At 44.8% G+C, this 143,259-nt stretch overlaps 2 protein-coding genes and 22 non-coding genes across 25 annotated transcripts; 22 read left to right on the top strand and 2 right to left on the bottom strand.

The window, feature by feature from the left end:
- Positions 1-85: 85 nt before the first annotated feature.
- Positions 86-157, top strand: TRNAP-UGG (transfer RNA proline (anticodon UGG)). Its single transcript has one exon. It is a non-coding gene; the product is annotated as a tRNA-Pro (tRNA).
- A 392-nt stretch (positions 158-549) lies between these two features.
- On the top strand, positions 550-621 carry TRNAP-AGG (transfer RNA proline (anticodon AGG)). The gene has a single exon. It is a non-coding gene; the product is annotated as a tRNA-Pro (tRNA).
- A 140-nt stretch (positions 622-761) lies between these two features.
- On the top strand, positions 762-833 carry TRNAP-CGG (transfer RNA proline (anticodon CGG)). The gene has a single exon. It is a non-coding gene; the product is annotated as a tRNA-Pro (tRNA).
- Positions 834-1,247: 414 nt separating this feature from the next.
- TRNAP-UGG (transfer RNA proline (anticodon UGG)) lies at positions 1,248-1,319 on the top strand. Its single transcript has one exon. It is a non-coding gene; the product is annotated as a tRNA-Pro (tRNA).
- A 391-nt stretch (positions 1,320-1,710) lies between these two features.
- On the top strand, positions 1,711-1,782 carry TRNAP-CGG (transfer RNA proline (anticodon CGG)). Its single transcript has one exon. It is a non-coding gene; the product is annotated as a tRNA-Pro (tRNA).
- Positions 1,783-2,196: 414 nt separating this feature from the next.
- Positions 2,197-2,268, top strand: TRNAP-UGG (transfer RNA proline (anticodon UGG)). The gene has a single exon. It is a non-coding gene; the product is annotated as a tRNA-Pro (tRNA).
- A 393-nt stretch (positions 2,269-2,661) lies between these two features.
- Positions 2,662-2,733, top strand: TRNAP-AGG (transfer RNA proline (anticodon AGG)). Its single transcript has one exon. It is a non-coding gene; the product is annotated as a tRNA-Pro (tRNA).
- A 140-nt stretch (positions 2,734-2,873) lies between these two features.
- TRNAP-CGG (transfer RNA proline (anticodon CGG)) lies at positions 2,874-2,945 on the top strand. Its single transcript has one exon. It is a non-coding gene; the product is annotated as a tRNA-Pro (tRNA).
- Positions 2,946-3,359: 414 nt separating this feature from the next.
- Positions 3,360-3,431, top strand: TRNAP-UGG (transfer RNA proline (anticodon UGG)). The gene has a single exon. It is a non-coding gene; the product is annotated as a tRNA-Pro (tRNA).
- Positions 3,432-3,823: 392 nt separating this feature from the next.
- On the top strand, positions 3,824-3,895 carry TRNAP-AGG (transfer RNA proline (anticodon AGG)). Its single transcript has one exon. It is a non-coding gene; the product is annotated as a tRNA-Pro (tRNA).
- Positions 3,896-4,035: 140 nt separating this feature from the next.
- Positions 4,036-4,107, top strand: TRNAP-CGG (transfer RNA proline (anticodon CGG)). The gene has a single exon. It is a non-coding gene; the product is annotated as a tRNA-Pro (tRNA).
- A 414-nt stretch (positions 4,108-4,521) lies between these two features.
- On the top strand, positions 4,522-4,593 carry TRNAP-UGG (transfer RNA proline (anticodon UGG)). Its single transcript has one exon. It is a non-coding gene; the product is annotated as a tRNA-Pro (tRNA).
- Positions 4,594-4,985: 392 nt separating this feature from the next.
- Positions 4,986-5,057, top strand: TRNAP-AGG (transfer RNA proline (anticodon AGG)). The gene has a single exon. It is a non-coding gene; the product is annotated as a tRNA-Pro (tRNA).
- Positions 5,058-5,197: 140 nt separating this feature from the next.
- On the top strand, positions 5,198-5,269 carry TRNAP-CGG (transfer RNA proline (anticodon CGG)). Its single transcript has one exon. It is a non-coding gene; the product is annotated as a tRNA-Pro (tRNA).
- Positions 5,270-5,683: 414 nt separating this feature from the next.
- On the top strand, positions 5,684-5,755 carry TRNAP-UGG (transfer RNA proline (anticodon UGG)). The gene has a single exon. It is a non-coding gene; the product is annotated as a tRNA-Pro (tRNA).
- Positions 5,756-5,895: 140 nt separating this feature from the next.
- On the top strand, positions 5,896-5,967 carry TRNAP-CGG (transfer RNA proline (anticodon CGG)). Its single transcript has one exon. It is a non-coding gene; the product is annotated as a tRNA-Pro (tRNA).
- Positions 5,968-6,800: 833 nt separating this feature from the next.
- On the top strand, positions 6,801-6,872 carry TRNAP-UGG (transfer RNA proline (anticodon UGG)). Its single transcript has one exon. It is a non-coding gene; the product is annotated as a tRNA-Pro (tRNA).
- A 381-nt stretch (positions 6,873-7,253) lies between these two features.
- Positions 7,254-7,325, top strand: TRNAP-AGG (transfer RNA proline (anticodon AGG)). Its single transcript has one exon. It is a non-coding gene; the product is annotated as a tRNA-Pro (tRNA).
- Positions 7,326-7,465: 140 nt separating this feature from the next.
- Positions 7,466-7,537, top strand: TRNAP-UGG (transfer RNA proline (anticodon UGG)). Its single transcript has one exon. It is a non-coding gene; the product is annotated as a tRNA-Pro (tRNA).
- A 414-nt stretch (positions 7,538-7,951) lies between these two features.
- On the top strand, positions 7,952-8,023 carry TRNAP-UGG (transfer RNA proline (anticodon UGG)). The gene has a single exon. It is a non-coding gene; the product is annotated as a tRNA-Pro (tRNA).
- Positions 8,024-8,413: 390 nt separating this feature from the next.
- TRNAP-AGG (transfer RNA proline (anticodon AGG)) lies at positions 8,414-8,485 on the top strand. Its single transcript has one exon. It is a non-coding gene; the product is annotated as a tRNA-Pro (tRNA).
- Positions 8,486-8,625: 140 nt separating this feature from the next.
- Positions 8,626-8,697, top strand: TRNAP-CGG (transfer RNA proline (anticodon CGG)). The gene has a single exon. It is a non-coding gene; the product is annotated as a tRNA-Pro (tRNA).
- A 23,705-nt stretch (positions 8,698-32,402) lies between these two features.
- KLHL11 (kelch like family member 11) lies at positions 32,403-45,581 on the bottom strand. The gene is made up of 2 exons (XM_077252162.1): positions 45,018-45,581; positions 32,403-36,753 (listed from the first exon to the last, which is right to left on the bottom strand). Exons 1-2 carry the CDS (start codon positions 45,446-45,448, stop codon positions 35,172-35,174), a joined length of 2,013 nt encoding a protein of 670 aa, XP_077108277.1. The 5' UTR covers positions 45,449-45,581; the 3' UTR covers positions 32,403-35,171.
- A 16,694-nt stretch (positions 45,582-62,275) lies between these two features.
- Positions 62,276-142,708, bottom strand: ACLY (ATP citrate lyase). Of its 2 annotated transcripts, XM_077252160.1 has the most exons (29): positions 142,547-142,691; positions 126,646-126,838; positions 122,542-122,664; positions 120,225-120,287; positions 118,539-118,729; positions 103,025-103,104; positions 102,783-102,913; positions 99,774-99,892; positions 94,875-95,011; positions 94,274-94,335; positions 94,064-94,181; positions 93,265-93,419; positions 90,214-90,304; positions 87,208-87,237; positions 84,990-85,131; positions 83,664-83,832; positions 83,470-83,574; positions 83,185-83,381; positions 83,014-83,095; positions 82,792-82,902; positions 81,284-81,411; positions 78,847-78,940; positions 77,734-77,888; positions 77,504-77,654; positions 77,279-77,422; positions 76,946-77,059; positions 75,208-75,290; positions 74,931-75,007; positions 62,276-62,666 (listed from the first exon to the last, which is right to left on the bottom strand). In XM_077252160.1, exons 2-29 carry the CDS (start codon positions 126,802-126,804, stop codon positions 62,572-62,574), a joined length of 3,306 nt encoding a protein of 1,101 aa, XP_077108275.1. In that variant the 5' UTR covers positions 126,805-126,838; positions 142,547-142,691; the 3' UTR covers positions 62,276-62,571. The 2 variants fall into 2 exon arrangements, with proteins under 2 accessions (XP_077108275.1, XP_077108276.1); XM_077252161.1 differs by lacking the exon at positions 87,208-87,237 and having other exon boundaries at positions 142,547-142,708.
- Positions 142,709-143,259: the final 551 nt, after the last annotated feature.

Genomic DNA, 143,259 nt, shown 5'->3' with positions numbered 1-143,259 from the left:
TCCAGTGTCAGATCTTGTTTTTGCTGCAGCCTGTGCCAAATGGTGGCGCTGAGCCAGGTGCCTCGCAGCCCTTGCCTCCGTCGCTGGCTCGTTGGTCTAGGGGTATGATTCTCGCTTTGGGTGCGAGAGGTCCTGGGTTCAAATCCCGGACGAGCCCATGCTTGTGGAAGTCTTTGTTGCAGGTCTGTTGCATGCTGGGCTTCCTCCCGCAGGCTCATCTGTTGCATGGATTTTCTTGCAACTGACTGCTGGGAAGGCGGCATGTGCCGCCCGTCCCCAGGAAACCCTGACCACCCAACCAAGCCCGGACCTGTGGCAGATTTTGACCCCACGCACGCGGATCTCCACTTGTTTTGAGCTCTTTCGCTCCAAAAACATATGTTGGAGATTGCTGCTCGTTAAAATTCGCATGCGTCTCTCAGGGACTTTTTTTTTTTCCCTGTGGATGTTCCATGAGAGAGCCACGCTTTTCTCTGGAGATGCCAGGCAGGTGCTTCAGTTGGCAGTGCTGGCTACGCCATACAAATTGCAAAGCGCCGCTCTGTCGCTGGCTCGTTGGTCTAGGGGTATGATTCTCGCTTAGGGTGCGAGAGGTCCCGGGTTCAAATCCCGGATGAGCCCCACTCTTTCTCTGCGGGGGAACCAGAGTGCTCATCTCCTTTTGCCCTCCCCCTGTTAGCTAAACCGCTCCGGGTGCTGCTTGTGGCCGAGCCTACAAAGGTGAGAGAATCGACGCTGCTGCACGGCATGCACCAAACGTTGGCTCGTTGGTCTAGGGGTATGATTCTCGCTTCGGGTGCGAGAGGTCCCGGGTTCAAATCCCGGACGAGCCCTCGCTGGTGTGTGCCTCGTGTGCCCCTCTCTCCACACGTGGCAGTGCGCTTTTGCAATGGTCTTGCTCGAGGGCACTCCAATCCGTGTCACGTACCCACGGGTGCTTCTCAACAAGGGTCTTGCTCGTTTCCGCCGCCTCGCAGCCTTTTTTGCGAATGGGACTTGATGATCGCGCCGAGGAAGCTCTTTCTTTGCTCGTGGTGGACTGCCATGGCTCGACTTCTCCAGGAAGGTGCGAGGCGTCTTTGGCTGGCTGGCCTTTTCACCGCTCTGTTCCTCTTCTCTTTCTGTCGCGCGGCCACGCTCGACTCCTCCTGCCTCTTTGGACTCCAGTGTCAGATCTTGTTTTTGCTGCAGCCTGTGCCAAATGGTGGCGCTGAGCCAGGTGCCTCGCAGCCCTTGCCTCCGTCGCTGGCTCGTTGGTCTAGGGGTATGATTCTCGCTTTGGGTGCGAGAGGTCCTGGGTTCAAATCCCGGACGAGCCCATGCTTGTGGAAGTCTTTGTTGCAGGTCTGTTGCATGCTGGGCTTCCTCCCGCAGGCTCATCTGTTGCATGGATTTTCTTGCAACTGACTGCTGGGAAGGCGGCATGTGCCGCCCGTCCCCAGGAAACCCCGACCACCCAACCAAGCCCGGACCTGTGGCAGATTTTGACCCCACGCACGCGGATCTCCACTTGTTTTGAGCTCTTTCGCTCCAAAAACATATGTTGGAGATTGCTGCTCGTTAAAATTCGCATGCGTCTCTCAGGGACTTTTTTTTTTCCCTGTGGATGTTCCATGAGAGAGCCACGCTTTTCTCTGGAGATGCCAGGCAGGTGCTTCAGTTGGCAGTGCTGGCTACGCCATACAAATTGCAAAGCACCGCTCTGTCGCTGGCTCGTTGGTCTAGGGGTATGATTCTCGCTTCGGGTGCGAGAGGTCCCGGGTTCAAATCCCGGACGAGCCCTCGCTGGTGTGTGCCTCGTGTGCCCCTCTCTCCACACGTGGCAGTGCGCTTTTGCAATGGTCTTGCTCGAGGGCACTCCAATCCGTGTCACGTACCCACGGGTGCTTCTCAACAAGGGTCTTGCTCGTTTCCGCCGCCTCGCAGCCTTTTTTGCGAATGGGACTTGATGATCGCGCCGAGGAAGCTCTTTCTTTGCTCGTGGTGGACTGCCATGGCTCGACTTCTCCAGGAAGGTGCGAGGCGTCTTTGGCTGGCTGGCCTTTTCACCGCTCTGTTCCTCTTCTCTTTCTGTCGCGCGGCCATGCTCGACTCCTCCTGCCTCTTTGGACTCCAGTGTCAGATTTTGTTTTTGCTGCAGCCTGTGCCAAATGGTGGCGCTGAGCCAGGTGCCTCGCAGCCCTTGCCTCCGTCGCTGGCTCGTTGGTCTAGGGGTATGATTCTCGCTTTGGGTGCGAGAGGTCCCGGGTTCAAATCCCGGACGAGCCCATGCTTGTGGAAGTCTTTGTTGCAGGTCTGTTGCATGCTGGGCTTCCTCCCGCAGGCTCATCTGTTGCATGGATTTTCTTGCAACTGACTGCTGGGAAGGCGGCATGTGCCGCCCGTCCCCAGGAAACCCCGACCACCCAACCAAGCCCGGACCTGTGGCAGATTTTGACCCCACGCACGCGGATCTCCACTTGTTTTGAGCTCTTTCGCTCCAAAAACATATGTTGGAGATTGCTGCTCGTTAAAATTCGCATGCGTCTCTCAGGGACTTTTTTTTTTTTCCCTGTGGATGTTCCATGAGAGAGCCACGCTTTTCTCTGGAGATGCCAGGCAGGTGCTTCAGTTGGCAGTGCTGGCTACGCCATACAAATTGCAAAGCGCCGCTCTGTCGCTGGCTCGTTGGTCTAGGGGTATGATTCTCGCTTAGGGTGCGAGAGGTCCCGGGTTCAAATCCCGGACGAGCCCCACTCTTTCTCTGCGGGGGAACCAGAGTGCTCATCTCCTTTTGCCCTCCCCCTGTTAGCTAAACCTCCCCGTGTGCTGCTTGTGGCCGAGCCTACAAAGGTGAGAGAATCGACGCTGCTGCACGGCACGCACCAAACGTTGGCTCGTTGGTCTAGGGGTATGATTCTCGCTTCGGGTGCGAGAGGTCCCGGGTTCAAATCCCGGACGAGCCCTCGCTGGTGTGTGCCTCGTGTGCCCCTCTCTCCACACGTGGCAGTGCGCTTTTGCAATGGTCTTGCTCGAGGGCACTCCAATCCGTGTCACGTACCCACGGGTGCTTCTCAACAAGGGTCTTGCTCGTTTCCGCCGCCTCGCAGCCTTTTTTGCGAATGGGACTTGATGATCGCGCCGAGGAAGCTCTTTCTTTGCTCGTGGTGGACTGCCATGGCTCGACTTCTCCAGGAAGGTGTGAGGCGTCTTTGGCTGGCTGGCCTTTTCACCGCTCTGTTCCTCTTCTCTTTCTGTCGCGCGGCCACGCTCGACTCCTCCTGCCTCTTTGGACTCCAGTGTCAGATCTTGTTTTTGCTGCAGCCTGTGCCAAATGGTGGCGCTGAGCCAGGTGCCTCGCAGCCCTTGCCTCTGTCGCTGGCTCGTTTGTCTAGGGGTATGATTCTCGCTTTGGGTGCGAGAGGTCCCGGGTTCAAATCCTGGACGAGCCCATGCTTGTGGAAGTCTTTGTTGCAGGTCTGTTGCATGCTGGGCTTCCTTACGCAGGCTCATCTGTTGCATGGATTTTCTTGCAACTGACTGCTGGGAAGGCGGCATGTGCCGCCCGTCCCCAGGAAACCCCGACCACCCAACCAAGCCCGGACCTGTGGCAGATTTTGACCCCACGCACGCGGATCTCCACTTGTTTTGAGCTCTTTCACTCCAAAAACATATGTTGGAGATTGCTGCTCGTTAAAATTCGCATGCGTCTCTCAGGGACTTTTTTTTTTTCCCTGTGGATGTTCCATGAGAGAGCCACGCTTTTCTCTGGAGATGCCAGGCAGATGCTTCAGTTGGCAGTGCTGGCTACGCCATACAAATTGCAAAGCGCCGCTCTGTCGCTGGCTCGTTGGTCTAGGGGTATGATTCTCGCTTAGGGTGCGAGAGGTCCCGGGTTCAAATCCCGGACGAGCCCCACTCTTTCTCTGCGGGGGAACCAGAGTGCTCATCTCCTTTTGCCCTCCCCCTGTTAGCTAAACCTCTCCGGGTGCTGCTTGTGGCCGAGCCTACAAAGGTGAGAGAATCGACGCTGCTGCACGGCACGCACCAAACGTTGGCTCGTTGGTCTAGGGGTATGATTCTCGCTTCGGGTGCGAGAGGTCCCGGGTTCAAATCCCGGACGAGCCCTCGCTGGTGTGTGCCTCGTGTGCCCCTCTCTCCACACGTGGCAGTGCGCTTTTGCAATGGTCTTGCTCGAGGGCACTCCAATCCGTGTCACGTACCCACGGGTGCTTCTCAACAAGGGTCTTACTCGTTTCCGCCGCCTCGCAGCCTTTTTTGCGAATGGGACTTGATGATCGCGCCGAGGAAGCTCTTTCTTTGCTCGTGGTGGACTGCCATGGCTCGACTTCTCCAGGAAGGTGCGAGGCGTCTTTGGCTGGCTGGCCTTTTCACCGCTCTGTTCCTCTTCTCTTTCTGTCGCGCGGCCACGCTCGACTCCTCCTGCCTCTTTGGACTCCAGTGTCAGATCTTGTTTTTGCTGCAGCCTGTGCCAAATGGTGGCGCTGAGCCAGGTGCCTCGCAGCCCTTGCCTCCGTCGCTGGCTCGTTGGTCTAGGGGTATGATTCTCGCTTTGGGTGCGAGAGGTCCTGGGTTCAAATACCGGACGAGCCCATGCTTGTGGAAGTCTTTGTTGCAGATCTGTTGCATGCTGGGCTTCCTCCCGCAGGCTCATCTGTTGCATGGATTTTCTTGCAACTGACTGCTGGGAAGGCGGCATGTGCCGCCCGTCCCCAGGAAACCCCGACCACCCAACCAAGCCCGGACCTGTGGCAGATATTGACCCCACGCACGCGGATCTCCACTTGTTTTGAGCTCTTTCGCTCCAAAAACATATGTTGGAGATTGCTGCTCGTTAAAATTCGCATGCGTCTCTCAGGGACTTTTTTTTTTTCCCTGTGGATGTTCCATGAGAGAGCCACGCTTTTCTCTGGAGATGCCAGGCAGGTGCTTCAGTTGGCAGTGCTGGCTACGCCATACAAATTGCAAAGCGCTGTTCTGTCGCTGGCTCGTTGGTCTAGGGGTATGATTCTCGCTTAGGGTGCGAGAGGTCCCGGGTTCAAATCCCGGACGAGCCCCACTCTTTCTCTGCGGGGGAACCAGAGTGCTCATCTCCTTTTGCCCTCCCCCTGTTAGCTAAACCTCTCCGTGTGCTGCTTGTGGCCGAGCCTACAAAGGTGAGAGAATCGACGCTGCGGCACGGCACGCACCAAACGTTGGCTCGTTGGTCTAGGGGTATGATTCTCGCTTCGGGTGCGAGAGGTCCCGGGTTCAAATCCCGGACGAGCCCTCGCTGGTGTGTGCCTCGTGTGCCCCTCTCTCCACACGTGGCAGTGCGCTTTTGCAATGGTCTTGCTCGAGGGCACTCCAATCCGTGTCACGTACCCACGGGTGCTTCTCAACAAGGGTCTTGCTCGTTTCCGCCGCCTCGCAGCCTTTTTTGCGAATGGGACTTGATGATCGCGCCGAGGAAGCTCTTTCTTTGCTCGTGGTGGACTGCCATGGCTCGACTTCTCCAGGAAGGTGCGAGGCGTCTTTGGCTGGCTGGCCTTTTCACCGCTCTGTTCCTCTTCTCTTTCTGTCGCGCGGCCACGCTCGACGCCTCCTGCCTCTTTGGACTCCAGTGTCAGATCTTGTTTTTGCTGCAGCCTGTGCCAAATGGTGGCGCTGAGCCAGGTGCCTCGCAGCCCTTGCCTCTGTTGCTGGCTCGTTGGTCTAGGGGTATGATTCTTGCTTTGGGTGTGAGAGGTCCCGGGTTCAAATCCCGGACGAGCCCCACTCTTTCTCTGCTGGGGAACCAGAGTGCTCATCTCCTTTTGCCCTCCCCCTGTTAGCTAAACCGCTCCGGGTGCTGCTTGTGGCCGAGCCTACAAAGGTGAGAGAATCGACGCTGCTGCACAGCACGCACCAAACGTTGGCTCGTTGGTCTAGGGGTATGATTCTCGCTTCGGGTGCGAGAGGTCCCGGGTTCAAATCCCGGACGAGCCCTCGCTGGTGTGTGCCTCGTGTGCCCCTCTCTCCACACGTGGCAGTGCGCTTTTGCAATGGTCTTGCTCGAGGGCACTCCAATCTGTGTCACGTACCCACGGGTGCTTCTCAACAAGGGTCTTGCTCGTTTCCGCCGCCTCGCAGCCTTTTTTGCGAATGGGACTTGATGATCGCGATGGGACTTGATGATCGCGCCGAGGAAGCTCTTTCTTTGCTCGTGGTGGACTGCCATGGCTCGACTTCTCCAGGAAGGTGCGAGGCGTCTTTGGCTGGCTGGCCTTTTCACCGCTCTGTTCCTCTTCTCTTTCTGTCGCGCGGCCACGCTCGACTCCTCCTGCCTCTTTGGACTCCAGTGTCAGATCTTGTTTTTGCTGCAGCCTGTGCCAAATGGTGGCGCTGAGCCAGGTGCCTCGCAGCCCTTGCCTCCACTTGTTTTGAGCTCTTTTGCTCCAAAAACATATGTTGGAGATTGCTGCTCGTTAAAATTCGCATGCGTCTCTCAGGGACTTTTTTTTTTTCCCTGTGGATGTTCCATGAGAGAGCCACGCTTTTCTCTGGAGATGCCAGGCAGGTGCTTCAGTTGGCAGTGCTGGCTACGCCATACAAATTGCAAAGCGCTGCTCTGTCGCTGGCTCGTTGGTCTAGGGGTATGATTCTCGCTTAGGGTGCAAGAGGTCCCGCGTTCAAATCCCGGATGAGCCCCACTCTTTCTCTGCGGGGGAACCAGAGTGCTTATCTTCTTTTGCCCTCCCCCTGTTAGCTAAACCGCTCCGTGTGCTGCTTGTGGCCGAGCCTACAAAGGTGAGAGAATCGCAGCCCTTGCCTCCGTCGCTGGCTCGTTGGTCTAGGGGTATGATTCTCGCTTTGGGTGCGAGAGGTCCCGGATTCAAATCCCGGACGAGCCCATGCTTGTGGAAATCATTGCTGCATGCTGGGCTTCCTCCCGCAGGCTCATCTGTTGCATGGATTTTCTTGCAACTGACTGCTGGGAAGGCGGCATGTGACGCCTGTCCCCAGGAAACCCCGACCACCCAACCAAGCCCGGACCTGTGGCAGATTTTGACCCCACGCACGTGGATCTCCACTTGTTTTGAGCTCTTTCGCTCCAAAAACATATGTTGGAGATTGCTGCTCGTTAAAATTCGCATGCGTCTCTCAGGGACTTTTTTTTTTTCCCTGTGGATGTTCCATGAGAGAGCCACGCTTTTCTCTGGAGATGCCAGGCAGGTGCTTCAGTTGGCAGTGCTGGCTACGCCATACAAATTGCAAAGCGCCGCTCTGTCGCTGGCTCGTTGGTCTAGGGGTATGATTCTCGCTTAGGGTGCGAGAGGTCCTGGGTTCAAATCCTGGACGAGCCCCACTCTTTCTCTGCGGGGGAACCAGAGTGCTCATCTCCTTTTGCCCTCCCCCTGTTAGCTAAACCGCTCCGTGTGCTGCTTGTGGCCGAGCCTACAAAGGTGAGAGAATCGACGCTTCTGCACAGCACGCACCAAACATTGGCTCGTTGGTCTAGGGTTATGATTCTCGCTTTGGGTGCGAGAGGTCCCGGGTTCAAATCCCGGACGAGCCCTCGCTGGTGTGTGCCTCGTGTGCCCCTCTCTCCACACGTGGCAGTGCGCTTTTGCAATGGTCTTGCTCGAGGGCACTCCAATCCGTGTCACGTACCCACGGGTGCTTCTCAACAAGGGTCTTGCTCGTTTCCGCCGCCTCGCAGCCTTTTTTGCAAATGGGACTTGATGATCGCGCCGAGGAAGCTCTTTCTTTGCTCGTGGTGGACTGCCATGGCTCGACTTCTCCAGGAAGGTGCGAGGCGTCTTTGGCTGGCTGGCCTTTTCACCGCTCTGTTCCTCTTCTCTTTCTGTCGTGCGGCCACGCTCGACTCCTCCTGCCTCTTTGGACTCCAGTGTCAGATCTTGTTTTTGCTGCAGCCTGTGCCAAATGGTGGTGCTGAGCCAGGTGCCTCGCAGCCCTTGCCTCCGTCGCTGGCTCGTTGGTCTAGGGGTATGATTCTCGCTTTGGGTGTGAGAGGTCCCGGGTTCAAATCCCGGACAAGCCCATGCTTGTGGAAATCATTGTTTCAGGTCTGTTGCATGCTGGGCTTCCTCCCGCAGGCTCATCTGTTGCATGGATTTTCTTGCAACTAACTGCTGTGAAGGCGGCATGTGACGCCCGTCCCCAGGAAACCCTACCACCCAACCAAGCCAGGACCTGTGGCAGATTTTGACCCCACGCACGCGGATCTCCACTTGTTTTGAGCTCTTTCGCTCCAAAAACATATGTTGGAGATTGCTGCTCGTTAAAATTTGCATGCGTCTCTCAGGGACTTTTTTTTTTCCCTGTGGATGTTCTATGAGAGAGCCACGCTTTTCTCTGGAGATGCCAGGCAGGTGCTTCAGTTGGCAGTGCTGGCTACGCCATACAAATCGCAAAGTGCCGCTCTGTCGCTGGCTCGTTGGTCTAGGGGTATGATTCTCGCTTAGGGTGCGAGAGGTCCCGGGTTCAAATCCTGGACGAGCCCCACTCTATCTCTGCGGGGGAACCAGAGTGCTCATCTTCTTTTGCCCTCCCCCTGTTAGCTAAACCGCTCCGTGTGCTGCTTGTGGCCGAGCCTACAAAGGTGAGAGAATCGACGCTTCTGCACGGCACGCACTAAACGTTGGCTCGTTGGTCTAGGGGTATGATTCTTGCTTCGGGTGCGAGAGGTCCCGGGTTCAAATCCCGGACGAGCCCTCGCTGGTGTGTGCCTCGTGTGCCCCTCTCTCCACACGTGGCAGTGCGCTTTTGCAATGGTCTTGCTCGAGGGCACTCCAATCCGTGTCACGTACCCACGGGTGCTTCTCAACAAGGGTCTTGCTTGTTTCCGCCGCCTCGCAGCCTTTTTTGCGAATGGGACTTGATGACCGCTCCGAGGAAGCTCTTTCTTTGCTCGTGGTGGACTGCCATGGCTCGACTTCTCCAGTAAGGTGCGAGGTGTCTTTGGCTGGCTGGCCTTTTCACCGCTCTGTTTCTCTTCTCTTTCTGTCACGCGGGCACGCTCGACTCCTCCTGCCTCTTTGGACTCCAGTGTCAGATCTTGTTTTTGCTGCAGCCTGTGCCAAATGGTGGTGCTGAGCCAGGTGCCTCGCTGCCCTTGCCTCCATCGCTGGTTCGTTGGTCTAGGGGTATGATTCTCTCTTTGGGTGCGAGAGGTCCCTGGTTTAAATCCTGGGTTTTTTCCTGCGGATGTTCCATGAGAGAGCCAAGCTTTTCTCTGGAGATGCCAGGCAGGTGCTTCAGTTGGCAGTGCTGACTACGCCATACAAATTGCAAAGTGCCACTCTGTAGCCGGCTCATTGGTCTATGGGTATGATTTTCGCATAGGGTGCGAGAGGTCCCAGGTAGTGATGGGAAAGCATTAAAATGCTCGGGTGCTCGTTGCTCGGGTTGAGCAAATTGGAATATTTGGGTACTTGGCCAGAACAACCAGCCCAATGTAAGTCTATGGGAGACCCGAGTATTTTTACAGCGATCCCCCGGGGGTCCTTTTAAGGTCTAAAAATGTCTGAAAATGATGCAAACACTGCTCCAATGACACAGGGACATCATGGGGATCGCCCCTGGAAGCATTCCTGACTCCTAGTTCACAGCTTTAATCATTTTTTTCTGAGATTTATGCCATTTTTCCCGGTGCCACAAAAAACACATGAAAACGAAACCAAAATGGGTTTTGCTTGGAAACATCTCAAGGTACATCCTTTGCAGGTTAATGACTTGCCTGTAAGGCCAAATATGTAACCCAAGACCGAAAATTTCCTCTCCCATTTAGGCTTAGTTCAGACGCTGCGTTTTTGAAGCGTTTTTGAAGTTTAACATTGCTTTCATCCACTATAATTGCATTCAGTGGGAAATGTCATTGTAACATTTAACACCCCTAGGTGGCCATGTGGTGTGTGACACATAAGAAGATCCATCTTGTTTCATGTACGAAGGAGCGACTCTTAAAATCACAGAGCCTATTTTTACTGGTGCATCAGGCGGCATTAATCTTCTTAAAGGGCCATTTTGAAGCAGTGGGTCTCCTAAGCTGTTGTAGCCTATGCTGTGAGTGGATGGGTTGCCAAAAATTACAACGCACCACAATACCCCTTACACAAGATGTCCAGGAGGGCCTCCTGAAAAAATGTTGCATTAAATGCAAGGCCTGCCCTGCTACCAATTCATATGCCCCCCCCCCTTACACCTTGGAGCCTACATACTGTATGGGCCCATGAAAATCCACTTCACAATATGCATTTTGTGCTCCATACTCCTTTGTTTTATACATTGGCAGGAAGGCGAATCCTGCTGCATAGTCATATACACCCGATTAGGCCTTGGAACCCACATACTGGATGGGCCCATGAAAATCCACTTCACAATATGCATTTTGTGCTCCATACTCATTTGTTTTATACATTGGCAGGAAGGCGAACCCTGCTGCATAGTCATATGCACCCGATTAGGCCTTGGAACCCACATACTGGATGGGCCCATGAAAATCCACTTCACAATATGCATTTTGTGCTCTATACTCATTTGTTTTATACATTGGCAGGAAGGTGAACCCTGCTGCATAGTCATATGCACCCGATTAGGCCTTGGAACCCACATACTGGATGGGCCCATGAAAATCCACTTCACAATATGCATTTTGTGCTCCCTACTCATTTGTTTTATACTTTTGGCAGGAAGGAGAGCCCTGCTGCATAGTCATATGCACCCCATTTAGGCCTTGGAACCCACATACTGGATGGGCCCATGAAAATCTACTTCACAATATGCATTTTGTGCTCCATACTCCTTTGTTTTATACATTGGCAGGAAGGTGAGCCCTGCTGCATAGTCAGTCATATGCACCCCATTAGACCTTGGAACCCACATACTGTATGGGCCCATGAAAATCCACTTCACAATATGCATTTTGTGCTCCATGCTCATTTGTTTTATACATTGGCAGGAAGGCGAGCCCTGCTGCATAGTCATATGCACCCCATTAGGCCTTGGAACCCACATACTGGATGGGCCCAGGAAAATTCACTCATATTTTTTAATGGTATGATGGATCCCTCTTTGCACAATTATTTACAGGAGAATTTGGCAATTTGTTTTACATGTTTTTAACACTAAGATTCAGATACGGCTTTAAAAAAGGCTAATACTTGCAATACAAGGCAATTTTATTGCAAACTACAAAATTCAAGCAATAGTATGATTGAATAGTGTGAGTGCGTACACTTTTGTATGTGTTAACATACACAGGTTAATAAGTACATATAAGGATTAAATATAGTGATTCCGTATATATGAAGATTAACTACATACAGTATACTTAGAACATCACCAAGAGGCTTTTAAACATCATCCGTCTGGAATATCAGAGACGCAACACCAAGACAGAGAACCCCTGGGAGATTACTTACACTGCATGGGCGTCCCCAATTATGCATGTATCAGCACACTGTACAGGTACCCCAGTTTTGGCATCTGTCTTAGTCATGTTTCTCTGGTCTTATATAGTGAATAACACTATGTAGTAACTCTAGTTTCACCCACACCTTCAAGTGGCCACTTTTCAAGGTTGGTGAAACTAAGATATCATGGAGTCATCAGACAAGGGGCCATAAACCCATAGAAAATAAAAGCCACAAGGATTTAGATCAAACAACCACCGGCATAGTTTCAGTAAACCATAATGTTTTACAATGACAAACAGCAAACATATAGAGGCTTAGAACTGTTTGTGAAGTGAATAAACAAAAATTTATCAAGATTGTGTCACTATGAGCATTGTCTGTCACATCTCTAAATGTTTTACAAGAAATGCAGCTATGTGATTGTCTGAATGCATTCAGTATACAGTATTTCAATCTTGTTTACAAATCGCCATTTGTATATTCTCCATTTGTACATTTGAGGCAAATTTAAGGCTCACAGGGTGAGAAACTAAATTAGTGGACAAAGCTATATTTCTAATGAACTACTGAGGCAAAGTAACAGCATAGCTTTATCAAATTTATATGAAGTGTATTGTATCCAATGTTAGCAACCAGGCAACACAAAAAGGAGCTTTTCAAGTGAGCTCTTTAAGGTACACAAATGTTATGAAGTGTTTGCCAACATAGATGTGGTTTCACCAATGTAGGGTACCTTTTTGTAAAAATAGACTAGTGCCATCACAGCAGCCCCCATTGACCAAACTTCACCTGCCTATAACAGTACAAAGCATGTTCACCCTGGTGATCTAGTGGCAGTTAAACAAGAGACATTGCAGGAGACAGAGCTAAGAAGTAGGCCCAATGGAATGCCATGCCCAATTCCCCAATGTGGGCTCCTTTTTGGACTGATTAAAATAGTGCCATCACAGCCCCCTAGCCCTAAATGCCCCGTACAGACCACGTTCACCCTGATAACCTACTGGCAGGAACAGGACACATTGCAGGAGATCGAGTTAAGAAGTAGGCCCAAAGTAATGTCATGCCCAATTCCCCAATGTGTTGTCCTTTCTGGACTTAAAAATATAGTGCCATCACAGCCCACTTGCCAAAAATTCACTGGCCTATAACAGTACAGACCACGTTCACCCTGGTGATCTAGTGGCAGTTAAACAAGAGACATTGTAGGAGACAGAGTTAAGAAGTAGGCCCAATGGAATGCCATGCCCAATTTCCCAATGTGGGGTCCTTTTTGGACTGATTAAAATTGTGCCGTCACAGCCCCCTAGCCCTAAATGCACCGTACAGACCACGTTCACCCTTGTGATCTACTGGCAGGAACTGGACAGATTGCAGGAGACAGTTAAGAAGTAGGCCCAATGTAGTGTAATGCCCAATTCCCCAATGTGGGGTCCTGTTTTTACAAAATAAAATAGTGCCTTCACAGCCCCCGTGCCCAAAAATCACCATCCTATAACAGTACTGAGCATGTGCACCCTGGTCATCTAGTGGCAGTTAAAGGACACATTGCAGGAGACAGACTTAAGAAGTAGGCCCAATGTAATGTAGTGCCCAATTGCCCAATGTGGGGTCCTGTTTTTACAAAATGAAATAGTGCATTCACAGCCCCCGTGCCCAAAAATTACTGGCCTATAACAGTACAGAGCACGTTCACTCTGGTCATCTAGTGGTTCTGGATGATGAGGTTGAGGATAAGGAGGTGGAGAGCAATAAACAGACCAAATGTGGAAGCGTATACCCATGTGTGGTTGTGAAGAGGTGCATGAGAATACACCTCCCCAAAAGAGAGAATGTATTTGAGGTTATGTTTCACTGTTTTCACTTGGTGGTGTACAGAAGTCTTTCCCAATCCAGGCCTTGTTCATTTTTATAAGAGTCAGCCTGTCAGAATTTTCAGTTGACAGGCGGATGCGCTTATCTGTTATAATTCCACCAGCGGCACTGAAAACCCTCTCTGACGGAACGCTAGCAGCAGGACAGGCCAGGACCTCCAAGGCATAGAGACCCAGTTCATGCCACGTGTCCAGCTTAGATACTCAATAATTAAAAGGCACAGAGGAATCACGGAGGATGTTTGTACGATCTGCAAGGTACTCCCTCACCATCTTCACAAACATTGCACTTCTTGTGACAGCACCCCTTGCCTCTGTGCTGCCACGATGGGAGGGTCTGAGAAAACTGTCCCAGAACTTGGCCATTGTTCCCCTGCCTGAGCTGGATTGTACTTCTGTCTCTCTCGCTTTGAGTCCTTGGTTGTACAACAAACTGACGTCTGCTGCCAGCGTTCTCACGTGGGAATTTTCTACGTAATTACGCTATATGCAGCACAACATAAAGTCAGCCATGCGTGCCAGACTGCTAACAGGCAAGACTTCCGTGTCCTCACCAATGAGACGACAGACCATGCTGTCCTCCTCCTCCCTGTCCTCAGGCCATCCCCGCTGAACAGAAGCTAATACAGATGTGTTTGTAGTACCGTCTATAGCGCATGAAAGTAGCTCCTGTTCTTCCTCCCCGTTGCTCATTGCCTACCAATCCACGTTGAGAAGACATGAGGCTGGGCTGAGTGTAATCCCCCTGTATGTTTCCTTGCTCCATGTCCTCGTGCTCCACCTGCAATGCATCCTCTTTGATTGTGAACAGAGTTTTTCAGAATGCTGAGAAGCGGGATGGTGATGCTAATTATGGCATCATCGCCGCTCACCCTCTTGGTGAAGTCCTCAAAGTTTTGGAGGATGTCTGACATCCATGTCCACTCCTGAGGTCTTATGTGTGGAGTCTGACCTGAAATTCAACGGCCTTGTTGATGTTGGTAGTCAACAACGGCCCTCTTCTGCTCACAAATCCTTTCCAACATATGCAGCGTAGAGTTCCAGCGCGTGGGGACATCACACAACATTCGGTGAGCTGGAAGCTGAAAACACTGCTGAAGCACAGCAAGGGCGGCTGAAGCTGTAGATGACTTTCTAAAATGGGCAGACAGATGGAGTACTTTTGCTAGCAGATCCGGCAGCTCCGGGTAGCTTTTCAGAAAACGTTGAACCATGAGGTTAAGTACATGGGCCAAGCAAGGTACGGGTGTGAGCTCACCTTGCCTCAGAGCTGTCACCAGGTTACGGCCATTGTCACACACGACCATGCCTGGCTGTAGGTTCAGCAGTGTCATCCAAACATCTGACTGCTCTTTCAGCGCTGTCCACAACTCTTCTACATTGTGCAGTTTGTCACCTATGCATATTAGCTTCAGCATAGCCTGTTGCCGCTTGGCTGAGGCAGTGCCGCAGTGCTTCCAGCTTCTGACTGATGTGTTGATTTCAGAGATGGAGGATGAAGACGAGCAGGAGGAGGCACCGGAGCTGTAGACTGTGGGGGCAACCCTGATTGACGTAGGGCCAGCAATTCTCGGCGTGGGGAGGATGTGTTCCATCCCAAGGTCCGACTGGGTCCTGGCTTCCACTATATTAACCCAGTGTGCCATCATTGAGATGTACCGTCCCTGCCCACAAGCACTTGTCCACGTGTCCGTGGTTAGGTGGACTTTCCCGGTAACAGCATTGTTGAGGGCACGGGTAATGTTGTGGGACACATGCTGGTGTAATTCTGGTACGGCACACCGGGAGAAATAGTGACGACTGGGGACCGAGTGCCTTGGGACAGCCGCCGCCATCAGGTTGCGAAAAGCTTCTGTCTCAACAAGCCTAAAAGGCAGCATTTCTAGCGCAAGCAGAAGAGAAATATTAGAAATGAGGACTGTGGCTTGTGGGGCGTTGGCTGGGTGTTTCCGCTTGCGTTCCAAAGACTGGGTTATAGACAACTGAACGCTGTGCTGGGACAAGGATGTGGACGCGCTTGCTGATGGTGCTGCTTGACTGTGGGCCACAACAGGTGCAGGGCTAGAGGCATCTTCACATGCACGGTGTACTGGGGATTGGCTTCTACGCAAAACAGTTGAAGAAGCAGTGGTGTGACCAGCAGGCAGTGGTCCTGGAGCCTGAGGTTCGGCCCACAAAGTCGGGTGCTTTGCTTGCATGTGCCTGATCATGCTGGTGGTGGTCAGGCAAGTTGTTTTGCTACCCCTGCTGATGCGGGCATGGCAGGTGCTGCAAATGACCTGTTTGGGGTTATCTGTCTTTAAAAAGTAGCCAGACTCGGGAAGATCTCACAGGTGGAATGGTAACGTCACTCATGTTGGTGTTACGGGGAACAGATGCACGCTTTCTGTCTGTGGCCACCACACTGCTTCTTCCTGCCTGTTGGAAGGATATGCCTCCTTCCCCATTTATGCTGCTGTCCTCACTATGTATGTCCTTCTGCCAGGTTGGGTCAGTCACTATGTCATCCACTACCTCGTTTTCCACATCCACACCCTGCTCCTCCTCCTGACTTTCTGGCAATTGTGCCTCATCATCGTCCACCTCTTGTGACACATTCCCACTATCGCCTTCATGTGACCGTGGTTGGTCAAAGCTTTGGGCAGCTCTACATGCGATCTCATCTTTCCCCACTTCAAGTTGACCAGCAGAGATTTCTGAATCTTGAAATGGAAAACTGAACAGCTCTTCAGAGTGTCCAAGTGTGGGATTAGTTGTCTCAGGGCACTCGGCATGGTGGGAGGAAGGAGGATCAGGGTGAGGAATATCCGGGCCACACTCACGGCTACTCAGACTTGACCGTGTGGAAGACAAGGTGGTGGTGGTGGCTAAGTGACTGTTTCACACTGCTCTGGCTTCAATAGTGGTGTGCTGTGGTCCCCTAGAAACTGGGACAGGAAGAACGAGCAAGAAGATGTGGGTCTTTGTTGTTGCCCACAACCTCGTCCTCTGGATGCACCATCAGCATCACGTCCACTTCCCCATCCCTAGCCTTAACCATTTTAAATGGACTACTGCACTATTTCAAATGCTCAACACAAATGTCTTTATTAGTAGCGAAATAATATGTGATCAGTATGCCTGAAAATCTACGATTTTTCAAACCCAAACACCAGGCAGGCCTCAGCCTGACCTAACAGACTGTATTAATTTTTTTTTTTTTTAAAGTTAATTTATGCGAAATAGCGCTGTATAGAATTTGAGTATCACACAGCCAAAAAATAAGTACACCGGCCTCCAATGCCCAAATTTAGAGCACAAAGATATATGACGGCTGTAACGGAAATAACACACTGGCAAATCTGTGGCCTTTCATTTTTTTTATGCTAAATAGCGCTGTATAGAATTTGAGTATCACACAGCCAAAAAATAAGTACACCGGCCTCCACTGACCAAACTTGGAGCACGCAGATATATGAGGCCTTTTTGGTGAATTTAAAACACAAAAAAAAAAGTGGCACAAGGGTAGCACACACAACTATGCTACGTATGCCTGACAAACTATCACTTTTCAACAGGCCTCAGTCTGACAGAACAAACTGTATATTTTCTTTTTTTTTTTGGGGGGGGGGGGGGGGGTTGTAGAAAAAAAAAAAATTGGTATATAGACAGTAAATAAGCTGCAGCAGCAGGCAGTTACAGAGCTTTCGGAAGGATGCAGTGGGACCAATGGATGCACATACAGTGCCTGCAGGCCTTGCACTGATGTGGATGTGCTGTGCCTCGCCTACCTAGCTCTGCAATATCGGGACCCACGAATTAGCCCTAAAAAGGATTTTTGGTTTCTCAAGAGTTGCGGATGTAAGATTTGCAGACCTACACTAACTCTAAGGCTGGTTTCACACTTGCGTTTTAAAAAAAAACGCTGCAGATCAAAACGCATGTGGTGAAAAAACGCATGTAAACGCATGCAAACGCTGCGTTTTTTAGACGCATGCGTTTTTGCGGCAAAAAAAAAAAAGTGGCAAAACACGGCGTTTTTCCGCGTTTACATGCGATTTTTCCCGCGTTTGCGTTTTTTGAAACGCATGCTGAGAAGTGTGTGACAGCTGCCAATCATCAAAATCAACTAGAAAACCCACTATTAATAGAAAGGGTTAGGGTTAGGATCCCTAGGGTTAGGGGTAGCTTTTTATTAGAATGTCCTGGTCACCAGGTCACTGATAAGCCACCCCCCACCATCAAGGTGATAAAGGGATCCAAACCCTAAACCTCACCCTAACCCTACCCCTAACCCTAACCATAGGGATCCAAACCCTAACCCTACCCCTAACCATAACCCTAGGGATCCTAACCCTAACCGTTACCCTAGGGATCCTAAACCTAACCCTAACCCTAAGGGTTAGGATCCTAACCCTAACCCTAAGGGTTAGGATCCCTAGGGTTACTAGGGATCCTAACCTTAGGGTTAGGATCCCTAGTAACCCAAGGGTTAGGGTTTTATTGTGTTTTTCTATAGAAACGCATGCGTTTAAAAACGCATGCAAACGCATGCGTTTACATAGACAGCAATGCATTTTTTTGCCGCGAATAAACGCATGCATGCAATCACTGCACAACCACAACAAAGATGGATGCAGCGTTTCATGGCCTGGCAGACAATCCCTGCACCGTAATTGGGTCTCTAAAGTCCACCAAAAACACGGGGTGGAGACTGCAGTTACCGCCGAATAATCCTAGAAATGCTCGCTGCTCGGCGAGTACCCCGATACTCGGGCGAGTAACGAGTAGTGGCGAGCACATTCGCTCATCACTATACAAGACCTAACCGTCCCGATTATGGATGTGCGCATTCATCACAAAAAGTAGCAAAAACAGATATATGGATGCTACTAAATATAAACAAGTATATAGACAGTATTAATGTCCAGGTAAGCATTCTGATAGCAACAGAATATTCACAATGTCTTATAATATTGCGTTGGCCATGAAAAAAACGTGAGTGATGATATCCCACCAAGCTTTAATTGAAATTAAAATGGACTGGAATGCAGGTATCCATAAAGATCCCAGGAGTTCTTTAGAAGTTTAGTGGACCAAATATATGCAGATAGCTCCTAATGCAATAAATCACCAAAATCCAGGTTTAAACCTTCAAGGAAAATATTTCCATCCGTCCACATAAAATGGTGATCCCGAGAGGTCAAATATTCTAAAAAAGTATTTATTTTATATTTGAATGCGTGGGAACTGGTATATCATATACAGCAATGTGTACAAGGCAGAATTTCTGATGCAGAGAAAGATGTCACAAATACAGATGAATATAGCCTTCCCAATGGATGTCCAAAAATCCAATGGTCAATCCAACACTATAAAAAAAGTAATAGAACAGTTAAAAATAATAAAAACACATAATTTCCATATCACAAGGGAGCGTAGCTCAGGACTTCATTGAAGCCTTTCGGGTGAACCGTCTGTAATTTCCATATCCATTTTATCTCCGAGACAACATCTTTTTAACCCCTTCACCCCCAAGGGTGGTTTGCACGTTAATGCCGGATCCCGGTGATTCTGACACTGTTTTCTCGTGACATATTGTACTTCATGATAGTGGTAAAATTTCTTTGATATTACCTGCGTTTATTTGTGAAAAAAATGAAAATTTTGAAAATTTCGCAATTTTCCAACTTTGAATTTTTATGCAATTAAATCACAGTGATATGTCACACAAAATACTTAAGTAACATTTCCCACATGTCTACTTTACATCAGCACAATTTTGGAACCAAAATTTTTTTTGTTAGGGAGTTATAAGGGTTAAAAGTTGACCAGCAATTTCTCATTTTTACAACACCATTTTTTTTTTTTTAGGGACCACATCTCATTTGAAGTCATTTTGAGGGGTCTATATGATAGAAAATACCCAAGTGTGACACCATTCTAAAAACTGCACCCCTCAAGGTGCTCAAAACCACATTCAAGAAGTTTATTAACCCTTCAGGTGTTTCACAGGAATTTTTGGAATGTTTAAATAAAAATGAACATTTAACTTTTTTTTTTTTTTTACACAAAATTTACTTCAGCTCCAATTTGTTTTATTTTACCAAGGGTAACAGGAGAAAATGGACCCCAAAAGATGTTGTACAATTTGTCCTGAGTACGCCGATACCCCATATGTGGGGGTAAACCACTGTTTGGGCGCATGACAGAGCTCGGAAGCGAAGGAGCGCCATTTGACTTTTCAATGCAAAATTGACAGGAATTGAAATGGGACGCCATGTTGCGTTTGGAGAGCCACTAATGTGCCTAAACATTGAAACCCCCACAAGTGACACCATTTTGGAAAGTAGACCCCCTAAGGAACTTATCTAGAGGTGTAGTGAGCACTTTGACCCACCAAGTGCTTCACAGAAGTTTATAATGCAGAGCCGTAAAAATAAAACAAAAAATTTTTCCCACAAAAATTATTTTTTAGCCCCCAGTTTTGTATTTTCCCGAGGGTAACAGGAGAAATTGGACCCCAAAAGTTGTTGTACAATTTGTCCTGAGTATGCTGATACCCCATATGTGGTGGGGAACCACTGTTTGGGCGCATGGGAGGGCTCGGAAGGGATGGAGCGCCATTTGGAATGCAGACTTAGATGGAATGGTCTGCAGGCGTCACATTGCGTTTGCAGATGCCCCTAATGTACCTAAACAGTAAAAAAAAAAAACACAAGTGACACCATTTTGGAAAGTAGACCCCCTAAGGAACTCATCTAGATGTGTTGTGAGAGCTTTGAACCCCCAAGTGTTTCACTACAGTTTATAACGCAGAGCCGTGCAAATAAAAAATATTTTCCACAAAAATAATTTTTTAGCCCCGTTTTGTATTTTCCCAAGGGTAACAGGAGAAATTGGACCCCACAAGTTGTTCTCCAATGTGTTCCGAGTACGCTGATACCCCATATGTTGGGGTAAACCCCTGTTTGGGCGCACGGGAGAGCTCGGAAGGGATGGAGCACTGTTTTACTTTTTCAATGCAGAATTGGCTGAAATTGAGATCGGATGCCATGTCGCGTTTGGAGAGCCCCTGATGTGCCTAAACAGTGGAAACCTCCCAATTATAACTGAAACCCTAATCCAAACACACCCCTAACCCTAATCCCAATGGTAACCCTAACCACACCTCTAACCCAGACACACCCCTAACCCTAATCCCAACCCTATTCCCAACCGTAAATGTAATCCAAACCCTAACCCTAACTTTAGCCCCAACCCTAACTGTAACCTTAACCCTAGGCCCAACCCTAGCCCCAAGCCTAACCCTAGCCCCAACCCTAGCCCTAACCCTAATGGAAAAATGGAAATAAATAAATTTTTTAAATTATTCCCTAATTGAGCGGGTGATGAAGGGGGGTTTGATTTACTTTTATAGCGGGTTTTTTAGCGGATTTTTATGATTGGCAGCCGTCACACACTGAAAGACGCTTTTTATTGCAAAAAATATTTTTTGCGTTACCACATTTTGAGAGCTATAATTTTTCCATATTTGAGTCCACAAAGTCATGTGAGGTCTTGTTTTTTGCGGGACGAGTTGACGTTTTTATTGGTAACATGTTCGGGCACGGGAGATTTTTTATTCCGATTTTTGTGAGGCAGAATGACCAAAAACCAGCTATTCATGAATTTCTTTTGGGGGAGGCGTTTATACCGTTCCGCGTTTGGTAAAATGGATAAAGCAGTTTTATTCTTCGGGTCAGTACGATTACAGCGATACCTCATTGATATCATTTTTTTAATGTTTTGGCGCTTTTATACGATAAAAACTATTTTATAGAAAAAATAATTATTTTGGCATCGCTTTATTCTGAGGACTATAACTTTTTTATTTTTTCGCTGATGATGCTGTATGGCGGCTCGTTTTTTGCGGGACAAGATGACGTTTGCAGCGGTACCATGGTTATTTATATCCGTCTTTTTGATTGCGTGTTATTCCACTTTTTGTTTGGCGGTATGAGAATAAAGCGTTGTTTTTTTACTCTTTTTTTTTACGGTGTTCACTGAAGGGGTTAACTAGTGATATAGTTTTATAGGTGGGGTCGTTACGGACGCGGCGATACTAAATATGTGTACTTTTATTGTTTGATTTTTTTTATTTAGATATAGAAATGTATTTATGGGAATAATATATATATTTTTTCCTTTATTTAGGATTTTTTTTCTTTTTTACAGATGTGGGAATTTTTTTTTTTTACTTTTTTACTTTGTCCCAGGGGGGGACATCACAGATCGGTGACCTGACAGTTTGCACAGCACTCTGTCAGATCACCGATCTGACATACAACATTACCAGCGCATGCACGGCACCCGAAAGTAATCCCTGCAGGATCCGGATGCAGCCCCGCGGCCATTTTGGTTCCGGGGCCTGCAGGGATAGGAGGTAAGAGACCCTCGCAGCAACGCGATCACATCGCGTTGCTCCGGGGGTCTCAGGGAAGCACGCAGGGAGCCCCCTCCCTGCGCGATGCTTCCCTGTACTGCCGGCACACCGCGATCAAACATGATGTGTGCCGGGGGTTAATGTGCCGGGGGTGGTCCGTGACCGCTCCTGGCACATAGTGCCGGATGTCAGCTGCGGTAGGCCGTGAGCGCGGCCGATCGTGCTGGACATACTATTCCGTCCTTGGGAATTAGGGCCCACCCCATATGGACGGAATAGTATGTCCAATGGCAGAAAGGGGTTAATGTCAACTCCTCGATGGTTCATCAAGACACAATCAATTCCAATTACCTTTAGAAGTTTATAGTTGCATTTGTGCGTGGTTTTAAAATGCCTTGGAATTGACTTCAAGGAGGTCAAATCAACAGCCTTCTCCGCATTGATAATATCCAAAATGTGTTCACGTATTCGGATAGGTAGTTTTCTAGTGGTCAGTCCTACACTGATAAGATCACAAGGGCATGTTGCATAGTAGATGACACCTTCCGTATTACAAGTGATGTGTCTAATTATTTTGAATTCTTTGGTTCCATCACTAGAGTGAAACGTAGTATCCCTTCTCATATTCGGACAGGCGATGCAAGACCCACATGAAAAAAAAAAAAAAGGATCTGGGTCCTCCAGAACCAAATATATCTTGGGGTTTAGTCCCCATATAATTGCTCTTGACCAGATGATCCCTTAAATTTTTAGCCCTCATATACGTAGTGGAGGGTTGCCCAGAGATATATTGTTGTAGAACCCCATCAGACGTTAGTAAGGGCCAAAATTTCGAGAGGGCATGTCTCATATTAGAGCAGTGTTCATTAAATTGGCAGATAAATCTCACCTGATCATTTTCAACTTTCCTTACACGAGGTTGAAGTAGATCTCTTCTTTCTGTATTCATAACTCTTCTAAGGCCTTTTCTATACCTACTATATCCTCTGTCCAAAAATCTTCGGGATAGTTCCTGTGACTGCTAAAAGAATTATCATCAGAGCAATTACGCCTCAATCTTAAAAATTATTCCATGGGAATATTTTCTTTCAGATGTTTGGGATGTGCCGAGGAATCATGCAGCAATGAATTAACTGGTTAGCTGTATGTTGTACTCATTTTTATTGAGTTCAAGGATAAACTCTTCCAAATTACATTCCGAACCCTGCCGCAGTAGGACATCGTCGATGTATCTGGTCCAAATCAACACCTTATCAGCATGCTTGACAGGATTGGTCATAAAGCATTCCCACTCCCACAGCACCAGGAAAAGGTTAGCATAGGAGGGCATGAAAGCAGCTCCCATGGCCGTTCCCTGCAGCTGCAGGTAGGGGGCGCACTTAAAGAGGAAGAAATTGTGTTTTGAGACAGAAATCTAAGGCCATGATGAGAAACTCTCAGTGGGGCATCCATACTGCTATTGGAAGGAAAAAACGAGACTGCTTTGATGCCATCTGAGTGTCTGATGGAAGTATACAAAGCTTCTACAATGTAGGGAGGTCATACAGGCACGTGGAGGCCACAACACACTACTGAGCATAATTTCCTTGTCTTAAGGCATTTCCATTGAAGTTGGATCAGCCTGTAACTTCATTTTCAACTTTCATTTTGAGCATCATTCCAACTCCAGACCCCCGTGGGATATTAGTTGTGATTTACGTTGATCCTTTTTAGGCTTTATTGTTCTATTGTTCTCAACACATTCCACTATGTTTATGAATAAAGATTTACAACCGGAATACTTCATTCATAGGATGTGGGATTTTAGTGTTCCCTTTATTTTTTTGGAGCAGTGTAAATGTACCTTATTTAAAGGGGTTATCCAGGCTTGAGGCTCAAGTCTGCTCCATGTAACGGTGTATGCATTGTCAGGATTCTCTATGAGCAGGCCAGTGTGTGACCGCAAGTACGTGAATTGCATTCCTTGGACCAGTTTGGCTAGACGTGTCCGGCCTCGTTTAATACACTTGCATTAATCGAGGCTATGCCCATCTAGTGGGTATGTGGTCAGGAGTACACAAATCACATACCTGCGTCACACAACTGCTTGCTCACTCCTGGAGAATTGCGCACATAGCGCTGTGTGAGGGTTCACATATAGAATTCTGTGTCACAGAGTGACTACAGACTGCATTCCCAACTCTGAAAAACCCCCTTCACTTGGATTGAAATATATAGGGCTTCATGCACATGTGGATCTGTGCACTCTACATGTCACATTTCTATGAAGCCCAATATCTTGCCCTATTCTTACCTGGAGCATGCCTTTAATAATAGTGGGGGTGTACTGAGGCTGGAGTGCTCACTGTGACAAGTCAGGAATGTGAGAGTCCAGGGCAGCGTGCAGTGGTCATTTGACCTGCATCTCTACCCAGTTCAGATGCACACAGTAATGTTCAGGACCTTGAACACCACCCTCCACTCCACCCTCCTCGGATGTTCTTATGCTGGCAGCACCATGGCCGCTCAGCCCCCCTGAAACCTTATGCTTGCTGCAGTCAATGGCGCTCCGCTTCCTCTCCGCCCTCCTCAAACTCCTCACTACACGATGAATTGCTACCGGACCTGCTGTCATGATAATGTAAAAAATGCCATGGTCTGATTTTTCAGAAGGTGCCATGGTTCCAGACACACGCTATGGGCTCTGACCAACCCCCCCCCCCCCCCCCTCCTCTCTGCCTGCCATCACAGGCTGGAATTCTAAGCCACTCTTCCTCCCTCCCCCCTGCTATGCAGCTGTTATGTGAGACCAGCGTTCCAGCGACGTTCACTGAGGAGTTTTATGGCTTTAAACTGCAAGTACAAGTAGAAGCACATGGAAAAAAAAAATAAGGTTCCTGTGTCCTTGCAAATGTAAATAACACACTACCGTTCAAAATTTTGTGTTTTCCATGAAAACTCATACTTTTATCAAAGGAGTTGCCAAATGAATTTTAAATCTAGCCCAGACATTGACAAAGTTTGAAAAAAAAAAAAAGGATTTTTATTTTAAATAATTTTCTCCTTCAAACGTTGCTTTCGTCAAAGAACGCTCCCTTTGCAGCAATTCCAGCATTACAGACCTTTGGCATTCTAGCAGTTAATTTGCTGAGGTCATCTGGAGAAATTTCACTCCATGCTTCCAGAAGCCCCTCCCACAAGTTGGTTTGGCTTGATGGGCACTTTCTGCTTACCATATGGCCAAGCTGCTCCCACAACAGCTCAATGGGGTTGAGATCTGGTGACTGCGCTGGCCACTCCATTACAGATAGAATACCAGTTGCCTGCTTTTTCCCTAAATAGTTCTTGCATAATTTGGAGGTGTGCTTTGGATCATTGTCCTGTTGTAGGATGAAATTGGCTCCAATCAAGCGCTGTCCACAGGGTATGGCGTTGCAAAATTGAGTGATAGCCTTCCTTATTCAAAATCCCTTTTACCTTGTACAAATCTCCCACTTTACCAACACCAAAGCAACCCCAGACCATCACATTACCTCCTCCATGCTTGTCAGATGTAAAAAAAACACTCTTCCAGCATTTTTTCAGTTGTTCTGCGTCTCACAAAGGTTCTTCTGTGATACCAACACCACAAACTTGGATTCGTCTGTCCATAACACTTTTTTCCAATCTTCCTCTGTCCAATGCCTGTGTTCTTTTGCCCATATTAATCTTTTCCTTAAATTAGCCAGTCACAGATATGGCTTTTTCTTTGCCACTCTGCCCTGAAGGCCAGCATCCCGAAGTCTTCACTGTAGACGTTGACACTTGCGTTTTGCATGTACAATTTAACGAAGCTGCCAGTTGAGGACCTGTGAGGTGTCGATTTCTCAAACTACAGACCCTAATGTACTTGTCTTGTTGCTCAGTTGTGCAGCGAGGCCTCCCACTTCTCTTTACACTCTGGTAAGAGCCTGTTTGTGCTCTCCTCTGAAGGGAACAGTACACAACATTGCAGGAAATCCTCACTTTCTTGGCAATTTCTCGCATGGAATAGCCTTCATTTCTAAGAACAAGAATAGACTGTCGAGTTTCACATGAAAGTTCTTTTTTTCTGGCTATTTTGAGAGTTTAATGGAACCAACATATGTAATACTCCAGATTCTCAACTACCTCAAAGAAAGGTCAGGTTTATAGGTTCTCTAATCAGCCAAACTGTTTTCAGCTGTGCTAACATACTTGCACAAGGGTATTCTAACCATCCATTAGCCTTCTTACACAGTTAGCAAACACAAAGTACCATAAGAACAGTGGAGGGTATGAAGATATTGCATTACAAACCAGATGTTTGCAGCTAGAATAGTCATTTACCACATTAAACAGTCGTCTTTTTTCTAGATTAAATAATCCTAGTTTTGCTAATTACTCTGGGTATTGTAGTTACCCCATCCCCTACTGATGTCAGGCTACATCACCACCGATGCTCACACAATCCAGGACCTCTACTTCCCGCATCTCCTGTCACCACTCCCAACCCAACAACTCCTGTCACTGCTCGGCTCACACTGCAGGCCTCACAAACATGGTGCCGATCTCCTTCCACAGCTGTGACCTGGTCAGATCAGGTGGTGTGCCCAAGTCACAGCAGGAGGTAGTCGCAGTGTAGTAGATGCGGTAAGACTGTGACCACAAACTCCTATGTACAAGGGCTGCTGTATTTGAGGTGTGTCAAGACACACCAGCAAATAAAAATGGTACCTCCCAGTGGCTGTAGGGAAAAAAAAACAAACTAAAAAAAAAAAAAAAGTGAATTTAATTTTGTATTAAAAATTATATAATCAATAATACAAAAATAATAACTGCAGCACCTTCCCTTTACGTAAAGTCAAATGAAGCAAGGAAAAAAAAATTCTGTGCCTGCTCTAATACCCATCTTTGCTTCATTCCCCTATGGCCAGCTCTCTCTTTGCTAGTCTGTGCAAGGCTACTATAGTAAGCCAGCACCTCGGATTTCTTCACCCAAGGCTAGCACAGGCAGCTATGCACTGCCTTAATATTCATAAAAGTAGTGCACTCTGCCACTACTAGCCTACTAGAAGTAAAGCCAAAACCAGTTTCATCAATTTCCTTGGATTAAAAAAAAACAAAAAAAACCCACATCGTATCAAACAGTCCATGAGAAACAGGTAGCACCATGCATTAAAAGACGCATGCGGCAGACCCGCGGAAACGGACATGCGGTGCGTCTTTTAAGAACGCAGCATGTCCTTACAATGCAGAAACAACGCAAGGACAACGCAGGTGACCTGCCAGTGACCTCAGGTGCAGATTTGGTTAGGATTTTACCTGCATAAAATCCTGACCAAATCCTGAACGTGGACACATACCCTTAAGGCCCCGTCTCACATAGCGATTTACCAACGATCACGACCAGCGATACGACCTGGCCGTGATCGTTGGTAAGTCGTTGTGTGGTCGCTGGGGAGCTGTCACACAGACAGCTCTCTCCAGCGACCAACGATCAGGGGAACGACTTCGGCATCGTTGAAACTGCCTTCAACGATGCCGAAGTCCCCCTGCAGCACCCGGGTAACCAGGTTAAACATCGGGTTACTAAGCGCAGGGCCGCGCTTAGTAACCCGATGTTTACCCTGGTTACCAAAAAAAAAACAGTACATACTCGCCTTCTGATGTCCGTCAGGTCCCTTGCCGTCTGCTTCCTGCTCTGACAGTGCCGCCGTACAGTGAGAGCAGAGCGCAGCGGTGACGTCACTGCTGTGCTGTGCTCTCACTGTACGGCAGTCAGTCAGAGCAGGAAGCAGACGGCAAGGGACCTGACGGACATCAGATGGTGAGTATGTACGTTTTTTTTTTTTTTTACATTTACGCTGGTAACCAGGGTAAACATCGGGTTACTAAGCGCGGCCCTGCGCTTAGTAACCCGATGTTTACCCTGGTTACCAGTGAAGACATCGCTGGATCGGTGTCACACACACCGATTCAGCGATGTCAGCGGGACCTCAACGACCAAAAAAAGGTCCAGGCCATTCCGACACGACCAGCAATCTCACAGCAGGGGCCTGATCGCTGGTACGTGTCACACATAGCGAGATCGCTACTGAGGTCGCTGTTGCGTCACAAAACTTGTGACTCAGCAGCGATCTCGCTATGTGAGACGGGGCCTTTAGGCTCATTTTTCAGTCTGTTTAAGCCAGTTGTCTAATCTTTCCATAATACGAATGGACTCGTACATTGAAGAGCTGAAAGTTACATAGGCGAGTTTGTGATACCTTATGTAGTCTTCAGACGTCAATTAAAATTTCCACTTGTTCAATTATTTCAAAGAGTGCAGAAATTCCCCACGTGTTGTGTGCTACTGCTGGAACAGATTTTCATTATAAATCGTTACTTTGTTTTCGTGTTGCCATATTCGGAGGCATAGCTTTTTTTTCATCCAATAATGGTCCTGTGTGGGAGTAAACCTTTACTCGTGTTTGTCTCTTTGGGGAGTAATTCAAAAAGGTGAAAAAGAAAAGAAATACTTAAAGAATTGTGACACATTTTCTTTACACTTGTATTTATGTGAGAACAAATTTATTTGTAACATTTCAAAATTAAGTTTTAATATTTATTTTTATTATTAGTTAAGTCACTGGGGGCTACCATTTTTTTTTTATAGTGTTAGAGTACGACCCTTACAGCAAATATGACAGACAACATAGGAGGCTACAGTTGCCATCCAACCCCATCTCATATATGGAGTCCACATCAGCTGTGATCTGTACATGTACACTTCACAGCTGTATGTGGAGCCTGGCATCAATGGATTGTAGCAGAGCGCTGTGTTAGGCTAGCATTTCTCTCTGTCACCGCTGCTTGTCGTCATCAGCACACAACTACCAGATCATCGCTGGCTGCAGAGCTCGGATTACAGATCCAGGCACAGCGACTGCAGCAGTGACCTCATGCAGAAGCGAGTACCAGTCACTTGATGAAGTCACAGCCTTGGTGATCAGACCTGCACTCGCCACCCACCAGTGATCACAGGGCAGCAGTGGACATTGATATGGCTACTTCACTGAGATCACTGTAAATACAGCCAACCACACGCCCTTTGCCCCTCACCACTAACACAATTGCTGATAATGAAGCAAGAGGCATTAGTAAGTGATGTTCGGAGTCAAACAGTCACAGCAACAGCTTTTCCAAGGATCCAGTTTTCCCAGAAACAGAACAAGAACGTAGTAAAATAATAAAATAAGTGAGGAATTTTTGCCTCTGCCAACCCCCCCCCCCCCCACACACACACACACACTTCCCCGAATAAATGAAACATTTACACTTGTTTGACTTTTTTGATGCATTCCCTTTAATTAATTCTGGAACATTATACTTTTTGATGATTAATTATTGTGCAAGCTACTAGAGTGTGAGCGAGCGTGTGTGTGTGTGTGTGTGTGTGTGTGTGTGTGTGTGTGTGTGTGTGTGTGTGTGTGTGTGTGTGTGTAACTTTTTTATTTTTCCTTTTTTGTCCCATTAGGAGACTTGACTAACCATAATCCTGTTGAGAGTAGGAAGATTTAAGATCTTGGGGCTTTTAATTGGTCTCTGGCTGCCATGAAAATAAATCGGCATCTTGTGATTGTGTTGCAGACTTCTCGAACAGCATGGTCGCTATTAATGGAAAAGGATGTATTAAACGGATGGGATCAAACCCATCTATTCTGCCAGATACTGCAGCAGTGAGATCTGAAATATATAGTTACAGCTTCATCCTCACCCTGTAAGTGTATAACGTGTGGTATTAAACCTGTAGCGTATACTCCTATTTCGGTGCTGGATAGTGAAGTCCTAGTAAAATATATATGTATATAAAATAGTAAATAGATTTAATTAATATAGTACATTTGGAAATAAGCAACATGGTAAGGCACAAACTGTAGGATGGAAGACCAACAAACAAGAGGGTAGATAGAACTACCATACAGTGAAATGCATTTTCCCTAAACCCATCTAGATGTCCCATATCACATATTTGAAAACTTTCTAAGTGCTTGCACCACCCCTAGCTGCCATAATCAAACACTTATGTAATATTAAGTTTAATATTGCTGCTAAGTCTACATGAAGTTGTATACCGAGCATTCCCATTAGGCTCAAGGATAAAACAAACATTTCTACAATTCTATCAGAAAAGAAACATCCATGAGAGAATTCTTGAAACAGATCTCAACTACATTCTAGTGCTGAGAAACCATCAAACCACAGTGAAAGCTATCACCTTTTCTCTGACATATCTGTGTGTCAAGGTCCGATCTGAGATTACCTTGTTTGGTGGATGGGCTCACAATTTTTGGCCAAATCTTGTGCTAAGCATCTCATGTGTTTTTTCATAGATTTCACAAGCCATTATGCTATTCACATTTCATGTATCGCACATTTCCTTGCTTTAGTACAGTAAAATTGAGTGCAGCCATTGATCTATTTGCTATATAAGTCTTTATTGGTTATGCACCAGTTCAGACTAGATTGGATATATAGGAAAACTGACTGAACAGCAAAGTCCAAGTACAGACAGATGTACTGACTGTCTGCGGGGCTCCTGCTCCAAACTTGACAGCCTTATATGAGACTTAACACAATGGAGATGCTGCAATCAGAGCATGAAATAACCTTATACAATAAGTCTAAGTGAAGACGGAAAGAACAATTCTCAACAGCAATATGAATGACCAACAAGAAATGTTTGATAAACCCAATTCTTGTAAGCGATTAGGGTACATTCCCATGGGACAATGCAAAGGGATATCCACAACATTAACGGACCTGCTTTGTATTCCTAATCCACAGCGCAAGGGTATTTGCTCTGCAGCACGTGAGATTTCTTTTAAAGGGAACCAGATATGTCAGATAACGGTATTAACCTGCAGCTATGGGGTAATGAAGTTGCTAGGCCACTGTACTGAAAGTGGGCAACTGGGTGAAAATGAAATACCTTCTGGGATCTGCCAGCTTTCAGTTATGCCCAGAACAATTAGTCACTGCTCAGAACTGAGGGCGACGGCTGTAAGAATACGCCGGCCCTGACTGACAGCCAATTCAGCAGAGTCCGGGTGCGACTACAGGTTAATAGTTTTATCAGACCTCACAGGTTCCACTTAAGGCCATGTGCTCACGTTGAGTAAAATAACCACCATTTCTGCATTTCTTGGCAGGAAAAACACAGCTGCAAAAATGTGCATTTTTGATTGATTTGAATCGCGTCAATTGTGAAAAGCGTACTGCAAAACAGCACAACCGAACTTGTGCTTGACACTTCAGGTTTCTCATTCACTTTGCTAGCATCAGGTTGTGTTATATCTGCACACTACAAAAAAAAAAAAAAAAAAAACACAAACGCAACATGTGAACACAGCCTTAATTGCACTCACAGTGCTATCAATATATTATGCTGCAGATTTTCCAGCTGCAAACCCACCACAGAAAATCCAATGTTTACTCACCCCATTAGAAAAACCCAGAATCATCAAGACTGGTGTTTTGCATGCCAATATTGATAAACGGCGTGCTGAAGTTTAAAGGGAACCTATCACCCCGTTTTTTAAAAATTAGATAAAAATAGTGTGAAATAGGGGCAGAGCTGGGCTTTACATTACTGCCTTTTTGGTGCCTTTACACCCCCGTTAGGCTGCCGAAATACCTTTGTGAAGTGGCCGTTTTGTCCTGTCACTCACGCTGGTCAGGTCGGATGGGCGTGGTCACAGCGCTGTTTCTCCCCCAGATCAGGCTCATCATTACGTTGGTGGCGTAGTGGTGTGCGCATGTCCAAAGAGAAGATCCACTGCCCAGGAGATTCAAAACAGCGCGGTCTTCGCTATTCGCCGTTTACCGGTGGGCGCGGCCATCTTTCCTGTGGCCGCGCGTGCGCAGATGGAGCGCTCTGCTGCCCGGGGCTTCAGGAAAATGGCCGCCGCGATCTCCATCTGCGCACGCGCGGAATCCCGCGGCCATTTTCCTGAAGCCCCGGGCAGCAGAGCGCTCCATCTGCACACGCGCGGCCACAGGAAAGATGGCCGCGCCCACCGGTAAACGGCGAATAGCGAAGACCACGCTGTTTTGAATCTCCTGGGCAGTGGATCTTCTCTTTGGACATGCGCACACCACTACGCCACCAACGTAATGATGAGCCTGATCTGGGGGAGAAACAGCGCTGTGACCACGGCCATCCGACCTGACCAACTTGAGTGACAGCAGAAAACGGCCACTTCACAAAGGTATTTCGGCAGCCTAACGGGGGTGTAAAGGCACCAAAAAGGTACTAATGTAAAGCCCAGCTCTGCCCCTATTTCACACTATTTTTAAAAAACGGGGTGATAGGTTCCCTTTAAGTTTGAGAAATAAAATTCTTTAGATATGCGAGCTTCCTAATGGATTTGGGGCAGCTTTTAACTGCCAGGAACGTTAATGTAGTCAAGGACTGGAGAACATTTCTGTCGCAATGTATTCCACTTATGGCTGAAATTATGATGAACTTGTTGGGTGTGTTTGGCCATGCCAGTCTGAGCTCTGCTCACTTTTCAAAAAGTAATTAGAGCATGGCAAGTTTTTTTTGTTTGTTTGCTTGTTTGTTTTACAAAGATAACCATCAAGGTTAGAAACATTGTTCCTACAGTAATCACTACATCCAATATACTCTGCTATATTTTAAATATGCAATATTGGGATATCTACAAATGGAAGGGCGAGTACATTAATCAGCAAAATACAAAAATTACAGGAAGACAAAGGAAATTTATTTTGGTCAAAAAAAAAAAAAAAAAAATGGATATCCTTTCCAAATTACATTAAAGGGGTTTTCCCACGAACAAAGTTCATTTTAATCAATAGATTTGGAATAATAATAAGTTCCACAATTGGAGGTGTTATAAAATATAAAAAAAGTTCCTGACATGAGATACTCTTAGGGTATGTTCCCACGGTCAGTAAACGCTGCGGGTGGGAAGATGCGTACATCCACAGCATACAGATGTTGTAGCATAGTGGATGGGATTTCAAGAAATCACATATCCACTATGCATGCACCGATGCCTGCGGATTCCCAGTGGAGACAGACATGCGGCGCGTCTTTCTAGACTGCAGCATGTCAATTTATCTTGCAAAGATGCGAGTCTCCGCAAGATAAATTTCACCTGTCCAATGTATTGGACATGGCGATTCCACACGGTTCATTGATCACATGCAGATCCACCTGCGTTCAAAAGACGGCAGCGCTTTGGATGTAGCAGACATGTGCTGTGTCCAAAGCGCTGCAGATTCCTGACCGTGGGCACATACCCTAATAAATGTGCCCCTGCAGTGTACTGTGTAATGGCTTTGACCTTACAGGAACATGGTCTTATCATACCACATCTCCTGGCCTGAGGGGGGGGTTGGAAAAAAGTATACCGACAAGACAGCAGGGGATCACAAATAATCATTTGTTTGTGGTAAAATTAAAAAATAAATAAATAAAAAACACCAGACAGGAAAATGCTTTATCTAGCAAAAAAAACAAACATCCAGCTGTGATAGCATACTGTGTACTCTCTTTTCCTTCCTGCCCAGGCGTGGTGGTATGATCAGAGCATGTTCCTGCACGGTAAGGCTAGGTTCACATTGCGTTAGGGCAATCCGTTTAGCGCTAGCGGATTGCGCTGGAGCAATATCTTTTTAGGGGTCGCGTTAACGTGCCCGCTCGCGCAGATCCCCGATCTGCCAGAGCAGGGAACGGACCTCGGGCGTGCCGCGGACGCTGCAAGCAGCGTCCGAGGCGCGCCACAAAAGAACGGCACATCGCTAGCGCGTGCCGAAATTGGCACGCGCTTCAGAAAAAAAAAATCACATTGCTGTCAATGGGTGCGCTAACGGACCCGTTGCACAGCGTTAATTGCGACATTTTCGCCGTGCAACGCTGTCCGTTAGCGTAAACCCATTAACGCAATGTGAACCTAGCCTAAGACACAGCCATTACACAGTACACAGCAGGGGCACATGTAAACAAATCCAATTGTGGAAATTATCATTCCAAGGATGTATTGATTAAAATGAACTTTAAAATTAACTTTGTTCATGGGCATACCCCGTTAAAAGATCATCAGATATATTTTTCTAAAAGCTAAAGTCAGACAGTATACAACACTCCAGGTTTAGAACCTTACAAGAATTGTTTTCAATGAAAAACACTTATGACAAACATTCCTGCTGCATTACAAAAATGAATGAATGAAAATTGAGACAAAAGAATATTCAGAAATGTAGAAACTATTCCATCCATGTGGATGGGCAGCATAAATGAGAATAAGCAAGGGGTGTTATTATAATGACTGTCCAGGATAAACTTCTAGTTAACCAAATGGCTTGTTGGTACATAAAGTTATAAACAGAACGGTCACTCACACTCCAGGATCCAGCACTGCCTCTCAGCTGTTTTTCTGGGCTTTGCAGATAGGCTACAGCTGTAATGTTCCATCGACAGAACTTGTAACCAACTACAGCCAGTGACTGGCCCAAGCAACCCATGCCATCTACATCAGCAAAGTTGCTGAGCCCAGTGATTGGCTGCAGTGGTGGTGGACACGTGCGCTGTCATGACCACTGCAGCCTATTACCAAGGATCAGAGCAGCAGCCCAGAGGCAACGATGGAGCCAGGAAGGATGAGTAACCGCTCCATTTATTAATTTAGGCATCTACAAGCCTTTTGATTAAACAGAAGTGTTTCCTACACAAACTTCTGAGTTCTCTACATAGAAGGGAAATAAAAACAATTCTAGGAATGTAAATGAAGCATTTAAAATAAAATTGCAAAGTAAAAAGGAATGCTTTTGAAAGGTACAGTATACATGTTTAACAAATATCAAATCTAACCTGTTTTGGCTGCCATCATTTTGCAAAATTATCAACTACAGGCCATTACCAAGCATGTTTATAGTCCTAAGGCAACACTAAATTTTCAGGAAATCCAACCTGCGATTACATTTATAATTTTATTTCTAGTTATCAAATTACCTGCTGTCAATAAAAACTATTAACAAAATTAACAACCTCAAGTTTCTAACTGGAATGTTTTATATACATAGCTCATCTGTTCCGGAAGGTAAGACTAGAAGTACGTTTTATACACAACATCTTGTGTCAATGAATATACACATATTGAAGTGTGAACGCCGACATGCTAAGGCTCAGCTGACATCAGCACAGACAAATTCTGGAAGAGGAAATTCATGCAGAGTTGGATCTTTCATACAACAGTCACCATCAATTCACCACCAGACCCCAATTACTATTGGCAGGTTCTCATTTTTAGGAGGAGGAATAGAGCTGCATGCTGCACTATTATCCTCACAAAATCAGAATCAGAGCCCAAATATGGCGTTCACACTTATTAATGAACTACGTAAACATGTTAAGCATTGAAACTTACTATACAAAGTTAAAAAAGAATAACTCATTCATGTGCAAATTGCATCTAAAAAGATACTGGAAAAGTATTGGAGAATCTGGATTTAGCATTCAATCTGGGATCGAGGAGTGCGCCTTAAATTCATAGTGTGTCGATGCAATTCTTGCATTTGTCTAATTCTATCTTTCTGCCACATCAAGTTAGGGGGCATGGGGTATTTCTGTGTCCCATGCAAGTATCTAAATGGGATTCTCACGTGACAGGCTGTAGCGCGACACCGCGGCTGAGGCATGGGCGGGAGCAACAGCCAGCGTTTGCGTTCAGCACAATAGCGGTACGCCTCTTTCCTGTATTGTTTGTCTATGTCATCACTGTTTTTCCAACCCCCAATAATAAAAACATCATCCTTATAGTAGCAGATAGCTGCCCCCTCTATGCCTAAAACTTCTGGTGGCAAGCTCTCAAGAATTTCATTTGAGACTTGCCTAGAAATTTTACTTTGAGCCTCATCCACAGTCACAGAGTAGCTCTTAGGACAGCATGAGGCAGTATTATAGAAATTGGTGCATGCAACTGACATCTGGAATGCACAGTAATTGTCCAGAAGTGGCAAAGACTCAATATCCTGCCATCGACTACTTTCTATGTCATATCGGCAGTTAATTGTTCTAAGGCCATCTTCATTATCACTGTCAACCGGTGTGCGAGCAGTTATGTAAACGTAACGATCTTCTACACTAACAGCTTTCACATCACGTAAAATTTTGGGTGCAGATTCTAAGATCTGCCATTTATCTTGCTCAGGGTCATAGACAGTGACATCTTTGAAGCCAGGGCTAAAGTTGCCATGACCCCCAATACTATACAGGTTGCCCTTCACAGACATAAGGCCAAAGGAATGTTTTCGAGTGATCAAGTTGCATACTTGTTCCCAAACATTTCGGTTTGGATTGTATCGCTCAACAGTTTTAGCAAACCCAGGCTCCATGGAGCCAGCCACATATACATGAGCATCTGTAGCCATTACTGCATGTCCATCGAGATGATTGTGAATATGAGGCAAGTTCACCCATCGATCTTCATGAATGAAATAGCCAACACATTCGCTTAAGTAGTCTCCTCCTTCCGAAACGCCTCCAATGACCATAATTACATCCATATTCTGGCCAAAGCGTGGCAACGACGTCATGTGGGTGGCCAATGACTGCAGGTTTCCAGTTTGTATGTTTTCTGATCGCAAAGCATGGCCCTCAACAGCTTCAGCAACCAACTGCAAGCAGGCATCATTTGTAGCAACCAGCCTATCAGCTTTCACATGTCTTGTAAGATAAGTGGGTTTCATTTGAGAGAGTCGAAGGAGCTTAAACAATTCCTCAAAATACTTCTCCCTCTCATCAGCATTTTTCTGAATCCATTTTAGAATTGCCTCAAAGAGTATCTCTTCAGAATCTACCGTAATCTCGGGATCGGAGAGCCAGTCTCTAACAAGATGGAATGGAAGTGTATAAAATTCATCATCCTCGATTACTTTGTAAAAATTTCTACGAATCATGTCAGCTGACTTCAAAGCTAGCTGGTTCAGTGTGTACATATGAGCCAAACTGTGAATAGCGACACAGTTCGATAGATTGAGCTTTTTCTTCAGAAATTCTCCACAGAACTCCTTCAATCGAAGCAGCAAAAGTCTAAACGATTAGGACATGAGAAAAAGAGAAAAGGAAAAAAAAAAAAAGAGAAGTTAGATTACACTGGTGAAATATATATTGAAGAGGCTGTGAGCCCTAACGAAATGTCCATTTTAATAAATACTCTCTTGTACCGATCCGGTTATTCCGCCTTATTAACTGCCTGCAGTCTTCCTGACACCATAAAATGTCAGGTTGGTCTGAAAATAACTCTGCAAGACATTTTACAATAACAGTGCAGAGTAAGCAGCTGCAGATAGCCAACTCTCTGCTCCTAAAGCGGCATGATATCAAACACAGCCAGACTCCCAATAGAGAAGATAGATGTTTTATTACATACTCTGCATTCCTGATCGCTGTATACGCACCACTGAAAGAGCTGCGGTGTATACAGTATAGGAAAAAGAGAAACCGCTTCCTCCTCCAGACCCAGGGATCATGTGATCTGTAGGTGCAAAGAGGAAGCACGACCTGCTAGGTCTTAATGTACCGTCACATTAAGCGACGCTGCAGCGATAGCGACAACGATGCCGATCGCTGCAGCGTCGCTGTTTGATCGCTGGAGAGCTGTCACACAGACCGCTCTCCAGCGACCAACGATGCCGAGGCCCCCGGGTAACCAGGGTAAACATCGGGTTGCTAAGCGCAGGGCCGCGCTTAGTAACCCGATGTTTACCCTGGTTACCAGCGTAAAAGTAAAAAAAACAAACAGTACATACTCACCTGCGCGTCTCCCAGCGTCTGCTTCCTGACACTGACTGAGCTCCGGCCCTAACAGCACAGCGGTGACGTCACCGCTGTGCTTTCACTTTCACTTTAGGGCCGGATCTCAGTCAGAGCAGGAAGCAGACGCTGGGAGACGCGCAGGTGAGCATGTACTGTTTGTTTTTTTTACTTTTACGCTGGTAACCAGGGTAAACATCGGGTTACTAAGCGCGGCCCTGCGCTTAGTAACCCGATGTTTACCCTGGTTACCAGTGTAAAACATCGCTGGTATCGTTGCTTTTGGTGTCAAACACAACGATACACGGCGATCGGACGACCAAATAAAGTTCTGGACTTTATTCAGCGACCAGCGACATCACAGCAGGATCCTGATCGCTGCTGCGTGTCAAACTAAACGATATCGCTAGCGAGGACGCTGCAACGTCACGGATCGCTAGCGATATCGTTTAGTGTGACGGTACCTTTAGACTTAGATCAGTTCAGGAGTGCAATTAGCAGGTTGAATTTGCCCTGTAACTGGGGATAATATGCCAGAATCAGTTACAGGGAGAATCCACAAAAAATATTTTTAAATGTTGAAATGTTCCACAATATGTGAAATCAATACACAAAGTACATAAAATTACAAAAATCCAAAGTCAGTTCAAATTGCTGTTCCTGAACAAAAAAAAAAAATATATATATTCTATATCTATACATCGCCATTTGGGTATTGGCATACAACATCTTGTCAGGCAGATTGTGCCTTAAAAAGCCAAAAGTGAATAGTGTATAGTAATGTTAAAAAGACATAGCTGTGAAATTTTCACATTTTTGCTACTTCTTTTAGTCGCTTGAGGGTTCGGAAATCGTGAAGTGGTTAGAAGTAGCATTTTCATTCATCGGGAGGCTTCCCACAAGTTATAAACTACATAAAAAAAATTTTTGTTGTTTTTTTTAAAAAAAGCCGCCATCTGCGTCAAAAACTATAGCGCCAGCGAAGCCGTTTCGGAAAAAAATTGCCATTTTTTTCTCAAGCAGTTTCGCAGAGAAAAAACCTCAGAAGGTGCATTGGCATCTTAAAGACGTCATTTGCATATTATAATCTTACTGGCTTCTAGTTCTTAATGTGGCACTTTATGACATTAGTTGTAGCTGTCATTTAAATCACTTTTCTGAGAATTTAAATGACAGCACCTAAAATGACAGTTATTAACGGTATAACAGCGACCGCAAAAAAAAAGTCTGATTTTTTCCATTTAATTTCTCTCTCCTCTGATGTGATTGCACATCAGAGGTGAGGAGAGAGAAATAGGGTCTCCCGACCACCCCCCTGGTGCCTGTGGTGTGCCTGCTTGCCCCTGTGAAATCCCCCGGGCCGCCGATGTCTTCTTCTGGGAGAAAATGGAGGGCACATGCACAGTGCACCCGCTGAGATCTGCTGGCCGAAACCAATAGGAAATTTTTCCTATTGGTTCATTTTGGTCACTGTGATAGGGTCTATCACAGTGATCAGAATAAATTAAAAAAAATAAATAAAAAAAAAAAATAGTAAATCAAACCGCCTTTTATCACCCCCTTAGTTAGGGAAAAATTATGAAGTAAAAAAATAGATATTTCCATTTTTCAATTAGTGTTAGAGTTGGGCTAAAGAGTGGGTTAGGGGTGTGTTGGGGATAGGTTTGTGGTTAGGGTTGGGATTAGGGGTGTGTTGGGGTTATGGTTAAGGTTGGTATTAGGTTTAGGGGTATTTTGGTGTTAGGGCTGGAGTTAGAATTGGGGGGTTTACACTGTTTAGGTACATCGAGGGGGGTCTCCAAACGAGATATGGCGCCAAAATTTAATCCAGTCGATTTTGTGATCAAAAAGTCTAAACGGTGCTCCCTCCCTTCTGAGCCCTGCCATGCACCAAAACAGTGGCTTTTCCCCACATACGGGGTATCAGCATACTCAAGACAATTTGCACAACAAATTTTGTGGTCCATTTTCTCCTGATACTCTTGTAAAAGAAAAAAAAAAAAAAATCTGTTCCAAAGTAAAAATTTGGGTGAAAAAAGTAAAAAGTTATTTTTTTTTCCTTCCACATTGCTTTAGTTCTCTTGAAGCACCTGCAAGGTTAATAAACTTCTTGATCGTGGTTTTGGCAACCTTGAGGGGTGCATCTCTCTCCGTTTTAAAGGGCATAAAAATTCAAAGTTTGAAAAATTGTAAATTTTCGCAAAATTTCCATTTCTTTCATAAATAAACGCAAGTCATATCGAAGAAATTTTACCACTAACATGAAGTACAATATGTCACGAAAAAAAAAAAATCTCAAAATCAGTGGGATCAGTTAAAGCTTTCCAGAGTTATAAACACAAAGTGACACTGGTCAGAATTGTAAAAATTTGCTAGGTCATTAAGTACAAAATTGGCTCTGTCACTAAGGGGGTTAAAGGGAATTCGTCATACATGATGCCGGTAAGTAATTATTGGTTAGTCTCTGTATTGCTGACTACAAATGAACATATCATTTCATAACTAAACAAATTTGTTTTGCCATTTTACTGGCTACTTTACAGGGCTGGGAAGGGGTTAAAAGTATTTAAAAAAAAAAAAAGCAGCTTATACTCCCCTGACCACTAAATTATAACAGGAGGAGGAACAGGAAGGGGTCATAATAATAAGGAGCCAATACTCCGCTGTGCTGTTCTTCCCTCACTCCCCACAGTCAGTCTTATCTCTTTGGCAATTCCACACTAGTCAACACCAAAAAGGCCTACCAAATTAATAGACAGGCCACAGAATGCTTACCGTAGTTCAAAACATATATTTTATTTATATAAAAAAAAATAAAATCTTAGTTCAAACATGCACAATCAAAGATTTAGAGATGCCTCCAATCTAAAGATAAATCTCGTGTAGCACCACAGATGCTTGTATAATAATATCTGGTATATGGTAAGTGCTAAATGAACCTCAAGTGGCATATCCATAAGCACTACCATAAAACATTACATAAATACGGTAGTATTCCTGGTAAATGACCTGAAAGGAACCCCTGCTAAAGTGCTTAAGTGCATATACACAGCAGGCAATACAATGTCTCCCATGCGGCATGTATTAAATAAGCCTCAGATGGCGTTCCTATAGATATTACTATAATATTCACAGTTAATATCCTGGTTAAATAACCTAAGCAGAAAACCCCTACCAAAGTGCTTCAGTGAATATATTCATTGCAGGCTCTTATAGTCACTAAAACAAAATGTATCCGGTCACATTTACCTCCGTGGGACCACACATGTAGGTCTTGAATATTATATAATATAGTAATATCTTTTATGTAATGTTTTATGGTAGTGCTTATGGATATGCCACTTGAGGTTCATTTAGCACTTACCATATAGATATTATTATACAAGCATCTGTGTTGCTACATGAGATTCATCTTTAGATTGGAGGCATTTCTTCTTTTTTGATTTTGTATGTTTGAACTAAGATTTTATTTTTTTATATAAATAAAATATATGTTTTGAACTAAGCATTCTGTGGCATGTCTATTAATTTGGGAGGCCTTTTTGGTGTTGGTCAATGTTGAATGTGTTCGGAGATTTGGCAAATGGACTAATATGTATACCAATTCCACACTAGGCCTAGAGGTCACACGGGCATCACGTCCAGTTACTGAGTACTTCCTGGTGCCGGAAAAGACAAAGAGCAAACGTTGACCGCAGGGAGTGAGAGGAGGAACTGGTGGGGGGCAGGGCAAGAGACTATTGGCTTATTTCTTCACCCCTTCCCATTCCTCCATGTAATCTGCTATGGGGTCTGGGGAGAGCTTTGAACATAACTGGTTTCTCACAGCAATTCGAGTCTCAAAGAATTGTATTCAGGACGCACAGAATCTGATGGGACGATTCCAGCAACTCAGATGGGAAAGCATTTGGGGCTATTTGCTCATGGCTGGGACTGTGGCAGCGCTGGACACGGAGATCGGTGACAGCTTCCATGGCGAACCTCACCATTCAGGCAGCTCACCCCCCCCACCTGTCAGACCTTGGGCGGACATACCGCCGGTTCAACCAATGCAGCTGCACCGGGGCCTGGAGGCTCCAGGGGGCCCCTGCAGGCATGGCCGGCATTAGGGGAGGGCAGTTGCCTAGGGCCCCCGCTCCCCCAGGGGCCCCCAGCTAGCAGCACATCAAGCAGCCGCTATGGGGCCCCTGTGAGGCAGGGGGCCCGCCTGCCGCCAGCGCTGACTCCCCTGCCGCATTGAACTATACCGGCATCTGCCGGTACAGTTCAAAGCAACGATGGAGAAGAGAGCGCCAGATGACGCTCCCCCTCCCATCATTCCCAGCTCTGCATCTGACACTGATGGTGCGCGATGACGTCATTGCGCACTCACTGTGTGCCAGGCAGTGTAGCGGCAGCCACCGAGACAGGAGCTGGGAGCAGCGCAGGCACGAGGAAAGGTGAGGGGTTTTTTGTTTTGTTTTTTACTGTAACAGTGAGTACTGGACTTCGGGGCCCATTCTCGGGGGGATGCAGACTGTTCTATATACCAGTACGTGGGCTGTGTTATATACTAAGTGGCTGTGCTACTGTGCTATACACTATGGGGGTATATTATATTCTATGGGGAAGCTGTGTTAGATACTATGGGGGTATATTATATTCTATGGTGGAGGCTGTGTTATATATTATGGGGGGTATATTATATTCTATAGGGGAGGCTGTGTTATATACTATTGGGGGCTGCATTATATACTATAGGGAGGTGGGCTGTATTATATTCTATGGGGGGGCTACATTATATTTCATGAGGGAGGATTGCATCATACTCTTTGGGGCTACATTATATTCTATGGGGAGGTGGGCTGTATCATATATTCTATTTGGGACTACATTATATTCTATGGGGGCTGTATTATATTTATATTCCATGAGGGGTGACTGCATCATACTCTATGAGGGGCCTACATTATACTATATGAGTGGGGCTGCATTACATTCTATGGGGGCGTTACATTATACTCTGTGTGGTGGTTGCATTATACTATATGTGGGCTGCATTATCCTGTATCGAGGACTATGGGGAATACATTATACTATATGGAGAACTATGGGGTGCATTATACTATGGGAAGTGAATTGTACTACATGGATGACTACAGGGCAGCACGGTGGCTCAGTGAAAGCTGAAGGGCAGCAACGCTGAAGTCCTGGGTTCAAATCCCACCAAGGACAACATCTTCAAGGAGTTTGTATGTTCTCCCCGTGTTTGCGTGGATTTCCTCCCACATTTCAAAGACATACTGATGAGGAATTTAGATTGTGAGCCCCATCGCGGACAGCGATGATAATGTGTGCAAAACTGTAAAGCACTGAGGAATATGTTAGCGCTATATAAAACTAAAGATTATTATTATGGCGGTGCTTTAAACTATATGGAGCACTATAAGGAGTGTATAATACTATATGGAGGACTATGGGGAGTGCATATTACAATATCGAGGACTGTAGTGCACATTATAAACACATGGAGGACTATGGGGTGTATTATAAACAAGCAAAATGCTGCATATTCATTGAGTGATTGGATTGTTTATGCAGAAACAGAAATCATTGTTCTCAGAAGCACATCTACAGGTGTAAACTGTAGATGTGCTGCTGATAACATGATACTGTATGGTGATCTGTTAGTGATCTATTAGGGTATGTTTCCAAGGTCAGGATTTTCTCAGGATTTTCTCAGGATTTGACGCAGGTAAAATCTGCACCTGAGGTCACTGGCAGTGATCATTCTGTCCCCATCATTCTTTCTCAGTTGGTGTAAAGAGGCCAGGAAACAAGAATTGAACGATTTCAGTATTGTTGATCACACTCATTTAGCGGCCTGAACTCAGCGCATGTAAATACAACCGAAATGCTTCTCTGTGATGTGCAAAATGTTAGCATTTGGGCCCCCATTTTAAACTTTGCCTAGGGCCCCACTTTGCCTAAAACCGGTCCTTCCTACAGGGCGGCTAATATTGAGGGCAATCTGGCAAGTTTATCCAGCCCCGAGGGGCCCCTGGCCAAATTGCCCTCATGTGCGGCGGGCAGGAAGCTATCCCTGCAGCTCCGCTGCCTGCAGGAGAAAATGGGAACGGAGCTGCAGGGAATGGATCCGTCCTACTTCCTGTCTCACACAGCAGCGGCTAAATGACATCATCATTCAGCGCCGCGGCTGTGCGAGACAGGAAGCTGCCGGCGATGGTGGGGCTTCAGGATACCGTGCGCAGAGGTGAGGGGTGTGTGTGTGCGCGCAGAGAGGTGAATGGTGCTGTGTGTGTAGGTGGAGGAGAGGGTAATGATAGGGGTGATGAGGCAGAAGGCAATGATTGGGTTGAAAGAGAGGGCAATGATGGCGTGGAAGGCAATGATAGGGAGGAGGAAATGATGGAGGTGGTGAATGGGCAATAACGGTGTGGTGAAGAGGGCAATAATTGGATGCGGGGGGGGGAGGGAGAACAATGAGGGGTCTGGGGGATTGGGATGGGAGGAAAGAGGATTTATAATGGATTTAGGAACGGGGAGGAAGACGTTATTATCGATTATTATGTGTAACACAGTCCCTTAGTATATAGTGTACTCACTTATGAGATAAGGAGGAGATAAAGAGAAAAAAAAAAAAAAATATATATATATACATACACACACACACACATTTATTTCATTCTATCGCCTTAAAAGGAGGGGGGCCCACCAGACATTTCCTGCACAGGGGGCCCAAGCTGTCTGTGTCTGCCCCTGTATCAGAAGGCTCCCTCTGCCCACTCACCTGTCAGATGGCTCCCTTCCCCCCCTCACCTGTCAGACGGCTCCCTTCCCCCCCCCCTCACCTGTCAGACGGCTCCCTTCCCCCCCCCTCACCTGTCAGACGGCTCCCTTCCCCCCCCTCACCTGTCAGACGGCTCCCTTCCCCCCCCTCACCTGTCAGACGGCTCCCTTCCCCCCCCTCACCTGTCAGACGGCTCCCTTCCCCCCCCTCACCTGTCAGACGGCTCCCTTCCCCCCCCTCACCTGTCAGACGGCTCCCTTCCCCCCCCTCACCTGTCAGACGGCTCCCTCCCCCCCCCTCACCTGTCAGACGGCTCCCTCCCCCCCCTCACCTGTCAGACGGCTCCCTCCCTCCCCCCCCTCACCTGTCAGACGGCTCCCTTCCCCCCCTCACCTGTCAGACGGCTCCCTTCCCCCCCTCACCTGTCAGACGGCTCCCTTCCCCCCTCACCTGTCAGACGGCTCCCTTTCCCCCCCTCACCTGTCAGACGGCTCCCTCCCCCCCCTCACCTGTCAGACGGCTCCCTCCCTCCCCCCCCCCTCACCTGTCAGACGGCTCCTTTCCCCCCCTCACCTGTCAGACGGCTCCCTTCCCCCCTCACCTGTCAGACGGCTCCCTTTCCCCCCCCTCACCTGTCAGACGGCTCCCTTCCCCCCTCACCTGTCAGACGGCTCCCTCCCCCCCCTCACCTGTCAGACGGCTCCCTCCCCCCCCCCCCCTCACCTGTCAGACAGCTCCCTTCCCCCCTCACCTGTCAGACAGCTCCAGCACCTCATGCACGTTGCCGGTACACACTCGGATCTGCCCCGTGTACATGTACTGAATAACGGCCTCCACGGTCTCCAGATCAGGCCCGGGCTCCGAGCTCCATTTCATGTCCACCCGGCCCGAGCGTGACTCCTGGAAGTGTCCGGACAGCAGCGGGGCGAAGTAATCTGTGGCCGCCGCCAGCACGGAGCGATGAGCGTGGAATTCGCGTCCTCCTCCGACGAAGACCAGAGTCATGTCACAGAACAGGCCCTGCTTCCTCTGCTCGTTCTGTCGCCACGCCAGGTCCGAGCAGTGCGTGTCCGCCATGAACACCTCGGACTCTCCGTCTTCTCCGGCCCCATCCCGCTGCTCTGCATCCTCCTGCTCTGGCAGCTGCGGAGACAGCGACGTCATGGCTATTGCCGCAGCCATCTAGGCCTCCAGGGTGCAGAAGCCTCCGCTTATCCGGCCTGACAATCGCCTACGTCACCACAAGTTGTCAATCTAAACACACAGGCGTGTGTAGGAGGAATGCGCACATACGTCATCACGTTTACGTGCATTCAGTTAAACTGTCTAAACTGCTGCACTTCTAGAGTCTACAGGTGGTTAGGCGTGTCCGCACGGTCCCAGCAGCAGCCGCCATGGACCCGGAGACCAATGGTACACAGCGCTACTAGACGTGCAGGTGTGGTGCAGCTCGGTATCAGCCAATCAGGTTCCAGCTTTCAAGTTAGTAACTAGAAGTGGCAATCTGATTGGCTACACTGCATCATGTATGCCTGCAACTTAGTATGGAGGGTTTCCCTGGTGACAGAACCCATGCTGGGACACCTGCAGCTTGGTGATAAAATATATTGCTTAATGACCGCCTGTACGCCCATTTAGGGCACTTAGGTATAGTCAGCAGCTGACAGCCGCTGCCGTGTCACTGTCGTCCGAGATATACTTATGGTGCACCAATGGCAGTACCAATGATGGCGCTGTCAGTAGCGATGCCTAGATGGGTAACAAAAGACTCCATTGGACCCCATCAGCACCCTGCAGTAGCTAACAGTGTTTTAGGATAAAAAAAAAAGGTTTTCATTCCATTTTGCGTTAAATTTATGTGACAAAATAATTTGGAGGGGGATGTCCAGTATATTTGCCCCTCAAGGTCACATCAGAGGTGAATAATCAAATAAGACGGGAAAATGTAATAGGGAAAGTCACTCCCCACTAGTGATGAGCACTACTCGTTACTCGCATCACTGTGCTCGGGATGTTCGTTACGCGAGTATTTTTTGAATGTTTTCGAGCGGGAGCTCGAGTCCCCGCCCCGCATCTTTGGCGCTTTTTAGACAGCCATTGAGCCTGTGGGGATAGCCGGCCAGTCCCTCCCCTGACGAAGGACACTTGGACCACGGGTCACCCGGGTATCTCCACTCTGCATGTTTATTTCTTTATACCCTTATTTTTTTCTACTCTTACCATAGTACTGCCACATCAAAACCACAAAAAGAGGACTTCAAAATCCTCCAAAAATGTGTAAAAAAAACACCAAGAAAAAGGCAGAGACGCTTACCTGCCCAGGCCTCAAAACAAATGCATTAACAGGGCACAGTGGACCCAATTAAAGATGGCGGCTACACAGGTGCAGTAATACCGATAAGACAGCCTACAATCAGGGATTGGCCGTTTGGTACACCAGTGCACAATGACGCCCATTAATAGGCTGTGAGCCAGATGCTCTACATCTGTGTGTGAACGTTGCCGCATACAGACTGTATTTTTTTGTGCACTGGTATACCAAACGGTCAATCCCTGATTGTAGGCTGGCTGTCTCATCGGTATTACTGCACCTGTGTAGCCGCCATCTTTAATTGGGTCCACTGCGCCCTGTTAGTGCATTTGTATTGAGGCCTGGGCAGGTAAGCGTCTCTGCCTTTTTCTTGGTGTTTTTCATAGTACTTCCACCTCAGATATTAATTTGGTGAATGTGACATGTTCATCCTTTTATTCATCTTGCATACATAGACCTCTGTATCTACCGTATGTCACACTCCTTTTTTCAACCCATACTTGCTTCTGGGGCATTTTCTCAATTAAGGAGCCTACTCACTGTTTCATTGCTAATATCTATCTTGACTTTACATTCATGTGCTTCTCGCCATTAATCTGACACTGATCCCCCACCCCCTGCTCAACCTCATCTTGCACGTTGCACCTTCACTTATTACACTTTTTGGCCTGCTCCTTTGACTTTTAGCATTTTCCAGTCACTTACTTGATTGACACAAATCCTGTCTCACAAGTCACACTTCCATTGTACACATTGCTGTTTCTCCTTTTGGGTATGTGCACACGTTGCAGATTTGCCTGCGGATTTTTCTGCACTAAATCCGCAGCTCTTGGCAGAAAACGCAGGTGCGTTTTTGAAAGCTAAATAAAGATGTATTACTGAACAAACTTTGTCAAAAAAAATTGTCATGTCTTGTCCAACCTCCTCTTTTACATTTGTCCAACCCACACTCCATTACACACGGATAGATAGACAGATATATCTATGGATAGATGTAGATACCGATATATGGATAGTTAGGCTACTTTCACACATCAGGTTTTTGCTGTCAGGCACAATCCAGCGAGTTTTGAAATCAACGGATCCGTGTTTTTTTTTTCTCATAGTTGTCTAAACGCCAGATAGAGCCTAATGGCCACACTTTTCATCCGTTTTTTGCCTGATCCGTCAGAAAAGCTGTTTCCGACAGATGGAGAAAGCGTACAGAAGAACGTTTTTTCTGTCCGGTGAAAAAACGTACAGCGACGGATCCAGCGAAAAATGTATGAAACTGAAATGAATCTGGTCTTTCATGCATCTTTCCATTCAAATCATGCACATTTTCCGTTCTCTCTCTCTCCATAGATATATAATAGCAAGGCCTATGTTTATTAACAATTAAAGAAAAAAATGGCGTGGGCTCCCGTGCAATTTTCTGCACCAGAGGGGGAAAGCCGACGGCCGGGGGCCAATATTGGTAACCTGGGAAGAGGGTAATACCCATGGCCCCTTCCCAGGCTATGAATATCAGCCTATAGCTTATAGCCAGAAAGGCTATGCAGACAGTTGCTGGCTGATATTCATACCCTAGAGAGGGGCCATGGATATTTGCCCCCCCCCCCCCCCCCGGCTACAAATACCAGCCCGCAGCCGCCCCAGAAATGGCACATCTGTAAGATACGCCAAATCCCGCACTTTGCCCCTCTTCTCCCACTCCCCTGTAGTGGTGGGATATGGGGTAATAAGGGGTTAATGTCACCTTGCTATTGTAAGGAGACATTAAGCCCTGTTAATAATGGAGAGGCGTCAATAAGACGCCTATCCATTACTAATCCTATAGTAGTGAAAGGGTTAAAAAAAAAAAGACACACAGCCAGAAAATAGTATTTTAATATTCTTTTTCACCATACTTACCATCGATCGCCTGCAAAAAATTAAAAATAATAAACCGAATACTCCCTGTTCGATGCAGTCTAATTAATAACGAGTGTCCCACGACGATCTCCCCTATAGAACAGTGACATCAGGTGATGTCACTGCCCTATAGACCTTCAGTGACACACTGACAGGAGACAATGGCTCCTGCAGTGCATCACTGAGGTTACCTTACCTTACTTTATGGCAAAGCTGCATGGAAATTTTCCCACACAGCAGTGCCACTAGTGAGACTAGGGACTATTTTTTACAGTGGTGGAGAAATACTTTGCAGAAGGATACCTTCCGTCATTGTATTCCTGTATTCATTAGCTGATGTGGCTGCTCTCCACGGGAGATTGTCGTGGGACACTTGTTTTAATTGGATATCTGCGGATCAGGGAGTATATTGTTTGTTATTTTAATATTTTTTACAGGTGACAATGGCTTCGGGGATCAAGGTGATGGTGAGTATGTACTCTATATTGTATGTACTGTATGTCTATGTATGTAATGTATGAATGTACTGTATGTATGTATTCTATGTTGTATGTACTGTTGTATGTTCTGTTAAATGCTTGTGTTTTTTTGTTGTTTTTTTTGCATTCAACACATTAGCCGGATGATGGGACTATTACTGTCCCATCATTGGCTAATGTGTCAATCACTGTCACTGTAGCAGGCATAGCCAAATGGGACTTGTAATCTAATCGGACAATGCCTGCACACACACACCCCCTTGACAGACATGGCAGACCCCCGGCAGCCCCTCACAGATCCCCCGACAGCCCCAGCAGACGATACACGCATGCGCCCCGCCCGCACACACAGACACGCATGCACAGTAACCGCCCACACACTTCCCTCCTCCCAATCTGCAGCGTTTCACCCACAGCTAAACCGCAGATATTTTTTACATCTGCGGTTTTGCTGCGGATGTGCCCGACTCAATGCAAGTCAATGGGTGCAGAACGCTCCGTTTCTGTGCATTTTTTTCCGCAGCATGTGCACAGTGGATTGGGCTTTCCATAGGTTTACATGGTACTGTAAATCGCATGGAAAACTGCTGCAGATCCGCAGCATCAAAAATGCCGCAGATCTGCGGTAAAATCCACAACTTGTGAACATGGCCTTTGACTACAGCCAAACTGAGATTTATTTAATGCCATTATTCAGTTCACTACTCAATTGGTATACCCCATTTTCATCTACTGGTTATTTGGTCTTTGACTAACCATTTATTAATATTTATCTATTTTTTATCTTGTATTATAATTATTGTTTTTCATTCAAGTGCATGCAATTCTTTGCACGTAGTGCTACCATTTACCATGCTTGTTAAATAAAGGTACTTGTATCCTTATATCATTCGTCCCATACTTCTTTCTTTTATTTGAATATGGGTGTGGAGACACGTGCATATTCATTACCTTAATGAGCTGTACCACGTGACCTATCAGCACAGGAAGCGCCGCAGCATCGGGACAACAGAGATGCAGGGACGTTCAGCGACTACTCGAGAGTGAGTATGTCACAGCCGCCGGCTCCTGCCGCTGCTCCACCGCTCCCCTTCCCCGCTGGCTTTCTGGACAGTGACTCGTGTATAAGCCGAGGGGGGTCGTTTTCAGTACAAAAAAATTTGCTGAAAATCTCAGATTATACACGCATATATACGGTATTCTCATTAAGATATATGCACATATTGCAGGTACGGACTGGGACTGAAATTTAGCTAAAGATAAGAAAAGCAGCTTGAACAGCCTCAGCCAGCTCACCGACAGACCCACGAAGCACGGGAATCTCCGTCTTGTCCTAGACGTGAAACAGCATGCATGAAGAAAAAAGGTGTAGATTCCAGCGTCTTAAAAACTTGAAAGTCTTTATTAGTGCATTCCAATATAAAATATCACAAGTCCTTACTTCTAGGTGGATGCAGATGGAGAGTATAGACAACTAGTGTTGAGCATTCCGATACTGCAAGTATCGGGTATCGGCCGATATTTGCTGTATCGGAATTCCGATACCAAGTTCCGATATTTTTGCGATATCGGAATCGGAAGTGTGGTGCGTATGGTTCCCAGGGTCTGGAGGAGAGGAGACTCTCCTTCAGGCCCTGGGATCCATATTCATGTAAAAAATAAATAAAAAATATTGATATACTCACCCCTCCGGCGACCCTGGCTCTTAGCGGTGCCTCCGTTCCTAAGAATGCAGGGAGTGAATGACCTTCGATGACGTCGCGGCTTGTGATTGGTCGCGTGAGCGGTCACATGAGCAGTCACGCGACCAATCACAAGCCGCGACGTCATCGAAGGTCCTTCACTCTGCATTCTTAGGGAACGGAGGCAGACGCTTGGACCGGTGAGAGCCGGAGCAGTCAGAGGGGTGAGTATATCAATATTTTTTATTCTTTATTTTATACATGAATATGGATCCCAGTGCCTGAAGGAGAGTTTCCTCTCCTTCACACCCTGGGAACCATTCCGATATTTTGTGTCCCATTGATATGCATTGGTATCGGTATCGGCGATATCCGATATTTTTTGGGTATCGGCCGATCCAATCCGATACCTTTGCATATCGGAAGGTATCGCTCAACACTATAGACAACGCGTTTCGATCTAACCGATTTTACTCATGTCTCTCCATCTGCATCCACCTAGAAGCAAGGACTTGTGATATTTTATATTGGAATGCACTAATAAAGACTTTCAAGTTTTTAAGAAGCTAGAATCTACACCTTTTTTCTTCATGCATACTGAAATTTAGTCCTGGCATTTGAAATCGCGCAGGCCCATGCTGTCACTGTCCACAAGCACAAGATGTGATATATTACCCTGGATGGAGGAAAGCAAGATTTACTACAAGACCAATATTTCTAAAGATACCCGTGGCCTGCTGGGGTGAGTGACGGAGTCAGCGACTTTGTGCTTCGTCACAACAGTATGGGTGTCTTGAGAACATCGATTCTGATAACAACGTAGCAGACCAGACAGGCCCTTCTTGCATTTGCCAGAATTGCCAAATGGCCAGTCCGGCCCTGATATTTTTTTGTTTGGTTTTGTTTTAAAGTCATACTCCGACTCAGTTTTCTGTTTTTCTTCACATGTAAGCAAAGCACCTGATTACCTAGGCCGAACTTCAGTGCCAGCCAGAAACAGTGTCTGCGGGTGACACCACTGCTGCTTCCCCTATTCTACATGCATGCCAGTCCCCTGTCCAAGACGTAGGCGAAGATGCCTCCCAACCTTCACCTGTCTTTGCACACTTGCAACCACGTCCACATCTTTGTCCCATCGCAGAATCCACTCGTCCCTACTCCAGGCCTTGGAACACAAGCATAAATACGCAGCTACCCACCCACAGGCTACAATAGTAAATGGTTACATTTCCAGACTTCTTGCCCTGGAAATGTTGCCGTTTAAGCTTGTGGAGACGGGACCTTTCCGCAACCTCATGGCGACAACCGACCTTTGGTACTTGATCCCCAGCCGCCACTATTTCTCCCAGTGCGCCATCCCCACCTTACACAAGCATGTGTCCCATAACATCAGATGTGCCTCGACCAACACTGTGACTGAGAAGGTCCACTTACCCAAGTACACCTGGACAAGTGCTTATGACACTACATTTCCCTGAACAGCACACTGGGTGAACATTGTGGGAGACGGGACTCAGTTAGACCCTGGGACAGATCATGTGCTACTGACACAGAGGATTGCGGGCCCTGGTGCAATCAGGGTTGCCCCCGCCATCTACAGCAGTTCCTGCACCTCATCCTCCTCACTCTCAATGTCACAAACGTCAACATCAGTCGCAAGCTGAAAGCACTGCCCTGGCAAGCAACAACAAACTCTGCTGAAGCTAATCTGCTTAGGTGACAAACTAGCCACTGTTTCAGAATTGTTGAAAGGTCTAAACAGACCAGACTGCTCTGTGGTTCTCGCCCGAGTCTACAACCAGGCATGGTTTGTATGTGATAATGGCCTTAACCTAGTGGCAGCTCTGAAGCTTGGCAACCTCACACACATACAATGCCTGGCCCATGTGCTCAACTTAGTGGTTGTTGTTTCTCAAAAGCTACCAAGATCTACCTAAGCGATTTGTGAAAGTACGCCTTGTGTGTGCCCATTTCCGCAATTCAGCTACAGCTCCTGCCGACTTGGCAGTGCAGCAGAAGTATTTTCAACTTCCAGCTGACAGACCGGTGTACGATGTCATCACACTTTGGAACGCAACGTTACATATGTTGGCAAGGCTTTGTGAGCAGCAGAGGGAAGTAGTTGAATACCAGCTACACCATGTGCATCAATATTCCAGTCGGCCTTCAAACATAAGAGTTGATGAATGGGCATGGATGTCTGACATCTGTGCGGTTCTCCAAAACTTTGAGGACTTGACCAAGATGGGGAACGGTGATGACGCCATAATAATCATCACCATCCAGCTTGTCTACTGAACTGTTCGCTGCTCATTAAAGAGGAGGCTTTGCAGGCTTATTGAGATGGAGCAAGAAACTGTACTGGGTGATGCTACACAGCCCAGCCTCATCTCCTCTTCTCAGCACTGACTGGGTGATAATGAGCAGGAGGAACATGAATGGAGACTAGGGAGATATGCAGCAGAGGCAGGGGAACACTTTCAAAGGTCTGGGACAGTCTTCTCAGACCCTCCAAGCACACAGGCCCTGATGCGTCGAGTACTCTGACAAGGCGGAAAAAGTGTTGGAAGATGCTGAAAGGGGTTGTCCACTACTTTCAATTAATCCCCCAATGTATCCCTCCGGGGCCCCTGATGAATTGTGTTAATACCTTCTGCTGCCGTTTTCGCCTGTGAGCGGCGCTATGCCAGCGGCTGAGTGCAGGTCACGTGACCCCCAGGCTGCAGCCGCCGATAATTTCCGCCGACGTCACGTCAATTTCCAGACTCTGGAAATTGACGTGACATCATGAGCAGGCGTGACCCAGCCTCACAGTCAGCAGTCACTCATCAAGAGTGACTGGGCTGTGGGCGGCAGGGCTGTGCTGGGAGCGGGGCTGTGCTGGGGGCTAGGCAGGGATATGTACGCTGTGCTTGGACTTGATGTGCGGGCTTCGTGCCGGCACCGGGCGGTTCGGTGGGGCTGCGCCGTGATGTGCCGGCGCCAGGCGGTGCGGTGGGGCTGCGCCGTGATGTGCCGGGCGGTGCGGTGGGGCTGCGCCGTGATGTGCCGGCGCCAGGTGGTGCTGGGGTCTGCGGGTGTGTGCAGTGGGTCCGCTGGCCGTGCTTTCTTTGGTATGCTGCTGGCTGGCTGGCGTGGGGGAGGGGGGGTGTCTCTGTGTGCAGGCATTGTCCGATGGGACTGCAAGTCCCATCGGGCTCTGCCTGCTACAGTGACAGTGAGTGACACATTAGCCAATGATGGGACAGTATTAGTCCTATCATCCGGCTAATGTGTTAAAAAAAAAAAAAAAAACATACATTACACACATATAGACATACAGCATGCGGCATGCACCATATAACATGCCACATACAGCACATACATACAGTACATACAGACAACATACATATAGACATACAGTACATATAACAGAGTACATACTCACATCACTTGTCACCTTGATCCCCGAAGCCAGTGTCACCTGTAAAAAATATTAAAATAATAAACAAACAATATACTCCCTGATCCGCAGAAATCCTATTAAAACGAGTGTCCCTCGATGATCTCCCGTGGAGAGCAGCAGCATCAGCTGATGCGACCACTCTCCAGGGGCTCCTTCCACAATGTGTTCCTCACAATGTATTCCTACACCCCTGTGAGAAAATAGTCCCTAGTCTCGCTTTTGGCATTGCTGTGTGAGAAAGTTCCCACGCAGCAAATGCCATAAAGTGAGACCAGTGAACTCCAGTAACCTCTCAGTGATGCACTGCAGGAGCCATTGTCTCGTCTCCTGTCAGTGTGTCACTGAAAGTCCTATAGAGCAGTGACATCACCCGATGTCAATGTTCTATAGGGGAGATCGTCGTGGGACACTCATTATTAATAGGACTACGGCGGACAGGTAGTATACGCCATTTTTTTTTTTTTAACAAACAGATTGTTCATTAACCCCTTTCTGCCAGCTGACGAAATAGTATGTCAGCTGGCAGTATCCCCCGCTTTGAGGTGGACTTCGGCGGTGAGCCCACTTCAAAGCCGCAACATGTCAGTTGTTTTCAATTTAAAAAAAAAAAAATGTACATGATCGCTAAACGGCATAGCGAAAAAAAAAAATCAAAAGCCAAAATTATTTTTTTGGTCACTGCGACATTGCATTAAAATGTAATAATGGGCGATCAAAAGAACGTATCTGCACAAAAGTGGTATCATTAAAAATGTTAGCTCTGCGCGCAAAAAATTAGCCCTCACCTGACCAGATATCTCCGAAAATATAGACGCTACGGGTATCGGAAAATGGCACAATTATTTTATTTCTTTTTTTTTAGCAAAGTTTGGAATTTTTTTTCACCACTTAGATAAAAAATAACCTAGACGTGTTTGGTGTCTATGAACTCGTAATGACCTGGAGAATCATAATGGTAGGTCAGTTTTATGCTGTGTGCACATCTGCAGATTTGGGTGCAGAATTTTCTGCACAAAATCTGCATTTCCTTGCAGAAAACACAGCTGCGTTTTTGATGCATTTTTTTCACGGTTTTTGCGCGGTTTTGATGCAGGTTTTTTGTGCGGGTTTTAATGCAGTTCTTGGTGCAGTTTTTGGTCCTTTTTTTGCGTGGTTTTGATTCAGGCTTTTTTATGCAGTTTTGGTGCTGTTTTAATGCAGTATTTTGTGCGGTTTTGATGCAGTTTTTGATGCTTGTTTGGTGCAGTTTTTGATGCTTGTTTGGTGCAGTTTTTAGTGTGGTTCATGCAGTTTTTGGTGTTTTGGTGCGGTTTTCATGTGTTTTTGGTGCATTTTTTGCGTGGTTTTGATGCATGTTTTAAAAAATGTTGGTGCAGTTTTTGAAAGCTAAATAAAGATGTATTATTGAACAACAAAAAATATTTGTGATGTCATTGTCCAACCTCCTCTTTTACATTTGTCCAACCCACACTCAATTACACACAGATAGAAAGATAGATGATAGATGAAATGGATAGACAGATCTACATATAGATAGATCTGTAGATGCATACATCTATCTATTCATATATCTATCTATAGATATATCTGGATAGATATATCTATTGATAGATGTATGGATAGTGTAGGGTGCGTGTCCACTGTCCGGATTACATCTGAATTAGCTGCAGATTGGATGCGGCGTACTTGTAGTCCCATCGGATGATGCCTGCACACACACCCCAAAAGACCCCCCTGCACACACCCGAACAGTCCCGCACACCCCGAACAGTCCCGCACACACCCGAACAACCAGGCACACACCCGAACAGTCCCGCACAGCGCGGCACACATCCACACAGACCCGCACACACCCGAACAGTCCCGCACACACCCGAACAGCCAGGCACACACCCGAACAGCCAGGCACACACCCGAACAGCCAGGCACACATCCGCACAGCCCCGCACACACCCGAACAGCCAGGCACACACCCGCACAACCCTGCACACACCCGAACAGTCCCGCACACACCCGAACAGTCCCGCACAGCGCCGCACACACCCGAACAGCCAGGCACACACCCGAACAGCCCCGCACACACCCGAACAGCCAGGCACATATCCGCACACACCCGAACAATCCAGCACAGTGCCGCACATATCCGAACAGCCCGCAGACCCTGCCCGCACACACCCAAACAGTCCTGCACACATCCGAACAGCCCGCAGACCCCGCACGCACACACAAACACAGTCACCGCCCACACACTTCCCTCCTCCCGAACTGCAGCGTTTCTCGGACCCACATCTGCAGCAAAACTGCAGATCTTTTTTACATCTGCGGTTTTGCTGCGGATTTGCCAGACTCAATGCACGTCTATTGGTGCAGAAATGCTGCAATTCGGCACAAAAGAAGTGACATGCTGCGGAAAAAAAAAAAGCTGCGTTTCGGTGCGGCTTTTTCTGCAGCATGTGCACAACAAGTCTGCGGCTCCCATAGACTTACATTGGTTGTGCACTACACTGCGGATTTGATGCAATTCTGTGCAGCCAAAAACCCTGCGGATCCGCAATCAAATCCGCAACGTGTGCACACAGTCTTAGCATTTAGTGAACCTAGCTAAACAGCCAAGCAAAAAACAAGTGTGGGATTGCACTTTTTTTGCAATTTCATCGCACTTTGAATTTTTTTCACATTTTCTGTTACATGACATGGTGAAACCAATGGTGTCGTTCAAAAGTAGAACTTGTCCCGCAAAAGACAAGCCCTCACATGGCCATATTGAGGGAAAAATAAAAAAGTTATGGCTCTGGAAAGAAGGGGAGCGATAAACGAAACAAGCTCCAGGGGTGAAGGGGTTTAGAAACATGGATATGGACATATCTAGGTAAATAGACATATATAGATACATATCTATCTGTGTGTAATGGAGTGTGGATTGGTCAAATGTAAAAGAGGAGGTTGGACAGAAATGACATCACAAATCTTTTTGAAGATAGAGGAGGGAGGGGTTGGGGTGTGTTTTGGAGGGGGTGTGGTAGGTTTGGGCTTAGAAGCCAGTGCAATGCATCATGGAACTTGTAGTATTAGAGCACAATAACTCAGGAGAAAGGAAGTTGTCGATTAACCCCATGAGAGCTGGATCCAGCACTGAAGATGTGCGGCTACAGCATGATAAAAGGTAATATTGCTAAAATAAACACAGTGGATGTTTTCAGTGGCACATAATAGCAAGATTTATGAAAAAAAAAATGTATTGTAGTGGACAACTTCTTGAAGGAATACCTTGCCAACCATACCTGTGTCCTCCTTGATTCCTCTGTGCCTTACAACTACTGGATATCCAAGCTAGACACATGGCATGAATTGTGTCTCTACGCATTGGTGGTCCTGGCCTGCCCTGCCGCTAGCATTTTGTCAGAGCGGGTTTTTAGTGCCGCCAGGGGTATTCTAACCCATAGGCGCATCCACCTGTCAATTGAAAATGCTGACAGACTGACTCTTATCAAAATGAACAAGGGCTGGATTGGCCCAGACTTCTCAACACCACTAGATGACAGGACTGGAACTCTAATCCGTTGTTTTTTTGGGCATTTTTCTGGTCTATTCCCATGCACCCTTTCCCACCCAAAGATGGGTTTATGCTTCCAACACCACCATATCAACAGGGTGATCATGCTATCCTCGCTATAAATTTTTAAGGGTGTTTATGATGTCCGCATGTTTTATGAGACCCTCCACTATATCTTTTCAAAAGGATATTGGAGTGCCTCCTTCTAATTTTTGGCATCCTTTGCACTTATTGCGTATGCTTTACCAGTGTAGGAGACCCACTCCTTAGTTATAGGAAAAATTGTGTTTCTGTGGATCCACCATCTAGTTGAGGGAACGTTTTTTTTTTAAACCAAAAGAGCCTATGGGTTCTATTAGTATATAATCCAGTGCCTTGTTGTGGGCTGTCAGGTGGCCGTCACATAGGGAGTTCCCACACTGTATACAGGATTTCACAGCCAGGAGAGGAGAGTTTGTACAATAAGTACAGAAGATCCTAGTATCTCCATATCAGGCTGAGTAGATGGGAAATGCTCCATCTATATTCCCCAGCAGGGTTAATGAAATAAATCCTTGATGCTGCTACATTAAACTAGTTGCATTTTTTCAAGGCTAATTCAAATAAATTCTATTGTTATAATAATACCGCTCTTATCTGCAATTAGTCTACGGTAAGGTGTTGCAGTAGATTTAGTTTGACAGACATCTAGTCAGGGATTATTACCTTATAAATTCTAAGCCTTGCTGTTGCTTTTTTTTCTATGGTAATCTGTGTTCAGAAATTCATTAAAAGCTGCCAGTGTTACTTGTGTTCCACCAGACTTTGTGGCTACCGCGTACAAGAAAAAAATATTTTCAGGACCAGTTCAAATCCTTTCTATATGCTACAATAATACCTCTTATCTGCAATTCGTCTACGGTGAGTTGTTGCAGTAGGCATAGTGTATGACAAATATCTAGTCAGGGATTATTGCCTTATTAAATTAGAAGCCTTGCTTTGCTTTTTTCGATGTAATCATTGACTGATTTGTTTTTTATAGTGTTCTGTTCTCAGAAATTCATCAAACCAGGCAAAATTAACTGATTTAATGTGTCTATTCACAGTATCTCTCTAGCATCTGTATGTAAGAGATAGTGGTGGGAGACTTTACGCTACTGGAGCTGGAATTACCACTTCTGAACTCTCCAGTGCTTTGTTTCCATCTACTTCTTCTGGGTGCTTTTTGAAGTTTGGGGTCATTGTTCTGCTGGAAGATCCATGACCTACTACGATGCAAACCCAGATTTCTGACCCCTGGCACTACATTGCAACCCAAAATCTTTTGGGTATCTTTACATTTCAAGGAACCCTGGGCCAGAGGCAGTAAACCCCCCCCCCCAAAATCTTCGAACCTCAATCATATTTCACTGTAACTGTTCTTGCAGTTGTAGGTCTCATTCTATTTACAGTAAACAGAATTGTGTGCTTTACCAAAAAACTATTGGTCTCATCTGTCCACAAGACATCTGCAGGCCCTATAGCAATAGAAAAGACAGCCTGATGGTCCTCTACAAATAGTGATGAGCCTGGAAAAAAATAAGTGACTTTCAATGTGTCTCACACACCACATGGCCAGATAAGGTATTAAAATGAAAAAAAAATTACATTTCCTGTAGAATGTTTTTTTTTTTTTTAACCATTGAAAGCAATGCAAACGTGCAAAACCGCTGCGTGTTTACAGCGAATATCTGACACCATACTCCAGGGATTGGCGCATAAGTTTAACATAAGACGATCAGAGGAGTGAGATTATTCGCACATTGCAGAAATGTAACTAGCGATGTTTCTTTGAAATGTGTATAGGGTCAATTTATGCTGCAAATGATTCTACTGAAATGTACAGTTTAACCATCACTATTTTTGCAACTAAATAAGCTCTGATCTTTACCACTGCGGCAGGTCTGCTATGCAAAGTCCACAGCAAAAATGTCCTGTGTGAATGTGTTCGTAGGGTGCAATTAATACACGGAGCACGCAATTTAGTACCAAGATGACAGCACGAAGCTTCTTCTATACATGTGTTAATAAAATCAGAGGTGAAGACTTTGGTATGAAAACCAGGCACAGTATTATGTTTAAATCTGCATTGTGTAATTTTTGATATTTAATAAACTAAGTCTGTTCCAAGTACCGTAGTGGATGTTTGACCCCATTTTTAGTATTTACATTGATTACTGGAGTTGTCCCCTATACAGTAACTATATCCCTCCTTTTGATCAATGGTCCTAATCTTTACATTTGTGGCTTCTCATGTTCGGATGAAATTATAGCAGGTTTTTTTTTTTAAGCAAAATTGATGGAAAAAAGCTCCATAATACATCCGCTCATCTTTTGAGCTTTTCCATTGACTTGTAGAAAGTGTCTTCCAAGTCAAAAAAAAATGTCAGAGGAATGGTCGTAACACTTTTTAACCGCTTCGAGTTTTTAGAAATCTGAAGCGGTTGAAAGGCATTGGAAAGCCTGAACATATGACCAGCAAGTTGTTTTAACATAGAAATGCATATTCATTTTTTTGCATGTCCTGTGATAAGTTTTTCAGGCAGTTTCCACCTGAAAAAGACAGGGTGTGCCCCCTACCCTTAGCTTATTTACGGACCACACTGGTCTGCATGTTGTCTCACTGCAGGCACGTGTCAGCAGCAAAGTGTGAACATGTGTCAAAATGCTGATTCATACTGTCCAAAGCAAAGGCAGCATGACAGACACTGGCTGCAGTATTGCATCCAGGGATGATTAAGGGCTCTTTCAGCTGCCTGTGAAAATTGGTCCTATGTCTGATCACAAAGCACCTCAAGACCGTGACGGCTTCAGTTATTTCTATGAAGCAGTCCTGCTCGAATCAGGAGACTTTGAGCCAGTCTGCATTGCGATCGGACATCTGAAAGAGCCCTTACTCTAAAATGCTGCTTCTTCCAGTCATGCACCCCATGTTTCCCATCCCCCCCCCCCCCCCCTTCCCAAATGTACACAGAGAAAGATCCGTCACTTAACGGGACGGGAAGAAGCCATCAGTGGACTAGTCGGCAGCGAACTAGTCAGCCGTGGCACAGTCCCCGATCAGCTTTTTAAATGTCACAGCATTTCAACATACCAGTCTGTTATTGTGCAGCTGGGCTCAGATTCACGCTGCTCACAATTTGTGTTCTCACCTTTAGGCCTCCAAACATGTACTTGAACAGATGTCTGAATATATGGAGCTGTTCACACTTTTTTTTTTATAGATCATGTGACCACAAAAAAAAAAAAAAAAAAAGTCAATTTTTTTATCGCCGTTATGAATAAAAATTACCCATACAAGTCTAAGGGTCCGTGAAAATCATGAACAGCACATGGATGGCAACAGTGTGCTGTCCGTAATTAATATTGTAATTCTTAAGATATTTATTTACATTTTCCATACATAAACATCGGTAATGAAACACTGATGGTAAAAACTGAAGCACTGACAAAAGTCTGATCAAAAACACTGACACGTGGACAGATTTTATTTTTGCATACGTGAAAAAAAAAAAAAAAAAAAATCACTGACATCTGAATGAGACTACTATTGAATGCATGAATAACCTCTTTATACCTGAAAATCATAAACGCCATTCAGGAAATAGGTGGTAATCCAATGATTTAATGTGCCTCAAAGCCCAGTTTTGGATATATTTCAGCAAGCTCTACAGCAGTGGACCTACTTTGTGAGACATTTAAAGGGAACCTATCACCCCGTTTTTTTCGGTATGAGATAAAAATACTGTTAAATATGGCCTGAGCTGTGCATTACAATAGTGTAGTTTGTGGACCCCGATTCCCCACCTATGCTGCCGAAATACGTTACCAAAGTAGTCATTTTCGCCTGTCAATCAGGCTGGTCAGGTCGGATGGGCGTGGCTTCTTCCCCCAGATATTGCGTAGTTTTCCGTTGGTGGCGTAGTGGTGTGCGCATGTCCAAGGTCCCCAATCCTGCACGGGGGGGTGAAAATAGCAGCGATGTCCGTTATTCCATTGGTGGTCGGTGGGCGCGGCCATCTTCCTTTGGCCACGCGTGCGCAGAAGCGGCGCTCTGCTGGCCGCGGCTTCAGGAAAATGGCCGCGGGATGCCGCGCGTGCGCAGATGGAGATCGCGGCGGCCATTTTCCTGAAGCCGCGGCCAGCAGAGCGCCGCTTCTGCGCACGCGCGGCCAAAGGAAGATGGCCGCGCCCACCGACCACCAATGGAATAACGGACATCGCTGCTATTTTCACCCCCCCGTGCAGGATTGGGGACGTTGGACATGCGCACACCACTACGCCACCAACGGAAAACTACGCAATATCTGGGGGAAGAAGCCACGCCCATCCGACCTGACCAGCCTGATTGACAGGCGAAAATGACTACTTTGGTAACGTATTTCGGCAGCATAGGTGGGGAATCGGGGGTCCACAAACTACACTATTGTAATGCACAGCTCAGGCCCTATTTAACAGTATTTTTATCTCATACCGAAAAAAACGGGGTGATAGGTTCCCTTTAATAAAACTAATGAAAAGGAATAATGAGGACATTGCCTCAGCCACTGATCAGATCCCAGTACCGCAATAGGAAGGAAGGCAGGTACACCGAACTTTACACAAAGTCAATGAGGACATAAGCCCGACACAGTGCCATTTCATTTAATAAATACGGTCGTCAGCACAATTTAATCTGATGTAAACGTACACACATCAAAATAAAAGAATGTAACATTAATAAGGAAGGGGTGGGAAAATATAAAATAACAAATAAAAAAATGAATACACACTCTGATCATGACATTAAACGGCAACATAAAATTCTAGTCTGTTTGCATTGCTGGAGAACGCAAGAACTACTGCAAGAAGCCTGCACACAGGAAGCGCCCATCGGGTGTGCAACAACGTATCAAGTATTCTAACTGGAGCGTCTTTCATATGACTACATGGTCATGTGTTCTGGCAGAACATAGGAGATGTCATCCCAAGGATGTCGATATAATCCTTGCTTCAGCCTCTTTTGGTCCAAGTAATGTCCTGCAAACAAAATAACATTAATATCTCATAAATAGTTGGATAAAAGATGTCACCAGGAATTAACTGTTTATTATAAACCATATGTTAACAGCACCACACTAATCCATATTGTAGCTCTGAAGTGAATGAGGTGGAGATGTAACATTACCTACTCCCTTAATCGCATCCTTTTCTTTCATTATATTTTGTCTAGTTTAGTTTCCACTACATCAATCTAGAAACTGACCAGCACTTCCAAACGAAAAAAAAAAAACAAGTGTGAATAAGTGCAAGCCACTGTATATAGCTATTTGATATTTGTATCTGACTGAGTATTCCTCCCATCAGCCTAAGGCGGTGTTACATATGTAGAGCTTGATCCTACTGCCCATATGGGTAGGCTTTTAGCCCAGGAGAATAATCATGTTAGAGTTACGGTCCCAACAAAGGAGTACACCTTGTCACTGGCTGTCGGGCTCAGACGAATTGGCCAATTTGTGCGCCAAATACCTTCATTTTTCAACATGTTTTCTATAGCAGTAATGCAGTTCCAATTTCATATATTCCATGTTTACATATTATAGTGTTTCAGTGTGCAGCTTTAATTTGTTAACAAATCTCTGTGTCTCTGGAGCCAATTCTTGCTCCTTCTCCTCACTGTAAGACAACAGGCTGCAACAGAAACCTCCCCCTTTACAGTAGGACAAAAGATAATTCAGCCCCACCCCCTTGGCTAGTGGGAAGGGCTTCATTTGGGCACAAGACATTAAAGAAGTTGTCCACCACTAGGACAACCCCTTCTTAAACGAAATGTTATGCCCCGATAAAATAATAACGCCTATACTCCCCACCCGTGCCAGCCTGTTCCAATGGTGTCAGTACTCGCTCTTCCCAGGGCTGTGATGTGGTGGAATGACATGATGTCCGGCACCCAATCAGCGTTGGCTTCACTGTCTCCAACTTCGCACAAACTGAACATGAAGAGGAGGTCCGGGATGAGCCGTTTTGGCGCCGGCGTCACAACACCGCATCACAGCCCCAGGGAGAGTTAGTACTGACACCGCGGGAACGAGAGGAGAGTACAGACTTTGTTATTTTATCAGGGCCGAACATTTAGTTTAAGAAGGAGTTGTCCTAGTAGTGGACAACCTTTTAACGAAACTTACTAACAGGAGATTAACCCCTTTGTTCCCTGCAAGATTTCTACAAGACATATTTCTGCGTGTTCAGAATCATGCAGAAAAATCCTTCAGACTAAAACCCTAAGGGCAACTATTGTACTAATTCAGTTTATATTAGTTTCTAGGTTTTTTTGTTCGTTTACATGAATTGTATTAGGACTCGATGATTGTAGTCCTGTAACAGTAGTGTTATAGTACAAAGATTGTTTGCTTATGTGTTGCTCTCTATAGTTGAATGAAAAATGCTATAATCCACATGTGTAGGGCATGTGGAAACTGATCCCTACCACATAGTACAACTACCCTTCGCCATAAACAGTGGAAGGTATTGTCTCAACTTCTGAAATCGGTAAAAATAATCAAGTAACAGTTATTAAGGTTCAAGGAAGACTAAGTCCATCTAGTTCAACCCATGGTCTAACCTACCATGCCCTAACATATTGATCAAGAGGAAGGCAAAAAAAACCATGTGGCAAACAGTAAGCTCCACATTAGGGAAAAAAATTCCTTCCCGACTCCACATACGGCAATCAGACTAGTTCCCTGGATCAACGCCCTATCAAGGAATCTAATATATATAACCTGTAACATTATACTTTTCCAGAAAGGTATCCAGTCCCCTCTTAAATTTAAGTAATGAATCACTCATTACAACATCATACGGCAGAGAGTTCCATAGTCTCACTGCTCTTACAGTAAAGAATCCGCGTCTGTTATTATGCTTAAACCTTCTTTCCTCCAGACGTAGAGGATGCCCCCTTGTCCCTGTCACCGGTCTATGATTAAAAAGATCATCAGAAAGGTCTTTGTACTGTCCCCTCATATATTTAGACATTAAAATAAGATCACCCCTTAGCCTTCGTTTTTCCAAACTAAATAGCCCCAAGTGTAATAACCTATCTTGGTATTGCAGACCCCCCAGTCCACTAATAACCTTGGTCACTCTTCTCTGCACCCGCTCCAGTTCAGCTATGTCTTTCTTATACACCGGAGACCAGAACTGTGCACAGTATTCTAAGTGTGGTCGAACTAGTGACTTGTATAGGGGTAAAATTATGTTCTCAAAGAAAAAAAAAAAAAAGAGCATGAACCGCACATCCCAAAATCATACGTTGATCTAAAGCCGCTAGGCAAAAATTTATATACTGAACATGAGGTTTTCAGTTTAACATTCTGATCAGACTGTATGAAGCCCACTGCCACTTCACGGCAAACCTCATAGTGGGTCCTATCGCCCTAACGGAGCGGAGCCGTGCGGCGACCAGCGCCGCAGCGGCCACGCACCAGCAGGGCGGACGGCCTGTTGTTCCACAGCACCCATGCTGCGAGACTGAGCCCCCATGACTCCAGACCGCGCCACCCCACCAGCACAAAGCCACAGCAACAATGGCCGCCAAACAGCACCAGCACCAAAATGAAAGGAGCATTTAAACTCACCTTCCTCCAGCTCTTCAGTGAGAGCCAAAATGGGCTAGACCCCTTACTTTGCAGTCTCCTGCTAATTAAAATCACCTGTGCCAAATGGGAGGAGTGCTGGTCCAAGAAAAAGACAAGAACATGCTTTGTGCAAAAAGAAAAAAAAAAGAGCATGAACCGCACATCCCAAAATCATACGTTGATCTAAAGCCGCTAGGCAAAAATTTATATACTGAACATGAGGTTTTCAGTTTAACATTCTGATCAGACTGTATGAAGCCCACTGCCACTTCACGGCAAACCTCGTAGTGGGTCCTATCGCCCTAACGGAGCGGAGCCGTGCGGTTCATGCTCTCTTTTTTTCTTTTTACACAAAGCATGTTCTTGTCTCTTTCTTGGACCAGCACTCCTCCCATTTGGCACAGGTGATTTTAATTAGCAGGAGACTGCAAAGTGAGGGGTCTAGCCCATCTTGGCTCTCACTGAAGAGCTGGAGGAAGGTGAGTTTAAATGCTCCTTTCATTTTGGCGCTGGTGCTGTGTGGCGGCCATTGTTGCTGTGGCTTTGTGCTGGTGGGGCGGCGCGGTCTGGAGTCATGGGGGCTCAGTCTCGCAGCATGGGTGCTGTGGAACAACAGGCCGTCCGCCCTGCTGGTGCATGGCCGCTGCGGCGGTGGTCGCCGCACGGCTCCGCTCCGTTAGGGCGTTAGGACCCACTACGAGGTTTGCCGTGAAGTGGCAGTGGGCTTCATACAGTCTGATCAGAATGTTAAACTGAAAACCTCATGTTCAGTATATAAATTTTTGCCTAGCGGGTTTAGATCAACGTATGATTTTGGGATGTGCGGTTCATGCTCTCTCTTTTTTTTTTTTTTCTTTTCTTTTTACACAAAATTATGTTCTCCTCATGAGCATCTATGCCTCTTTTAATGCATCCCATTATTTTATTTGCCTTTGTAGCAGCTGCTCGACACTGGCCACTAAATGTGAGTTTGTCATCCACCCATACTCCCAGGTCTTTTTCATTGACGGTTTTGCCCAAAGTTTTAGAATTAAGCACATAGTTCTACATCTTATTACTTCTACCCAAGTGCATGACCTTACATTTTTCCCCATTAAAGCTCATTTGCCATTTATCAGCCCAAGCTTCTAGTTTACATAAATCATCCTGTAATATAAAATTGTCCTCCTCTGTATCGATTACACTGCAGACTTAAGTGTCATCTGCAAATATTGAAATTCTACTCTGTATGCCCCCTACAAGGTCATTAATATGTTAAAAAGAAGAGGGCCCAATACTGACCCCTGTGGAACCCCACTGCTAACTGCGACCCAGTCTGAGTGTGCTCCATTAATAACCACCCTTTGTTTCCTATCCCTGAGCCAGATCTTAACCCACTTACACATATTTTCCCCATCCCCATTGTTCTCATTTTATGTATCAACCTTTTGTGTGGCACCGTATCAAAAGCTTTTGAAAAGTCCATATACACTACGTCCACTGGGTTCCCTTGGTCCAGTCATAGAAATTGATCAGATTAGTCTGACAGGAACGGTCCCTAGTAAACCCGTGCTGATACTGGGTCATGAGGTTATTCCTCTTCAGATACTCCAGTGTAGCATCCCTTAGAATGCCCTCCAGGATTTTACCCACAGTAGAGGTTAAGCTTACTGGCCTATAATTTCCGAGTTCAGTTTTTGTCGCCTTTTTGAATATTGGCACCACATTTGCTATACGCCAGTCCTGTGGTACAGACCCTGTTATTAGGAGTCTTTAAAGATTAAAAATAATGGTCTATCAATGACTGTACTTAGTTCCTGCAGTACTCGGGGGTGTATCCCATTCGGGCCCGGAGATTTGTCAATTTTAGTTATTTTTAGACGCCGCTGTACTTCCTGCTGGGTTAAGCAGGTGACACTTAATGGGGAATTTTTGTTATCACTGATCATATTGTCTGCCATGGGATTTTCTTGTGTAAATACTGATGAAAAAAAGTCATTTAGCATATTGGCTTTTTCCTCATCCACCAATTCACCCAGACTATTTTTAAGGGGGCCAACACTTTCATTTTTTAGTTTCTTACTATTAACATAGTTAAAGAATATTTTGGGATTATTTTTACTCTCTCTGGCAATGAGTCTCTGTCTCAATTTTTGCTGCCTTGATTTGCTTTTTACAGAATTTATTTAATTTTCTGTATTTATTTAATGCCTCATCACTACCTACTTCCTTTAATTCTCTAAATGCTTTCTTTTTGTCCCTTATTGCGCCCCTTACAGCTCTATTTAGCCATATTGGTTTCCTCCTATTTCTAGTATGTTTATTCCCATACGGTATATACTGTGCACAGGTCCTATCCAGGATGCTAATAAACGTCTCCCATTTTCTTTGTGTACTTTTATGTCTCAGGATATCGTCCCAGTTAATTACACCAAGATCATCTCTCATCCGTTGGAAATTTGCCCTCCTGAATTTTAGTGTCCGTGTAACCCCTCTACTACACATCTTATTAAAGGAGACATGAAAACTTATTATTTTGTGATCACTATTCCCCAAGTGACCCCCAACCCTTATATTTGATATGCGGTCTGGCCTGTTGGTTAATATTAGGTCTAGCAGTGCCCCCCTTCTTGTTGGGTCCTGAACCAGTTGTGAAAGGTAATTGTCTCTCATAGTTGTCAAAAACTGATCACCTTTACTGGAACTGCAGGTTTCTGTTCCCCAATCTATTTCAGGATAGTTGAAGTCCCCCATAATAATGACTTCTCCTTGAGTCGCAGCTTCATCTATTTGCTTTACGAGGATATTCTCCATTGCTTCCATTAGTTTTGGAGATTTATAACAAACCCCTATCAGTAATTTATTATTTTTTCCCCCTCCCCTTATCTCCACCCACAGGGACTCTACATTTTCATTAGATTCACGTATATTATCATGCAGCATGGGTTTTAAGGATGATTTTACATATAGACACACCCCTTCCCCCTCGCCTATCCATTCGGTTATTTCTGTACAGACTATAGCCCTGCAAGTTAACAGCCCAGTCATGGCTCTCATCCAGCCATGTCTCAGATGTCCCCACCATGTCATAATTATGCTCCAACATTAGTTCTAATTCGTCCATTTTGTTGGCGAGGCTTCTGGCATTAGTATACATGCACTTTATGTGTCTCTCTGCACCTCTATTCTTTCTTAAATTATTAATTGTTCTAACCCCACCCCCCATGCCACCGCCACCCCCAACTTCCTTACTTGTGCCCAGGTCTCTATCTGCACCATCTTCCCCTCCTATAAAAAGGAGATTTTTGTGTACTCACCGTAAAATCTCTTTCTCCGAGTCAATCATTGGGGGACACAGGACGAATGGGTGTTATGCTGCTGCCACCAGGAGGACACTAAGTTAAACACACACAAAAGATTAACTCCTCCCCTGCAGTATACACCCACGGCTGGACAATCCGGAGCCAGTTCGGTAACAAAGCAGTAGGAGTAAACCAGTTAAAAACAGAAAACATGTTATAGTCAAAAACACAGACTGAAAAGAATAACCAAGCCAAACTAGGCTAACAGGGAGGGTGCTGTGTCCCCCAATGATTGACTCGGAGAAAGAGATTTTACGGTGAGTACACAAAAATCTCCTTTTCTCCTACGTATCATTGGGGGACACAGGACGAATGGGACGTCCCAAAGCAGTCCCTGGGTGGGCAACAAGAAGTTATAAATGCTGTGCGTGCCTACGAGCTACAGATGAGACACTGCCGCTTGTAGGATTCGCCTACCGACGGACGCGTCTGCCGAGGCCTGAGAGTGCACATGGTAGTGCTTCGTGAACGTATGTAGGCTGGACCATGTGGCAGCCTTACAGACCTGTGCTGCCGATGCCTGATGCCGGATGGCCCAGGACGCGCCGACTGACCGGGTAGAATGAGCCTTGATCCCCGGAGGTGCGGCGTGACCCTTGACACGGTAGGACTCTTGGATGGCGGAACGAATCCACTTGGCAATGGAGGCCTTGGAAGCGGGTAGACCCTTCCGTGGCCCTTCCGGAAGAACGAACAAGGCGTCTGACCTACGGAGAGACGCAGTTCTAGAGACATAACGTCTGAGACCCCTCACTAGGTCCAGAGTGTGGAGCGCCCTTTCCGTGCGGTGAGAAGGAGCAGGGCACAGTGAGGGAAGAACAATCTCCTCATTAAGATGGAATGAGGAAACGACCTTCGGAAGAAAAGTCGGACATGTCCGTAGAACTACCTTGTCCTGGTGGAACACGAGGAAAGGAGGTTGGCAAGACAGGGCTGCTAGCTCAGAGACACGTCTAATAGACGTGACAGCCACGAGAAAGGCAATCTTCCACGATAAGAACCGCAAGGACACTTCTTGCAAGGGTTCAAAGGGTGGCTCTTGAAGAGCACAGAGGACCAGATTCAGATCCCATGGTTCCAAGGGCATCTTGTAAGGTGGAACCATATGAGAAACTCCCTGGATGAAAGTCTTGACTTGCAATTTGTTTGCAATCCTTCTCTGGAAAAGAACCGAGAGGGCAGAAATTTGGCCCTTAAGAGAGCTGAGAGCAAGGCCCAAGTCTACGCCTGATTGGAGGAATTCCAAAATGTGAGGAATAGAAAATTGGAGGGGAGACCGACCCCGATCTCTGCACCAGGCGAAGTAAGCCTTCCAGGCGCGGTGGTAGATGCGCATGGAGGAAGGCTTGCGTGCGCGGAGCATGGTAGATATAACCGTCTGGGGCAAACCCTTCTGCCTCAGTACCCAGGACTCAACGGCCACGCCGTTAAAGATAGGGCCTCTGAGTTCGGGTGGTAAATGGGCCCTTGAGACAGAAGGTCTGCGCGACTTGGCAGCCTCCAGGGTACGTCTGAGACCAGTTGCACCATCTCGGCGTACCACGTCCTGCGCGGCCAGTCCGGGGCGATGAGAATTACTGGAATCCGTTCTGCCCTGATCTTCCTGATTACCTTTGCCAGAAGAGGAATTGGGGGAAAAATGTATGGGAGTCTGAAACCCTGCCATGAGAGGACTAGAGCGTCGGCTCCGAAGGCTGAGGGGTCGTGAGACCTGGCCATGAAGACGGGAACCTGGCAATTGAGGCGAGATGCCATCAGGTCCACGTCCGGAGTCCCCCAACGAGAGCATATCTGGTGAAAGACTGCGGGATGGAGAGACCACTCTCCGGGATCGAGGCTGTGGCGACTTAGAAAGTCCGCTTCCCAGTTTTCCACGCCCGGGATGTAAACTGCTGATAGTATGGAGTGGTTGGTCTCGGCCCAGCGGAGAATGAGCGATACCTCGACCATGGCCGCCTTGCTGCGAGTGCCCCCTTGCCGGTTGATATAGGCTACCGCAGTGGCGTTGTCGGACTGGACTCTGACCGCGCGGCCGGAAAGAAACGGCTGAAACTGGCGGAGTGCCAGTCGGATTGCCCGAATCTCTAGGATGTTGATGGGCAGCTGGGATTCCTGCGGGGACCAGCGACCCTGAGTCGAGTGGCATCGGAACACAGCGCCCCAGCCGAAGAGACTGGCGTCCGTTGTGACGACCAACCAGTGCACCGGAAGAAAGGACTTCCCCCGAGTCAGGGAGGACCTCTTGGTCCACCACCTGAGGGACTGCCTGATTGATCGAGAGAGCAGGAGACGGCGGTCTAGCGAGGCAGGATTCCTGTCCCATACTGCTAGAAGGGCGTGCTGTAGGGGACGGAGGTGAAATACCGCAAAGGGCACTGCCTCCATTGCCGCCACCATCCTGCCGAGAACCCTCATGGAGAAACGTAGGGAGTGAGGGAGAGGTTGGGTAAGCTTTCGGACTTCTCTCTGCAGAGTGGATACCTTTTCCGGAGGTAGAAGTACTAGACCCCGAGAGGAATCTAGGATCATCCCCAGGTAGGATATGGTTTGAGCCGGGACTGGAGAAGATTTTTTGAAATTGATCTTCCAACCCAGGCGCAAAAAGGTATTTATCGTGACATCTACTGCTTCTGAGCAGGACCGAAAAGAGGGACCCTTTATGAGAATGTCGTCCAAGTAGGGCAACACCACTATACCTCGAGCATGGAGAATGGCCACGGCAGCTGCCATGACCTTGGTGAATACCCGAGGGGCAGTGGCAAGCCCGAAGGGTAGGGCGACAAACTGAAAATGGTGTCCCTGGACCGCGAAGCGGAGGAACCGCTGATGAGACGGTAGGATGGGGATGTGCAGATAAGCGTCCTGCACATCTAGAGATGCAAGAAACTCGCCCTCTTCCAGAGAGGCAATCACCGAGCGGAGGGACTCCATACGGAAATGATGTACGCGTACGTACCTGTTGAGTAGTTTGAGGTCTAGTATTGGACGTACTGAGCCGTCCTTTTTTGGTACGATGAAAAGGTTGGAATAAAAACCTTGGTACCACTCGTTCTGAGGTACCGGGATGATGACCCCATCTTCCCATAGCGACCTTATAGCCTGGAAATACTGACCGACCCTTGCCCTGGGAGGGGGGGACTGGAAGAAACGAGGCGGGGGAAGAGAGACAAACTCTATCCTGTAACCGTAGGACACTAGGTCGCGGACCCATCGGTCGGAAACTACCGAGAGCCACGCGTCCCGAAAGAAAAGTAGGCGGCCGCCTACTTTGTCGGTGTCCTTCGGTGTTTGCCAAAAGTCATTGAGGTGGGGACCTGCCAGGTCTGGGCCCTCGGGATCCCTGTTGTCTGGGTCTGCCTCTCCAAGTGGGAGAAGGCTTGTAAGACGGCTGGGAGGCTCTGTCCTTGCGCTGACCTCTCCCGACGCCAGGTGGCGCGGAGGAGGGATTGGACCAATTGGAGCCGAAACGGAAATATCGGCCTCGGCCCTGTTGATTGCGAAAGGGGCGAAAAGTACGTTGCTGGGGAAGAAATTTGCTCTTTCCTCCTGTGGAGTCTGCGATTATTTTGTCTAGTTTATCCCCAAATAGACGTTCGCCCTGGTATGGAAGAGACGTGAGGGATTTTTTGGATCCCGAGTCCGCTTTCCAGTCCCTGAGCCAAAGGGATCTGCGGATCGTGACAGCATTGGCCGCTGCCTGTGAGGCACAGTTGGCCGCGTCTAAGGACGCGGAAACTACAAAGTCCCCCGCTCTGGCGATCTGAGTGGCCAGGTGTGAAATTTCTGGGGGTAAGTCGGCCCGTAGTGCCGTAGAGGATAAAGACTCTGCCCAATGGGACATGGCTTTTGCGACCCACGTGATGGCAAAAGAGGGAAAGAGAGAAGCCGAGGAGGCTTCAAAAGCCGAGCGAGCCATCTGGTCAATTTGTCTATCAGTGGGATGCTTGACGGACGCACCCTCGGAGGAGGATAGAACCGCCTTGGTGGCTAGCCGCGACACTGGCGGGTCCACGGAGGGTGACTGAGACCACTCCTTAGTTAGGTCCTGAGCGAACGGATACTTTGATTGCATAGCCTTCTGACCTGAGAAACGTTTATCCGGACGGACTCTATGTTGATCTACAATATCCTTGAACTGAGGGTGCGTAGGAAAAAATTTATGAGCCTTTGTGGCTCGCCCAAATGACACGGGATGAGCCGCCATGGACGGGATTTCATCCTCTAACTGAAGCGTCTGACTAACAGAATCTATAAGAGAATCTAGAGTCTCTTGATCGTGACGATACTCTGGAGAACAGGACGCGTCGGATGCGTCATCCAGGAGGGATTCCCTGCTATGAGTCGGGGAAGAGTGACGAGAGACATCGCTCTCTGAGTTTGAGGGCTGATCACGGACCGGAGACATTACTCTGGACCTTTTCTTGGATGAGTGAGGGCTTCTAGAAACAGTACGACCTCTAGACCGCGAAGGGTTCTTAGACCGCGTTACAACCTCCGTGGAAGTTCCCTGAGTAAGGGACGGGTCACGGAAGGACTGTATCGTCCTTTCCAAAGATGCCACAGAGCGAGCGAGGGAGGACGCCCATGCGGGGGTACTAGGCTCGGTACATTCCGGGTCAGAGGCCGGAGTATCCTGTGCCGCAGGCGTTTCGCAGGCGGAGCACAGCGGGGTAGTGTGACCTCGGGGCAGAGATATCTTGCAGGAGGTGCACACAGCAAAAATAACAGAGTGGGTCTTTCCAGTCTGTTTATGCCTAGACTGTGACATGTTTCTGATTAAATGAGCGTACTGGCAGGGGGGGAGACAATCCTATTGGGTGCGTCTCACCTAAGTTCTGCGGTGGCTGGCAGGGAGATCCTCCTGTGCGCTGCGGTGCTGCAGAGCCGTCAGCGCACTTCCTGATCCAAGATGGCCGCCGAGATGTGAGAAGGGCGCTTCTCGGGAGCGAGAAGCGCCCAGGGAGGGGGCGTGTCGTGGGCGGGCGGCGGCGTGCTTGTAGGCGGGCGCTAGTCCGGCCCGGGCCTGGGCGCCGCCGAGCCCCCACAGAGGAATAACGCTGCCCCGCGGCTGCAGAGCCGCACGCTGCCCCGCGGTTGCAGAGCCTCACGCTGTCCCGCGGCTGCAGAGCCGCACGCCGCCCCGCGGCTGCAGAGCCGCACGCTGCCCCGCGGCTGCAGAGCCGCACGCTGCCCCGCGGCTGCAGAGCCGCACGCTGCCCCGCGGCTGCAGAGCCGCATTGGAAGAGAGTAAGGGGGCCCCCCCTGCTGCCAGCTCGTCGGTCCCCGCACTTACCTTGTGCGATGGGACCGATGCTCCATCCACCTTCACCTTGATAGGGAGAGGGTGGAGAGCTACTGCCGCCATGTGTCAACCGCTATATACAGTGGTGATGCAGTGGACGGCTGCACGGACGCCCTGACAATCTGTCCGGCTGTGCCCTGGCTCCAGGAGACTTAGGTGGATGATTAGTCCCCATGGTCGCCTGAAAAGGAGGGAGGGAGATCGGAACGCTAGGGAACCGTCGCCACACTGAAAGGTGAGCCAGGGCTGGCATCCATCGTCGCGGGAAAGGATACAGGAGGAACGCTCCGTGTACTTGCCCGTTGTTGGTGCGGGAGAGATCAGGGCTGAAAATTTGCCTGTCGCTCCCTTCTCTCCGTTAAATCAAAAAGAAAAATTGGTGGGGTCCTGAGGACCCAAGTGCCTCCTGAGACACTAAGTAAGAACTGGCTCCGGATTGTCCAGCCGTGGGTGTATACTGCAGGGGAGGAGTTAATCTTTTGTGTGTGTTTAACTTAGTGTCCTCCTGGTGGCAGCAGCATAACACCCATTCGTCCTGTGTCCCCCAATGATACGTAGGAGAAATGAATACACCCCCCATTCCCTAGTTTAAACACTCCTCCAACCTTCTAGCCATTTTCTCCCCCAGCACAGCTGCACCTTTCCCCATGAGCTGCTTGTACAAACAAGTAATTTTGCAATTTACCTCCTTTTATTAAAAATCCTGTTTGTTCTCAAGAACGTTGAGATTTTTAATTCTCTAGTTTACTACTCATTGCCTGGGTAACCGGCCAACTATCAGCATTGGCCAATGTCCTAGGCCAGAAGTGCAAGCTTTGCTGTACGGCTTATAAGTACAGATCTGAAGCTGCTCTACGCTGATGCTGCCGAGGCATAACTGCTTCTTCTGCTAAAAGAACTTGAGGGAGCAGAGTTTTGGCCAGTGGAGCAGGAATGCCACTAGTCAGAAATGTCGATCATTAGGTGTGCACCACCCTCCAAGAATTTCTACAAACTGTAAGAGAAGTATATAGCATAATTTTACCGATAAAGCCCATGCTTCGTCCTAGTACAAAGATGCCGTTCAGTGCGCCAATATCAATGTACTCATCAGCTTCTTCCCTAATAAGAAAAAAATAAAAATTGAAAAAATCCTCAAAAATAAAAATCTGAAAAGTTAACAGTAATTTAGTGACTAGCTGGCCGCTGCTACATTATCTCCATGTACTGCACAAAAACCAAGAGATACTATACACCGCACACAAAAAGGTTATTGAAAGCTTTCATCCAGTCAATATACAAGACTATAAGATTATAGTTACCTTGTAAAAGAACCACAGTTCCTCAATAAATCCACGAAGGCAACACCAATTAGACCATCTACATTCAGGATCAGATTCGGCTTCTACCAGTGTAAAAAAAAAAAAATATATGAATTATTCCTTAATAATTTTGTGCATGACACCATAAAGTTTGCTTTTAGAGTAGATTTCTCTCCCTTATTTGCGTTGTTTATTTATTTAGCTTTTGATTCTAAAAAGGTAGGAGAAATAGAATAGGAAAGTAGTATAAATCAGAGTCCCCGTGATAACTGAACTGATCTAGCAAGTTCTCATTACGTAACTCGTGCATGATTATTACGTGATCTGTGAAGTTGAGCTAACAGACTTTGATTTACTATTCTAAATCCACAGGTATGGAGTGGTTCCCCCCCTTATAACAGCTCCCACTATTCTAGCAAAACTTTTCACAAGATTTTGGAGTGTATTTATAGGACGTTTTGCCAATTCATCCAGAAGAGAATTTGTGAGGTCAGACACGGATGTTAGACAAGAGGTCCGTGCCAGCAATCTCCATACTAGTTCATCCCAAATGTGTTCAATGGGGTTGAGGTCTCTGTGTGGCCGGTCATGTTCTCCCACACCCATGTCTTTATGGACCTTGCTTTATGCACTGGGGCAGTCATTCTGGAACAGAAAAGGGTCTTCCGCAAACTGTTCCCACAAAGATGGAAACTACAATTGTCTAGATGATCTTGGTATACTGAAGCATTAGGATTTTCTCCTCATTAGAAATAAGCCGACCCCTGGAAAATAACCGCATAACATGATCTCTCGTCTACCAAACTTTACCACTGACAATGCAGCTAGACAGGTAACGTTCTCCTGGCATTCACCAGTCCCAGAGAATGCCAGAGAGAAATGTGATTTCTCAGTCCAAAGCCCAATGTACTAGTGCTTTACACCACTGCATGTGACACTTGGCATTGTGCTTGGTGATGTAAGGCTCGTATGTAGTCACTTGGCCATGGAAACCCATGCCATGAGGCTCCCAGCATACAGATTTTGTGCGGATAATGATGACTGTAACTGACTTGTAACAACATTGACATCTTATTACAGGACCACACTTATCAGTGAACCATTTAGAAAAAGCCATTTATTTACAAATGTTAGTAAAGACAAACTGTATGACGAGGGGCTGGATTTTATACACTCGTGTCAACGGGGCTTAAAGGGGTATTCCCATCTCCAAGATCTTATCCAAATATGTAGTAAGCGTCATGTTAGTATTAGCAAATACTTCCAATTAGAAATGTGGTATAGTTCTTCTGATTCGCTATGTCACTTACCCCATGTGCAGGGCACTTCAGTAGCTAAGGTATCCATGGTTATGACCACTAACAACTGTCACTATATGAGTGCTCGTAGCCAAGGATACCCAAGCTACTGCAATGCCCTGAACATTGGGTAGGCAACATAGCTTATGAGAAAAACTATACTACATTTCTAATTGGAGATATGTGATAATTATAATACTACATCTACTACATACTGGGATTGGATCTACAAGATGGGAATAGCCCTTTAAATGAAAAACGTGAATGAAATGATTAAAAGGGGTCCCCCAATACTTTTCTTCATTTAGCGTATAAAGACTGCATTATACGCTCAAGATGTGTTTATATTATACTTACATACTTCAAGAGACTACTAGATTATAAAATAAATCAGTGAATAGTCAAGTATTCTTAAGTTAATGAGAGATATTATAAATAACCTTTGATGTGGTGATCTTTTCCACTTCCAAAGCATAGTCTAACAGGGGAGTAGCAGGGAAGTTTTGTTTGACATAGTCTTTTAAGATCTGTACTCGCATGTCTGGATTGTTGATCTAAAAACATAAATACGTTTAAAAAAAAAAAAAAAAAAAAAAAATGTTAAAAAGACCAATCATTAAACCAAAATGGAAAGCTGTTCTAGATTCCCAAGACACAGAAAAAAAAAACCTACATGTATTAATATAAAAAAATATAATCACTACTTCACCACCCCCACCCACAAATAAAGTATACATCAAAAGTAGAATTGAATCAATGTATGGGACACTTACAGACTTGACTCTGTGCCCAATGCCCATAATAAGTTTTCCTTCCTTCTTCATCTTGTTAACAAATTCCATTGGGATGAGACCACTGTCAAAAGCTTTGCTAAACATCTTGGCAGCAGCATCAAGGGCACCACCAAAGCGATCGCCCTGTAAAATATTATACAGTATGTTGGCACAATGTAAATATTGGGAAATAAGTGCTCACCCTAAAGTTTATGGTGAACTTACAATGGTGAGTAGACCAGAAGTAAGACTGGAGATGAGATCTTTCCCAGCTCTAGCACAGACAATAGTGTTATGAGCTCCAGATACGGCCGGTCCATGGTCTGCAGTTACCATCAGACACATTTCAATAAAGTGGGAGGCATACTTGGGTACCCTGGATGAAGTAGAAATGGTTAACTTAAGCAGGTCTACAAGGTTTAACAATATGCATAAAACATAACGACGACTCTTACCGTCGTTGGAACCAAAGTAGCCCCAATACGCCACCGATGCCAATGTCCTCCTTGAAAACATCAGTTATGGGCATCCCTGCATAGATGAGCTCTTGTCCCCTCTCATCACAGATACTGGTCATGAAGGAGGCTGGCTTTCTGATCAATCCCAACTCCTGAAGAAAAAAAAAAAATTGCATGTGTGTGTGTGTATATATATATATATATATATATATATATATATATATATATGTGTGTGTGTGTGTGTGTGTGTGTGTGTGTGTGTGTGTGTGTGTGTGTGTGTGTGTGTGTGTGTGTGTGTGTGTGTGTGTGTGTGTGTGTGTGTGTGTGTGTGTGTGTGTGTGTGTGTGTGTATATATATATATATATATACACACACATATATACACACAAATATACATATACACACATATATACATAAAGCAAGAACATTGTAAAAAGCTGCTGAAAATCTGCTTAAAAAATATAAATATATTATCATTTACAATACAATAATATTTTTCTTGAAAGGGAACCTAACAGCAGAAACATGCTTCCCAAACCACGCCTAATACTACTTGCACCCGCTCTCCTTGAGTGACAGTGCACGGTCCTTTGAACTAGTCACATGATCAGCATGGTTCCCGGGCAGCTTTTAAAATGTATGAAGTCACAGGATTTCAGGGTAAAGCATACCTGCTTGAAATGACGGAGCCAGACTCTGTATTGTGTCGCCCATCATTCGGGCAGCATGGATTAGCTGTCAGGATCCATGACCAGGCATAGACCACCAGATTGGTGGGGGTTCAACACCAGACACCCTCACTTTTCAGCTGGTATTAGCTCCGGCAGCAGCTGGATGTAAACTGCACAGGTACGTTCAATATGTAGTAACGCCTTAAATAGGATTGGATCTGCAATACACAGCAGGGACCACTAAACATTAGGAAGGGAATTGCTGTTCCACGGCAGTCAATACATCCAGCTGCTGTCAGAACTAATAAGTGGAAGTTGCTGTGTGTCAGAGCGCCATCAATCTGACATGCTAGGCATAGGTCATCAATATATTCTGACCAGACAACCCCTTTAATGATTTGCTTTCAGATATGTTATATTCTCATGAGAAGTGCCTACCCTTGCCCAAGAGTAGTCCATTGGAACTGTAGGAGGTGGCACCTCCTCTGCTGGCACTATTTCTCCCTTGGCAACCAGATCTTCGTATACGGACCTGAACAGAGTACAGAAGGTTACTTTGGTATTGCTTAGTCTGTGCAGTTTGATTACAACCTAAAGCACCCAAAAATTATATATGTGATATACTGTATGAGTGGCATTTAAAGAAACATTCCCAAAATAGAGATTTAACACCTATCACTACAATAGAGGTCTCAAAGCCACTTTTCTTCCTCACTATAACAAAAAAAAAGTGAGAAGGAGCTTGAATGGAGCAGCAGTCAGGCACACACAGTAATTATCAACTTGGTCACACAGAAGATATGATGCCGGTTTTTTTCATCAGATTTACAAATGGATAATCTGTAGCACAAAGTAAAGAGATTGCAAAAAGCTAATTGAAACATTGTGAATAATCTCTATGCAGAAGAGTACCAGACTTGCATCCACTCAGATCAACTTCTGTCTGTGGATTGCACCCTTTACAATGCATAGGGTAAAATCCACTGCAAAAAAAAAACAAAAACAACACACACACACTCTGCATAGAATCAGTAATGGATGTTTTTTTCCTCTGACATGTGGACACCTAGTCTGCCCAATAGATATTGAATAGAGCACCAGGGGGCTTTTCACCTATCCTGTAAGTCATTAATGTCTACTATGGGATAACCCCCTTAATGGATGCCATATAGAACAGTAAAGTGGAACTAATAAAAACCTGCAACATCTTAATCTGACAAATGGGCTCTGTGCCATTCAGAGTCCATCACCTAACAAATACCTCTCTTTTTCAAAATATATACATATGAATAATCTTATAGAAGAAAGCACCGCATTACAGAAATCGAAACTATGTAAAATTCAGAATAAAAAAAAAAAAAAAGAGAAACACAAACATAGCTGAAAAATTGTAAAATTTTTAGAATTGAGAGTCCTCAGTGGTTGATACCTTTTAATGGCTAACTGAAAAGATGGTAACAAATTGCAAGCTTTCGAGACTACATACGTCTCTTCATCAGGCAAAGACTGAAACAAATTCTGACGAATCACATATTTATGCACAACATAGTATAGAAAAAAAAAAAGGAGAGGGGAAAAAAACCATGGATAAGCCAGGTGACATGAGGCACAATTACCATGGGTGATAAACAGTTACGTCCATAAATATTGGGCCAATTCTTAGATAAGGATTGTTTTATTGTCCTGTGATTAGGGTCTCTGTTGCGATGACCCCACATGGTCTGATGGGCAAGTTCCTTAGTTGAAGTTAGTTGATGTAAAAAGACATAAATCCGTGTGACACATTCATTCCTGCATTTAGAGTGTCAAAGGTAGTCATCAGTTTATATTCCCAGACTCTCCTGTCTTTCTGCGATTTGAAGTTACCCTTTAATACAAGTAATTTCATGTCCATAATGTTATGATTTGGGAGACAGAAATGTATTGCCACAGGTATATCCATTCTTTTTTCTCTTATTGTATGGCGATGAGAGTTCATCCTTGTTCTCAGTTTCTGCCCTGTCTCCCCTACATACAGACCCCCAGTTGGACATTTAGTACAAATAATTAGGTACACCACATTAGAAGTGACGCAGCTGAATGTACCTGGGATCTTATATACAAGATACCAGGTACATTCAGCTGCGTCACTTCTAATGTGGTGTACCTAATTATTTGTACTAAATGTCCAACTGGGGGTCTGTATGTAGGGGAGACAGGGCAGAAACTGAGAACAAGGATGAACTCTCATCGCCATACAATAAGAGAAAAAAGAATGGATATACCTGTGGCAATACATTTCTGTCTCCCAAATCATAACATTATGGACATGAAATTACTTGTATTAAAGGGTAACTTCAAATCGCAGAAAGACAGGAGAGTCTGGGAATATAAACTGATGACGACCTTTGACACTCTAAATGCAGGAATGAATGTGTCACATGGATTTATGTCTTTTTACATCAACTAATGAACTTGTCCATCAGACCATGTGGGGTCATCACAACAGAGACCCTAATCACAGGACAATAAAACAATCCTTATCTAAGAATTGGCCCAATATTTATGGACGTAACTGTTTATCACCCATGGTAATTCTGCTTCATGTCACCTGGCTTATCCATGGTTTTTTCCCCCTCTCCCTTTTTTTTTTTTTTTTTTTTTTTCTATACTATGTTGTGCATAAATATGTGATTCTTCAGAATTTGTTTTGGTCTTTGCCTGATGAAGAGACGTATGTAGTCTCGAAAGCTTGCAATTTGTTACCATCTTTTCAGTTAGCCATTAAAAGGTATCAACGACTGAGGACTCTCAATTCTAAATATTTTTCTATCTACTGGCTAACACGGTAACCAAGATATATTTCTTTCCTGTACTGAATTATTGTCTCACTTACTGAATTACATCACCCAGTTCATCAAAGCTGCGCGGCACAAACACTCCTGCTTCTTTCAAGGCCTGGTTTTTGGCAACCGCGGTTTCAGAAGCCTGGTTGGCACAAGCTCCAGCATGTCCAAACTGTACCTGTGGGTCAGGAAAATGGGTTGGCAAAAGTTTAGCGTTGACTAATCTCTGTTTGCTAATCATACAGAATGCAAAACATGCAATACAGATACCCAGAAGTATTTCCAAATAAGGAACCTTTCGGCTTTTCAAAAGTAATTCGCTCCTAACATGGGTTGTAATGTCACATTTTACAGACATATTGGTGCTGGATGTTCTTGGAATTTGGAGACCAGTTATTATATGTTGTGAGAGAATAACCTCAGTACGTCATAAGTCGCATGTCCAACATTCACAGTCCGAGCATGGACCGCGATGTCTAGACGTAGGCCTCCTGCCGCAAACTCAACAGCCTCATGTATGTTTAGGAGGCAGCTGGTCCAGACATCAGGATCCGTACCCTGATTGGAAATGTCGGATGTGTAAAACTGGCTTGTTGTAATGCAGCCTAAAAGCTTCTTCCACATTCATTTTGTTATTTTAATACCGAGGTAAAAAAAAACAAAACCTGACATTGCACACCCTCCCTGGGTCCAACTCCGGCTTCTCCGGTCGCTTGACACTAGTTGGAGTGTTGATGTCACAACTACAGCATTCGTCACTGCTGCAGCCAATCGCAGAGCTCAATGGCTCATTTTAGCAACATTGGTGGAGCTGCCGAGCTCACTGGTTCGACTGGAGCAGTGAAGAGCGCTGTAGCTGAGATGTCTCCACAACGTTATAGTGTGGTTATAAGAGAGAACAAACTGCAAATTGAAAACAAAATGGGAGACTTGTCCTATTAGAGAAGAAAGTATTAGTACGGTAGTATAATTGCTTAGATCTGTTCAGCTTTCTTGTGAGATTCCAGAACATCTTGCGGTTCTGTGATCTGAACCATCAGAACACCTGTATTATCGGATGCCTGAATAAATACAGCGTCAGGTGACTTTTAAAAATAAGCTGCCGAGTATGTACGTGTATCTTGCATTTTATCAGTTTGCCTCCCAATAGAGGAGCTGGTCAATAGAAGGTGCAACAGCTTCTGTGTGCCCCTCCAGGTGTTTCCCTCTCCCCTGTAAGTAGACTTCTATACACAGCAGCTGAAATCTGATCCCTCGGTGAAAACAGATCCTAATACAGTCAGTCATATTTCAGAGTGAATGATCAGTGCAGGAGATAGGATTGCAAGAGGAGTAGTGACTTATAAGTGGGGTAAGAGGCGTTTTTCGCCGAGATTTTATGATTATTCTAATCTCAACTCGCACTTTGTTTTATGAAAAAATTGAAGTAACTATTAGTTGATGAAATCTTGCACATTTGAACAGATTTAGATTCATACCAGTGGGAAAAGGATAGATTAGTTACATACATTTTTTAGATGCAACAAAATTACACCCATCCCACATTTTCTACCCATACCTCAGATGAGAACATGGTTGCACAGGTACCTATACACCAGCATACAATGGGCTTGGTAAGTCTACCTTCTTTAACACCACGACATATCTTATATTCCTCGGTGCCACCAATCTGAAAGAAGAAAAAACATAATTTAAGTTTACAATTAAAGGACCATAAATTGTAGCCAAAAAGGAAGAAAAATTATAATGGTAAACTTTGGATTTATAAATAAATTCCCACCTCTCCAAGGACCACAATCATTTTAACACCTTCAGTGTCTTGATAGCGGAGGACATGATCCATAAAGGTAGAACCAGGATACCTAACAGTAAAGAAATTACAGGGTCTGTGAAGACAGCTGTCGTGAATGAACAATAAATGCCGTTGGGTGTGACCAAAAATGGTCCTTACCGGTCTCCACCAATGGCTACACCTTCATAAACGCCATCTGTGGTTCTGGAGATGATGTTATTAAGTTCATTAGACATACCCCCGGATCGAGAGACATAAGCAACACTTCCGGGTCGGTAAAGTTTAGAGGCCAGGATGTTATCCAGCATTCCTCCAGTATTCCCAATCTTGAAACAGCCAGGCTTGATGCCACCAACCTACACATGATAAATATTTTATGTGAGCACCAATAGGAAATTATGATCCTCAATCAAGGAGAATACCCATACTATAGGTAATTCTTACTGTCGCAGGTCCAATAATTGTGACCCCTTTTTCATCAGCCTTCTTGATCAGCCTCCTGGTTAAAGCCTCTGGGATTCCTTCAGCGATTATGGCAATGGTGCGGATCTATTAAGGCAAGACAATCCTGAGCAAACAATATAACAATAATATGAAATAAAAAAAAAAAAAAATAGAAATACTAAGAATAAAATAACCTGAGGGTAATTCATGGTCTCCATGGTGCTGTCATAAGCAGACCTTAGGGAGGCGAAGTTGATAAGAACGTCCACTTCAAGATGCTTTCTCATGGCATCGGCCATGTTCTTAAAAACCGGAATGAGGATTTCTTTGTGTCCCCAATAGAACTTTTGCTTATGATCACCACTGGTAAGAAAAGGAAACCCAATGATAAATACTAAGATTACTGTGTAATATAATTGTCGACCCACACTTGTAGCCTAAACCACGTGAAGTGCGGTCATTTTCAATTTCCATGTCTATATATACACTGCACAAAAAAATAAAGGGAACACTTAAACAACAGAATATAACTCCAACTAAATCAAATTCCTGTGAAATTAAACTGTCCACTTAGGAAGCAACACTGTTTGACAATCAATTTCACATGCTGTTGTGCAAATGGAATAGACAACAGATGGAAATTATTGGCAATTATCAAGACACACTCAATAAAGGAGTGGTTCTGCAGGTGGGGACACCGACCACATCTCAATACCAATGCTTTCTGGCTGCTGTTTTGGTCACTTTTGGATGTTGGTTGTGCTTTCACACTCGTGGTAGCATGAGACAGACTCTACAACCCACACAGGTGGCTCAGGTAGTGCAGCTCATCCAGGATGGCACATCAATGTGAGCTGTGGCAAGAAGGTTTGCTGTGTCTGTCAGCGTAGTGTCCAAAGGCTGGAGGCGCTACCAGGAGACAGGCCAGTACACCAGGAGACTTGGAGGGGCCATAGGAGGGCAACAACCCAGGAGCAGGACTGCTACCTCAACCTTTGTGCAAGGAGGAACAGGAGGAGCACTGCCAGAGCCCTGCAAAATGAGAGCAGGCCACAAATGTGCATGTGTCTGCACAAACTGTTAGAAACAGACTCCATGAGGAGGGTCTGAGTGCCCGTCGTCCACAGATGGGGGTTGTGCGCACAGCCCAACATCGTGCAGGACGCTTGGCATTTGCCACAGAACACCAGGATTGGCAAATTTGCAACTGGCACCCTGTGCTCTACACAGATGAAAGCAGGTTCACACTGAGCACATGTGACAGACATGACAGAGTCTGGAGACGCAGTGGAGAGCGATCAGTGATTTCTAGGATGTGGGATTTTAGTGTTCCCTTTATTTTTTTTGAGCAATATATCTCTATATACGGTATATATATTACACACACATATACATACATATGTATCTTATTTTTTTGTCTACAATTGATCCTTTTTATTATTGTCTTTATTCATGGATGTCCAACATACAGTGATTTGGCACACTGTTTTAACAAAAAGTGCTAAGGTTCACAGACTTACGTGAAAGGGTAGACCATTGCTGAAACCGATGGTTCAGAACGGGAGCATATATAATCGAAATCCAGCATGCCCTGAACTGCCCGGGTCTGCATGCCCCACACAATAGCTTTGGTATGGTGGCTGAACAGCGTAGTTGCCTTAGCTGCAAAAGAACATGGAGGTGACTTAGCCGGTATGCAAGAGAGTGAAAATTGGACACTATGAATCCAAGCAGAGAGGTGGCATAGAGCAAGGAACACACAGCAAGTCGAGGGAGCACACACCGGATGCGGATGACCTGCACACATCTACGGAGTCTTACGTCTAAACCTTAGTTTTTATAATAGTTATCTATTCACGAAACTTGTAATATGATTTGCATTTTGTTAAATTCAATGCTTTTTGTAAAATTTAATGCTGAAACAGTAATTAGCCATTAGGCACTTCTGAATTTCATGAGCGTATATGTCGACATTTGTGAAGTTCTATATGCATTAAAAGCATAAATTCTACTTTTAACTTACACGCGACTTGAAAAATGATAAATCTGCAAATCATATTGTTCATCTGGGAACATAAATAGAAAACAAAGTTGGAAATAAGCTAGAGGATGAGTGTCTCCGAGCTCCGAGCTGCTGCTTTGGAGATACCTAATGAACCTAAGTACAAGTCAGTGACAAAAACAACCATCAAAGCAAACAAGTCACACAAACCAGCAAATCATTGCTACGCCACATTACTAGGGTTGGAGTGTCACTAATGGTCTCCACTGCAGACATGAGCCATCTTACCATTTTGATGGTTACACTAGAATCTAGAAAAAAAACTATTTTATCAATCTGAGTCTAATCAATGAATGATGCCATACTCTCTTAACTAGTCACATACATTGGAATAAAGTCAGCAGAGCAGGGTCAGCTGAAGATCTAGTATATATGGGGTCCTCCTGAATCGTCCCAGTTGTCGTGGGAGAGAGGAATTGGACAGATCAATTTCAACATGACTGATCCTTTTGTTTTAGAGGACATAAGCTGCCCTAAGGGGTCTAAATTCACTGCCATTATACAAAACAATGCATGCTTGATTGACTGAAGCGTGCAACAGTATGAGGGTGGTAAAGGTAACTGGTCAGCAGCTTTACACACTCTCCGTCTTTCCTCCAGACAGAAGCCAGCATTAGCATTGCATGGCCATCACAATTTTAGACGTTTTTGAAGGGATTTCTTCCATAATAACTTCAAGCATTACTACCCTTTTGAATAGCAGAATACGTCTCCTCATGTTTTTTAGGTTTCCTATTGTGGCATGTAGGTTTATTTGTATTATCCAAGGATTCCATATTAAAAATGGACAAAATCTCTATTGACACACAATGGCAGCCAGGGAGAAGTTCATTTTCACAGCAACTATAGTATACTGAAACTAGTAACTGCAAACAAAAGATTGCACTGAAGGTTTGTAGATTATTGCAGAGGGAATCATGCCAATAGATGCATCTTGTGTTGCTCTTAAAGGAGTTCTAAACATCAATCTTCAAGAGTGCACTGCTCTCCTGGGTCCAGACTGACAAAGGGAGTTGTGCTCTTACTGGACTGCCTCTGCTTGTGCACTACAGTGCTGCAAGCAGGGGCAGTTTTGCCACTGCAGCATTGGAGGATCGCAGAGGAGCTGAAGCTGGCCAAATCCATCCAGTTTCAGAGCAGCAATTACAAGCTCTATTGAAAAGAGCTTGTAAGCACTGCTCATGTTTGGTCACCGTTGATTGTTATCTAGGTTTCCAAGCACCGCTGAGATCAAACAGTATCAAATTTAAATTCCCTTACGTTCTTGAGAAGGGAAATAATTTTTAAACAACATGTGATTGCAAACTTGTAGGTTTTCACAAGAATTTGAACCATTTGCCAAGATGAGAATAATCTTTAACCTTGTAAAAGCAGGTCCTGTTTTTCTAGCTAAGCAAAAGGAGTAGCATAGTTATATATACACAAACCAACGATGTAAAAAATACAAAGCAAAACAATAAACACTACACATGGACAACCCTAACAACTGTGCTGAATGATCAGCTTCTTGGAGGGAGTAATGAATGCACCACATTTGTTTACACACAACAATGGATTGCCTTGATTTGGAGTCATGTTTTGCAAAAAAGGAATAGATGAGAGGGGAGGGCAGCAGAATACACACACTGCAGACTGAGACAGCACAGCCAACACCCAGCTCTCAGCCGCCAGCCTACCTTTAACTGGTCCATGTGCAGCCGATGTATCTGTTAAAATGAGAACGTTAGGGTGCATGCCCAGAATGGCTGCTTTAAGAGAATGTGAGGTTGAACAAAACCCACTCTATGCATTCACCGATACTAGATGTGACTATGGTCATCTACAGATTAGAATTGTACTTAGTCGCTAATACAGCAAGTCAAGGTTCTGCAACCTTCTTGCATATTAACAATTGCTTCCTATTTTCCATATTTGTGCCACTGAATAGAAGCATTCTTGTTAACATCCAAAGGCCAAAAACACAGTACAGACTGAGCAGTACCCACAAAGGTGTCTGGCTTGCTAAGGACAGTGTCAGCACAAAATAACTGGTTAAACCAAGCACCAGTGGCGTAGTCGAGCAGGTCAGTGCACCTTTCCAGCTTCTTGTTTTCCCACCTATCTCGACCCCTCTCTGACTTAAGCAATGCCAGAACAGTCAGTCAAGATAGAAGAGGGTGGAGATAAAAGGAAAACAAGTAGGTGACAAGAGTGCATTTAATGTCAGTGCTTGGTTTGAATAGTCATTCTGTGAAGAGATTCCCTTTAAGAGTATAATAAATTTGTTAAAAGACATTCACTGACAACAAGCAAATATTTCTAAAATGGCATGGAAATGAAACAGATTAGGAAATTGCAGAACCTTTCCTTATGTAAGGAGTACATTTTATGTATATGACCATCTTTAAACTCTCCATGTACCATGGATAATATATTGGTAGCCTTTAGACAATGATTACCATTACGCCAGTATTGTATAGCATTTTAATGGTAATGTGAACATAGCATTAAGAATATTAAAGGTGGATTTCCCTTGTCTGCTCACAGATTGCTTCAGTAAGTGGGATCTTTCAGGCTGTGTGCACACGATGCAGAATTGGTGCAGAATTTTCTGCACAAAATCTGCATCTTCTGGAAGAATCCGCAGCTGCGTTTTTGATGCGTTTTTTGCGTGGATTTTCCACTGCTGTTTTTACCACTGCTGATTTCTAGTAATGGAGGGGTGCAGAAACGCTGCAGAAACGCACAAAAGATGTGACATGCACTTCTTTGAAATCTGCAGTGTTTCTGCGTGGATTTTTCTGCACCATATGCACAGCTTTTTTTTTTTCACATTGATTTACATTGTACTGTAAATCACAGTGCAGATCTGCAGCAGAAAAAAATGCTGCAGATCTGCACTAAATCTGCATCGTGTGCACATAGCCTCAAAAGCGGCTCTCAATGGAGCAGTTAATGACAGTGGATTGTTTTTTTTTTGCTATAGCACCAGACCAAAATTTGTCATATGATGTCTAAATATGCAGGTAAGCCAGTAACAGGACTACCCCCAGTGCTCAATATATTCCAAATAATGAGTAGGGAGGCAACAGAATTCAGTACAAACATTGCTTTTATTCTTCCATCACAAATACAGGGGGATGGCAACACTCCAACCCCAGAGAATGGATGTCAAGCCATAATAACTGACACAGCCCCCAGAGGAAGCCCACCACAGGAAACGCGCGTCGGGGCTGCAACAGGACAGACATTCCCCACCCCACATGGGTAAGCACTTTAGGACTGAACTAGCCACCGCACTATATACATAACATCTGATCTGAGTTAGGATTATGGGTGGGGACGGATTTTCTCTTGCTCTTCTCTGGATTTATTTTCCCCTATGTTATGTAGAGGGACATCTTACTATGATACAGAGCTGCTCTTCTCATAAGCCCCCCCCAAATAAATCCCTTACTATGTGATCATATAGCTGAAGTCTATCATAGACAGTGACTAGGGTTTTTTGTCTGACCTTAGCTGAAATTTAGCAGTGTCCCCCTGTGCATGGTCTTCACTAGTGATGAGCGAATATACTCGTTACTCGAGATTTCCCGAGCGCGCTCGGGGGTCCTCCGAGTATTTTTTAGTGCTCGGAAATTTAGTGTTTATTGCCGCAGCTGAATGATTTACATCTGTTAGCCAGCATAAGTACTAATACCAACGAGTATAACGAGTATATTCGCTCATCACTAGTCTTCACCATTCAACTCAGCTCTTTTATATATTGTATTGCCGTTTTGTTCTTACACTGAGAAATAAATAACATTTTCCATATTGATATATACATATGGTGTTCTTTATCTCACTTGGATAATTGATTTTGGGGACATTTGATTCCATTATTTTGTAGATTGTTGTAATTAAAGAGTTGCCCCAATCCCTTGACTTTCTTCCCTTTCCCTTGTACATGTAGATGTCCAGCATGGTGATCTTTGTTAAAGCTGTCAAGCCATAATAGTAACGAAGTGCATAGCCCCCATACTTACACCCCCAAACACCTATAGAACTTTAAACACTGGTGCTAGCTCTACTCAGTATTTGGAGTGTCTTGGTTTTTTAACTAAATGTGGGAATCACAAGAAAAAAAAAAAAAAAAAATTATGAATACCGTAATATTAGAGGCATGTCCCGTTTTGATCTGAGCCATGGATCAAACCTGACAATTCAAGACAATTGGTCAGTAAAAGCTGGACCATCACACTAATGGCATTTTAGTTGCGTTACAGCGTTGTCAGTTTTTCACCGACTGAAGACTAGTTGTTCTTTTTTTGCATACAAGAAAAATTGACGGGAACACTCATTGACCGAACACTAATAAAAATATGACCCAAAACCACTGCTGATATAAATGAATAAAAAACACAAAAAAACAAAAAACATGAATCTGAATGAGGACTTAACATTTGGTTTTGCATTGCATCAAGATTTTTTTTATTATTATTTTTTTTAAATATATAAATCAAAAGATTCTTTGTAACAATCCCCAATAATAGCAAAATACCAAGTGAGAAAAATAGAAAATTATCCTGGCCTAGGGTATAGGACAGACGTGACCTGTGACCTTACACTTCAGTTATTTACCACTTCATTAAGTGTTTTTGTACGCCACACGTATGTGATGAGAGATACTTAAAGGTTGCAGAAGAAAAAGAAAAATTTACCGCTGGGTACAGCCTGCTTGGACTTTTTTGCTGGAGTGATCTCATCGGGGCGCGATTCAGAGAAGGATGCTGTTCTGCTGGGTGCAGGAGTCTGGGGAAAAGTAAATAATGAAAAACTTACGGTAACCGTAAAGCCACATACATCAAGGAAACTATTTGAAAACCAACTCAATCTTATATTCCATGTGTTCTTTCAACACTAATAGGACAACCCCTTCCCAATTGTTACATTCCCATGTAAATAAAAACAGCCGCTACTCGCCTCCACCGCAGCAGCCTCAGTCGCTTCATTCTCACTTTCCTCGGACGCCCAGAAAAAATGAGGCCTGCTACCATTCTCCGATTTCATCTGAGTATCAGTTATATTACAAGAAAGTGAGAGCTATGCTACCCAATAGCGGCTGCTGATTGGCTGCAGGACTTATGCTGCATAGCATCACACGAGCCCCAGAGGGGGAGTATGGGCTGTTTTTATTTTACATGCGGAAAAATCTCAATTGGGAAGGGATCGTCCAAGTAGTGGACAACCCCTTTAAGTCAGGAAGAGTAATATATTAGAGGGATCATCCGATTTATAATACCCATTCTCATATAACCCATTATCAAATTCTGAGTTAAAGTGGGTATTCACATTTCCAAGAGCCTATCCCAATATGTAGTAGGTATAATAATAATAATAATAATAATAATAAATTATGATTATTTATTATTATTAATAGCAAATACCCCCAATTAGAAATGTAGTATAGATCTTCTGATTACCGTGTCACTTACCCTTAGCTTAGGTATCCACGGTTATGACCACTCAGTGACAGTTAGTGGTCATAACCATGGATACTTAATCTACTGTAGTGCCCTGCACATGGGGTAAATGACATGGTGAATCAGAAGAACTATTCTACATTTCTAATTGGAGGCATTTGCTAATATTGTTACACCTACTACATATTGGGATAGGATCTTGGAGATGGGAATAACCCTTTAATAGTTGGATGACTCCTCTATTCAGTATCCTCTACTCTTGCATTGCGTCATCTCTGGAGGACTTGCCTCATCCGGCTTTACACAGAAAACATACCGATTTTCCATCTGGTGGCACTGAATGAAAAACTTAACAGGGTTATCTGGGACTTTGTTTTTGTATGCACGGGGCTAAGAACTTACCGGCAGGTAGTTGCCAACTTTCTGCCTGTTCTGCCCTATATGATCTTTCCCGTCTCAGAATGTGAGTCTCCTTCCTCCCTTGACCTCACATCAACAGTGCAGTGCTTCCTTTTCTAGGATGCTCTTTTGACGGGGCATCACTGCTGATGTCCTGCAATTGACAGGAGCTCCCAGCAATTAGGCAGCGGGGAGCCGGCTGTTAATCAGCATGACATCGGCAGTAACACCCGATCCACAGAGCGGAGCATAAGAGAAGAAGCTGCTCTGTCAATGTGACTTCAGAGGGTGCAGGAAAATAGTAAGCAGGAAAAAAAAATTGGTGGGTAGCCGGAAGAGATAGTCGCTGGGCAGGGCAGGCAGGCAATTCGGAAATACCTGCCGGTCAGTTCTCAACCCCATAAAAAATAAAAAAAATAAATAAAAAAATAACCCCTTAATGGCCGCCAATAGGTTTTAACTGACCTGGGATATAAGAGACTAGCCTCCACATACAGGTGACAATCCAGCATCTGTCGGCTGTACACAATAGCTGACAACTTGCTGCATCCGCACCGTCCATATCTGTTTAACCCCTTAGATGCTGCTGTGAATAGTGACTACATCATATAAATGGTTAACAGAGTGTGAGGGCTTCCTCTATCCCAATTGGTGCCCTCAGATCATGATTGTGTGGTCCTGATGTTTGCGATGGCAATTCACGGCCAAATAGCGGCCTTAGAGTCTGACAGCTGTAGTAACCTGTTCAGAAGTTAGCGGCATTTAGGTGGTAAAAATACACATTTTCATTTCTGTCATGCCACTTTGCATTCATTCCGGAAAATAACTACCTGACTGCAGTTTTCAATATGTCAGGGGGTGCAGTTTTTAAAATGGTATAACTTTTGGGGGTGCCCAATATATGGGACCCCTAAAATCACTTCAAACCTGGATAAGTCCCTAAAAAAATAAATTTTCCAAATTTCCATGAAAAAAACAAAAAAAAAAAAAAAAAAAAAAAAAAAAAACTTACCTCTACATTTTTAACCCCTTTCTGTCACCGGACGTACTATTCCGTCCATGTGGGTTGGGCCCTAATTCCCAAGGACGGAATAGTACGTTCAGCACGATCAGCCGCGCTCACGGGGGGAGCGCGGCCGAGTGTCAGCTGACTATCGCAGCTGACATCCAGCACTATGTGCCAGGAGCGGTCACGGACCGCCCCCAGCACATTAACCCCCGGCACACTGCGATCAAAAATGATCGCAGTGTACCGGCGGTACAGGGAAGCCCCCTCCCTGCGTGCTTCCCTGAGACGATCGGTACAAGGCGATGTGCTCACCTTGTACCGAGCGTCTCCTCCCTGCAGTCCCCGGATCCAAAATGGCCGCGGGGCTGCATCCGGGCCCTGCAGGGAGGTGGCTTCACAGCGCCTGCTCAGAGCAGGCGCCGGGAAGCCTCCCTGTTGTGCACGTCAGATCGCCGACCTGACAGTGCATAGCAAAGTGTCAGATCGGCGATCTGTCACTTTACTGTGATCCCCCCCCCCCCCCCCCCGTTACATGTAACGTTTTTTGCAGCCGACGGTCCGCCACAACACGGCGCAACCGTCGCACGACGGTTGCGATGTGTGTCAATTCGTCGCAATGCGTAGTTAATGTTAGTCTATGGACAAAAAACGCATCCTGCAAGCACTTTTGCAGGATGCGTTTTTTGCCCAAAACGACGCATTGCGACGGAGGACAAAAAACGCCAGTGTGAAAGTAGCCTAATATGCCAGCCCCAGTAACTGGGAAACCCAGCAATACTAAAATATATTTAAAATGTTGAAATGCCCCCCAAATATATTTCAATATTGTAACACCCCCTCCTGAAATGTCCCCCCAAAAGTTTAGAATAGGTCTGACTTACTGAGGAGCTGCCACTGGCATTCAGCAGAAAATTAGCAGTGTGGGCTGCAGTAGGCGGCTGGTTTGGAATTGGTCTGTGGCCCAGGGCCATACCCACAATGGCTGTCATATGAGTTTCCGTACCAAACACGTGTATTGGAATTCCAGTGGTTTTACCTTTATTATAAAAAAAAATAAAAAATAAGAAACAGGACAAAACACAGACATTTACTTTTAATGCAAAATAAGTACATAAAATAAGTCCACATCTCTATGTAAGGGTATATGCATGCAACGCCTTATTTGGACAAATTGCCCCTGGAACCCACCTGAAAAAGCAACACATAACTGGCACAAATTATGAATATATTGCACAACATTGTAAGAACAATATTGTTGTGCACTATTGTTCAATCTTTTGCTACTTTTTATAAAAGTACAAGCATGTTCACCATTTGGGTGGCTTCCATTATAGTGGAAAGCACCAAAAAAAAAAAAAAAAAAGCCGGAAGCAGGGGGAAAAAAAACAAAAACAAAAAAAAACACAGCAAAGCTGCCAGCGAAACCACTTCAGAAGAAGACTGCAACACCAATAGGTGTTTTCTATGAAGTGGCTTCGCTTAGAAAAACGAAACTGTGTTGTGTGAATATACTCTAAGAATATGATCCAGTGAGGTTATATCTGAAAGCATTACTTGGTATGAGAACACGAGAACTGAACAAGTGCAATGCATGTTAAACATTTAGTCTTAAAGCCAAGATCTCTGGGATAGGGTAGTATAGGAAAAACATTTTTTTCTTGCCCTCATTCCTTTACTCACCTACTTCACCCATAACACGAAGTCCCTCCTGATAATTTGGCCCACCTCGTCTCACAAATATTGTAACCTCATGTTCCTTCAGTGGTCCCTGAAAGTCTTTGATAGCTCGAACAATACCCTGGGGCAAAAGAAATGAAAAAGATTCAAAGGCTGATCAAGAGAAATCCAACATGTTCCCTACTGTAAATTTATGACCACCTGACAACTCACCTTGAAAGTTGCAGCAACATTGGTGAAGTTTGCAATACTTCCACCAATTATAAGGATTTTACCTTTAAAAAAATATATATATATATATTACACACAAATTACAATAAATGCTTTCTCAAACCTATTACCAATTTCTAAAAAGGGCTAACTTGCTTATCTCTGCGGTTCAGACTGCTGGAATTCCTGGGATCCCAAGAAGGGGGCTCTCGGACCTGAGCATCAGGCTCTGATACCCCATCTTGAACAAAGTAGAGATGTGAATGCTCGGCCTTTGCTGCATTCATTGTCTCGGAGACTGCTGGAAATAACTGAGCACTGTACTTGGCAGTCCCATGGACAATGCAATGTAATAGGAGAAGGGCATGCCCAGTTATGCTCCATTCAAAACGTGGCTTTATAGCCCCGATCTTGGCATTGATGGGACTCTCAACAGTTGGACCCCCACCAAATCTCAATACATTGTTTGTGAAAAATTTTCACAGAAGGATATCCTAAGCATAATATACACTTATCAGGTTCACCAGGGTAAGAATATATATATAGATATACAGTTGTGCAAACAAGGTAGATCTTTTAATGGATACGTTATAAGGTCACTTACCATCAAGATGTTTTTCTCTAGTCATAAGAGAAAGGATGGTTTTGGCATAGTCATAGGTCTGTTGCTCACTAGGGGCTCCAGAATACTCCCCATAGTTGGCTAGTTCATCCACTCCACCCAAATCACAGATGGTGTCACTAGTAGACAAGAGTACATGAAATGAATGCTAAATGTGCCATCTTAAAAAGAAGGTGAACTTGCTTGACTTAGTTTAACGTTCAAGTACAAAATCGAACAACAAGGTGGCATCAAATTAAACAAGTCAAAAAGGTCTAGAGTAGACCACACCAGCTGCTCATCCATGGATTAAGAAGGATTTCCCATACAGGATGACAACGTGTATAAAATCATAGAACTTAAGGTTGAAAAACAACATTGGGTTACTAAGCCCAACCTACAATCCTTCAAAGCAGAAATGTGCAGGATTACAGCACCAAATGAGTAAGGGTACTGTCACACAGTGCAATTTTGATCGCTAGGACGGCACGATTCGTGACGTTCTAGCGATATCGTTACGATCTCGCAGTGTGACACGCTACTGCGATCAGGGACCCTGCTGAGAATCGTACGTCGTAGCAGATCGTTTGAAACTTTCTTTCGTCGCTGGATCTCCCGCTGTCATCGCTGGATCGTTGTGTGTGACAGCGATCCAGCGATGCGTTCGCTGGTAACCAGGGTAAACATCGGGTAACTAAGCGCAGGGCCGCGCTTAGTAACCCGATGTTTACCGTGGTTACCAGCGTAAAAGTAAAAAAAAAAAAACCGTACATGCTCACCATCTGATGTCCGTCCGGTCCCTTGCCGTCCGCTTCCCGCTCTGACTGTCTGCCGGCCGGAAAGTGAGAGCAGATCACAGCGGTGACGTCACCGCTGCGCTCTGCTCTCACTGTACGGCCGGATCTCAGTCAGAGCAGGAAGCGGACGGCAAGGGACCTGACGGACATCAGATGGTGAGCATGTACGGTTTGTTTTTTTTTACTTTTACGCTGGTAACCACGGTAAACATCGGGTTACTAAGCGCGGCCCTGCGCTTAGTAACCCGATGTTTACCCTGGTTACCCGGGGACTTCGGCATCGCTCCAGCGCCGTGATTGCAACGTGTGACCGCAGTCTACGACGCTGGAGCGATAATCATACGACGCTGCGACGTCACGAATCGTGCCGTCGTAGCGATCAAAATTGCACTGTGTGACAGTACCCTTAATGCGATGCTGATGGGAGGGGGGTACTATTATAATGGAGAGGAGGCAGTGATTTCTTCCAGGCACCGCATGCCCTAGAGCCTGGAAGAAATAATTAACATATACTGGTTTAACCATTCTATTACTTGTATACCGATAGTAATAGATCAAAATCGTTCAGAGGGCGACAGATTCCCTTTAAATATAGCAGCAGAATAAACTCCTACTTTCCAGGATGTCCCTCATGACCCCACACCAGGAGAAATACCAAATGAATGGATTTTAGGACAGGATCACTGCCTGAAAAACTTTCCTGCCACAGGTCATCTGTTGGCCACATAATATGTCCAGCTTGTATTTTTTACAGAAGGTATTTAGGCTAGACCAGGTTGCGGCTCTACAAATCTGTTCTACTGAGGCTCCTGCCCTTTCAGCCCAAGAAGCGGAGATAGCTCTTTTTGAATATGCCTTGAGACCTTCTGGTGGTGCTCTCCCCTCGGATTTGTATTCCAGGGAAATGGTGGATGTGATCATCTGGCAAATGTCGCTTTTGAGGTCGTTTTGCTTTTGTTCTACCCTGCGAACCGGACGAAAAAGTTTGAATCTTGCCTCCAACCTCAGGCAGCCTTCATAATGTTGAGCTGTCAGTCTTGCATCCAGTGAATGAACCATTAGTTCCTTCTCATTTGTGGATGCTGGCAAATAGAGGGTATGAATCTCCTGGTTCAAGTTGGCACTTGCCACCACCATCGGAAGAAACGTTGGGTCAAGCTTAAAAATTATGTGATCTTCCAGTATACAAAGATAAGGATCTCTCACTGAGAGGGCTTGGATTTCGCCAACAAGCTTTGCTGAAGTCACCGCTACCAAGAAACTCTTCTTCAGGGTTAGCATCTTGATGTTTATGTTCTCTTGAGGTTCATAAGGAGACTTGCATAGAGCATTCAGTACAAAAGTTTAGATACCACGGAGGCATCGATTTCCTAATTGTGGGTCTTAATCTGCTGATTGCTTTAGAAAACCTAGCAACCCAGGGAGGGTTCACCAGCTGAAAGTTTAAAAAAAAAAAAAAAAAAAAAAAAAAGACGCTCTGTGCCGAGATCTGGTCTCTTACCATGCTTGGTTTTAGACACTTCAAATCCCAGTTGTAAGAAATCCAGGATTTTAGGAATGTTTCGGCAGGAGGAGTTTCCACATATTGAGCGCAGAAATTCTTCCAGACTTGTATAAATAACAGAAGTCACCGGTTTCCTGCATCGTTGTTACCACCCCATCGGACAGACCCTGAGACATTTAGATATGCCTCCCAGGATCCAAGATGTCAGATGCAAAAGTTGTATATTGTGATGTAGGAAGGGACCTTGAGAGAGACGGTTGACCCTCCATGGAATGAGAAGCAGGTCTTCTAGAGCCATATGATTTAATTGTGGAAACCAGCTCCTTTTCAGCCAAAAAGGAGAAGATCAGTATTACCATAGCTGGATCTTCCTGGATTTTTTTCAGGACTATCGGAATCAATGGAAAAGGTGGGAAGGCATATATCAGATTTTTGTCCCATTTTTGAGACAAGGCATCCACCCCCTCCAGATCGTCTTCTGGGTTTAGGAAGAAGAAGCTTGCCACTTTTGCGTTTTTCCAGGACGCAAACAGGTCTACTTGATGGACACCCCAACATTGGGTTAGCTGCTGAAACACGTCCGTGTCTAATTCCCATTGGAAGGACCATACAGTTTCACTGCTAAGAAAGTCTGCTTCTCTGTTCTGAGAGCCTTTCAAGTGAACTGCTGATACAGAAAGAAAAAAAAAAAAAAAACAGTCATCTGTCCACTGGAAGATTTAAAATGCTAGAGCCTGCAGAAGATGACCTCTCGGTCCCAACAGTGATTATCAAAGGAAATCGCTGTGACGTTGTCCAATAAGATATTGACATGTCGGCCTCTGAGAGGATCCTGGTACCTCTGGAGCATCTCCCATACTGCTTGCAGTTCTCTGTAGTTGGAAGATCTTTCACAGACTTCTGGAGACCATGTCCCCTAAAGATATTGACCTTCGTCCTTGGCAGTAACCTGGACACATGGGGAAAGGATCCAAGGCACTCCTCTTTGGAGATTTCATAGAGACTTCCACCATGTCAGTGATGTCTTTGCCTCTGTAAATATGACCATCTTCATGTCTAATCCCGATGGTCGCCTGTCCCAGGCGGCCAATATTGCTTTTTGCCAAATTCTCGAGTGGGCCTGGCTCCAATCATACACTTGGAATGCAGGATGTCATTAATTCCAATATTCACATTGAGAGTCAAATTGACACTCACTATTTTTCTTGGAAGCATCAAACTTTGTTCCTTACCTCCTCTAGTTTTATAAGGGGCAGAAATATGCTCTGAGGTAGGAGTTGAGGAAAAAAAAAACAAAAAAAAAAAAACCACACACCTTCCATGTACCTGGCTGTAATTTGGATTCTACCCAGTTACTGAACCAACCCAGCTTTTTTAAGATGAGGATAGTTTCTGAGAGATCACAGTTGAGTTTTTGCACCGAGTCCGCCACCAAAAAGGAGATCGTCCAAATATGGGAGGAGGATTATCCCTACCTTCGTTAAAAAGGCTACAACCTCTTATCTGAAAGCACTGAAATTGTAAATGCTGGATTATCCCCTATGTTTTAGCGCGAAACCTCAGGTACCGCTGACAAGGATGGATGGCCACGGGGTAATATGCATCTTTAAGCTCTAAGGTGCCCATTAGTGAATCCTCTCCTATTATCCCGGTAGTTGATCTTATGGTCTCCATTCTGAACTTCCTGTACCTGACCCACTGGTTTAGGGGCTTTAGGTGACTGTGATCCTGACCTGATGACCCCTCCATTTTCCATCTGGCTATCTGATGACCGGGCATACCCTGTATCGTCTGTAGGGGAACTAGGCTAGAAACTGTGCTTTCTACCTCTTCCCTATTCATGGATCCAGTGTCAGCCATAAAGGAGGTCTGCTCCTCTATTTTCACTAGGCACACAACTGTGTCTTATGCATTTCTGGTAGTTTAGTATTACATGTCACACATCTTCTGGTTTCCTTCCTTGAGGAATAACCAGACTCTGCAGGGGCTCCTCTGTCCTAAAGTTAAACAAGATAGGAAAAAAAATAAGGCTAAAGGTTCCCGAGCTTACTTAATAAAACATTAGGGCCAATGACCATCATTATGACTTACAATGCCCAGGGATTGTTCGGACAGTGTCTCTGAACTTGTAGGAATAACATCCATGGTCAGACTGTGCACATCAGAATACCATCCACAATAGGCCTTTATAGCCTTCCACCTTGACTTCTAGTATACACCCCAGAAACACCATCCATAATCCCCTGCGTTCTACCCTAGAAAGCACACCGCGCCGATAGATAGAGAGAAGCACTACCTCCTGGTGTACCATCATGAGGGACGCCCTGGAAAACTAGGCTAGGGCTACAGGGCATCACATATTGCGCAACCAAAGTCATTGTCCAGCCCAAGCCATAAGCGGAAACATTGCAGATCTTGAATTTTTTGCATAAATTTTATGCAAAAAAAAAAAAAAAAAACCACACTTAACTTAAGAAATGTGTATAATTTCACTTCAGTAACGATAGTAACAACAAAGTAGCAGAACAAAAAAAAACAAAGTGGATGTTGATTAATCCTTTTATGATGTTACTATAATTGATCATATCAGCGCCTGCTTACCTGTATACAACTGAGGCTCCTCCACCAGCAACCATAGTCCAGATCCTGCCACGTGGGTTCAAAATTGTAAGTTTTAGACTTGCTCCACTCTTGGCATCCAAGTCTGCAATATAGGCTTCCTGTAATGAAATTGAATATTTCATAAATTTACATAGATAAAACAAATAAATAAAAATGTATTTTATCTAAACTCATGTACTTCTATAGAATCAGTAGTGAGTTAAGCCTACTCAAGTAACAGTTAAAGGGGTACTCCCTTTCTTAGATATTAGGTTATCGAAGTCTGATAATAATTGCACCACTGGAACCCTTATCTCCAGAATGGTGGTTCCCCAGACCCAAGTCCCACCTGACGAGCTTAGCTACAGTTGTTGCATACAGGTAAACATGGATTATGTGTGTGGCTCCCTCCATTCACTTCTATGAGTCACTAAAAACAGTTGAGCATGCAGGCGGCACGGGGGCCGGGACAGTGTTAGATCTGGCTTACTTGGGGGGGGGGGGGGGGAACTACTTTACCAAGATTTTGGCACACATTTCAGACATCACATCATCTTGTTGGGCAAGGCGCAGAAAGTCTAAAAACAGTTTTTTGGTGCAAATTACGCCATGATTCTGGTATAGTTAACGGTATGCGCACATGATGAGTATTTAGATTCAGAAATTTCTGCAACGAGGGACAAAATTTTACTGTTATTTCTCTCCGTTTATGTTTTTCAGGTTTCCATTAGTGGATATGGTCGGATTCTCTGGACTAGGTCTGACCTGCACGGGATTTTTTTTTTTTTAAATAAAATTGCTTGATACTTACAGTATATATAATTTACTACTTTTGCAGCAGATATTTTTTACAGCAATTTGGTTTTTTGGGGGGTTGTGGGGGGCTCTTGGTGGGTGCAACTTTTTGATCACTTTTTATCTTATCTTTTTTGAGAGTAGCGATAAGAAGAGAAAAGCTATTCTGGCAATATGTTTGTTACTAACGCAGCGATACCAAATGTGTGGATTTTGTAGAGGTTTGGGTTTTTGTTTTTATTCTCAAATAAACCATTTTTTTTTTATTAATACAGTTGTTTTTCCACACATACACAATACTCACTAGTCTCACAAAGGAACTTGAGCACCCAATCCTTTAAATGCATTGATAATACACTGCACAATTAATGTCCTCATTATCTAACCTGTCAGGATCTGATAGGCTGCTGTATAAGGCAGAAACAAAGGCCATTGTAAGGCCATGTGCACACGTTGCGGTTTTTCACTGCGGATCCGCAGCGTTTTTGACGCTGCGGATCCGCTGCAGTTTTCCATGCGGTGTACAGTACCATGTTAACCTATGGAAAATAAAAACCGCTGTGCACATGTAGCGGAAAAAAACGCGCGGAAACGCAGCGGTTTATTTTCCGCAGCATGTTAATTCTTTCCGCAGCGGTTTTACATCTGCTCCATATTAAAAAACCGCAGTAGAATCTGCACAAAAACTGCGGGAAAACCGCAGTAAGTCCGCGATAAATCCACAGGAAAAACGCAGTGTTTTTGCCCTGCGGATTTATCAAAATCAGTGCGGAAAAATCCGCACACCAGTCCGCAGCGTGTGCACATAGCCTTAAGGTTCTAGCTGCCGTGGCAACTCCTCGGGTAGCCACGATCGCTCTGCGACAGTGTCTATGGTAATACAGAAGGGAACGATCTGTGCATGTCAAAGCCCTTACATGATCAGTCAGTGCGACAATGGTATGTAAAGAGTTAACTAGCTGGGATCACTCACAGCTCAGATCCTGGTGTTTCAATAGGAGCCCAGCTGTAACTGAGGACTACCACTTCCTGGCACATTCTAAGCACCTGTGCCTGCTCCATCCCCGCGCCGTACATGTCATGGTGCAGTAAACATTTCACCACAACAAGCTCCTCTCCTTTTTATATATTCTGAACCAATAGACTCCCTTTACAGGTCTGGGTTAAAGGCTATGGACACCTTTGCCAATTAAAAAAAATATATATATTTTTTTGTTTACATGCATTGTTGGTTATCTTTTGGTAATAAAGTTGCACTCCGTTTCAGTCTGCAATCTTCATTCAGAATCCCTGACATGCAGTTTGCAGTAATACAATTAGAATTTTCTCTTGTATTAGTGTCTCTCCTAGTAATCTAGGCTGTATGTAAGGTCTATGGGTGTCCAGGTTTCTGCTGCCTCCAATAATTGATATATCAGCACAGCTTCTATCCTGCACCCCTTTCTTCCTTTTCTATAGCCAGTTTTCTCTGCCCCAAGACTGGAGACCCTCACCTCCCACTCCATGGAGTACAGATCTGTTTACAACCCACCTCCTATAAAAGCTACTGACATAGAGAAGAGGGAGCAAAGTGAGATAAGCGGAAGTACTGATGGATTTGTAACCATTTTGTAAAAACACTCAACTAGATGAATATATTGCAGCCTCGAATCACCTTGAGGCAACCTTGAGGAAACACATCCCTCTGGGGACAGGCCATGTTAAGACGGATTTATTAAAACAAGAAAATTGAGTTAGGCTGATATGGTGGGGGCCTGAGATACAAGGCTTCTTGCATCAATACAGAATGTCAAGCTAATGGAATGACTGCAGGGACATCATTTGTAATTCATAAAATGCCTCTATTACTCAGGCGGAGCATTTTCTTCCTGCTTTATTTAACGATGATGACAAAGGGAATAACATTTTACTGCAAATTTATGGGCACACAGTACATTCTTTATCCAGTTTTTGTATGACTTGTCCCTCAGCCAAGTAGCATTCTCTTTATCTTCATCTTTTTGCAACAGGCGCAGTTTAGTAAACGAACTGTCTCCCATAAAGTTTTAATATACTGATTTCTACAGTTCCTTATTTTCTATGTAGGATCTTTCCTTCTACACCATAAATCAGTTAAATCAGAAATCTTTGACCAATTCATCTCATCTCAAACAGAATGGAAATGACATTATGGAGGTGCTCACGCGCTTTAGGAGTTTCCATGTGGATTCTTACCTCTGGATAAGCTTCTCTACCGAAGGGTGGTGGAAAATCTACATCTCCCCATTTAGCTTTGCAGACATAGTCAGCAGTGGCATCAATCTTGGCTGCCATGTCCAACACATATACACCATCCTTAGTGACAACTGGAAAGGGGAAATGAAGAAACAAACTGAAATGCATGATCATTTGGGCTTCATAGACTAAAGCCGTGCAGACAACTAGAAACAAACATCTAGCTCAAAGACTTGACTTACCTAAAGGATTGATCTCTAGATAAGTGAAGTAAAGGTCATCATACAAGTTAAAAAGTCCGGCAATAAAGCTTGCAAGGATCCTGTAGTATATAACAACAGAACACATTTAAGCTAGGCAACAGTATTAGCTCATTTAGACAAGCCGATCCAGGTCATTAAAGGGGTTGTCTGGCAATAGACTGCAGACTTGTAGCCTATGTGATTGTTCATAGTGACTGTAGACTTATGAATCCTCACACTGCACACTGAGGTTGCTCAGATCTCTGTGCCAGGTGCGTGAATACAAGTATGTGATTTGCATATATGTGGTCACATGCCGACTAGATGTGCTCGGCCTTACTCAATGACAGTCTAGTTGGAATATGGCTGAAAATGTAGAATATTCATATGACCGCCAACAAGTCTGCAGTCACAGAGGGACTGTAGACTTGTAGCATGAGGCCGGGCATACCCCTTAAAAAAACCTCCGATAGCCTATTTAGACTAACCGACAAAATAGTGATGGGGACAGAACGGTTGTTAATACAATCGGTATCCTGTTGGCAGCACCTCTCCACCGGTTTACATGCAGCACTTTGCTGCCAATAACGATGATTTTTATGCTAGCATAATGATCGCACCTGAAGAAAAGGATAATTGCCGGCTTGTTTTTTTATTGTTTTTAATTGGGAACAATGATAAGCAGTTCAATTATAAATGGACCAAAACACAAAAAATGTTCACATTTACGATTGATTTAGAGCAAGGGAAACATTTCTACTGAAAGTGTAGCTGTCATGTGACATGAGGAATAACAATTTCTAGCCATAATATGACTGGTATACTGCATTTCCTACCAATTTTTCCTCAATCTCTAATTTTAAGTTGATTGAGAATTCATAGGTAGAGACTGCTTAGTGGTCTCCAATACATAGCACACAGAAGAGATCTGAAGCACGCTCTCAGGAGCAGAAGCAGTATGAAAGGCATTATATAGAAGCACTCAGCAGTGTTCCTGCGAATGCAGCACTGAGATGAGAAAGACTTACTAGAAAGCAGTACAGTCTCTCGGCTTTGGACTCTTTCTGCACCTACATCCCAATCCCCCCACCTCTCCCTATAGACTTCTATAGGCATGATATAACCAGAATTTAGCAATACTTCAGAGTAAATTAAGGGGTTCTGAAGGTAGAATGAGGGGTGAAGAAAAAGTGGAATATAAGTGGATATGAGGAAACTTTTCTCTAATACAATATTACAAAGTTCTTTATATTTGCTTAAAGAGGACCTGTAACTTGCTCAAACTGCATTGCATATCTTTGAAAATTTCTTGAGCAACACCCCCTCCCCCAATCCCCTTCCATCCTGATTCTTTCTCCCAGCTCCAAAGCTGATCTAGCAGTCCAAGAGACTGCCAAACTGTGATTGAAACGCCCAGAGAAGACTCTGAAGACACGCCCAGTTGGTCTGCAAGCAGAGACTTACCATACTGAACTGCAAAGGCAACAAATATGCACATCTCTGCAATAACGTGAGTCAACGAAAAGCATCAGAATCAGGGGAGCATAGGGATAAAACACAATCCTCTTTAATTTAAATGGACTGCTCAAGCAGAAAATATGGATGACCCATCCTTAGGATAAATCATTAACATTGGATCGGTGGAGGTCAGACATCCAGTAGACCTGTCAATCAGCTGCTATTAGCTTTAACTGTGACCAGACGCAAAACATTGTATTGCGGCCGCTGCGGAGTACTGCAGATCACCTCCTATTCTTCACTTCATCAAAGATAGAAATAACCCTTTAAATAAATCTGAGTAGCTCAGAATTTAAAGTCCAAAGTAAATATATAAATTTTATAATATATACACTGTGTTCCAAATTATTATGCACAAAGAGTTTAGGAGTGATAAGGTTAGAATTTTTTTTGTCTGTCATTTAACCCCTTCATGACCTTGCCGTTTTTTGCAATTCTGACCAGTGTCCCTTTATGAGGTAATAACTCAAGAACGCTTCAACGGATCCTAGCGATTCTGAGATTGTTTTTTCGTGACATATTGGGCTTCATGTTAGTGGTAAATTTAGGTCGATAATTTCTGAGTTTATTTGTGAAAAAAATGGAAATTTGGCAAAAATTTTGAAAATTTCGCAATTTTCACATTTTGAATTTTTATTCTGTTAAACCAGAGAGTTATGTGACACAAAATAGTTAATAAACAACATTTCCCACATGTCTACTTTACATCAGCACAATTGGAAACAAATTTTTTTTTTTGCTAGGAAGTTATAAGGGTTAAAATTTGACCAGTGATTTCTCATTTTTACAACAAAATTTACAAAACCATTTTTTTTAGGGACCACCTCACATGTGAAGTCAGTTTGAGGGTTCTATATGGCTGAAAATACCCCAAAGTGACACCATTCTAAAAACTGCACCCCTCAAGGTGCTCAAAACCACATTCAAGAAGTTTATTAACCCTTCAGGTGTTTCACAGCAGCAGAAGCAACATGGAAGTAAAACACCGGATTACGTACCGGTAATGCTCTTTTATAGAGCCACGACAGCACCCACTTGAGAGAGGGGATCCGCCCCTAGGAACAGGAAACCCTATGGAGAGATAAAAGGGGCGGTCCCCCTCGCTCCCACAGTTTGGTTACAGAGATTGCGAGGAACCGCCCACCAGATTTAGTAGGCAATTTGATTTCATCATTTATCATTAGTTAACTTAGTATGGCTAATTACAAGAACCAAAAAACACCCTTAATCGTGCTTTTATAAAAATAACTTAATAGGGTGGGAAGTAAAGGGGTGCTGTCGTGGCTCTATAAAAGAGCATTACCGGTACGTAATCCGGTGTTTTCTCTTCGCCACGACAGCACCCACTTGAGAGACTTTCAGAGATAGTCATTTGGGAGGGATCACAGTGTTAAGAACTGATCTACCAAAGGACAGGTCAGATGAAGTAGATAAATCCAATCTATAGTGATTATAGAATGTAGTAGGAGAAGCCCAGGTTGCGGCCTTACATATCAGTTCTATTGGAACTTCCGCTCGCTCGGCCCAGGATGATGCTATCGCCCGAGTGGAATGTGCTTTTACAGTCTCAGGCGGGTTCTCCCCCTTGGATGAATAGGCCAGACATATTGCATCTCGAATCCACCGAGATAAGGTACCCTTCGTGATTCCATCTCCTTTCCTATGGCCCTGGAAGGAAATAAAGAGAGCCCTGCTCTTCCTCCAGGCGCTAGTTCTGTCTAAATAGGCTAATATGGCTCTCCTCACATCTAATGTGTGGTATTTTTGTTCCTCCTGATTCGTAGGGTTATCATAGAAGGAGGGAAGGAAAATTTCTTGTGACCTATGGAATTTAGTACATACTTTGGGCAAGTAGGAAGGGTCTGTTTTTAGGACAATTCTATCTGGAAAAATAGACATAAATGGTGGATCTATCGATAATGCCTGTATGTCGCTTACTCTTCTGGCTGATACCAAAGCAACAAGAAGAGCTGTCTTGATGGAGACATGTTTTATGTGAGCTGAATGTAGTGGCTCAAAGGGGTGGTCTGTTAGAGCTTCGAGGACTAAATTAACATCCCAAGGTGGTACATGGGGAATTTGGACTGTCTCTGACCTTTGGCAAGCTGCGATAAACCTAGCTACCCACCTGTCACCTGCAATATCGTGACCATATAAAGCACCAAGCGCAGAAATATGTACTTTTAAGGTACTGACTGCCAGACCTAAATCGCGCCCTTTTTGAAGAAATTCTAGGACCATAGGGATATGAATTTCGTTTGATAGTGCTGTTGGGTAGAGGTTTAAAATTTTTTTCCACACTCTCACATAAATGGATGTGGTGGATTTTTTCCTACTTAGTAGCAGAGTGTCAATTACTTTGTTAGAAAATCCTCTCATTTTTAGCAGCTGCCTCTCAAATGCCAGGCTGTCAACCGCAGTCCCTTCACCTGAGGGTGGTTGAAGGGGCCTTGATAGAGAAGATCCTGATCCTCCGGAAGGATCCATGGGTCTGAGATTGACATGGCTCTCAGCCAGGAAAACCATGGCCTCTTGGGCCAAAATGGAGCTATTAAGATCACATGAGCTCTGTCTTCCCTTATCTTTCTGATCACTGTTGGAAGAAGTATTAGAGGGGGAAAGGCATATGCTTTCTGGAATGTCCATGGGACTTGCAGAGCATCGAAGATATCTGGATTGTCGGATCGGAACAATGAAGCGAACCTTTTGACTTGTCTGTTTCGTCTCGTCGCAAAGAGGTCTATCTTGGGAGTGCCCCATTTTTTGACTATCATTAAAAAGATACGTCGGCTGAGAACCCACTCTCCTTGGCGGAGAGTGTGGCGGCTGAGGAAATCCGCTTTTGGATTGTCGACTCCTCTCACGTGTAGTGCAGACAAGGATAGGAGGTGCTCCTCTGCTATGGATAGAATGTCGGCGGCTATAGACATGAGAGCTTCTGATCTTGTTCCCCCTTGGTGATTTAAGTATGCCACTGCAGTCATGTTGTCTGAAAGGATTCTTGTATGCTTTCCGTGTAGCTGTGGAAGAAATTTACATATGGCATGATAGATAGCCTTCAGTTCTTTTTTATTAGAAGAATCGTTCGATTCTTCAAGAGACCACAGACCTTGAACTATTTGATCTCCTAAGTGTGCTCCCCAACCACTAGGACTGGCATCGGTAAAGATTATTCTTGAAGGTTCAACCACCCAGGGAACCCCACTGGTGAAATGACTCTGATCTAACCACCAGGTAAGAGAATTTAACACGTCTGTTGGTAAAGATAACCGACTATGTAATTGGCCCTGTAACCTCTCCTCTTCTTGTAGAATTTTATACTGTAATTTTCTACTATGGTATTGAGCCCATGGGACAGCCGGGATACATGATGTGAAGGAACCAAGAAAAGACATCCCTTCTCTTAGGGAGATTAGGGGGTTATTAATCACCGAATGTACTTTGTTTATAATCGTTATCTGTTTAGAGTCGGGAAGAAAGCATCTCTGACTAGTAGAATCTAGAATAAGTCCCAGGAATGTTTGACGAGTTGTGGGGGATAATCTGGATTTTTCCCAGTTTACTAACCACCCCAATTCCTGCAGGGACGAAATTGTATGAAGTACTCGCTGATGGCATTGGGAAAAGGAGTTACCCACTATCAAAAGGTCATCTAAATATGGTATTACAAGTGTGTCTTTTAATCTCAAATATGACATTACTTCCGACATTAATTTTGTGAAGACTCTCGGGGCTATCGACAGTCCAAAGGGCATTGCTGTATACTGATAATGCCTTACTTGACCTCCCATCATAACTGCCACCCGAAGATATTGCTGATGTTCGATGAAGATTGGTAGATGATAATACGCATCTTTAAGGTCAAGCACTGCCATAAAGCAATGGGGAAAAAGAAGCTTAATGGTTGATCGTATAGATTCCATTTTAAAGGTTTGGTTTTCTAAGAAGACGTTTAGTCTCTTCAGGTTAATTATTGTTCTAAACGATCCGTCTGGTTTCGGAATCAAAAATAAAGGGGAATAAAAACCCCTTCCTTTTTGATGAAAAGGTACTTCCACTAGTACGCCTTTGGACAGGAGATTTGTTATTTCTTGTTCCAAGGCCTCTTGTTGTGATTGAGATCTTAAGGAAGTCAATAAGAATGAGTCCGGAGGGACTCGGGCAAACTTTAATTTTAGACCCGTAGATATAAGGCTAGTTGCCCACGGATTGGAAGTTATTGTCAGCCATTGTGATGAGAAGGAAGACAACCTACCACCAACGGGTAGATCTGTCCTAACGGGGTTTATCCTCAGGTTTGAATGGACGTTTCCCAAAAAACGCTCCTTTTTGTTTAAAATCTTTATTAGCCCAGCGGTCTTGGTTTTTATAGTCCTTTCTCCTATTAAAGATGGGCTTTCGGAACGCTCTCCTGTAGGATGGAAGATAAGAGTTATTGGGGAACCCCTTCTTCCTCTCACCCGCTTTAGTTAGTATTTCGTCTAACTTAGTACCAAATAGGTACTCACCCTGGCATGGAAGACCACATAATTTAGATTTTGTTTGGGGATCTCCTTTCCACCCCTTTAGCCATAAGGCTCGATGAGCTGCGTTAGTCAGACCTGCCGATTTGGCCGCTAGTCGTATGGAATCAGCTGAGGAATCCGCTAAAAAGGCTGTAGCTCCCCTAATTAACGGCATGGAAGAGAGTAATCTATCTCGGGAAAGGCCGCTTTTTAATCCTTCTTCTAAATCGTTCAACCAGACAAGCATGGACCTGGCAGTGCATGTGGCTGATATAGCCGGCCTGAAGGCTCCCGTACAGGACTCCCATGCTCTTTTTAGGAGGGTATCCGCCTTCCGGTCCAGCGGGTCTTGCAAGGAACCGGAATCTTCCACGGGTAGCAAAGATTTCCTAGAAGTGGAGGCCACTGCTGCATCCACCTTCGGGGCTTTTAACCATATGGAGAAATCTTCATCATTAAAGGGATAGCGTCTTTTTGACGAAGACGGTAATCCTCTTTGTCCCTGGCTTTCCCACTCCTTTTTTACTACATTCTTTATAGCTGGAATTACAGGAAAGGAAGGTTTTTTCTTCTCTGACAGGCCTGCAAACATCACGTCCTGTGGGGTTTTAGGGGTTTTCGTGTCCTCAATACCCATGGTGTTACAAACTGATCTTACTAAATTATCGATACTGTCTGTGGGAAAGCACGTATCTCGCTCATCTGAGGAAATGATATTTCGGGAACCATCCGAATCTTTATCCTCAATGTCAGAGGACTGCTCAGACCTAGGGGAGTTATATTTTTTCCTACTCTCGGGAATTTTTTCTGAGCTTCGGAAGGCCTGCAATTCTTCTCTAATCATACTCCTTATATCTTCCGACCTTACTGAAGATTCCTCACGTAAGGTGGATTCGATGCAAGGCTGGCACAGCTTCTTTAAATAATTATCGGGGAGCGGCTGAGAGCATAAAGCACATTGTATGTGTTTGGTTTTCCCCGTTCTTTTTGCCTAAGGAATATAGACAAAGAGGGGGAGTATAATCAGCCTAAGAAGGGTACAGACACACACTCACCCAGTGAGGTTGTTGTTACAATACCGGCTGATGAGGAGGAGACGGAAGCACAGATGGAACCGACCGGCCTGATTTTTTGCTGGCGTTCTTAGAAGATCTGCGGCTGCTGCTTGTGTGGCTGCCAGGTGTAATAGCGGTGACTTCAGATGAAGCCATCGCCGGGTCCTGCGGAGATGCCATGATGGACGCCGGAGGATCAGTGCCGGCGTCCTGTTGTAATGGGGGCCGCCATCTTGCTTCCTGCCGCACCCGGAAGTGACCACTACATCCGGGTCGCGGCTCTGCTGTATGCGCCTGCGCCTCCACCAGCTTCAGCGCAGGCGCCGTCCCTCCTGACTCACCCCGGAAGTTCGCAATACTGCTTCCGGGGGACAATACACCGGACCCACGCTGCCTGCGCACCATACGAGATGGCGCCGCAGGATCACCTTACCCCAGCGAGTCGGTCCCTGCAGGTCCGCTGGGTGGATCTTCGTGAGCCAGGCGACTCCCCGGACCCGGCCTCACGGTACCTGCCAGCAGAGGGGGGAAACTGTCATAGGACCCCCGACGCTGCTTCCAGCTTCTGGAGCCCTTGCCGTCCCATAAAGGTAAACTGCGCAAGCGGCATCCAGGCTGGGTATCCTCTTCTCTCCAAGCGTCTCCCGTAGGAACAGGAAACCAACTGTGGGAGCGAGGGGGACCGCCCCTTTTATCTCTCCATAGGGTTTCCTGTTCCTAGGGGCGGATCCCCTCTCTCAAGTGGGTGCTGTCGTGGCGAAGAGAAAAAATGAACATTTAACTTTTTAGTCACAAAAATGATCTTTTAGCGAAATTTTTTTTATTTTCCCAAGGGTAAAAGGAGAAACTGGACCACGAACGTTGTTGTCCAATTTGTTCTGAGTACGCTGATACCTCATATGTGGGGGTAAACCACTGTTTGGGCGCACGGCAGGGCTTGGAAGGGAAGGAGCGCCATTTGACTTTTTCAATGAAAAATTATCTCCATCGCTAGCAGACACCATGTCACGTTTGGAGAGCCCCTGTGTGCCTAAACATTGGAGCTCCCCCACAAGTGACCCCATTTTGGAAACTAGACCCCCCCAAGGAACTTATCTAGAAGCATAGTGAGCACTTTAAACTCTCAGGTGCTTCACAAATTGATCCGTAAAAATGAAAAAGTACTTTTTTTTCACACAATTTCTTTTAGCCTCAATTTTTTCATTTTCACATGGGCAACAGGATAAAATGGATCCTAAAATTTGTTGGGCAATTTCTCCTGAGTACGCAGATACATGTGGGGGTAAACCACTGTTTGAGTGCACGGCAAGGCTCGGAAGGGGAGGCGTGCCATTTGACTTTTTGAATGGAAAATTAGCTCCAATCATTAGCGGACACCATGTCGCGTTTGGAGAGCCCCTGTGTGCCTAAACATTGGAGCTCCCCTACAAGTGACCCCATTTTGGAAACTAGACCCCCCAAGGAACTTATCTAGATGCATAGTGAGCACTTATAACCCCCAGGTGCTTTACAGAAGTTTATAACGCAGAGCCGTGAAAATAAAAAATAATTTTTCTTTCCTCAAAAATGATTTTTAGCCCAGAATTTTTTATTTTCCCAAGGGTAATAGGAGAAATTGGACCCCAAATGTTGTTGTCCAGTTTGTCCTGAGTACGATGATACCCCATATGTGGGGGTAAACCACTGTTTGGGCGCACCGCAGGGCTCGGAAGGGAAGGCACGCCATTTGGCTTTTTGAATGGAAAATTAGCTCCAATCATTAGCGGACACCATGTCGCGTTTGGAGAGCCCCTGTGTGCCTAAACATTGGAGCTCCCGCACAAGTGACCCCATTTTGGAAACTAGACCTCCGAAGGAACTAATCTAGATGTGTGGTGAGCACTTTGAACCCCCAAGTGCTTCACAGAAGTTTATAACGCAGAGCCATGAAAATAAAAAATAATTTTTCTTTTCTCAAAAATTATTTTTTAGCCCACATTTTTTTATTTTCCCAAGGGTAACAGGAGAAATTGGACCCCAAAAGTTGTTGTCCAGTTTCTCCTGAGTACGCTGATACCCCATATGTGGGGGTAAACCACTGTTTTGGCACACGTCGGGGTTTGGAAGGGAAGTAGTGACATTTTAAAATGCAGACTTTGATGGAATGCTCTGCGGGCGTCAGGTTGCGTTTGCAGAGCCCCTGATGTGCTTAAACAGTAGGAACTCCCCACAAGTGACTCCATTTTGGAAACTAGACCCCCAAGGGAACTTATCTAGATGTGTGGTGAGCACTTTGAACCCCCAAGTGCTTCACAGAAGTTTATAACGCAGAGCCGTGAAATTAATAAATGTGTTTCCTTTCCTCAAAAATATTTTTTTAGCCCAGAATTTTTTATTTTTGCAAGGGTAACAGGAGAAATTTGACCCCAAAAGTTGTTTTCCAGTTTCTCCTGAGTACGCTGATACCCCATATGTGGGGGTAAACCACTGTTTGGGCACATGCCGGGGCTCGGAAGGGAAGTAGTGACGTTTTGAAATGCAGACTTTGATGGAATGGTCTGCGGGCATCATGTTATGTTTCCAGAGCCCCTGATATGCCTAAACAGTAGAAACCCCCCACAAGTGACCCCATTTTGGAAACTAGACCCCCCAAGGAACTTATCTAGATGTGTGGTGAGCACGTTCAACCCCCAAGTGCTTCACAGACGTTTACAATGCAGAGTCGTGAAAATAAAAAATCATTTTTCTTTTCCTCAGAAAAGATGTTTCAGCAAGCAATTTTTTATTTTCACAAGGGTAACAGGAGAAATTGGACCCCAATATTTGTTGCCCAGTTTGTTGTGAGTACGCTGATACCCCATATGTGGGGGTAAACCACTGTTTGGGCACACGACAGGGCTCGGAAGGGAAGTAGTGACATTTGAAATGCAGACTTTGATGGAATGGTCTGCGGGCGTCACATTGCATTTGCAGAGCCCCTGATGTGCCTAAACAGTAGAAAGACCCCACAAGTGACCCCATTTTGGAAACTAGACCCCCCAAGGAACTTATCTAGATGTGTGGTGAGCACGTTCAACCCCCAAGTGCTTCACAGAAGTTTATAACGCAGAGCCGTGAAAATAAAAAAATAATTGTTCTTTCCTCAAAAATTATGTTTTAGCAAGTAATTTTTTATTTTTGCAAGGGTATCAGGAGAAATTGGACCCCAACTGTTGTTGCCCAGTTTGTCCTGAGTACGCTGGTACCCCAAATGTGGGGGTAAACCACTGTTTGGGCGCACGTCGGGGCTTGGAAGGGAGGGAGCACCATTTGACTTTTTGAACGCAAGATTGGCTGGAATCAATGGTGGCGCCATGTTGCGTTTGGAGACCCCTGATGTGCCTAAACAGTGGAAACCCCTCAATTCTAACTTCAACACTAACCCCAACACACCCCTAATCCTAATCCCAACTGTAGCCATAACCCTAATCACAACCCTAACCACAACCCTAACCCCAACACACCCGTAACCCTAATTCCAATCCTAATCCTAACCCTAATCCCAACCCTAACCCTAATCCCAACCCTAACCACAACTGTAACCCCAACACACCCCTAACCCTATCCGTAACCCTAACCACAAGCCTAATCTTAACCCTATTTCTAACCCTAGCCCTAATTCCAACCCTAACTCCAATTCCAACCCTAACCCTAAGGCTATGTGCCCACGTTGCGGATTCGTGTGAGATTTTTCCGCACGATTTTTGAAAAATCTGCAGGTAAAAGGCACTGCGTTTTACCTGCGGATTTACAGCAGATTTCCAGTGTTTTTTTTTGTGCGGATTTCACCTGCGGATTCCTATTGAGGAACAGGTGTAAAACGCTGCGGAATCTGCACAAAGAATTGACATGCTGCGGAAAATACAACGCAGCGTTTCTGCACGGAATTTTCCGCACCATGGGCACAGCGGATTTGGTTTTCCATAGGTGTACATGGTACTGTAAACCTGATGTAAAACTGCTACGAATTCGCAGCAGCCAATCCGCTGCGGATCCGCGGCCAATCCGCTGCGGATCCGCGGCCAAATCCGCACTGTGTGCACATGCCATAACCCTAACCCTACCCCTAACCCTAACCCTACCCCTAGTTCTAACCCTAACCCTAGTGGAAAAAGAAAAAAAAATATTTTCTTTATTTTATTATTGTCCCTACCTATGGGGGTGATAAAGGGGGGGGGTTTATTTATTATTTTTTTTATTTTGATCGCTGTGATAGAACCTACCACAGCGATCAAAATGTACTTGTAACGAATCTGCCAGCCGGCAGATTCGGCGGGCGCACTGAGCATGCGCCCGCCATCTTGGAAGATGGCGGCGCCCAGGGAGAAGACGGACCGACTTCGGGAGGCTCGGTAAGTATGAGGGGGGGTGGATCGGAGCACAGGGGGGGGGATCGGAGGACGGGGGGAGCGGACAGGAGCACGGGGGAGCGGACAGGAGCACGGGGGAGCGAACAGGGGGACAGAGGGGGGTACCGGACAGAACGGAGGACTGGGGAGGAGATCGGGGGCGGTGGGGGGGGCCAGAACATGATTTCCAGCCATGGCAGATGCTATTGCAGCATCGGCCATGGCTGGATTGCAATATTTCACCATTTTCATAGGTGAAATATTGCAAATTGCTCTGATTGGCTGTTGCACTTTCAACAGCCAATCAGAGCGATCGTAGCCACGTGGGGGCAAAGCCACCCCCCTAGGCTGAAGTACAACTCCCCCTCTCCCTGCAGATCGGGTAAAATAGGAGTTAACCCTTTCACCCGATCTGCAGGGATGCGATCATTCCATGACGCCACATAGGCGTCATGGGTCGGGAAGGGGTTAAACTCATTGATGGTGATGTGTGTCAGGGCTCTTTATATCACTGAAAGCAATTGCAGATAACTCTGCAAATTAGTTTGGCAGGTGTGTCCAAATAAAGGCAAGACTACTTAAGAAGGCTGCTCCACATTATTAAGCAGCCTACATTTTTTGCCAAAATGGGAAAGAAAAGGGATGTGTCGGCTGCTGAGAAGCAACAGATTGTGGAGTATTTAGGTCAAGGCATGACTACAATCAACATTGCCAAGACACTTCATCGTGATCATCGCACAATCAGGAAGTATGTAGCTGATTCCCAGCACACACATGTGCGGGCTGATAAGGAAAAATTGAGGACTCTTTCCAACAGGCAATTGCAAAGAGCAGCTGCAAAAATGCCTTGTCATAGCAGCAGACAAGTTTTTGAAGCTGCTGGTGCCTCCAACGTCCCCAGAACAACAAGATGCAGGGTCCTTCAGAGGTTTGCAGCTGTGCATAAGCCATCCTGTCGGTCCAGTGGGCCAAATGATACGTGAAGACTGACTTCCAAACTGTTTTGTTCACCGACGAGTGCCGTGCAACGCTCGATGGTCCAGATGGATGGAGTGGAGGATGGCTGGTTGATGGACACCCAACGAAAACAAGGCTAAGGCGCCAACAAGGAGGAGGTGGAGTAATGTTTTGGGCTGGAATCATTTTGAGAGAGATTGTCGGCCCCTTTATGATCCCTGAAGGGGTAAAGATGAACTCCATAATCTATGTGGAGTTTCTAAAACACTTCCTGCCATGGTTCAAGATGAAGAACCGTGCTTTCCGCAGCAAGGTCATTTTCATGCATGATAATGCACCGTCTCATGCTGCAAAATAACACATCTGCATCTCTGGCTGCTATGGGCATAAAAGAGGACAAACTTATGGTGTGGTCACCATCTTCCCCTGACCTCAACCCCATTGAGAACCTCTGGAGCATCATCAAAAGGAGTGTCTATGATGGCGGGAGGCAGTTCACATCTAAGCAACAGCTCTGGGAGGGTATTCTGTCCACATGCAAAACAATTGAAGCAGAAACCATCCAAAAACCGACATTCAATGGATGAGACAGTTCAGAAGCTTCTTTCGAACAAGGGGTCCTATGTGCAAATGTAACATCACCTAGAATAAAGTTTAACTTGAAAACTGCTTGATTTCATTTTGTAATAAGCTGATAATGCTTATAACTTCACAATTGACCATTTTTTGTTCAAAATGTAAAAAAAAAAAGGGTTGAAAACTCTGCTGTGCATAATTTGGAACATGCATTTTGAGTGTTTATTTTTTTATTTTTTTTTTTTTTAAAAAAGATACCGTTTTCATAGGCAGTTTGTTCCAAAACATTGCAATTATACTAGACTAGAAGATGACTGGAAAATAACAATGACTGCAATTCAGATAGGTAATTTAGAGAAAATATGAGGAAATATTATTTGCATAATAATTTGGAACACAGTGTATGTATAACACATACATATATAGATAGATATATTGTATATATACATTTTTTGGGGGCCGAAAGTGCCCCTCTCGGCTTATACTCGAGTCATGGTCGTCGGGGGGGGGGGGGGGGGTTCAGCGGGTGACGGGGAGCGAAGACGGTCACATACTCACCTGCTCCTGGCACTCCTGCTGGGGTCCTTGCATGTCCCATGGTCTCCGGCAGCTTCTTCCCCTGTTCAGCGGTCACCGCTCATTACAGTAATGAACATGGACTCCACTCCCATAGGGGTGGAGCAGCATATTCATAACTGTAATGAGCGGTACCAGTGACCGCTGAACAGAGGAAGACGCTGCTGCGCCCGGAGACCATCTGTCCGGGACAAGCTGCCAGGGACCGCGCTGGGAGCAGGTGAGTATTTCATATTCACCTTTCCTCGTTCCACCACCGCCCCGTCTGCCGCGTCCTCTGCAGTGACTGTTCAGGTTAGAGGGCGCGATGACGTATTAGTGTGCGCGATGCCCTCTGCCTGAACAGTCACTGCGGAGAGACGGGACGCTGAGGAGCAGCGGGCAGCGTCGAGAGGCGAGAATGTCATTTTTTTTTTTATTGCAGCAGCATTACATGTGCACAATGAAATGTATGGAGCATTATATGCAGCACATTTTTATATGGAGCATCTTATGGGGCCATAATGAACTGCATGGGGCATTATATGCAGCACATTTTTATATGGAGCATCTTATGGGGCCATAATCAACATTTGTGCAGCATTATATGGGGCATATTTTAATATGGAGCATCTTATGGGGCCCATCATGAACTGTATAGAGCCTTATATGGGGCTCCTGATTCAATATGGATATTCAAAAACACTTAACCTACTGATATCTCCATTAATTTTACTTTTATTGGTATCTTTTTATTTTTGACATTTACCGGTAGCTGCTGCATTTTCCTCCTACAAAATAACCGTGTGCACTACTGGAAAGGATGGTGCTAAGGTTAGGTTCCCACACCTTCATAGACTATAAACAAAAAGGGGTCCAGAGGCACCGCTGGTGGAATCCGCGTCTGCCTGCGCCATCAATCACGGTCTCCACAGTACCGCTCCTATCTGGCTCACAGCTAAGACGCTGTGTCTTTGTGCCTCTGGACCCTATGGTCTTTTCTCTACTTCCTAGTACGTTACTGACGAAGGTCCATGTGTAGGACCGAAACGTTTGTTGAGTACCACTACAATAAAATCTCACTCTAAAGCATCAAGTTGAGTGCTAGGTTCTTTTTGCATTTTCCTCCTAGGCTTGTACTTGAGTCATTAAGTTTTCCCAGTTTTTTTGTTGCAAAATTAGGGGTCTCGGCTTATACTCGAGGATATACAGTATATCCACGATATATATCGTGTGTGTGTGTGTGTGTGTGTGTGTGTGTGTGTGTGTGTGTGTGTGTGTGTGTGTGTGTGTGTGTGTGTGTGTGTGTGTGTGTGTATTTTACACGTGGGGATTCCCTAGCAACCAGGCAACCCCCACATGTAAGTCATGCAGCTGCGGCAGCAAAAACTAAATCTCCGCGAGCAGTCACAAATACTCGGAGATCACCCGAGAAATGAGTATACTCGCTCATCACTAATCATAACCAAACTAAGAGGAACAAAATGAGTGCCAGAAGAATAATAGTGTATTAGACAATCACATAACACTGCGCTTTCCATCTCAAGAGGATCTATTACACATACTTACATGCGTCCCCCAGCGTCTGCTTCCTGACACTTACTGAGCGCCGGCACCTAAAGTGAAAGTGAAAGCACAGCGGTGACGTCACCGCTGTGCTGTTAGGGCCGGAGCTCAGTCAGTGTCAGGAAGCAGACGCTGGGGGACGCATGTAAGTATGTGCTGTTTGTTTTTTTTACTTTTACGCTGGTAACCAGGGTAAACATCGGGTTACTAAGCGCGGCCCTGCGCTTAGCAACCCGATGTTTACCCTGGTTACCCGGGGACCTCGGCATCGTTGGTCGCTGGAGAGCGGTCTGTGTGACAGCTCTCCAGCGATCAAACAGCGACGCTGCAGCGATCGGCATCGTTGTCGCTATCGCTGCAGCGTCGCTTCGTGTGAAGGTACCTTAACATATGTTAGCCTTCTCCTCTTACTTACTCTTTCTTATCAGGTGTGACATGAATCAGAAGGTGGTTTTTCACATCTTGTTCGGTCAAGCGCTCCCCAACACCGACAAGTAGCTTCTGTGCTTTTGCATCAACATCCCCAACATCCACACCTCCTTCATGATGGAAGAGCACGTAGTCCCCCTCCCGGGCAGCATAAATACATACATAGAACTCCTCTTCCTGCCACAAAAAAACAAACAAAAAAAAAAAACAACAATGAAGCTTGGACAACGCTACAGGAAGTTGTACAAAATGTATAAGTAAATGTGTATGGCCTTTATTCTTAAAGAAGTTCTACACCACTAGAAAACCCCTTCTTGATCAAAATGTTTGGCCCCCATAAAATAAACCAATGTTCATTGTCTCATTAAATAGGATCTGTCAGCAGTTTTTTATATGTAATTTGAAGACAGCATGAGGTAGGGGTTAATGTCACATGTCCTGCTGTATGCTGTTTTTTTACACTAAGACTGTGTGCACACGTTCCGGATTTTTCGCTATAAAAATGCGATAAAATTGCGAAAAAAAACGCTCACATTAAGTATCCTATTTAAAGAATGCAATCTGCGTTTTGTATGCACATGCTGCGTTTTTTTCCTGAGCGGAAACGCATTCTGGAAAAAAAAAAACAAAAAAAAAAAAACACAGCATGTTCATTAATTTGCGGAATCGCAGGGATTCCGCACACATAGGAATGCATTGATCCGCTTACTTCCCGCATGGGGCTATGCCCACTGTGCGAGAAGTAAGTGGATCATGTGCGGATGGTACCCAGGATGGAGGAGAGGAGACTCTCCTCCACAGACTGGGCACCATATAATTGTTTAAAAAAAAAAAAAATTAAAATAAAAAAATAGTGATATACCTTCTGATGGCCCCCAGAGTCCTCCCGCCTCTCAGCGGTGCACGCGGCGGCTTCCGTTCCCAGGGATGCTGTGCGCGAAGGACCTGCGATGACATCATCCCAGGTCTTCGCACACAGCATCCCAGCCGCCGCATGCACCGCTGAGGAGATCGGGTGACGTCGGAAGGTGAGAATAACCATTTTTTTTTTTAATTATTATTTTTAACATTAGATCTTTTTACTATTGATGCTGCATAGGCAGCATCAATAGTAAAAAGTTGGTCACACTTGTCAAACACCATGTTTGACAAGTGTGACCAACCTGTCAATCAGTTTTCCAAGCGATGCTACAGATCGCTTGGAAAACGCTAGCATTCTGCAAGCTAATTACACTCGCAAAACGCTAGTCTTTAGTGCGAATACGCATGCCAATTCCGCATGCGATATACCCGCTGCAGGAGTTGCGGAATTGCGGCGGAAATTTCAACGGCAATTCCGCAACGTGTGCACTTAGCCTAAAGGTTTTATCAAATGGTGACTATCATTGCAGGACTACAGTCAGACTCCAGCCCCTCCTGTGATAAGCAGGCACAGAGTCTGTAGCCATTGTATTTAGAGAGCCTAGAGTGGGCAGGGTTAGCTTTCTCACCTCTGCTGCATCGCTTAATCTAAAAACTATGTGTCAAATGGCTGCACTCAGTAATCGAAATGATACACCACTGGATTCAGCTTCATTTTGCCTACATTATGCTGCTCTCAGATGAGGAAGCAAAACTATGCTGACAGATTCCCTTTTATTAAATAGTGTAGGATCGATCAGAGTGTACGCACCTGCTTATGTCTAACAAATGGCTCAATCAGGAAATTCTTGAGAATCCCTTTTGCTTTGGCAATCTGAGAAAAAAAAAGCTAAGTAAAAAATATATAATAGATATATACTGTATAATAGATAGATATATTTAATTATTTTGATTATAAAATAAAATTAATGGACACAAAACACGCAATTACAAAAGTTCAGTAATTCACCTAAGTATGTCTTTGTTTATTAAACTGAAGTGGGAAAAAAACGCTACAATTATTATGCATTTTTAATTGCAGAATAGTTATCAAATATTTAAAGGGAATCTGTCACCTCATTTTGGCCCTATAAGCTTTGGACACCGGCATCAGGGGCTTATCTACAGCATTCTGTAATGCTGTAGATAAGCCCCTGATGTATCCTGAACGGTAAGAAAAACAGGTTATGTTATACTCACCCAGGGGCGTTCCCGATGCGGTCCGGTCCAATGGGCGTCGCGGTGCGGGTCCAGCGCCTATCTTTATGCGATGACGTCCTCTTCTTGTCTTCCTGCCACGGCTCTGGCGCAAGTGTACTTTGTCTGCCCTGTTGAGGGCAGAGCAAAGTACTGAAGTGCGCAGGCGCCGGGCTCTCTGACCTTTCCCCGCGGCAGGAAGACAAGAAGAGGACGTCATCTGATGAAGATAGGAGGCGCCGGACCCGGATCGCGACGCCCATCGGACCGGACCGCACCGGGACCGCCCCTGTGTAGTATAATATAACCTGTTTTTCTTACCTTTAAGGATACATCGGGGCTTATCTACAGCATTACAGAATGCTGTAGATAAGCCCCTGATGCCGGTGGCCGCAGCTCACATACGATTTTTGGGGTGACAGACTCCCTTTAACCAGTAGATATACATTAAGGGGTGTTCCAAGTTATCTTAAAGAGCGCACCGCTTCTGCCTCCAGTCTTCCTGCACCCAGGCTAGGGAACGAGCACTCCTTAAAGAGGGCCGGTGGTATGGCCAAGCCGTTGTCCCAAATTGCCTGCAGTACGATGCCGCAGGCTCACTGGTACCGCGATCTGGCCGACATTAGAGCACTGCTAACAAGCGCTATAGCAAACAGCTTGCAAGTGTACTCCTTGCCTAGGAAAGCAGCCACCTTTGAAGTGATTAACAAGCAATACATTGTACAGCTAAAACCTCTCCATTCATAAAAGGAGAGGATTTTTAGTAAGTTAAATTGCCAAGTATAACTTACCGTACTTCATATTTAATAAAACAAGTTTAAAACATTTTTTGGGAATACACTATAGTAAGCCATGATGTGTAGTTACAGTAATAAGAGGAAATGAGTCTTAATAAAAGCGAATGCAAATCAAATGGCTCTTTTGTATACCAGTTTGTATTATGTCGATTTACATTACTAACTTAGTCAGGGGGAAACACAAATAGAAAAGCCTAATTTATTCCTCGTATCAGAATCAGTTGTTTTTTTCCTTTGCAAAAATATAACTTATTTTTTCCCCTCCTGCTATTGAGAATGCCAATCATGCAATTGTTTGTTTCTCAGCAAAGTGTGCAGGATCATCCTGAGCTCTGACAGCAGGCAGCCAATCAATCTTCAAGAGCCGAGCTACATCCTTTGCCAAATCACACAACGGGAATACATCCTAGTAATTGGACATTCTGACAGCTGAAAACAAGTGGATCCAGATATTACAGATACTGCAAAGTGATTTATTCTAAGGATTAATGCACACAGTCAGCCAGGAAAAAGACCAAGAAGTTAAATTATACCTTAAAGCTGAGATTACAAGAGACTGGGGTGTTGGCAAAAATGCCTATGTGCGGTTTCATCCAAAATAATAGCGATTTATATACAGATTGCTAATTGTTATGCGATTTTGACCATAAAACGGTTACAGCCATTATCAATTTGAAAAACAGAGAAGATTTGGGAGTACAAGAACATGTTGATAGTTTTTTTTCCCCACATCATATCCATTAGGCGTCAACTCTCCCTAAATGCTTTGAAAACAAGTCCGCAATCTACCCACCTGATACATCAAAATAAGCTCAGTTGCCAGTTATGCCAACCGGAATACTAAGCAAAACCATGTCAATGAAGGGCAAAGACCAGCAAAATGAGCATGAAAAAATATAAACATGAAAAGAAAAGAAAAAAAAAAAAAAAGTTTAGAAAAGGAATTGCAAGACTTAAAAGATAAAACAGGGAAACAAGTACACACAATATTTAAAAAAAAAAAAAAAATTCAAAGTATTAGTAGTTAAATAATTTTCCTAGAGTTCTTTTCACTGACGCTTAAAGGGGTTGTCTTCTAATATAACAGATACTTACAGTGGTTTCATGTCCCAGCCGAGGTTTTAACCAACTCTTCACCTGATCCAAATTTAGGTTGACACCGACAAGTCCAAGCTTTCCACGACGTTTGATGAGTTGGTCTGGTTTCACTACCAAAGGCTGAAAGAAAAACAAAACTAATGAAGAATAATAATAATAATATTTATTTTTATATAGCGCTAACATATTCTGCAGCGCTTTACATACATTATCATCGCTGTCCCTGATGGGGCTCATAGGGAATTTAGACTATCAGTATGTCTTTGGAATGTGGGAGGAAATCGGAGTACCTGGAGGAAACCCAAGCAAACAGGGAGAACATACAATCTCCTTGCAGATGTTGTCCTTGGTGGGATTAGAACCCAGGACTCCCAGCACTGCAAGGCTGCAGAGATAACCACTGGGCCACCGTGCTAGGCACACCAAAGCGAACCAAGAACATTAATAGTCATAGTGAATATGGATTAATACATATCACTTAACAGGAGCCAAAAAAGGCAAAACAAAGTTAGATATTACTACCATCTAGATAGCTCTATACGCAAGTCGCTTACAATAGCGGCTCATCCTGGCAAGAGGCAGATGACATTGAAAGCATACTTTAAATAACCCACTATCTCCACTGTAAGTTTCCAAAATATTTACATACACAAGTCATTCACCAACAACAATAGGTCATGTCAAAGCAAATGTTAGATATCCCTGGCAATGTTGGATGCTAATCCATACTCTAAATAAATAGTAATACCATATAACTAGCATCAAAAAATAGGACTACTCTAAAGAACTGTTCTACGCAAAGAATGAAAGAACATACAAAACAAAAGGCGTATTTTGAACAATTAAAAATTCAATATTTTTTTGTTACATTAAAATAGTGCCATTAGTGCATGTTGATGAGCCCAAAAGAAAATAAGGGGCGACGAAGGCACGCCACCGAAATGCACGTAGGGGAAGTGGCACCATCACGTGGATTTTGGTAGGTTTTTTAATGTTCACTCCATATTATTGCAGGGCAAAGCTAGAAATATATGACATATTTTAGCACTACACTTGGTGCTTAGTATAGATTCAGAGATTCACCATTATTGTCTAATATATAGCTAATCTATGGCTGTGTGCACACGTTGCGTTTTTTTTCGCGTTTTTTTCGCGATAAAAACGCATTAAAAAGGCATACATATGCATCCTATCATTTAGAATGCATTCTGCAATTTTTGTGCACATGTTCATTAATTTTGCGGGGGTTTTTTCGCGGTTTTCCCACTATATAATGCATTGGGAAAGCTCCGGAAAAAAAAAAAAAACACAAAAAAAAAAAACATGCGGTTTTCTTGCAGAGAATGTCCGGTTTTCTTCAGGAATTTTCTGCAAGATACCCCAAGAGTGGCATAATAGAATATATTTTTTGTTGACACTGCATAATTACCACGTCTGTAATTATAATTTGCATTATTCACAATTTTTACAGATTTATAGTATTCCTGCCTGCCACTAGATGGTGCCACTTATTTTCTTTTGGGCTCATCAACATGCACTAATGGCACTTTTTCAATGTATGTCTGTCATTATTTTAATGTAATAATAAAATATTGAATTTTTAATTGTTCAAAATACACCTTTTGTTGTAACAACGGGTCATGGCAAAATTCAAAGTAATGCGTTTTTGCACAAGCCCAACTAGCAACAGAATATCTAACAAGTGGCTATGTATAAGCAGGGTAGAGCAGTTTTTCATAGCACATACATGTAGTTTCCATGACCCCGAGTCAGTAATTTATCACCACCATCACAATGCAGCCAGTATTTACAATGGGTGTGGTCAGGGGGACAAGGTTAGGAGATTTTACTGTAAGTGCACAAAAATAATTTAAAAAAAAAAGTCACCAACTACTTTTAATATTTTAAAAATGAGTCTATCTAGCTCAGAATAAGCACAAAAAAGCAAAACTTATCGACTCCACGGTATTGTCCCTGATCTCCCTACTTCCTCTTCCAGCAGGGAGCATCACACTTCTAGCTTGGCCGTCACGTGACCACTACAATTTAGCTTCTGCAGTTACTTAACACCCTCATCAAAAGAGGACGCAGACTGTACACCAGTAACAGTGCTGAGAAACATCTGAGAGATCCAGTACGCATATGGTTTTAGGACCACCATGGCCTATTTTTTTTTTTTTTTTTAAATAATGAAAAGTAGTGGCTATCCCCATTAGAATAGATTAGTGTTTTTCAATGTTCTGTGGCCAAGTCACCCAGGGGTATGATTTCTCACCAGGCTGGAGAGAAGCCGGGTTGGACCATCTGGTCACCTGGCCCCATGGGGACATCCGGAGAAGTAGTGTTTGGACCATCCGGTCACCTGGCCCCATGGGGACATCTGGAGAAGCCGTGTTGGGACCAACCGGTCACCTGGCCCCGTGGGGACATCCGCAGAAGCAGTGTTGGGACCATCCGGTCACCTGGCCCCATGGGGACATCTGGAGAAGCAGTGTTGGGACCATCCGGTCACCTGGCCCCATGGGGACATCTGGAGAAGCCGTGTTGGGACCATCCGGTCACCAGGCCCCCGTGGGGACATCCGGAGAAGCCGGGTTGGGAAGATCTGGTCACCTGGCCACGTACCTCAATGGACTGTCAGCTTCTTACAATCATTGCTACCTTCTCTTTGTGGGTGCCCGCCAAAAGCGGGGTGCCACTGGTGGGGGTAGTCGGTCCTGAAAGTCCTGAAGTCGTAGCTGCTCTAATCCCGGCGAGCCAGTGGAAAGGCGAGACTTTGTAGTTTGCATCATCTATTCGCTGGGACTGTACTATGTTATAGCCTGTTGGTGGTTCAATAAATTATTGCCACACTATTTAACCCTCACCCTGTGTTGTCTCTACCTACAGTGAAGAGTGCGGGCGTTCAGTGGCATGAGCCCTGGTCTAAAGAAAGCCTGGCCAGTAGATGAGAGCACCCACTAACCCTTGTGTCTCCATATTGCCTATTAAATGCATAGCATGTGCACAATGCAAAAAGCCTCCACAGACATAGAAAGTACTAGGGACATATATCATAGAAGAAGAAACTTAGGCTATAGGTAACTCAAAATCATTGGATATTTACAGGAAAGATATATATCTTGGTACCGTGTTAGCCAGTAGATAGACTGAGGACTCTCAATTCTAAACATCTGGATATTTACAGGAATACACTGTGTGTCCAGATACAGATAGCGAAGTATACCAGCGAGATCAGGAATATTAAGCACTATAGCAGTTCTGGAACCACAACTCCCAGCATTCCTCTACAGCCACAGCCCATCAAGCAGCTGTTGCCATTGGGGAATGTTGGTAGTTGTAATTTCACAACAGCTGGAGTATTGAGGATCGCTGATTCCAACCACATCATATTGTGGCTGTTTAACTACATGCACTCATCCTCAGTCCCCACCTACTAGTTCTGGTTTCACTTAATAAACGCATTCATATCCTCTATCAGTCATGGAGAAGCTTTGTACTCAGCATTTCACCAGACCGCATAGCAGAGGAGGGTGGGAGCACCAAGACACTGACCTTCCTTATTAATTCAGAAATGACTGTACGTCATACGAGTCCTAGACTCCCAAGCCTCCCTGCAGCAGTGCATTAACTAGATTAACACTCGGGTGATTAGATATTGCTCAATGATTTGGGCTCTGGCCCAGATTGCAAATGGACACTGTGCAGATACAGAGATTTAATGATCGCACTCTGCTGTCATTTATCTACATTAAGTGAAAGCTTCCAAGGACTTTACCATCCAGCTCTCAGGACATCGTGTTTTGAAGCAGATTATTCTGTTCTGATGGGAAAAAGTTTGAATAAATTACAGAATTTCTTTTTGCCAATACTGAAATAGCGTTTTAGACTTTTCCTAGTCCTGTAAACTGTATGCATAGATCTGAAGTAAAAGATGGAGCCGTAGACAAAGATGACAATCTGGAGGGACGCAGAGACCAGGGCCAGTTGGAGTGGAAGACAAGTCGCTGGTAACCACTTACTAGACGCTAATCTGGGTTCACCATTACAAAAGAGCCATTTATGCAGACGACAATTATTGGAAATGCCAGCTACGCTTACCTCTGTGAGAAGCCATGGGTGGTCCTGAACGAGCCTGTCCCAGTCAGTATCGTAGGTAACCTGGGCGTACTTGAAGCGGTTCTGCACTGCAGCGCTGGTACAGATGTATTTATACAAGAACTCCTTTCCGGTCTGCTCAGAGATGGCCTTCGCTGACATGGTGATGCTGGATCGTTGTGGATGCTACCTGCGACTGAGATAAATAACAAGGTATAAGACGGGAGACTATAAATAGGGTCTGAATCCTGCTCCTATTTTAGACTCGGTCAACAATGTGACAGCAAAAACACCGCATGCACCATGAACCCTGACAGACACCATTTAAATGGTTGTACAAAATTAAAACGTTAACAACTAGGAAAAGGAGAGAAGTCATCCATCATAACAAATAGTGTGCAACACACACACAGAGTAACAGTTAGGCTAGGGTCACATTGCGTTCTGTGACCGCGTTTAACGGACTACGTTACACTGCGGCATAACGCGGTGTAACGTAGTTCGTTAATGCCGCCATTGCCTGTAATGGTGAACGCATCGCTAGTGCACGCCCACATTGGGCATGCGCTAGCGATGTGCCGTCATTTGAGTGACGGACCGCGAACGCTGCTTGCAGCGTTCGCGGTCCGTTCCTCGCTAGCACAGATCGGGGATCTGCGCTAGCTGGATCGGCTAACGCGATCCCTTTTGGGACATTGCGTTAGCGCAGTCCGTAGCGCTATGCGCTAAACGGACGGCCCTAACGCAATGTGACCCCAGCCTAAGGGACGAATCTGCATATCACATAAAATACAACAGCAGAACAATTACACTGGTCTATGCCCATTGTAGGGCATAACCGAGAGCTTGTCAACTGCTTCATGGTGCCCACACAACGGCAGCATGAATCAAAGACCAGGTCCTCCATTCTCACCATCGATGTTTTACTCGGAAATGTTGAAGCTTGTCAGCCTAGTTGATCTGGCAAGAAGAAGAAGCGGAGCCCTGCCTCCTGGACTAGTCAGCTCATGTCTGGCCGCACTTTAAACTGTGTTTTCTCTGTAACACTGCAGCATTTTAAAGCAAAACACAGTTTACAGTGCGGCACCATCAATCAGCTGATGGGCTTCCTATAGGGTTTATCCCTTACCTCAGATTATGCATGGGTTAATGCACAGTAATACGCAGGCCTTAACTGACCTATATTTGGCACAAAGTATTTTGGGAGATCCAAGGCTATAAATGCTTACATTTTTATATATTCTCACATACATGAATGCAAAAACTTTTTCTCTTCAGCAGTAAATACTTGAAGCTCAATGGATTAAAAAGGAACTGTACTTTCAACAAACTTTGTAATTGTACCTTACATTGTCTTGTACTATTGATTTATGCAAAGTATTTTATCACAGATATCAGATTCCATTCCCACTTATCTGACACTTTTTCCCCCTCCCCTTTGTCATTCACTATGGGGAGAGAAAAGAAAAAACAGCTCAGGAGCAGGAAGAGGAAGAATAGAAAATCTGAGGTGAGCTTTCTCTCAAGTCATTTACCTCACCCCGGAGCAGAGTTGTATCCAGAAAGCTCAGCTCTGCCGTATAACCAGTTCCATACTGCTGCAGTTTGTTTCTGTACACCAACTAAGGAATGAAGAGCATGAATCCATCTCGTGTGTTCATGGCAGAGACAAAAGCAGCTCCTCTCCTCCCACCAGCTAACATTGTATTGCAAATTAGAAACTGAGCAAGCAGAGGTAAAACAGGTGGAAATGCAGAATACAAGATATGTAATGGCCAGAAATAGTGTTACGCCTCATGTATAGATAAAGGACTGCTTATTCTAAAAAGTAACTTGCAAGTACAGTTCTCCTTTAAATTACCAGACAGTCGCTTTTTCTTGCGCACAAAAAACACATTTTGCAGTGGCTGTGCCCTCCCTGAACAGCCAACAGTCTGGAAAACATTACGACTCCAGCTGAGAAAAGATCAGATACGTGAAAAGATCATCAGATACGTGTAATGTAAGTGAGTGACCCTGTAGAAAAATCTAAGCACATTGGTTTTGAAACAATGGGGCCCTGGGTTCAAATCCCACCAAGGACAACATCTTCATAGAGTTTATAAGTTTCCCCTGTGTTTGTATGGGTTTCCTCCTAGTTCTCAGATTTACTCCCACATTCCAAAGACATACTGAGAAGGAATTTCGTTTGCGAGATCCACTGGTGACAAGTGAGCAAAGCTCTGCATAACATATTAGGGCTATAATAAATAAACCACAATATCCTGGACTGTGTTCTTGAGCTTGCCATATACTGTACATTAGATAGCTTGTTTGGCTGATCGCAATCTTTCACAACCTACCTAATACAGATGCATGCTCAGATCAGGGGCTCATGCGCCAGTACAAAATGAGCAGCACGCCAAATCCAACTGCTGGTCATCATCTCTGACAGCATCTGCCATCAGAGGAGAGTCGGAGACCCTGACGCACATTAGATGGCTGGCTGCTCCAGTGCAAACTGGCAGCAATACATCAAATGAGTATGACCAGGTTTGTGGGCACATTAGCCGTAAGCCTCATTGAGACATCAGTACTTGTTCACGTAAACAAAAAAAACTCTTCAGTGTAGTGGATCAGTGGATCCATTTTCACCATCAGTTTTCAGTAGAGTTTCTCACATGTATTTAGAAAATAGATTACCATTACAAAGGAAAGGAACAACTTTGTAATCACAGACCACACATGGATAGCACACGGACACAGGTTCCACAAAACATATGGACATAGCACCATAGACTATAATGTTCTATCTGTGCAAAGCACACATAAAAACCCATATGTGAAAAACATCTGAATGAGGTATTATGCGAAAGTTATTTTGGTCACCAACACAATTTTCACTTTCAACTAGATGTTAAAATTAAAAAGTTAACTGTTCCTCGCTGAATAAAGGTAGAAACTGTAACGAAAGTGTACAGTACAGTCGAAATGCTGAGTCGATTGACATCTATAGATCAATATTCTGGGTTAATTATAAACTCAACATTGTTTGCTATGCCTGATATAAAATTTGTTTTGATAAATGATCGGTGATTTCTACACTAATGACTTTCCTCCACTACACCACTGAGCGAAAGCAAATGGACACTCACAAACTCAAGTGTCCAAGTCAGAGACCAGCAGTAGATAAGCAAGCAGCAGATAAGTAAGTGGACCCATTGTTTGCATGGCTCATCAGATTATATACTGCCATTAGTATAGTAAGTGACTGCTGAGGTCACAGACTGGATGCAGCAGGCACATACAGCATGTCATATCCTCGGGAAACCTGTAGGTACCTAGAAACCTTCGGAATCACCAGAGCGCACCTGCACTGATCAGCAAAGCAGAAGGCTGGTTTACTGTAAGCCAAAAAAATAGGGCATTTTAGGAATCCATCAAGCCATCTTTTTAGCGTTCCTGATTATTTTTTTGCCACGATTTTCCGAAAACGCAGTAAAAGTACTGTGATTCTACCACATTTTCAGAAACAAAAACCCCAAAAAGAATAAGCCGGAGTAAAAGTTGGTATGCATGCAACGTATCGGAGCATGTTCATACTGGCCATTAAACAGAAAATCTAAGATAGAAAGAAAATGAGCAAAAATGCTGCTCTAAATAAGTGAGAAGTAACAGTACATAGAAATGACATAGGATACTTTAGCAAATACTGTTTTAGCTTTTTTTTTTTTTTTTTTTTTTTTTTTTTTTTTAAAAAGCGTAAAAGCCATCCCACCGCAACAAGGAATACCGAAATCGTGTTCCTAGACTAGCTCTAATATTAATACTTTATCATGTGTCAAAGGGGACCTCGCTGTGAATAAGGGCAAAGAGTGTAAGGCTACGTTCACATTTGCGTTGCGTCAGGCGCAGCCGCGGCGACGCATGCATCATGCGCCCCTATATTTAACATGGGGGGCGCATGGACATGCGTTGTCTCGCGTTTTGTGACACATGCGTCATTTTTGGCGCAACTGTCAGGGCGCAGAGAACGCTGCCTTTAGCAATTTTTTTGCGTTAAAAAAATGAACGCATGCATCACAAAATGCTGCGTTAAGCATGCGTTGTGTCGCCGACGCAGTACACAACAACGCAAATGTGAACGTAGCCTAAGGAAAAAAAAAACAAAAAAAAAAAAAAAAAACAACTCAAGACCAGTAATGCATCATGTGAACACCTTGTATTATAATGGACATATACAAATGTGTGAATGCTGGCCTATGGTTTGCCCACACCAAGATAGTTTAAGATTGGAGAAGAAATGCTCAAAAAACTGAGTTTTGAGGAGCTTCTGATCTAGAAACAGCTGGGGGGGGGGGGGGGAAGAAGAAAAAAAAAAAAAAAAAAAAAAAAAAAAAGCAGTGTATACACACAGATTAGAAAATATGCTTGTTCCAAAATATTCCAGTGCTTCGTGTCAAAATTTGATTCCTCAGAAAATCTTTTTTTTTCCCTACACTGCTTTACAGAACATCTGTCTACCAATGTTATTGCGCCAAGGAAGGTATCAATGCATTACAGGTTTACCAAACCAAGAGTCTGGCTATGTGCATAAGTTCAGGATTTTTCACGTTTTTTCCGCGTATTTTCGGCCGTTTTCCGCAGGGAAAACGCTTTATTAAAAAAAAAAAAAAAAAAAAAGCATACATATGCATCCCATCATTTTTAATGCATTCTGCAATTTTTGTGCACATGATGCGTTTTTTTCCCACACAAAAAAAGCATCGCAGTAAAAAACACAGCATGTTCATTCATTTTGCAGGTTTTTCGCGTTTTTCCCACTATTTAATGCATTGGGAAGCTCCGGGATAAAATAAAAAATAAAAAATAAAAAAAATAGCGAAAAACACGCATGCGGATTTCTTGCAGAAAAAGTCCGGTTTTGTTCATGAAAATTCTGCAGAAAATCCTGACGTGTGCACATAGCCTCTGAATGGCAATCAGCCTCTATAAAACAACTTGTCGGGACAAATTCATCAAGCAATTTTCGCTAGAATTCTATTTAAAAAATAAATAAATAAAGTGTATGGCAACCCCTAGCTGGCGGTGGTGCATGGCAATGCGCTAAATACATTAAATAGGCACGCCCCTCTTAATCAATTTGGCGCATCTTACTCCAGCACTCCCTTCATTAAGGCCGACATAGAATCCAAGGTCAGGTTTTTATATTTTTCTATATTTTTCCTTTAATTTTACTATTCCAGCAGGAACTATTCCAAGATCTGGACAGTGAGATCTTATGGTTAGGCCACTGTAATCACTAAATCAAATTGGCACTGCAAACGTTAAATCTGCATGCCACTTGTCAGTCCTTACATCAGATGTCACTCCACACACAAAACAAACCTTCAACCTTCCCACTCCTGTCTGTACAACTCTGGTCTGTGATGTGTATGCAGAACACAAGGCTACGGGTGATTTACCTAAGAGCATGCAGAGACAGTATAGCGACACATCAACAGTGACATGGAATTCTACTCCGCCATCGGCTGAATCAGTAATGGGAGGAAAACTGACAGGAGCACAGAGGTCATAAATGACATTAACAGTCAATGGTCATGAGAGGAATTTAAAATACAGAACCAGAGAGTCTATGGCTTTCTATTGTTATGCATAATAAGTATGTTCACTTTATATATGTAGATGGTACCATAGTCTACATAAAGCGTTAGGGATATTCTAATAACACCAGGCTATCACCTATCCACTATGTACAGTGCCTTGCGAAAGTATTCGGCTCCCTGGAACTTTTCAACCTTTTCCCACATATCATGCTTCAAACAAAGATACCAAATTTTTGTTGGTGAAGAATCAACAAGTGGAACACAATTGTGAAGTTGAACAAAATGTATTGGTTACATTTTTGTGGAAAATCAAAAACTGAAAAGTGGGGCGTGCAATATTATTCGCCCCCTTTAACTTAATACTTTGTTGCGCCAACTTTTGCTGCAATTACAGCTGCAAGTCGCTTGGGGTATGTCTATCAGTTTTGCACATCAAAGATTGAAATTCTTGCCCATTCTTCCTTGGCAAACAGCTCGAGCTCAGTGAGGTTTGATGGAGATCGTTTGTGAACAGCAGTTTTCAGCTCTTTCCACAGATTCTCGATTGGATTGAGGTCTGGACTTTGACTTGGCCATTCTAAGGGTACCGTCACACATTGAAATTTTCATCGCTGCGACGGCACGATTCGTGACGTCGCAGCGTCGTATAATCATCGCTCCAGCGTCGTAGACTGCGGTCACACGTTGCAATCACGGCGCTGGAGCGATGCCGAAGTCCCCGGGTAACCAGGGTAAACATCGGGTAACTAAGCGCAGGGCCGCGCTTAGTAACCCGATGTTTACCCTGGTTACCAGCGTAAACGTAAAAAAACAAACCGTACATACTCACCCGTCGGTGTCCTTCAGGTCCCTTGCCGTCTGCTTCCTGCTCTGAGTGCAGCCGTACAATGAGAGCAGAGCGCAGCACCGCTGTGATCTGCTCTCACTTTCCGGCCGGCACTCAGAGCAGGAAGCAGACGGCAAGGGACCTGAAGGACACCGACGGGTGAGTATGTACGGTTTGTTTTTTTACGTTTACGCTGGTAACCAGGGTAAACATCGGGTTACTAAGCGCGGCCCTGCGCTTAGTTACCCGATGTTTACCCTGGTTACAAGCGAAGACATCGCTGGATCGCTGTCACACACAACGATCCAGCGATGTCAGCGGGTGATCAAGCGACGAAAGAAAGTTCCAAACGATGTGCTACGACGTACGATTCTCAGCAGGGTGTCTGATCGCAGTAGCGTGTCAGACACAGCGATATCGTAACGATATCGCTAGAACGTCACGAATCGTAACGTCGTAGCGATGGAAATTTCAATGTGTGACGGTACCCTAACACCTGGATACGTTTATTTGTGAACATTCCATTGTAGATTTTGCTTTATGTTTGGGATCATTGTCTTGTTGGAAGACAAATCTGCGTCCCATTCTCAGGTCTTTTGCAGACTCCAACAGGTTTTCTTCAAGAATGGTCCTGTATATGGCTCCATCCATCTTCCCATCAATTTTAACCATCTTCCCTGTCCCTGCTGAAGAAAAGCAGGCCCAAACCATGATGCTGCCACCACCATGTTTGACAGGGGTATGGTGTGTTCAGGGTGATGAGCTGTGTTGCCTTTACGCCAAACATATCATTTGGCATTGTTGACAAAAAGTTCGATTTTGGTTTCATCTGACCAGAACACCTTCTTCCACATGTTTGGTGTGTCCCCCAGGTGGCTTGTTGCAAACTTTAAACGACACATTTTATGGATATCTTTGAGAAATGGCCTTCTTCTTGCCACTCTTCCAAAAAGGCCAGATTTGTGAAGTGTACGACTGAGTGTTGTCCTATGGACAGACTGTCCCACATCAGCTGTAGATCTCTGCAGTTCATAAACAATGATCATAGGCCTCTTGGCTGCATCTCTGATCAGTCTTCTCCTTGCTAGAGATGAAAGTTTAGAGGGACGGCCGGGTCTTGGCAGATTTTGCAGTGGTATGATACTCCTTCCATTTCAATATGATCGCTTGCACAGTGCTTCTTGGGATATTTAAAGTTTTGGAAATCATTTTGTATCCAAATCCGGCTTTAAACTTCTCCACAACAGTATCACGGACCTGCCTGTTGTGTTCCTTGGTCTTCATGATGTGCTCTGTGCTTCAAACAGAACCCTGAGACTATCACAGAGCAGGTGCATTTATACGGAGACTTGATTACACACAGGTGGATTATATTTATCATCATTAGGCATTTAGGACAAGATTGGATCATTCAGAGATCCACAATGAACTTCTGGAGTGAGTTTGCTGCACTGAAAGTAAAGGGGCCGAATAATGTTGCACGCCCCACTTTTCAGTTTTTGAATTTCCACAAAAATTTAAAATAACCAATAAATTTCGTTAAACTTCACAATCGTGTTCCACTTGTTGTTTATTCTTCACCAAAAATTTACATTTGGTATTTTTATGTTTGAAGCATGATATGTGGGAAAAGGATGAAAAGTTCAAGGGGGCCGAATACTTTCGTAAGGCACTGTAGGTGAATTCTACTAGATAGGTGGGCGACTGATCATCGAAACCCCCACCAATAATTGAATGGTGACTGAATTCCTATTGATTACCCCAATCCAGTGAATGGATTATAAATTCATACCAGAATACCCCTTTAGAGGGGGATCTGTCGCTGGACAAACTGCATACATTACATAACTCCCTCAGACCTGATGAGGTTGATGTTCTTACTAGGAAAATTCACATTAGAACAACTGTGTATCACTAATAAACTGAGCATTTTAGGAGTATGGACAGAGCTGGATTCATAAAACGCTCAGTTTAAAGATCAGGGGAACAAACTTTAAATAAAGATTATGTACTGATTTTGGCATTAGTTTATTAAGTAAGAATACAAGCTTCCTCAGATGTAATAAATCTATTTAATAATGCAGTCTAAATTGTGAAATTTGGTGAGAGATCTGCATTATGTGACCATCCACACAGGGATTGAAAAGTAACATTTCACATATATAGTCTAAGTACCCTGTCCTCCATTTGCCTCCTATATTCGAATCAACGTTGCTCCCTTTTGCTTCCAAGATGCCCACCGCAGTGGAATGGGGAGTGCAGTTAGACGTCTGATCCACACCTCCCCTGCTTTACTATGGAACAGCACAGAAAGAAAGGCAAGATATGGTCTACACTTACTATGGCAGGTGACTTCTTGGAAGCAAAGGAAAGTAGAACGCAAATCTAAGTGGTGGGGCAGAGGGAGGAAAACGGAGTGCACCAAGTATGGTAGCAATATATGGGAAATGTATAGTAACTTTTCAGTCCCATGGGTGGAGGGTCACTTTATGCAAAGAACCCAACACACACACTAAGATCAGCTGAAAGCACGATAAAGATTAGTCTGAAGAACAGCCTAAGGTGTATGTGTTCCCTGATAAATGTAATGGGACAGAAAGGTCAGACATGTCTGAATTGAGGTATGTTGCTGGCAGAGGAGTGGCAGCAGCTCCTCTGTATGGGAGAGTTGTGGACCACATGATCGACCAAACCAACGGTCAGCAGACTATGATGTATACGGGGCTTATCTGAAATACATTGCATCTCTTATCTTGTATTAGTCCGGGAGATGCCTTTACAATTCTGCAGCTAGTGCCGAAATCTCCCAGACCATCTTTCTGACTTAAAACAAAGATTTATTTGACTTTATCTCTAAACACATTCTCCATCTTTAGCTCAAAGGTGAACATAGATTGTGGAGTGTGAACATACCTTTAGGCCATGTGCACACGTTGCGGATTTCTTGCAGAAATTTCCTGAAGAAAACCGGAAATTTTCTGCAAGAAATCCGCATTTTTTTTTTTTTGCGTTTTTTTTCCGTTTTTTTAGCATTCTGCAAGCGTGATTAGCTTGCAGAATGCTAAAGTTTTCCAAGCGATCTGTAGCATCGCTTGGAAAACTGACTGACAAGTTGGTCACACTTGTCAAACATACTGTTTGACAAGTGTGACCAACTTTTTACTATAGATGCAGCTTATGCAGCATCTATAGTAAAAGATAGAATGTTTAAAAATAATTAAAAAAATAAAAAAATGCTTATACTCACCCAGACATCTCATCAGCGGCGTCCGTTCGTCTTCCTATAGCTGGTCTGTGCGCACAGGACCTTCCGTGACGTCACGGTCACGTGAGCGGTCACATGACCGCTCACGACCAATCACAGGACAGTGACGTCATCGGCAAGGTCCTTCGCCGCACATCAGCTACAGGAACCGAACGGCAGCGTGCAGCGGTGAGGCGGGAACACTGCGCGGGACATCGAGGGTGAGTATAGGACTATTTTTTATTTTATTTCTTATTTTTTGACCACTTATATGGTGCCCAGTGCGTGGAGGAGAGTCTCCTCTCCTCCACCCTGGGTACCAACCGCACATAATCTGCTTACTTCCCGCATGGTGGGCACAGCCCCGTGCGGGAAGTAAGCAGATCAATGGACTCCTAGGTGTGCGGAATCCCTGCAATTCCGCATTTTTAATGAACATGTTGCTTTTTTTTCCGCTATGCGATTTTTTCGCTGAAAAAATCGCAACATTTGCACAAAAAATGCGGAATACCTTGTAAATAATAGGAGGCATATGTTAGCGTTTTTTTCGCGTTTTTATCACGTTTTTATAGCGAAAAAACGCGAAAAAAACGCTAAAAATCCTGAACGTGTGCACATGGCCAGAGCTCAAATCATTTTTGCACAATGACAATTGGTGGTTTACTATTACACTCGCTGTAGTCCTATTCAATTCGGTGTTTGTAGGACGGCAATTTCACTGAACGGGCAGAGGCATCATTTACATTGTTATAGATGCAAAATTGAATTCTAAACTACGGTTTTAGCTCATTAACATGGAATGATGTTAGGGCAGTTCATCATTTGCATTAGAACAATAATTGCTATATGTATATGGGTCATTATTTAGGTTAACTCACACATTCTGGCGAGAGCTGCTCCTTTATATTCCGAATCTCCCATTTCGGTCTCCAGGACTTCTCTCCTGCTGCACCAGTTTTCTGGAATGCAATACCCTAGATAATCTGATTAATTCCCAGTCTCCATAGTTTTATTCATGCCCTAAAAACACATTTCTTTAGAGTGGCGTATCTAACCAACTATTCCATGTTCTCCATAAGCACTTTGTATCTGTACTTGTACACATATTGTCTGGTTACTAGTTCATGTAGCGTTCGCTGAATGCCCCCATTTATTATATTGACGGCTGGACCTTACACGACAAGCGTTTTTTGTTACCTTTTGTGTCTCCCCCATTTCCTCATAGATTGTAAGCTTACGAGCAGGACCCTCACTCCTCTTGGTATCTGCTGGACTATGTGTTACTCTATAATGTCTTATACTGTTTGTACAAGTTCTCATTGAATTGTAAAGTGCTGTGGAATGATTTGGCGCTATAGAAATAAAAAGTATATACAAACACACACTTATTATACACATACATACTCCCGGATGGAGCAAGATCCACAAATGTGACTACGAGCATCTATGATCAACTTCTGCGCATGCTTGAATGATACTATATTTTAGGCACATATAACTGTGCCACAGAGTTGAATGGACCATTGTGGAGTGTGCAGGCTGCCACCCTAAACAGGACAAGGGATCCAAGCTCTCTTGATTAATCGCTACGAACCAGAAAAGTTTCACTATAGAAAAATAAGGATCTTGCCCAATTTATGACGATTCTCAGCAAATCATCAAGACAAAAGGAGAGGGGCTAAGATAATTAAAAAAAAAAGTCATGTCTTCTACCATATTCTACATTTTTTTGGTAAACTTTGCTCCGTAAATCTTCCCAAATGTGGCCAAGGAGTATTGAGAAATTATACAATACATGGAGGTAGAGTGACTTGTAAAAGTCATTAGGGCTACATTATCTATCCTGCTGTGCCATCATTGTACAGAAACAGAAGTTTGCATAAACTTTCCATGGAGCACAGCACTAATGTACTTATATTTGCCTAAATGTGCAGAAAGCCAAGTTTGAATCTGCATCATTTTTTATTATTATAATGACGTTTTTACACTGCGGGAGGAGTAAAAACACTTTCATTTTCATTCATGATCAAGTATTGCTCAGATAAGATTAAGAACTTCCAGCAAATTGTCGAATTAAATGGAAAAATGACGTGGGCAATGTCTCTTCAGTGCAGTGGGAATTTATATTCACAAAGTTTCAAGTGCACCTTCCCACCTGCTTGTTTTACCTCAATCTCCACCCACCCTCATCTTTGATTGACAGCTCTGGCTTTAAAGACCCACAGAACGGCAGAAATTGATGGAAAACAAGCAGGTGGGAAGGTGCACTCAACTGACTGTCCACGCCATGGTGCACCAAGCACCTGTACTTTATTTTAATAGTCTGAGCTGAGAGACTCCCTTTAAGCAACTCATAACCCTGTAATAATGAGTGTGCACCTAAAGGGGTTGTCCGGTCCAAAAAGATAAGTCTGCAGTCACGCACAGTGACTGCAGACTTATGAATCACCCCCAGCGTACGCACTGTGCACTGCAGGTATTCGCCGCTGTCTGACTGCAGGACGCTGACGTGTTATAGGTAGTAGCCCAACAGCTGCTTGAGGTCTGCAGGACAATCAGAGGCTTGCAGAATCTTGCAGTCAGGGGAAAAGTCCTGTAAACTTTAGAAGTATTGAATTATATAGGATAGGCCATTAAATACCGACACAGTAAGTCTAGAAACACTCTGGTGAAGTGAAGTGATGGCTCTTTGTGCGTTACATACGGTAATTCCTTAGAGGCCACGAGTGAATCCAGACTACTGCCAGCAGGACCCTCGGCAGCATTTTAAAATACTGGCATCATATTGTCATATCAAATAGCGACGCAGGAGAACTGGACGGCAATATCAGAAGCACCCCATATGTAGAACAGAGGCAGGCTACCGGGTAACAGAAAAGGGAAATTAAACGGGTTAACTTGCTTTTACTTCATGCAAAATGAGGGGCAAATGAAGCACTCACAACACTAACGCCTTACCCAACAGTGACTTTGGCCACGACAGATCATGCGGCCAAAGATCGCTTTGTGCCATCGCTACATTGGAGATGCATTGTGACTGCATTACATCGGGGTACCAAGATGAACAAGTCACAAAGTCAGAACTAGCTAGATTTCTTGTGATTTGCTCATCATGGGAACCTGCAGGTCGCAGCGCGCCCCAATCATCTTCCCTACGATGCAACGTACAAGGGACACAGTCTGATCAATGTGACCTGTGTCGTGACCAAAGCTGCTGTTTAGCCCCAGCCTAAGAGGTATACGTGACACGCTATGGCCAAGGTTTGAACAAGTCCAAGAATTTCGTCTAGCCACCCAGTAGCATCTTGATCGGTGGACAGTCATCCGAGATGCATAGGCACCTTTACTGAGAGTTTCTCATGATAGAACAATCTTTTTTTAACCACAGATGTAGATTGCACCAATGATTACACTTATGATAGGTGGAGATGTGCATTTTGCATTCTTGGATTACAAAAATAGGACTGTCTGAGATGACTATCATAAAGGAACATCTTCAGAACAAGGTCACCCTCCCAGGCACACCTTGTGACAATCAAGCTATGTCACAGAAATATATGCAAGATATTACGTCCTAGAAACTTCTTATAGACACTAACGTGGTGACCAATATAATAGATTTGGAAGTCTTCATCTTGCTCCTAAACACTAAAATGAGAAACTGATGTTTCAGAATAAGAACCAACGTGACACATTCATCATGTTCGAGATTAGAGCACAGGCCAAATGTGTAGTTAACACAGGAGGTATACGCCTGACAGGATGGATACCACCGCATCTGGCCACCGTAAGTTCCCACTGTAACAAAAAAAAAAAAAAAAACACATACTGCATGGTATACATTTCTTTGCATCGTCCCTCTGTATAGGAAAGTGCAATCTGCTGTGCCTTCTAGGACTACATTCCCACGATGAGATTTGATGTTGCAGATTTTCTGCACTCATTAAGTAATAGAGGGTACTGGCATTTTTTTTTAGAAAATAAACAGCATAAAAAAAAAATCATCATGGGAACTTAGTTTTATAAAATGTTGTTTTCGTATCTCCAGCATGTCAATTTTGTCAGCATTTCTGCAGGATTTTTCACCCATTCAAATGAATAGAGGGGGGGGGGGGGTTGAGCAAGTAAAAACGATCTCTTTCGCAGCGCTATTCCTGCCAACACTCTGGTTTCTGCAGCAGAAAAATCTGCAGCGAATACTCAGTGTGTGCACACAGCCTAAGCATCCGAAAGGAAAGGCAGAGCTTGAGAAGCTGTGGATACACCATAGCATCTAGATACATGCTGAACTCAAAAATCCTGGCATTGTAAAAAAGGAAAAATAACTAGACTTTTATACAATTGGGAGTTCTGAGCTCCCATAGGTAGCTATAGATGAAAAAGGGGACTGGATCTCAATACAAGGAAAAAAGGGAAACATTTCCCAAGGATCCTTCAGATTCTTTTCATAATTGTATATGTCTTTAACTGAAAATCACCCATCACCCTACAACCGCTGGGAGTCCAACTTATCAGCAAAATTAAGAGCTGGTTAGGTGATCCTTACAGAGAAATAACCGTGATGTCAATACAGTGCAGCAGCCCCTACATTCTGAGAACTGGTGGGGAACCCAAAAGTCGGGAATCCATGGATCATTAGAGGGGATATCTGTTCACAGGTTCATTGATGACCTATCCTGAAATGTTACTAGAATGTGAACAATGAACTTCTGCACTAGGCAGCTCCATCCAACGTCTAGCAGCTGCTGAAGAGCGCTGCATAACAACTATATGTAATCTAGTGAATAAAACACAAAAGGTTAATTTATAAAACTGGACTGATTAAAAAAAAAAATTTATTTGTCTATCTATACAAGCGCTGTTTTGTGAATGAGGTAAGAAATCTACAATTCCCCTTGAGAACAATAAAGTGTATTGTATCATATCGTATATGCACATACTGTATATACAAGTTGATATGTGGCCAAGATCTCTGTTGCCTTGACTCCTGCAACTGACTCAAGGGGGGGGGGAGAAAGACTGTGCTCAATACTGGACAAACCTGAGTTTTCAGGTTTGTCTTAAGTTATACATTAAAGAGCGCAAGTCGCCTAGACAGACCCCTTAGCTGAGAGAATCTGGGAGATGAAAGGCTGGGTACCTAGATAATGAGATAGAGTCACTTACCTGCAAACCCAAAAATAAACTATAAAAAGGGAGATCTAACCTATAAAGTCCACAGATCAGCCTTATATTATGTACAATCTATAAATCCATACACCCCTGGGTCACTGTACACAGAAACCACACATATATTAACTGACATGGATGCTACTATTATAATAACATACAGCAAACTCTATAAAAGGACAATTATACTACCGCTGGACTATATACCACCGTACACCACTAAGAGCTCCATGAACATTTCACATGATCTCATAAGAATGATCACAGCCGTGAACACGTGGAGGGCAGGACGACTGCAGATCAAGGGTTTTAATGAGTTAAAGTCATGTCTTATTCATTGCGTCTCTATCAAACACAATTCCACCACACTTAGAACTTTCAGATGGAACTTGAAAACGCACCCCTCCAAGAAAGCTTACAGCCTGCAAAGACCACCTCGCCACCACGGATGCTGCAGCAAGCCCCTAAGGACTGTCTCCCCCATCATCCTGGTAACTGTAACCCCACAAGGGCAGGGCCCTCTCCTCTGTGCCTGGCATTTCTCTTTGGATGTAACCCAATGCATAGAGTGAGCGTTTACACCCACAGAAGCGGAGATACGGGGTGCAGTTGGTCAGCTTCTCCTATGCACAGCGCAATCACCGTGGTACCTGCCTGTAACACCTGGGGCCCTGTGTTAGCGGATAGGGCCAAGGCTTAGGGTTATGCCCTGCACTGGGCTGCAAGTTGGCTTTCTACACTGAGACTTTCATAAACAGGAACACAACACACAACTACTAAAAACTTCTGCTAAACGGCCAGAGCCTGTGGGGATTGGAATAGTGAGACTAGGCAGAGAGGGGTTACCCATGGCCTGGCATCATGATACATGGGTGCCATCACAGGTGGCAGGAAGTGATGGGCACAGAACACTGCGCCAGCCCACGAGCAGAACAGGACCAGTATACATAGAGGCAAACCCCAGTGTGCAAGAACCCAAAGTGCCAGGCGGAGGAGAGCCAGCCCTGCGCCCCAGACAATGACTAGTCATGGTCACCTACGGCACAGCCAGTCCTGCAGTGACGCAGCAGCAGCACTCACCCGGCTCTGCTGTCCTGTCTGTGGGTCTCTGGCAGCTCCTTCTCTTTTGTTGCTGCCTCGGAGCCCCCTCTTCCTACAGTACAGTGCCTCTCCTCACCATCTGCTGACATGGGTACATCACCTAGCGATGCTCCTATTGGCTCAGCCCACACCACGTGTACTGTCTGACAACTACCGGCCAATCGGATTCATACTGCCCATAGAAAGGAGCCGCCCCTGACACGTCACCAGGATGCCGCAAGGGCGTTTGGGAGATGTAGTCTTGCGATGTATTAGGGCTCTATAGCTTAGTAGTACAACTATGGGGGTCACATAATGACTATATAGAGCTGCTTTCTGTTTATCTATCTATATGTATATACATATATGTTACAGTTTATTGAAAAGTATCAAACCTTACAAGATTTGTAAATCGCTTACCTTCAGGAGAGGTTTCTTAAAGGGGTTGTACAGAATAATAATAAAAAAAGGATGCTTTCCTCTTAAAACTTTGCCACAGCCGTCTGCAGGTTGTTTGTGATATTGTAACTCAATCTACTTCAATAGTTCTGAGCTGCAATACTATTAACAACTTACAGACACTGGTGGCACTTTTTTATATATATATTTTGTAATAAATCAGCCATATTTTTCTATTTCTATAAAACTCCTTAAAAAAAAATCTCACTTTCCTGGTTGTTAGTTCTGACTAAATGTGATCTTTACTATCGCAA

The sequence above is a fragment of the Ranitomeya variabilis genome, chromosome 4 (assembly GCF_051348905.1).
Source record: "Ranitomeya variabilis isolate aRanVar5 chromosome 4, aRanVar5.hap1, whole genome shotgun sequence".
Classification (NCBI taxonomy): Eukaryota; Metazoa; Chordata; class Amphibia; order Anura; family Dendrobatidae; genus Ranitomeya; species Ranitomeya variabilis.
This window is presented reverse-complemented; position numbering and strand designations above follow the sequence as displayed.

Excerpts from the sequence above, each read along its gene's own strand:
- KLHL11 (XM_077252162.1), bottom strand. The coding sequence starts at position 45,448 with ATGGCTGCGGCAATAGCCATGACGTCGCTGTCTCCGCAGCTGCCAGAG. Across the intron at positions 36,754-45,017 it reads GTGCTGGAGCTGTCTGACAG|ACTTTTGCTGCTTCGATTGA; the intron begins GTGAGGGGGGAA and ends CTAATCGTTTAG.
- ACLY (XM_077252160.1), bottom strand. The coding sequence starts at position 126,804 with ATGTCAGCGAAGGCCATCTCTGAGCAGACCGGAAAGGAGTTCTTGTAT. Across the intron at positions 120,288-122,541 it reads GGCTGGGACATGAAACCACT|ATTGCCAAAGCAAAAGGGAT; the intron begins GTAAGTATCTGT and ends TTTTTTTCTCAG. Across the intron at positions 90,305-93,264 it reads ATGCCAGTGGCAGCTCCTCA|ACTCCTGCACCCAGCAGAAC; the intron begins GTAAGTCAGACC and ends ACTTTTCCCCAG.